This window comes from Panthera tigris, chromosome E1 (genome assembly GCF_018350195.1).
Source record: "Panthera tigris isolate Pti1 chromosome E1, P.tigris_Pti1_mat1.1, whole genome shotgun sequence".
NCBI lineage: Eukaryota > Metazoa > Chordata > Mammalia > Carnivora > Felidae > Panthera > Panthera tigris.
Window position 1 is genome coordinate 49,301,687 of NC_056673.1, and position 142,813 is coordinate 49,444,499.

General features: G+C 46.9%; 3 protein-coding genes across 4 annotated transcripts; 1 reads left to right on the forward strand and 2 right to left on the reverse strand.

Moving 5' to 3' along the window:
• The first annotated feature begins 1,276 nt into the window (after nt 1–1,276).
• On the forward strand, nt 1,277–21,207 carry PRKAR1A (protein kinase cAMP-dependent type I regulatory subunit alpha). Of its 2 annotated transcripts, none has more exons than XM_007077545.3 (11): nt 1,277–1,391; nt 5,140–5,319; nt 10,464–10,634; nt 11,429–11,520; nt 11,722–11,783; nt 16,241–16,287; nt 16,947–17,105; nt 18,152–18,212; nt 19,346–19,467; nt 20,435–20,516; nt 20,842–21,207. In XM_007077545.3, exons 2-11 carry the CDS (start codon nt 5,146–5,148, stop codon nt 21,012–21,014), a joined length of 1,143 nt encoding a protein of 380 aa, XP_007077607.1. In that variant the 5' UTR covers nt 1,277–1,391; nt 5,140–5,145; the 3' UTR covers nt 21,015–21,207. The 2 variants fall into 2 exon arrangements, with proteins under 2 accessions (XP_007077607.1, XP_042821928.1); XM_042965994.1 differs by lacking the exon at nt 1,277–1,391 and adding an exon at nt 1,667–1,801.
• Nucleotides 21,208–27,272: 6,065 nt separating this feature from the next.
• FAM20A (FAM20A golgi associated secretory pathway pseudokinase) lies at nt 27,273–76,802 on the reverse strand. Its single transcript, XM_042967195.1, has 11 exons — nt 76,411–76,802; nt 40,324–40,508; nt 39,545–39,595; nt 37,932–38,010; nt 32,936–33,028; nt 32,068–32,183; nt 31,198–31,378; nt 30,115–30,224; nt 29,656–29,737; nt 29,127–29,186; nt 27,273–27,913 (listed from the first exon to the last, which is right to left on the reverse strand). Exons 1-11 carry the CDS (start codon nt 76,800–76,802, stop codon nt 27,649–27,651), a joined length of 1,614 nt encoding a protein of 537 aa, XP_042823129.1. The 3' UTR covers nt 27,273–27,648.
• Nucleotides 76,803–91,321: 14,519 nt separating this feature from the next.
• LOC122233421 (40S ribosomal protein S29-like) lies at nt 91,322–91,561 on the reverse strand. The gene has a single exon (XM_042965466.1). It carries the CDS (start codon nt 91,559–91,561, stop codon nt 91,322–91,324), a length of 240 nt encoding a protein of 79 aa, XP_042821400.1.
• Between the last annotated feature and the right edge of the window lie 51,252 nt (nt 91,562–142,813).

Genomic DNA, 142,813 nt, shown 5'->3' on the forward strand with positions numbered 1-142,813 from the left:
CTCTGTCTTTAATCCCCCATTTCACCCATCCCTGGCGGTCAACAAGCCAGGGAGTGGGCGGGAGGAGAAACTTTCTTTCTATTTTTCCCTCCTGTGGGCCTAATCTGCCCTTCTGATGGTGCCTGTGCTGCCTCTGGTTTTCCAAAAGCAAAAGTAACCATAACTAAATAACAGAAATATCCTGACCAGCAGGACCCTTATCATAACCTGGCCGATTTAGGGGAGCAGATGGCCTCCCGGGGCAGTGCTGTCCAACAGAAATGTAATGTAAGCCGTATATGTCAGGAAAATTTTCCTAATAGCTACGTTTCACAAGTAAAAAGACAAAGATGAACTTAATTGTAATAATATTTAACCTGAGGTCTCCAAAATATTACCCATGTCCACCTGGAATCAATATAAAAATTCTTAATGAGATATTTCTATCTATTTTCTTTGTGTTAAATCCACGTATGCGTTTGGCACCCACAGCCCTAGGGCTATATATACCGTGTGATTACAACACGTATCAGACCCAAGGATACGTGTCCTCCAAAGGCCTTCTTTATTCATGTAGCGACTTTAGAAGTCTAAAACTGTCTCCCGCTCCCCCTTTCTTCCTTCTACCGACAGACGCTCTGATGGGGAAAAGAAAAATGGCCGAAGCAGTAAAGGAGCCGCCTTGTCTCCCCCTCGAATCCGAATCATCCTTGATGGGTGGTTTTGCAGGCAGTTGAGATTTCTCGTGTGGTCACAGAGGGTTTGCGCCTGTCTGCACCCTTTGTAACTTCTCCCCATGCCGGGTCAGGCGTCATGATGGAGGGGAGGGGGGTGTGCGTTTCAGGGTCTAGATGCACCCTGACAAGTCCTTTTCAGTGTCTCGGGCCCACAGACCGGCTTGGCCTCCACTGACGACAGCACCCCCGGAGGGGAGAGCGGCCCGATCAGCCAAGCGGACGCTCGGCAGGGCTCGGATTTCCTGGACCGGATGGCGGGCCCGTGCCCGGAGGCCCGCGCGGTGCAGGCCAGGCACAGGATGCGCGGCCGGGCGTGCTCATCCTGGGCATCCGCCGCTGCCGCGGATCCGCCGCGGCCGCCGCCTCCTCCGGGGCCTGGAAACGGCAGGAATCTCCCCACCCCGGCCCCGCGTCCTCCCCCAGCAAGGGGCTGCGGGGCGGAGTCGCCCACCTGTCATCCGAGACGCCCCACGTGGGTCCGCCCGGGTTGGGGGTGGGGGCTGGAGGGAGGGAGAAAAGGCAGAGGCGGCGAGGGAGGCGGGAGTGAGAGTGGGGCGGAGTGAGGAGTGGAGGCGAGGGGCCGAGCAGAGAGGGGAGCTCCCCCAAGCCGCGCCGTCGACGAGCGGAGAGCAGAAGGAAGAATAAAGGGGACCTGTGGTATCCAGACAGGAACAGGTAAGGGGGGCAGGTGAACGGAAGGAGGGGAGCGTCGGGCTGGAGAGAGTGGGGAAAGGATAAGAGGCGGGTGGGAGGAAAGGGCTGCGAGTGGGGGACGAGGTTAGATTAGAAAGGAGAGCGGAAGAACGATTCTAGGGCGTGGAGGGGCCAGGGTCCTTCTAAGAGGGGCTAAAGAGGAACCCGGGCCGCAGCGCCTTTAAGGTTGCCAAGGCGACGGCTCTGGCCAGAGCGAGGCGCATTGACGTCAGCAGTCGGGCGCTGATTGGTTGCAGCCGGGTCGTTTCCGGTGGAGCCGCCGCGGAGCCGCTACCGCAGAGTAGAGCGGGGCTGGGAGGGAAGCGCCCGGACAGCTCAGCCAGCCGCAGCCTCGCACCCGCTGTCCCGCGTCCGCCGCCGCCCGTCCCCAGGTGAGTGGGGTCGGCCAGGGGGCCCCGACGCGCCGAGCTTCGCGGCCCCGCCGCCCGTTTGGGGGCGCTGGACCGATCCAAGATGGCGTCACGGGGAGCGACCTGCAGGGGGATGGCCGCACCCCCTGCCCCTCCCCGGCCCCAGCGGGCGCCTCCCCGTAGGCCTCACGCCCCGGGCCGCGCCCCCGGCCCCGAGTCTGCGGCTCCGAGGCCCCCGGGTCGCCGGGACTGCTCCGGTGCGGGGCTCACCGGCCGCCCCGCCCGCGCGCGTTCCCCGCGCTCGGCGGCGCTGGGGCCCCCGGCCCTCCGCGGCCATCGCGCCCCTGCCGCCTCCGCACCCGCGCGCCGCGGCCTCCTCGCTCGCCCTCCCCCATTTCCTGAAGGACATCAGTTCGATTTTACTGGAATCCGCCATCGTTCCCCCTAGCATTGCTGGCTGATCTTGAGACTCGGCCGTTCTCGTTTTTCTTTCTAGGGCCTCCTTGTCCTCCTCTCCAGCGGTGGCTTTCTTTCCCTGGGAAAGCCTTCCGGGTGCTCCCCTCCTCCCCCCTGCTCCGTGATTTTAGCTTGGCTCCTGAATTTCATTTTGTCCCCTGTCACCTCCCCTTTTCTGATCTTCGTCCCCGTCCTTCCTCCGTCTTTTCGCCACCGTCGTGGCCTTCCGACTAGAGTAGGATGAAGGAAGGATAGGCCTCCCTTCTTCATTCTGTGGCCATGATTGTGGCATGAGTGAAGTGAAGGGCACTCTCCTGTCCTTCCTCTCGAAAATAAGTACATGGTCCCTATTAACCCCTGCAGCGCAGTGCAGGTGTAATGCCAAACAGCTACTTTGAGAGATTGTCAAGCGACTGGCCTTTCTAGCAGAGGAAAGAAAGAACACTTTCTCAAGATGACCCAAAGGAAGTGTTTCTGGCTGGTCCGAGGGTCTGCGGTCTGAATCAGCAAGTTTCCCAAAAGTGTGTTAAATATGCCCTCTCATGTAATCCTTTTGAAACTGAATTTTATCACAATTGAATTGACAAAAGAAAACTGAGTTTTCTTATGAGCAGGTACAATGCAGTGAAAGTTTAAAAGGAGTTAAATAATTTTGCGGGGGGAGGGGAGAAGCTAAATTGTTGGGCTCTTAGTTTTAAGAAGGAATACAGAGTATATCCGATTAAAAATACTAAGACAGTCAAGTTTGGATTAAGGGGTTCACCTGGTGACTGCATTAATCTTGGGGCATTTTTGTTAATTTGCTCCCTCAGGAAGACCAGCCAGTGTGTTCTTTTTAAGACTTTGTTTCAAACAAAAGGTCAATTTCACTTGTTAGACCCAGTTCTCTCATTTCTACCAGCCAGAGTCGTGATCTTTGAATGATTTCTCTGATCAGTTGAATACATGGATTGATATTCCTGAAACATGTCGGAATATTTTGGAGCATAAAAGATCTGATTTATCATTGTTCTTGGTGGCCTTTGGCATTATTTGAAATGTAGAAAATTCACTGAAGTGGATGATTATCAGTTCTTAATGACAGTCTGACCTGGAAAAGTGGCTGGTATAAATCCAAAATTAAAGAACCTTTTTTTTTTTTTTTTTAATTGTGTATTTCTGAAGTAGCGTGGTTCTTTTTCTGTGGCTTTTAATTTATGTGCTTGTCAGGGAGCTACAGACTTTCTCATGGTCTGTTAACTAGTCTGCTTGTGGGGCGCCTGGGTGGCTCAGTCGGTTGAGCGGTTGAGAGTCCGACTTCGGCTCAGGTCAGGATCTCACAGTCTGGGTTCGAGCCCCGCATCGGGCTCTGTGTTGACAGCTCAGAGCCTGGAGCCTGCTTTGGATTCTGTGTCTCCCTCTCTCTCTGCCCCTCCCCTGCTCATGCTCTGTCTCTCTCTGTCTCTCAAAAATGAATAAAGGTTAAAAAAAATTAGTCTGCTTGTTATTGACCTTTATTTGTCAAAACAAAATGAATAACAGTGTAGCACTTTGGCTCTTAATCTGGGGTTTCTTTTTTTCTTTTAAATTTAGAGTTTCCTCTCTGGTTTCGTGTGCATTATATTTGGAAAAGACTGATGTGTATTGAATTCATCTGGGAGGGGGAGAGGACCTCAATTTTATTTTCTAATCTTAATGGCTTAATAATTAGGAGTTGGAAGGAAAATAACTTATGACTGTGTTGTTAAATTGGTAAGCTTTAAATTCCGGGGTAAAGTTAGCTGCTGTTATATTTCTACTTACTTTACTTTACATCCAGGTAGTTTGAATCCTCTAAAATTCATTAAATGCAGTTTATCTATTGATATCTTCATGTACACTTTTTAAAATGTTTTTATTTATTTTTGAGACAGAGACAGAGCATGAGCAGGGGAGGGGCAGAGAGAGAGGGAGACACAGAATCTGAAGCAGGCTCCAGGCTCTGAGCCGTCAGCACAGAGCCCGACGCCGGGCTCGAACTCATGCACCGTGAGATCATGACCTGAGCTGAAGTCGGACGCTCAACCAACTGAGCCACCCAGGCGCCCCTTTCATGTACACTTAAAATTTAACCTGTTTTAGCATTTTTCTGCCCAGTCAAAGAAAATGTTTTGACATTTACCTGCCCAAATCTTATATGATTTATTTGGGAAGGTTCTTTGGTTTGTTTTTGCTTTTGTTTTTTTCTGTTAAGGCTATTTTCTTTTACCAGTGTGTTTGTTATCACTTAGGGCCGGGATTTTATAAAAGAATCTGGAATAAAAGGTTGCTTTTAAAATTCGTCTGGAGATCATTTTGTGTTTTTAGAAATTTTGATTATGCTAGTGGTTGGCTAATCCGATCCTTTGCTCCAGGGGTTTGTTGAGCGACATTAGGACACTCGCCCAGGATAGGAGTCAGGTACAGGGAATGTCGGAAGTTCTTCATTGTGCTTCCTTGCTTTCACTTAGAGCGGACTTGTGTGCACTTGTAATTCTCTGTCCTGTTTGCCATTTACACACTTTCCCACATCATCATGATTTCTTTGCAGGGGGAGAACTGAATGAAATTCCCTTAGGGTCCTGACTCCTCAGTGGCCCTCCTCCGCGGGGGATAGTGGCTGGTCCTTCCTCCCAGGAGCGCGGGTTCTTGCCTCTTGCTGTTGCTGCCTGCAGAACCCAGATCCCGCGCCAGGAACTAAATGAAACACTTCTTTGGAAGAATGCTATTTATTTCTTTACATATTTTCTTTGCGAACCCCCACCTCCCTGTTTAAAAAAAGAAAATCTCCGGAAAAAAAAAGCCCTTGTGATTCAGTTGCCTGATGAATTTCAGTCAAAGGCCAGATCGGCATGTGCTCTTTAGCAATCGTTGGCCCAAGCCTGTGTGTGTGTTTTCGCCCGCAGACAGCCATGGCCTCCGGCAGCACCGCCAGTGATGAGGAGCGCAGCCTCCGCGAGTGCGAGCTCTACGTCCAGAAGCACAACATCCAGGCGCTGCTCAAGGATTCCATCGTGCAGTTGTGCACTGCCCGGCCCGAGCGACCCATGGCATTCCTCAGAGAATACTTCGAGAGGCTGGAGAAGGTAAAAATACACGCGGGAGACCCGACGAGCCCGGCGACTGTTACACGTAACGCCGTCGAACGTGCCCAATTTGTACCACTTGGAAGAAAAGGAATTTGGACCAAACAAGAAATCCAAACTAGAGTTTCACAAAAAGAAGTGCAGTTAAGGCATTTCTAGTAATTTTTAACTTCGTGATCGGTAGAATGCCTCAAACAAACCTGCATGGCGAGTTTAGCTGGGTAACGGAGGGCTTCTGAACAGTAGTCCCTTGTAACCGTTTTAATTGACCCATAAACCTGATTAAAATAACTAGATACGGTTGATCAGAGGTAGCGGTTGTAGGACACGAGAAGTTCTACAGTGCTTGAAAGCAGCTAATGCTTCCGTTTCCTTCCACAAAACGAGTGAGCTTCGTAGGCCTTGTTTCACCTTTTAAAACTAATGTAATGAAGCATTTGAGTCTAGCTTCTGACAAAGCGGGGGATCTGAAGCAGAGGCGTCCGTTTCACTGTGGACTGTATCTCAGATGAGTCGGACTGTAGAGCAGAGACGCAAAGGGTGACGTGACCGGTGTCGGAATTTTCCTTTACTTACGGTTTTGGTCAGGACTTGTTTCCTCTTGAAAAAGAGCAGTTCAGTTTTTATTGTTTATCGTTCGTCCTCATTGCGTGTGTCACTGTGACCTAAGGATATGCTAAGTGCTTTTCTAAGCCGAATGGTAATCAAGGACAGTGCTTCAGTTCACTTCCCTCAAGAAATGATGAATGAGAAAGTCTGGAACGTTAAATGCTTTCCGTAGTTTGATTTGTTTCTGTAAATTGAGATAAGTTTACAGGGTTTTTTATACATACTGGAGCTTTGATGTGGTTTGAAATGATTATGAACCACTTGGGAGGCATTTCTTAGGTATGTGGTGATTAATCATTTAATTGTATAATAGAAATATTCCCATTTGTTTGGAAAATCTTTCAAGTGGCGTACCATATTAGTAGAGAATCTGTGTATACTAAGATTTTAAAAGTGTTTGGGTAGCTCGGTGATCAGACATTTTCTACTACTGTTTTGTTGAAAAGGTGTTTGTTAAAATTGGTGTTTAGTACCATGATTAAGAGAATTAACAACAAAAGAACAATTAACCGGTTCCCAGGAATGTGGCCTCGCTGTTTTAGAATTGTATTAGGAAGTCTCGTTTGCTCCCTTGTAAGCAATTTCCAAATCGTTCGTGAAATACTGTAGAGCCAGGCTGCCGTGGGCGTTCCCTGTTTTGAAATAAAGTGCGTTCCTGGAGATCTGGTTCTGAAATGGGTCACTGTAAGGTGATCCCTCTTCGCCTCAGACATCAATAGAAACCATCAGATGAGGGAATGAAGTGGGTGGGACATTAAGGGTGTGTCTTTTTATAGGGAACATGGAGCGTGTGGTCACTGCAGCGCCTGGCCTTACCCTCGCGCTGCCGAAGCCTCACCGACGGGAGGCGAGAAAGCGTCCTTAACGGAGTGTTTTGCGGATGGGATTTTTAGATTTAATGTGTATTAGCCTCTTTACCTGTTAACAAGAGTCCTGGCTGACACACTCCTTCCTGTAACTCAAGGGTCTTTATTTCACATGCGCACATTCCTTTAGCCAGGGTCCAGTGTAGATATCTGGGCTTTTAAGGAACTAGATTTTCAACTTTTCCACAGGTCGTTGTTCTGTACGTTAGGTGTTGGGTTTAGTATGTCTGGAAATACACAGTCACGTTCTTGTCACCTCCTTTCCTGTGTTAGCCAGGGGTCGTGTTTCTGGACCTTGAGCTACTCAACGAGAAGTGTGCCCCAGACTCACAATTGGTCCATTGGAAAGCTGCTGCGTTTTCCTTCAGACTGTCATCTGAAATTGAAGTCCGCACTTGTGCATGTATTTATTAGAACCTTGCCTGTCTGATAGGTCAGAGGAATTTTAATTGCCGTGACCACTGAGCGTCTCCTGTGTGCCAGGTTCTGCGTGAAGCACTTTGCACACGTACATACTCCTCATTTCAGATGTGAGAGGTAGGTGACTATCACCATGTTAAGAGGTAGCGGGTAAAACTAAGAAGCGGAGTGACGTGGCTGTGTACACGTGGCGTGGCAGTTAACTTGTACTGGGGCGGCATACGACCCCCTCCTCCCCCACCCCGATCTCAGTGGCTTACTCCACATAAAGCCCCCGATTGCAGTGGCTGACTACAGAAGACCTTCTTTCACTGTCCTGGACAGCTCTTCTGGGCTCAGCCCCTCCTGTCTTCCTGACTCCACAGGTTTCTTGTATGCCGTTGCTCAAGGCGAGAACCACCGGAAGCCCAAGCAGGGCAAACCATCAAAGTGGGCGCGGTATGGTGCGTCCACTTACATTCCAAGGCCACACCCCACGTCCATTTGCTTGGAAGTTTGTCTCCCCTGTGGGGAAGAGTGGAACGGCGAGGGGGGAGAGAGAACGAGTAATTGTTGGAAGCCTGTTAAGTAAGTGGTGAGGACACTGAGAACTTAAACTCGAGGACGAATGCCGGCAGCCATGAAGTAGATTGGGAGGGTTTTTTGGTGTGTTTTTTGGCTCCTTTTGGCTTTTGTTTTAATAAGTGGGAAAACCGAAGAGGGGAGAGGCTGGCAGCAGAATGACGACAGCAAGGAAAAGGATATAAAAATGTATCCTAATATGTACTAGGATTCGATCTCAGTAATGGCTGTGAGTCACCAGGATGAGGTTATATCTGATTGCTGTTTAAAGAGGATCCATGAAACGATGTTAAAAATCAAAATGCTTTTGGTCCTTAAAAATTATCTTAAAAATTCATTTAGATGTCGTTCCAAATGAGATGCCGTTTGTGTCATTTTTCGTGAAATTTTTGTGAAATGCCAATGACAGATTTTTGGAGGTAGAATTTGTGTTTTAATTTATGGCCTTCAGCTAAATTTGAGGAGACACGAGTTTTATAGTTTTTTGTTAGTATGAGGTGGGAAAACTTACTGGTTTTTGGAATTACCAGAAGGAAAATGAAGTGGGTTTTCTGAAAAATGTGTTTAAAAAAATTTTTTTTAAAACATTTATTTAGTTTTGAGAGACAGAGAGCACAAGCAGGGGAGGAGCAGGAGAGAGGGAGACACAGAATCCAAAGCAGGCTCCAGGCCCTGGGGTGTCAGCACAGAGCCCTACTCCAGGCTTGAACTCACAGACCGTGAGATCGTGACCTGAACTGAAGTCAGCTGCTCAACTGACTGACCGCCCAGGCGCCCCTCTAAAAAATGTAGTTTTAAAGAAAATGGTTACATGTTTGCACATGGTTCAAAATTTTGCAAGTACAAAAGGGTGTGACATAATAAAATATAATGAAATGCATGACATCTGTTTCCTATATAAATATATAATCTAACATAGTATAGAAGATATTTTATCTGAGTAAAATTGTACATTGTTCTATAATACTATATAAATACATAGTAAAAAGGCCCATTCCATTGTCTTCTTGAGTGCAGCCAGTTTTCTATAGATAATATATGGGCATTTACCTACAAATTCATATATAAAAAAGCTTCCTGTTTTCCAGCAGGTACATGGCATTCCATTGTATGGAAAAACTATAATTTATTTAACCATTGAGGACCATTTTGGTTGTTTCCACTGTTAGGCTATTACAAACTATTACAAATGATACAATGAGTTACTTAGTATATATGTTTTATCACATATATGTATATGTTGGAATAAATTCTTAGAAGGAGAATTTCTGGATTAGTTGGTCAAGAAGTAAATGCATTTGTAATTTAGTATAAAGCATAGGAAGATTGTTTTCATTGTATGTTTTTCTTACTGTGTTTTCTTCTAAGTTTGAAAATTAGAAAATCCAGAGAAATGAGAAAAATAAAGCCAAACCTTCTCTCCAGAAAAGAATAAAAATCAGGCATGATTCTCCTAATAGAAATTAACATTGTTAATACCTTGATGGTTATCACCCTAGGCTTTGTTGTGGCATATCTTTTATTTGTAGAAGCAGGGCTAAATACCATGTCAGAGAAAAAGTAGGCATCTCATTAATTTCTTTTATCAAAAATCTTTTTGAAATTATCAGTAAATGCGAATAAGTTCATTTAGAATTTGAAAAATGGTTTAGAAAAATAATGGAGAATGAATGAGTCAAGTGAATGAGAGCAATAGTAGAGAATACGTTCTTGGGTTTGTTTTTTTTTTTTTTCATTTTTATTTTATATCAAGTATAATAACTTTCTTTACTGCACAGTTAAGAGGCATTTCTTTTTAAGGCCCTGGATCTGAAAAGTAAGAATATTAAAGAGTTTATCTCAGTTTTTGTATGAATTGATGTAATGAGATTAAAAACAAGTGAACTTTTGGTTTTAATTTCAGTGTAATGAATAATAAATAATATAATAAAGGTATTAAAGAATATAAATAATAGAGATAATAAAGAATGCTTATAGCTCCTTTGGGAGAAATATTATTAGATCTGATCTTACTTAAATTCTTGGTTACCATCGCATCATTTCATAATTTGTTTATATCTGAGACTCCAGCCAGAATATGAATTCCATAGGCTTAGGACCCTTTCCCGTTGGTTTTGGTATTGTCTTTTCCTAGCATCGACTTGACATGGCAGATCCAGAGAATACTTAACTAAATTAAGGAAATAACCCAGTAACCTAGACATTGTTGTATCACTTTGCTGTGCCTGAGTGGTTATTTCTAGGTAACAATTCTTTTGGGGTGTGTGTGTGGTGGGGAGTCTTCATGCTATCCGTAGCAGCATACGGAAACCTAATTCCCCAGGATTTTGTTTTGCAGTTTATTGCTGTTGTGTGCATTAGAAGGCATTGTTGTCAATGTATTACCATAACCAGTATCTAATTTTTTATTTGCATGTTATGTGTCCTTGTACTAATGGCTTTCGTTTATTATTAAATATGGTGTCTACTATCATCTGAGGAAACAGTATAGCCCTTTCAGAGTATTTCTTTTCAAACTCGACTCCATTTTTTTTTGCATTTGGAATGGCCTTTCCCCTCTTCACTTTCACATTGGTAATAGAGGAAGAGATTTTCAGTGATTGAGATTGGGTCACACTAGAGAGGATACGAGAAGACCAAATCGACATGCTGAAGGACCTCATTTTATAAACGTGTAATTTTTTTCAGGAGGAGGCCAAACAGATTCAGAATCTGCAGAAGGCGAGCGCCCGTGCAGATTCGAGGGAGGATGAGATCTCTCCTCCCCCACCCAACCCAGTGGTTAAGGGCCGGAGGCGACGAGGTGCCATCAGTGCTGAAGTCTACACGGAGGAAGACGCTGCGTCGTACGTTAGAAAGGTAGTTCTGCTGTCCGCACGATGGGGCACTGTTTCCGGGACCCACGTGGTCGTCCGCTAGCCGCCTGTGGTGATGCCTGCACCATTCTGAATAGTAAAACACAGGATGGGTTGTACTTCGTCCTGTACGGTTCTTGGGTCCCGGGGAACAGGTTACTGTACTAAACATGCCATTAGAGGAAATAACTAATAATGATTGTAAAACAGCGAACGGTTGTATTTGGGGGATTTTCTTTTCCGGTTGCTTTGCAGTAGAAGAAGCGGGCAGTGCTTTTTCTCTTGAATCATGGTTTCTTTTTGACATCCCGTAACTCATGTCGTGAACCTTTTATCCTGGAAGCTTCCTTCCTCCTTTTGGCTCTTCCTTGGAGCCAGCCTGCCATTTTGAGTTCTGCTATTGGCCTGAAGGGGGAAGAGAGTTGTCCTGACGAGAGGCCTGTGAAGCTCATAGTACGTGGTCACGGTTTAAAAAATGACTAATTGTCATAAACTGCTTAGTTTTGCCTCAAAATAATGACCTTGCAAGGTGTTATGGTTTGTGACTTCAGTCGTTGACTGGAAACCAAGTATGAGCCTTCAATATAGGCTTGGTTGTAGGAAAGGGGATTAGTCAGTCAATATTTATTGAGTACTTTGTAGATCACAGATAGTACAAGCGTGTTGTGTTAAATAGTTAACTCAAAGCAGTCTTGTGTAAATACCATAGCGTATCTTGACGTTTAATTGAAAGGCACGTTCAGACATGATCTGGTTTTGGTTTATGGAATTGTCATTGGATCTTCTGTTCTTTTCCAGGTTATACCAAAAGATTATAAGACAATGGCTGCTTTAGCCAAAGCCATTGAAAAGAATGTGCTCTTTTCACATCTTGATGACAATGAGAGAAGGTAGGTTCGGGTTCTTGGTTATACTGTTTTTTCAGAACACCCGTGGTCCCAAACTAGTCTGCTCACCGCGGCAAGTTTTGATAATCTTTCCCCCGATGACGGTCCAGGCTGAAGATCTGGGAGCTTTAAGTCAAAGGGTGGTGTTTGGAATCCATAGAAGATGCACATGAGATGTGACTTGAGGCCTTGTGTGTCTTGCAGCGATATTTTCGATGCCATGTTTCCGGTTTCCTTTATTGCCGGAGAGACCGTGATTCAGCAAGGTAAGGGCTGCCGCTTCCGCGGCCTGCAGTGCTGTGGGCCTGCAGGATTTTGTTAATTGGAGTTCGTTTTCTTCTTTTCGGCCTACCATTTTCCTTCTGTCCTACTGCGGGATTTTCCGATTTCTTTCTTTCTTTCTTTCTTTTTTTTTTTTTTGAGTATCGTTGACACACAATGTTATATTGTTTTCAGGTGTACCGTTTACTGATTTGACAGGTTTGTACATTAAGCTGTGCTCACCACGGCTGTAGTACCACCGGTCCCTTTATAGGACTATGACGGTGTCACTGACTGAATCCCCTCCGCTGTGCCTTTCTTCTCCGTGACTCACTCATTCTGTGACTGGAAGCCTGTCCCACTTCCCTTTGCCCATTTTGCCCTTCCCCCCACCCCCTGGCAGCCTTCGGTTTGTTCTCTGTATTTATGGGTCTGATTCTGCTTTCCAGGTGTCTGTTCATTTGTGGGTGTGTGTGCTTTTTCTTTAAGATTCTACCTACGAGTGGAGTCATAGGATATTTGTCTTTCTCAATCTGACTTATTTTACTTAGAATAATGCCCTCTAGGTCCATCCATGTTGTTGCAAATGGCACGGTCTTCTGATTTTTTTTTTTTTTTTTATGGCTGTGTAATGTTCCATTATTTTCCTTATTCATTTACCTGTGGATGGACATTTAGGGTACTTCTATATCTTGGCTATTGTAAACAGTGCTGCGGTAAACATAGGGCTGCATAGATCTTTTCAAATTCGTGTGTTCATTTTTTTCGGGTAAATACCCAGTAGTGGAATTATTGGATCACTGGTATTTCTTTTTTTCATTTTTTAAAATGGTTTAACGTATTCTGATAGCAGACTTAACGTGGACAGCACAGAAGATCAACAACGTTAAAAACATGTACTTGTGTGTAGGACAACTCAGTTAGAAAAGCATAGTGAATGGATCACATCTACTGTCTGATAAGAATGCTGCAAACACTATTTAGTTGTCATCAATATACTTGTTTTAAGAAAATCCAAAGGTTGGCATTGTCCAGAAAAATGTAACAGGGTTATTTATTATTGTTACATAAAGTTAAACTGCTGAAACGTGTTCACTGAGACATTTTGACTTGCATTAATGCTTTATGTCCCCGCATTTATATTAAAAACTCACACACGGGTGCCTGGGTGGCTCAATCAGTTAGGCGTCCGACTTTGGCTCAGGTCATGATCTGGCGGGTCATGAGTTCAAGCCCCGCGTTGGGCTCTGTGCTGACAGCTCGGAGCCTGGAGCCTGCAGCATGCTTTGGATTCTGTGTCTCCCTCTCTCTACCCCTCCCCCACTTGTACTCTCTGTCTCTGTCTCTCTCTCAAAAATAAATACTAAAAATTTTCTGTGCAAAATATTAATATGTTATTATATATTATATATAATTATAATATTAAATAATACTAATAAATACACATTTTAAAAGTTTTGCTGTGCAAAAACTTTTTTTTTTTTTTTTAAGTAAATTTATTTATTTTGAGAGAGAGAAAAGCCCAAGCAGGGTCTGTGCTAATAGCACAGAGCCTGATGGGGAGCTCAGTGTCAGGACCCTGGGATCATGACCTGAGCCAAGATCGAGAGAGTCAGATGCCTAACCAATTGAGTCACCCAGGGGCCCCTGCGAAAGCTTTTGATTTTGATGTAGTCCCTTGCCTACGGAGACATCTCTAGAAAAATATTGCTGTGGCTGACGGGAGAGAAATACTGTTTTCTCTTACAGGATTTTTATGGTTTCAGGTCTCATATTTAGATCCTTAATCCATTTTGAGTTTATTTTTGTGTATTATGTTAGAAAGTGGCCCAGTTTCATTCTTTTGCACGTAGTGTCCAGTTTCCCCAGCACCATTTGTTGAAGAAATTGTCTTTTCCCCGTTGTGTATTCTTGCTTCCTTTGTCGTAGATTAAGTGAGCATATACTTGTGTGTTTATTTCTTTATTTTATTTTATTTTATTTTATTTTATTTTATTTTTATTTTATTTTTTTTAATATATGAAATTTACTGTCAAATTGGTTTCCATACAACACCCAGTGCTCATTCCAGAAGGTGCCCTCCTCAATACCCATCACCCACCCTGCCCTCCCTCCCACCCCCCATCAACCCTCAGTTTGTTCTCAGTTTTTAACAGTCTCTTATGCTTTGGCTCTCTCCCACTCTAACCTCTTTTTTTTTTTTTTTTTTCCTTCCCCTCCCCCATGGGTTTCTGTTACGTTTCTCAGGATCCACATAAGAGTGAAACCATATGGTATCTGTCTTCCTCTGTGTGGCTTGTGTGTTTATTTCTAGGCTCTGTTCTGTTTCCCTGATCTGTGTGTCTCGTTTTGTGTTAGTACCATACTGTTTTGTTTACTGAACTTTGTAGTATATCTTGAAGTCTATCTGGTATTGTGATACCTCCAGCTTTGTTTTTCTTAGGATTGCTTTGGTTATTTGGGGTCTTCTGTGCTGCCATACAAATTTTTAGTATTATTTCTTCTAGTTTTGTGAAAAATGCTGTTGATATTTTGATAGGGGTCATACTGAATCTGTAGATTGCTTTAGGTAATATGGACATTTTAACAACATTAACTCTTTTAGTCCTATGACCATGGAATAGCTTTCTGTTTGTCCTTGTCATCTTTCATTTCTGTCATTTGTGATTTACGGTTTTTAGAGTACAGATCTTTTACCTCTTTCGTTTATTCCTCGGTAGTTTATTCCTTTTTGGTGCACTTGTAAATGGTGTTACTTTTTAAATTTCTCTTCCTGCTACTTTGTTACTAGTGTATAAAAATGCTGTTGATTTCTGACTATTAATTTTGTATCCTGCCACTTGACTGAATTCATGAATTGCTTCTCGTAGTTTTTGGTTGGAGTCTTTAGGATTTTCTATGTATAGTGTTGTTCGTGTTGTTTGCAGATAGTGACAGTTGAAACTTCTTGCCAATATGGATGCCTCATTTCTTTTTTGCGCTGATTGCCGTGGCTAGGACTTCAGTTCTGTGTTAAATAAAAGTGGTGAGAGTGGACATCCTCGTCTTGTTCCTGAACAGAGAGGGAAAAGCTCTCAGTTTTTCACCTTTGATTCTGATGTTAGCTGTTTGTTTTTTGCATATGGCCTTTTGTTGTGTTGAAGTATGTTCCTTGTAAAGTTAATACCTATTCTCCTCTAACTATTTGAAAAAATAGAGGAGGAAAGGAAGCTTCCAGATACATGCTCCAAGGCCAGCATTACCCTGATGCCAAAACCAGACAGATACCACAGGAAAAGAAAACTATAGGCCAATATCACTGAGAACACAGATGCAAAAATCCTCAACAAAATATTCATATTCAGCAAGACATTGAAAGGATCATTCATCACAGGCAGGCAGGCTTTATTCTGGGGATGCAAGAATGGTTCGATATTTGTAAATCAATCAGTGTCCTACACCACCGCATCAACAAGACAGATGCTAAAAATCACATGATCCGCTCAACTGATCCTTTTTTTTTTTTTTTTTTTTTTTAATTAAAATCCTTTGAACTTTGGAGTGCCTGGATGGCTCAGTCGGTTAAGTGTCCGACTTCGGCTCAGGTCATGATCTTGCGGTCCGTGAGTTCGAGCCCCGCGTCAGGCTCTGTGCTGACAGCTCAGAGCCTGGAGCCTGTTTCAGATTCTGTGTCTCCCTCTCTCTCTCTGACCCTCCCCCGTTCATGCTCTGTCTGTCTCTGTCTCAAAAATAAATAAACGTTAAAAAAAAAAAGTCCTTTGAACTAAAAGGCACACTTTCCCTAAAGGACTACTGTTTTCTCTAGTATCTGATTCAGTTTTGTTTATAGTAACTTTTGGAGGATATTGCATTTTAATTTTGAATGTTGTGTGAGATTTTAGAGCCATATATATTTCGTATATCCTTTATATTATTAACCACTTACAGAGTAAAATAAAGTAGGAAGCGGCAAAGCAGTTGCGTTCTGAATCACATAGCACATCTGTTCATAAGGTTCTCGGGCTTCTGATTCTTAGCTTTTTTGCCTTGTGTATTGACATGGATCCAACCTTATGGGTATCCCCCTCCCCTGTTTTCTTTTATTTACTCTTGATATTTTCGTGGGTCTTCATAATCCTTGAGTTTTCCAGTGTAGTGATAGTCTGATATTTTGTCACTTACTCTGTTTGTTTTATTGTCATGATCATGTAGCGGGTACTGTCTTTGTACACATACAGCTTTTGTTTCGTTTTAAGTTATTTTTCAGAGCTGTTCTTTACCATGATGAGATGACTAAAAAGTTGATCAATTTTATGGCTTTAAAAATATATCGTTGGACTTTCTGAAAGGTTGTGTTAATTTATAACACGCTTTCTTTGATGGCACCTCTGTAAAATAAATTTATTTTTACATTAATTTGATAGTTCTGATGTATGTTTCCTCAATTTGCATTATACACCTAACTTTTTGTACTCTGTTTTAGGTGATGAAGGGGATAACTTCTATGTGATTGATCAAGGAGAGATGGATGTAAGATTTAATAATAGAAACATGTTGATAGTCGTAAAGGTGAATGTGTCGATACTGATTACTTGTAAGAGTTTCTGAAGGGCTGTTAAAAGCCTCGTATGTCAAATTCCAGCAACATCTTTTGCCAGGTATTTTAAATGACACAGAGAAACTTTTTAACCTATCGAAAGGCAATTTCGTTCGCTAGACATTCAGTTTAAATCTCTTGCTGGAGTCCCCGGTTAAGGCGCTTGTGCGTACTGTGTGGTAAGGTAGATGTGAGGGAGACTGTCCGTCAGACCTGGGAGTTGGCGCTGAGACTAGGTACAGCTCTCTTGATCCTGTGAACCTTGTTTACAAGGGAAATGGGCATAATAACAGCACTGCTGTCGCAGGATCATTAGTTCAGTGCCGTCTGCAGGAGGCACGGCACTCTCGAAATGTACACGCGGTTGACGCTTCGTTTACCTCTGCCCTGATCCTCCCCGTGGGGAACGTTCTCATGTCGGGTAATTAAGCCCGTGAATCACAGACACTCGGGTTTGCGCTGCTGTGTGCTACAAACATCATGTATTCCGGTTTAGAAACCAAGTTGAGTATTCTGGCTCCTTGGAAGGTGTTTAATCCCAATGTGTTTGTGTGTGTAGGAAACAACCGGTCCTTTGTCATTTGCCTTTTAGGTCTATGTCAACAACGAATGGGCAACCAGCGTTGGGGAAGGAGGCAGCTTTGGGGAACTCGCTTTGATCTATGGAACGCCTAGAGCCGCCACTGTCAAAGCGAAGACGAATGTGAAACTCTGGGGTATCGACCGGGACAGCTACAGAAGAATCCTCATGGTGAGCCGGCACGGCTCTTGGAGTGCGACGTAGAATTCAGTCTGTGTCACGGGTGTTTGAGTCTTATCGCCAGGTCTTTTAGAACAAATGTCTGGCTGCAAATAACACGGGAGACACATGTGGTGCGTCTGTAGTGGTCAGCCCACGTTTGGGAACGTCCCCATTTGCACGTCAGGTAGCTTGCCAGGTGCTGCTTCTGAGAGCACGAAGTGCCTTACGGCCGTTCGCCAGTAACCCGCTTCCCTAAACGGCAGGGGGGTTGTCGGTAGTGCAGACGTCCCCTCGTAAGACTGGAGGAAGAAACAAAATGATAAAACCATCGGAACGTTCTGCTCATGTAGAACCTTGTGACAGGTTTATAGAGTAGTTTCAGATGTTAAGTGCCAGCTGCTGGCCTTCGTCCTCTTGAATGGTTTCCTTAAATTTGTGCCGTGCCTGTCTGGCTATTTGACAGTCTGCAGTTGGACGTACTTCGAACACTTGAGGTGTTTGGGGGATGTGTGTGTGGAGATAGACGTCTACGCGCCTGTAAGGACGTTCCAGAGGACTGTGCTCCCCCCTCTCCTTCCTCCAGATGCTTGGCGTTTACCAGACCTCACAGATAAGACAGCTTGGTTAAGTCAGGGGCTGGGGGACTGTTTGCGGTAGAAGGTCTGCAAGTGGTAGCCGTTTTCTCTCCTTCGTTCTGTGGAAGACTGGGGTCGTGGGCAAGAACCCTGGGCTGGACATAACGTTCAGCTCTAGTCACTCACGTAACTTGGTAGCTTTCTTGGAGAATTGATGGTGCGTCTGGCCTTTCATTAATTGCTTGTCCTAGGCACCTTCTTTGGCCATATGCCTGGTCTGACTTTTAAGGGCGAGTTACTCAGCTGCTTATTAAGCTGAACCAGCGGCTTTGCTGTCTTCAACACGAAGCATCAAGAAGCATCAGCAAGCTTTGACTTTTTTTCTTTTTTAATGTTTACTTAACATTTAATATTTATTCCGCAGCGTTATGTGATAATTACACATTTTTAAGATCACTTTTTTTTTTTTTTCATTTATAGGGAAGCACGCTGAGAAAGCGGAAGATGTATGAGGAGTTTCTTAGTAAAGTATCTATTTTAGGTGAGTTTTGGAAGATTGCACGGAGAATTGTTAAATTGAAGTGTTAGTGATACATGCTTATGTCATAAAAACTGCCCTGGTTATCAACTCACTTTTTTCTTTTTTTTTTTCTTTTTTTTTTTTTTTTTGCTAACAGTAATGACAAACACAAAGTTGAAGTTTGACCAAGTTAGAAGTAATTTTACAGTGTATTTAATCTACTAATCTATGATACACCTCTTTACTAGTGGTGGACGTGGGAAAAACTTCCTGGAATTATGTGCTACTCATTCCTCTGGGAGAGACAGAAAGGCTAAAAGTGTCCTTCTTTGCTGATGGACATTGGCAGTCATTCCCCCTCTGATTTCTGTCTCTGTTGCTCCGTCGGTGAGTTGACTGGTTCAGGAGAGTCGAGCGTTTCCACGAATGCCTTTTCTCTGTAGAAAAATTAGGTGTCATTTTCTGATTTTCTCTGAAGAAGTGCTGGAAGTTTGTTGAAATTGAGTAAAGCAGGTTAACTGGACATAGTTGTATTTTGTTTCACGGCCTCACAGATGTTGTTACAACCTGCTCTGCCGGGGGCGGGGCGGGGGGGGGGTGGTGATTCTTAGGGAATAGTCTTCTGCCATTTTGTTAGAGCGAGTTGACTTCTCCCCCCGCGTTTGTCCTTTCTCTGAGTGGGTTACATTTACTTAATGACTTGGGTTTCCGTTTGGCTTTGGGGAACTGTTGTCTGGTTCTCCTCGTGGGTTTCATAAATAAATTCAACTTCGGGTTTAAATAGGTAAGTTATTTCTGTGAACCTCTGGGATAGTACGGATGGTGACACTCTCTATGACTTTTGGGTCTTGATTCGCATGGACGGTGTTCTTCAGGAAGACTTAATGATTACATTTTTTATTCCTTTACCATTGGGTGCAGTTGATAAGTTAACCTGGCCACTGGACCACTGAAGTAAGGATCTAAGAGTTATCTGTAAGTAGGAGGAGGATCTTGGTGAGACTTGAGGTCATTGAAGAGAGGCGCCATGTTGAACCTGCAACACTACTAGAATGTTAAATGGGCATGGCGATGTGACTCATCGTTTTGATAGTTTTGACATTTTTAGCAGTGACAACTAGCGTAGAGAAATTCTTTCGATTCTCGCCTTTCAGAATCTCTGGACAAGTGGGAACGTCTCACAGTCGCTGATGCGTTGGAACCTGTTCAGTTTGAGGATGGGCAGAAGATTGTGGTGCAGGGTGAACCAGGGGACGAGTTCTTCATTATTTTAGAGGTAACGGAGCCTGTGTTTGATATTGGGGGGAAAAAGCAGTACACCATAAGAGAGAAGAGGGGCTCATTCTGATTTCCAGCTTCACTTTTTAGTAATACCTGATAGATTTTATTTAAAAATTATCTTTCACTTAGAAATGGTGTTGTGCCAGGCCACCGTATTTTAAATGAGTTGGAGTCCGTTCTGGAAGGGCTGTTCAGGAAGTAATGGCCAGATTCTGAGCTCCTCGATCTTTTATCACGCAAGCCAAGTGAAACTTACCCATTTAGCGTAACAAACTATTACGGGTCTGTACTGTCCTTGTTAAGATCGCGTGTCTGGACCATTTGGCAAATAAGGGTTAAAGGCAAGCGTGTAAAGGCTGAAAGCTACTATGTTTTCTATCTTCACAATTCATGGAAATGCATAGCAGATACTCCTGCCCGCCAACCAGAGCCTAAAGAGCAGCTTTTGTAGGAATGTGGCTCAGTAGATGCTAATTGCTAAAAGCCAGGAGTCGAGCGACTGTTTCTTTGGAAGGCCAGTTGGTAAGTGACTGAGGCTTTGTGAGCCGTGGGGTTTCTGTCGCAAAGACTCAGCGCTCGCACTTCGACTCTTGGCGCAAGAGTGCAGCGCAGAAGCGGCCAGAGACGGCGTGTAAATGCGTTGGTGTGTTCCTGTGACGTTTCGTTTATAAAAACAGGCGGCGAGCTCGGGTTGGGCCCCCCCCGGCTGCGGTTTGCCAACCCGAGTCTCAGCCCTTTGGCTCCTGGGTGTGAGAAGGGGCTCCGGCAGGGCCGTGGGGCAGAAGGGGACTGGAGCTCACGTCGTGACTCTCTCGAGTCATCTTTTACGCGAACGGGAGGATTTGAAATCGCCGCCGCGTCTTTTTTTTATTTTTCTAGGACAAAGTAGCCCCGCTTGCATCTGCAGAGGGGCACCCTGGATTTGAAAGTATCTGTTTTGCCATTTGGTGGTTTTATTACAGGGCTCAGCTGCTGTGCTACAACGTCGGTCAGAAAACGAAGAGTTTGTCGAAGTGGGAAGACTGGGGCCTTCTGACTATTTCGGTACGTGGCTGTCCTTCAAGTACGTAGTTCGAGTCCCCTCTCAGGGAGATAACGCTGAGAGGTCTCTCTTCATTCTGTCTTTCTCCCGAATATTACTTTTTCACCGTAGTCTTTTTGGCTCTCCGAGAGAGGGAGATTGTGACCTTTACCCATCAGTAGTCCGGTCGCCGACGGTCTCCTGTTGGTCGTGTTTAAGTGCGGATGTCGTGGGGCCCGTGCCGGGCTTGAAGAGCGGTAGACGCGGCCTCCTCGTGTCTCGGAAGCGCCCCCGCGGGGGTGCTCCCGGGACGCCCGCCTCCCCTGACACTTGTCCCCCCCTTCGCAGGTGAGATCGCGCTCCTGATGAACCGTCCTCGCGCTGCCACGGTGGTCGCTCGCGGCCCTTTGAAGTGCGTGAAGCTGGACCGACCCAGATTTGAGCGCGTCCTCGGCCCGTGCTCAGATATCCTCAAGCGAAACATCCAGCAGTACAACAGTTTTGTGTCGCTGTCTGTCTGAGACCCGCCTCCCGTGCCTCCCTGTCGTCCTGTCCCCGGTCCGTGCCTCCCTCGCGCAGACGGCTTTCCCCCCTCCTGGCAGCACGGCGGCTTCTCGTCTGTTTGTATTCAAAGTCGCTTCTATCGCACCGTTTTTCATGTGGAGCGTTGACCGGATGCCCCGACGCAGTTAAATAAACAGAGTTCTGTGGAGACTCCGCTGTTACTGCTTTTCTCTCTGTGCAGTGGTAGTTGCTCAGCCCGGGCGGCCGCGTAGGGCAGGGGGGTGACAGCACGAGGGGCTTCTGTCGCTCAGTGACACAACTTTCCGGTTACCGTAGGCATATTTTAGACTGTACTCATATGTGCTGTACTGCTCTATAGAATTAATGATTTCTCATTAAGTTCTGAGGATTAGGAAAAACAGAGCTAGAAAAATCCTAGTATAGTAGAAAGACATCTGCCTGTACTTAAACTAGCTTAAGGGTGGGAAAACGCCCATTTTTGCTAAGGATCGGATGGACGTGATCTGTTGAGTTTTTTCTTTCTTTTTTTTTCTTTTCATCAGAATTTTTGTCAAGCCCCTTCTCCTGGTCTTGTGTCCTATTGTTAGTGTTTCCCAGTTCTGCCATGTGTAGATGTGGCTATCTCTGCCTGCCTTTTGAGTTTGAAACCAGATCTAGGCTGCAAACACTGAGTTACGGATTAACTACGTCTGCCTCAGCTCAAAAATTCTGATTAGACCCGTATTTACCCAGCTAGTGCCAAATGCTGATCACCAGATGCCGAGTCGGGAATAAGGATTTGAGGCCTACGCTCTTGGTCGTTAACTTAGAGCTCTTGGCTAAATGTACACGGTTCAGTTGACTCTGGGATTCCCTCCTGTGTTCATTAAACACCGACTGCAGGAGACTGAGTTTGCTGGGAATAGAACACACGGGACGAATGTCCTAGCAGAAAAATGGAGGTGGTGTTGGTAAAGGGAGAGGTGCCAGGGGCACAGAGTTCAGTGCTGGGGACTCTGTGCCGCTAAATTCCCTGGGGCGGGAGATTTGGGAAGAGTGTTCTACACGGGCTGGGGGGGCGGTGAGGCGTGTCTCTGTTCTTCCAGGTTGAGAAGTTCTGCTTTTCCATTTAGCATTTCTTTCCCTGGCAAACGTTCTTGATGTTTTACAGCAGACTTGTGTTTCGAGTCTTCACCTTATTTCAGTCTTTTCCAGCCTCAACATCCTTCTCTGTTCCATTATTCTATGTGCACCAGTGATAACCCAGTGGTTTATTTTTATTTTTGTTATTTTTTTTTAAACAAAATTTCACAGTTCTGTCATGTTAGGCGCTGTTGTTTTCATTGTGATTTATATGTAACGTACGGTTACGTTGGGGAGTGACTGCAAGCGTTTTTCCATCTGTGGGCAACTGGCTGTGATTATCAGTCCCGGGACTTCCAGCCCTTTCCTGGGGAATTTAAATTGGTCATGGCAGGTTTGGTTCATAGATTTGAACGGTTTTCAGGTTTTGTTAACTGAGTTTGGAGGATAAATCTGGGAAAGCGGTTTTATTTACATTTTAGTGTGATGGCCACCACATTACAAATTTTTGTGTTTTTCAAAATTACACTAAATGAAGGTTTTCTGATCTGTACTTTGTGTTTAGCTATCTTTTCTATTTAAAAATGAAAAATAAAAGTTCTGTTCTTGTTAGCTTAAAGCTTGATTTAATCTTTGTTTAAATGCCAAAACTGTACTTAACTGAATTCTTTAGAATGCCGTAAGTTTGCACAGTTTCGTATATGTATATAATCATGTTCACGTGTATTTGGATACATATAATGCCTTCTAAATGAGTTTTGCTCTTAAATCATTTGGCTTGCTGTTTACTCCCTTTTGTAGTTTTTAATCTAAGGAACTTTAAGTCTAAACTGAAAAGTTATCACATTTAAAGCTTTCTCTTTGTGCAATCTGAGTATATGTCAGAAATCACAACTGGCATAATTTGTCTTAGTTGATATTCAGGGCTTTAGAAGTCATTGTTTCCGGGCGTGGTTAAGTGAATTTAAGAGATTTATTGCTCTAGAAAGTACAGATGGCCAAAGGACCATTTTGTATTGTTTCCTGGTTTACTAGTCTGGTTATACTGTGTGTGCTAATATACTCTATTCTTTTTGTTATAGATTGTCTTAACGGTAGGTCAAGTAATAAAAAAAATGAAATAATTTACATTCTTAAATGAATCGGTTTTTCTTCCCCTTCTCCTTTCCTTGTTGTCTTCTTCCCTGTCTCCCCCAGAAACTTTGAAATCGGGTGGGCAAGAATGAAAATCAAGTGAATTACGGGATTAGTGTTTTGAAGGGATTATGTTTGTTTTCAACGTTTTCCAATTCAGTTTGTTAAAGAATGAGTCCGAAATCCTTACTCGAAGCATAATTGAGTTGTTAGCCGACCTGTTCACTGAGCAATAGAAGGAAAAGGTTAACTCAAAAGCCGAAAGAGTTCCTTTTTATTTGAGACAAGAGTGGTTCTCTGCCCTTGGAACTTTCCCAGAGCTCATGGGATTCGTCATTTCTGTATCCGCATACTCTGTGGCTTAAATTCAGTACATGCATTTGGCTATTTAGGTATGCTTCTATATATTTTGCATTCATGGAGTCTTAATTCTGCTACTCCTCAGGTTTCTGAGACGATTCAGTTGTACTCATTAGTTTATTGGTATTAATGTCTTCACATCCAGTGAAGATGTGTCCTATTCCCGAACATTCTTTAATTTTGATTTGCCCTGATTTAGTAGCCCCTTCCCTCAGCCCCCTGGAGGCGGAGCATGTAGAGTCACCACAGAAAATAACTGAAGAGAACTTCCTTGGATTGACTGAGCTGTTTCTGTTCTCATTCTTCTAGAACACTGGCTCGTGTGGAATTGTTTTTTGTCTTTTGCTGACTTAGATGCTGACATTTTAGAATTGGAGGAGCATGATGATCATTTTCTTTAAAAATTTTTTTTTAAATGTTTGTTTTTGAGACGGAGACAGAGTGTGAGTGGGGGAGGGGCAGAGGAGAGGGAGACACAGAATCTGAAACAGACTCCAGGCTCTGAGCTGTCAGCACAGAGCCTGATGCGGGGCTCGAACCCACGAGCCGTGAGATCATGACCTGAGCCGAAGTCGGACGCTCAACTGACTGAGCCACCCAGGCTTCCCCAGATGATCATTTTCTTAATCCTGCTTTATCGCTGGTCATGGATTAATAACGGAATCCTTTCTTGTATTTGTGTTAGGCCCCGGCACTGTGTTTCTAGACGGCTAAAACAGCACCGAAATGCAAAGGCCACATCGCCATTTAATGCTCCCCCTAAAGTGAGCTATCCTAACCACTACCAGTAAAAAGGGAACATCTTAAACCTCTCTCTTACCCTGTGGAACTTTCACATAGAGATCGGTATTGTTGTGTACATTTAAAGTTTAAATTTGTTAATGTAAGTTCAGAGCTGTGACTTCATCCCGAGTCAACCTAAAACCCAAACTACTAGCGAGTGTAATCTTTCTCGTTTTGTGCCAAGTTCTGCCAATTTAGCTTAAGTAGCTTTGTGATTCTCCCAAGTCGCCACTAGATGGAGAGCTTTTTTTTTTTTTTTTTTTTTTTTTTTTTTTTTTACCATCTTGGTTAATCTCAAATGAGTTACACAGTTGGTCCTTGTATATTCGTGGTGTTGTATTGGTGAATTCTGCAGATTTGCCTACCGGCTAAAATTTGTGACCCCCCTCCCCCCTCAAGTCGGTACACGGAGCACCTTCCCTGTCATTCGGGGACATGGGCGGAGGGGCAAAGACTTTGATTCTCCCAACATGCGGGTGCCCAGCTGAGCTTGAACAAAGGGATGCTCTGCCTTCTGGTTTCGGCTCTCACACTGTCATCACATGTCTGTTTCACGGTCTGTTTAGTGCTACTCTGGCAGTTTTGCGCTTTCTGTTGGTGACTGCACCATTTGAAATGGCCCCCAAGTGTAGTGCTGAAGTGCTAACTAGTGTTCCTAAGGGCGAGAAAGCCGTGATGTGTGTCTGGTGGGGAAAGGAAGTGTATTAAGCCGCTTCTTTCAGGCGTGAGTTGCAGTGCTGTTGGCCACAAGTTCGGTGTTGTAAACCGACAACGCATAGGGTGGTGTCTTCAACACACGAGTCAAGATTATGTATTGATTTGTTTACAAAAGTGTCGCCACTAGAGGCTGGGAATCTACCCCCCGTGTGTCCTCTGGGAGCGGATGATTCAGTCTCCACCAATTTGGCGTCTGCAGAGACTTTATAGACCGTAAAACTACCACGAATAAGAGAACCCACTGCACTTTCTCCAGTCTTCGAGCTCAGATTGTCCTCCCGGCTTTTGCGCGGGCTCAAACAAATGCCTTCCAACCCCTTCCTCTCCCAATTCATGTACTGTACAATGTCCTTTCACTTTTCAGTTCGTTGTCCATAGTAACGTGAAAAGTTTTTACAAAGAGGGGAGAATTTTTGTGTTAGGGGAAGTTGAACAGTGGCCCAGAATGGACGTGTTAGAAGAACCTGACCATCGTAAGAGAGGAGCCTTTTTGCTTTCTGGTATTTTTGACATTGATGCAGTCTTGTCCTCCGCATCAGTGAAAAAATAATGGAGCGTTGAAGCAAATAATTAGATCTCTCCGTACTCTACGTATTGTAGTCAAACCGACTGCTGTTACTCTCAGTTTGTAAAATGCACCAGAATTTATCATAGGCCATTCTCACACCAGCGCACTGTCCTCAGCGTGGCTGGGTTTGACATGGGGCTGTGGCTTGCCTTCCGCAGGCTCTGCAGCTCGACATCCCAGACTGTTCTGTGCTATTCTTGGAACATCTTTGCCTGCATATTTTTTTCTGCCGTCCTGTGTGCGGTGACCTGGTCCCTCTACCCAAAGGAAACCCTGTGTTGAAGTAGGAGACAGTCCATCAAGTGGGAAGCCCTGAGCAGTAGTAGAGCCCTACCGTGATGGAAGTCTCTGGGGTGAAGGTTCTACGAAAGGGTTCATTTTCTCCGGAAACAAACACGACTTCACAGACTGCCGTACCGTTGGGTTTTTGTGTCACAGTGGAAAGAACACCTGGGAGTTGGTTTAAATCATTCACTGGCGTGATATGAGTTAATCTCTCTGAGACCATTTTTTCCTGTATACATTGGAGGGTCAGGGGTTCCCCCTGTGTGTTCGGGAGTCTCAGAAACCTGTTTGTTGACTCTCCTAACCCAAGCTCAGTGAATGTCACAGAGACCCAGGTTTACGGGGACCAGCTGGGTCAGAAAGACCTGTGTCACTGTCCAGTGAGGAGGGCTTGGGTGACCTTTCCGGTTGCTGACCTGGGACCTGCTTCACTGGCAGCTTTCAAGTCTCCCCCCGCCCCCCGGCCCCCCCACCCCACCTCACATTTCTAGAATTGGAATCTCTGGCCTCAGAGAAGTTGATGTGATCAAGGCAGCCATTTTTACTTGTGGACTGACTGATCACTCCCACAGGAGGACTACGTTCCTGTCACTTGGGTTTTCAGACCTGACTTAGGGCACGTGAGACAGAGCCTCCGGTGACAGGCCTCTCTGATGTGGGCGAGTCAGTAGGGAGAAAGCTGAGGGGACGCGACCCCTATGTACTCAACTTCTAAGGGAGGCTTCGAAAGTCAACTCAATTTAGTCCTTTTTGGATAAAGCAGCTGGGGAGGGGCGTCCAGAGCGTCAGACCTGTCCAGAGAGCCCCCTGCCACTCGAGGACCAGGAGGGTGACAGGTTCTGGGACCTTCTGGAAAAGAGGATTGTGGGGGAGGGGTGGGCTCTGGCTTTTCTCCTGCCGGAGTACAGGCTCATGCACGTGCTGGGCCCTTTCCGGTGCCGTTCCCCCTTTGGGACGGCCGTGCTTTTCCCTTCACTAAAGTTCCTTCTATTGTTGCCGGACGCTAATTTTGACATACTTGATGTCCTTTCACTTGATATTTAAATACTCTTCAGATGGAACACATCCCCTTTCAGATATTCTGAGCAAATTCCTATGTTCTTTCTACCTCTCGTAATAACGTTGGAGAAACTACTTTTGGACCAGACCAGTCAGCGAGGGATTATTCTATTCACTGGGGCCACAGTGACTGGGACATAAATAGAAAGGGTTAGGTCTACTTTGAACCGGTTGGAGAGCTACCGTTTTTAGATTTTTTTTTTTTTTTTTTTTTTTTGTCTGCTTGTGAGATGCCAGGTATTTTATCTGGATCAGAAATTATCCTCGTAGATATTCTAAGGATCTGGAGGTCAGCTAGGTGCCACCGGTGTCCTTTTATTTTATTTGTTCTACCCTTTTCCCGGGGACAAGGCTTCCCGGCCTTCCAAGCCCGACTCCTGCCCAGATTTCCCTGGTGGGTTCAGGAGCTGGTCTGTGGCCTTGATGAAGCAGTGCCTGCTGGGAAAGAGGGAGCCAAGGAGGTCCCCTAGAGAAGCAGTGCACCGAGGAAGTTCGGCGGATCCCTCTCCTTTGGGTCTTGCTCCTGTAGAATCATCCTGGTGCCCCAGGACTTCCTGACCCAGCGCCTCCCCGCTCGACGGGGGTGCGAGGAAGCCGGGGTCCGCACCCGAGTCCACCGCCGGCTGCAGGCGTCGTCCCTGACATGCGGCTTCACCCGGCCCCTAGCTTGTCGGGTTAGCCCGGCCAGAGTCCGGGGCCGACTCTCCTGCGGGGTCACTGGCTATGACGCTCTGCTCTCCGTGGGCCTCCACACACCCCTTCACTGTCTGTAGGATGATTTGGAGTCTCCGGTCCAGGGCCAGCAGGTGGGGCTCCGTGAGGACGGGGCTGAGCTCGTCTTCTAGCAAAGACTCCCGCATCACGTCACTGAGTCTGTAGTCGCCTTGGGCCAGCAGCTGCAGGTGCGAAAGCGTTTTCTTTTTTATCCTGGAAGGACAAAGTCAGAGGAGGCAAGTTAAGTAAATGCAAAGGGAAAAGCCTGCCTGAGCTCGGTTCCCCGCAAGCAGCTGTTGTAGCTGATGTCCTGGGAGCCGCCTTCCCCGGGGTCTTTTCGAGCCCATTTTAACGAAAACCAGGGAAAAGGAAATAAGCCACATTTAATGGCATCTCAAGGAGATTTAAAGCCAACGAGAGAAGCTTCTGGCAGGTGACATGATGAGGACGTTTGCCATCTCAAAAGCCAGCCTCCCGGTTGTTCCTTGCCAACTTTATACGATTTCTCTGTGTCAGGTTCTTGGAGGGATGGCAATGGGGTGGAACCAATCCGGGCTTTAGGAATTTGATTTCTTCGTATGTGGGGGGATCCGACTTGCACTCAATGTGTAAGCAGCTTAACTGTCCGACTGGCTTTCTCAACAGTCACTGCCTCGCCTGAGGAGGACAGGGAGGGATGGAGGGAGGCACGCTTAAATGAAGCTAGGAAGCAGATAAAGAACATGCTTCGCTCTGAGTTTTCCAGCTGGAAATGAAAGGTGGTTTTGCTAGGCGCGCATCCCGGGATTTCTAGTTAGATCTAGATACCGCACCTGAGCAGGTGGGCCATTTCACGAGCCTGACTTGAGCCCCGGAGAGGTGTGGAGGTGGATTAGACATTCTCTAGAGAATGGCGGCCGCACCAAGTCTAACTACCTCCTTTCAACCTGACGTGAGTTTATGGGACTTTTTTTTTTTTTTTAAGATTTTATTTTTAAGTACTCTCTACACCCAATGTGGGGCTCGAACCCCCAACCTGATGTGAGATCAAGAGTCGTGTGTTCTACCAACTGAGCCAGCCGGGCGCCCCAAGTTTATGGGATTTCCATCAGGATCTTAGACCTGTGAGCAGGTAGTAATCTGAGCTTCTGTGAGTGCCGAGCGAAGCAGAGATGTGATTAGTCCCGTTGAAGACCCAGGCTTTGCAAGAGTGAGATCTCTGAGTGGGTTAAGGATTCAACTCGGCAACCGGAGGGTTTGCAAGCCTTGAGGTCCTCAGTCATCCTATGCTGAAAGGTGAAAGAGGCTGTTGCTGGGGACGGTTCTGTGGCCGTACCAGAAAGGAGGTCATTCCCTTCATCCTTCCCACCGGCGTCCTAGCGCACACTTGAGACCTTCAGAGCGTGAAGGGTCGCGATCGTGACCTGCCCCGGAGCTGAAAGCTTACCTGCAACACTGGGACAGCGGTGACAGGATGGAGAGTTCGTCCTGGGAGTGTCGTCCAAACCTGGAAGGGGACACGGGCTTTCAGGGTGGCCCACAGCCCCTCCTTAATGATTGCCTCTCTCCTCTACCTCAGCCTTGTTTTGACTCACAGCCCTGGGGTAAAACGCCGGGGATCGTGGTGGCTTCCTCTCCAGCCCCCTCCTCAATCAGCTCACAGAAGCCTCTGTCCAAAGATGTGCATTCATTCGTTCGTTCGTTCGTTCATTCATTCATTCCCTAACTACAGGGGACCCGGCACTGAGGATGAACCGTGTGTTCCGCCTCCAAGACTGAACCACACGGTGAAAAAAAATACGGAAAACGCGAGTCTGTTTCAGTAACGCTCTCAGGTAGGAGGGGACTCTAGCGTCACTTAGCGAAGTGGAAGGAGTGGGGCAAGGCGGCCGGGAACGGGACGGGGAAGGGCCTCCCATTTGCCCCGGGCAGCCGCACCAGGGCCATGGCCGGGACAGGGACGTTGGCCCACTTACCCTCTGGCGTTGTCAAGGTGAATAAGGAACCCGTCATCCCCAAATTTGGTGAACATCTCGTAATGGTGACGGTCCATGTTCCCTGTGAAGGAGGGCAGACGCTGCGGACCTCTGAGCTCTCCCGGGCACGGAGGCCTGTCACCGGCTGAGGCCGGACTCCGAACCCAGGGCCACAGGCTGTTTCCCCGGGGTCCTGAGTGGAGCCGCAGAGGGAGAAGGGAGCCAACCCAGGCAAGCAAGCCCTCCGGTGGGCCGTTTTCACACCGCGTGCCTGCCTCCCGAGTGACGTCCTCTCTGAAGAGGGGAGCATGGGAACTTCTGTCGTCTGGGACCTGGGCCGCTCCCCAGCTCACTCAGTCCTCGTGCTCCAGGCTGCAACTCTTCCGCCCAAGGTCATGGCGAATCCCAGCCCAAGAGCAGGGGGCCGCTGCGGCCCAGGGCCCGAGCCCGGGGACCTACCTATCAAGAAGTCGAAGATGGCCATGTCGATGATGTTGAGGAGACGGCGGCTGCTGTTGTACGGGTAGATCTGTTTCACCGTGTCGCAGTACAACGGATTGACCTCCCACCTGAGGGGGAGAAGAAGTCCTGGGGCTGGAAGAGCCAAGATGGCAAGGTGTTGGGGGTCCTTCTCACACCTCCCCTCGCCCCCTCCGATCCCTGCCTCCCCGATCCCACCCTGGGCTGCCGGCAGGTCCTGGGCATGCGGGTGGTAGCTGGGGACACAGGAGGCCCCCGGGCAAAGACGTGGTGGGGGGCTGCAGACCCCACGTGGGGCGAAGAAGGTTCTGGGTCCTGAGCATCCATTCTGCTGGGCGCTATACTCCTGGCTGGGATACCGCGTGCCAGAGCCTGCAGCTCCTGTCACCGAGCCTCCTGGACCCTGGCCCTGAACCATTCGGAGCCCCCCTGCCAGGCCCCCAATTCTCTGTCACCTCTCCCTTTCCTATGCTCCTCTGCTAGAATGCCCCCTTGTCCCTGTCCATCTGCTGGGCTCTGACCCTGCCTTCACGAGTCCCCGAGGATCTGTCCTGTCCTCCAGAAACCCTTCTCCACTCACTTCTCCTCAGCAGTGTCTGGACGGATGAACCTATGCATTCCATCACCTGCTAGAAACTGAGCGCCTGCTGTGGGCACTGAGCCCACAGCCATAGGGAAGCAGGCGTCTCTCCCATGGGCTCCTCATGGGCTCGTGTGTATGACAAGCAGGTGTAGCACCGTGTTTTCATACTCAAGGCTTCTTGTCTGACCACCCCACTAGGCTGGGAGCCTCCCGAGGGGAGAGCCTGGGTCTTTGGTTTCCGTACCCCCTGGCACCCAGTACTGGGTACACAGTAGGCTCTTTGTAACTGAATCCATGAGCGAAAGGGGGAGACGAGGCACAGCTGGTTCCAGAATCCATGTAAGGCAAATGGTCGGGGACAGCTTCTGGGGTCCAAAAGCCAGGCTAGCCACCAGGCCTTGGGACAGGGACTGTAGCCACTGTCAGGGACAAGCCTGGAGGGCCGGGGGCAGGGCACTGTGGCCAGGGGGCCAACTCACTCCTCTTTTCCTGCCAGCGAGTAGGAGCGGATCCAGGGGTTGGGCACAGACAGCCTGGGGGCCAGGTTGAGGGACGGCAGGAAGGCGGAGAGGGAGCCCTCCAGCAGGTGCGGGTTACCGCAGACGGCGTATTCAGTCTTGCACATGTATGGGCACTTGGCAAAGAAGCACACGTTGCTGGCTGGAGGGTGCGGAGGAGAGAGAGGACTAAGAGAAGGGGGCAAGGCCATTTTCCAGCGCCCCCCCCCCCGCCCCCCAAATCCTCTAGGAGGGAAGGGAAACCCTGAACCCACAGCTTGGGAAGAGGCAGAAGAAGAAGAAAATATTGCATTTCCAGATGTCAGGGCTTGTGAATGCTTTTTTTTTTTTTTTTTCAATTTATTTATTTTGAGAGAGAGAGAGACAGAGCCAGCGGGGGAGGGGCAGAGAGAGAGAGAAAGAAAGACGGGGAGAGAGAGAGAATCCCAAGCAGACTCCATGCTGTCAGCTCAGAGCCTGAGGCAGGGCCCGAACCCACAAAGCATGAGACGGTGAGCTGAGCCGAAACCCAACAGTCAGACGCTTAACTGACTGAGCCTCCCAGGCGCCCCGTGAATGCTTTTAGACTGGGGATGCTGGGTACCAATTTTCAAATGTCTCAGGACAGAAAGCGTGGGACCCCGCCCGTCTCCCGGCATCCCATCCGTGTGATTAGAATGCTCTTTGTTTGCATGGGTAACATCTGATGCCGGGGAGGCTGGCGCTGTAGCTCATGCCCACACAGCCTGCTTGGCATCTCACATGCATGATGCTCGGGTGCACCGGGGAGGAGCGTCCGGGGGCAGCATAAACCCATCCCGGTGGCAAACCCTGCTCCGGCCAGTACTCCACCTGGAGAGACGAAGAAAACACTCTGCAGGATTTCATTCTTGGTGACCTCTAGGATTTCCTTGGTGACATTGACTAGCCTCCCCACTGTGGGTGGCACTCGTCGGAAGTCCAGAATCCTGAAAGAGACAAAGCCTTGCTCAGCGAGGGCGGTGGTGGCCCGTTGGACGTCGACTGCCATTCCCGACCACGGCCAGCCGAGGGCGCTCTGCGCTACTGAGCTGACCGTGCCCAGGGCAAACCCGTATCGGAAGGGGTGGAAAAGGAATCCCGATGCCGGCAGGCCTCCTGGGCAAGCCTTCGCACAACGCAGGCCGCGTCCTAGGTCAGAGCTTCTCGTAATTCCACGTACGTAACGAGTCACCTGGCATCTCGCTCACTTGCAGGCTCTGATTCAGTGGGTCCAGGGGGGAGCCCGAGATTCGGCATTTGTGAAAAGCTCCTGGGTGGTGCCCCCTGGCGGCCAGTCCATAGAACACACCTTGAGTAGCAATGCCGGGCAAATAGGAGGGGAGGAAGTTTAGGACCGCGCTTTCACCTTTTAACATCGTTTAAGACTCCTGGGGTACATGGGGGTGAATGCCTTTTCCCCGTCTCCAGAGCAGGAAACTAGAGCAAAGGGCAAGGTCAGCTCCAAGGTGGCAGCCTGAGCCTCCTGGCAGGGTTAGTTTTCTCTCTAGGTCATTGTGTTTTTCAGTGGTGGGGCTGAGTGAGGAATCGCGTTGGGTTCAAGGGCAACACTGAGGTTCACGAATGACCGGGTGCCAGAAGGAAGAAATGCCAGGGGCTTCCCACCTGGGGGTCTGCCCAGCGCCCCTCTCTGGCGGTCAGCCCTCCAAGTCCACGCCACGTCCCCGGGGCCCGGCCCTACCTGTCCAGGTGGAAAGCTGCAATCTCAGCGTTGTGTCTCTGGAAGTCGATGAAATAGAAGAAGTCGGCGGGTGTCTCTTCATGTCGCTGCTGTCTGGAAGGAAGGGAGGAGTCACGCCCTGGACTCAGACTTCAGCGGGAGCCTGAGAAGAGAGCTGAGAAGCGTGATCGCAGGGAAGGGGAAACATGCTTTCATGCTTTTAAGGTCCGTGTGCATGACGGAGTGGGGCACCACGGTCGGCCTGCGGCTCCCTGGGCCGGGGGCAGACCTGCAGTATTCTCCCCGGAACTTGTCCGGCAGGCACTCCCCCTACCAGGTCTCCTGTTTGAGCAACTTTGGAGACAGCGGCTGATTCTTTTAAAAAGTAGTTGAGTCCAGGGGTGCCTGGGTGGCCTAGTCGGTTAAGCGTCCGACTTCGGCTCAGGTCATGATCTCCCGGTTTGTGAGTTCGAGCCCCGCATCGGGCTCTGTGCTGATGGCTCGGAGCCTGCAGCCTGCTTCGGGTTCTGTGTCTCCCTCTCTCTCTGCCCCTCCCCAACTTGCGCCTGTGCACTCTCTCTCTCTCAAAAATAAATAAATTAAAAAAAATTTTTTTAAAAAGTAGTTGAGTCCGGAAGAAAGACAGACATCCTTCAGCAGGTGTAAACAGAAGAGAACGAGCGGCTGGCACAGACCCAGGGGTCAAGGGTTAGGGGTAGACGAGCAGGCGGGGCGGTATAACAGGAACAGTGCCCTAGGGTTATTATAGTTTTTTTTTTAATTTTTTTTTAACGTTTATTTATTTTTGAGACAGAGAGAGACAGAGCATGAATGGGGGAGGGTCAGAGAGAGAAGGAGACACAGAATCCGAAACAGGCTCCAGGCTCTGAGCCGTCAGCACAGAGCCCGACGTGGGGCTCGAACTCACGGACCGCGAGATCATGACCTGAGCTGAAGTCGGCTGCTCAACCGACTGAGCCACCCAGGCGCCCCGGGTTATTATATTATAGTTTAGTACAACTGATATTGAAGAACAGAGAGGGTCCAGGTCTTAGGGTGACAGGGGTGAGTAATCGAGCCTGTCCCCTCAGAGAAACCTCAGCTGGGTCCTGAGAGTGAGCCCAGCCAGAGGCTCGAGGGAGGCTGGTGCAGAGGAAATTGATTTATGTACATTTAAAAATTTCTAACGGATTCCTGAAAAGCGACAGCCTGCCCGGGTGTGACGGGCCGGCTGGCATGTGTATTCAGGAAGGTGCCTCGCGGTCATCACGGGCAGCCTGGGTGACCTGCCTCGACGCTAAGATACAGAAGGACGAAGACCTTTGAGCAATCATATCATCCATCGTGTGGGACCGCGAGAGAGCTGCAGAAGCCATCCACAGGTAAATAAGCACAGTGTTACAGAAAGCTGTAAACACACAGCCCCAGCAATTGAAATAGTGACGTGCGCTTTGCCAAGAAACACAAGTCCTAGAAACCACAGCGAGAGGCTGCCCAGAAGCAGGGATTCTATTTAAAAAGGGCGCAGCCACATTTCGTGGACCGGCCTCGGTGCCCAGGCCTGCCCTGCATCTCCTCACCAGCGTCGCCTCTGGATGTCTGGGCAGCAAGGACCGTCCGTGTGTCCCAGTCTCCAAATTTTAATTCCTGAAGAATATCCAGAAGAATACATCCAGGCATCCATCCCTAAGATTACACAATCTTCCGGCCCTTTCTAGAATTTTCTAAAGCATCTTTTCCCTGTTTTTGTAAGGCATATCTAGATGTGATTTTAAACTTGAAAATCATTTGTACCTGGGTGCTTCTCAGGCTTCGGCAAGCGCTGACGTATTTCTCAGTATATATATTGCATATATCACATGAAAAATATAATCTTGAATTATGGTCAGAATTGAAATCATCTGAAGACATTTTTAAGAAGGGACAAATTTTTTTTTTTTTTTTTTTTTTTTTTTACTGTAAGTTACATGTAGAAATAAACGCATGCTTTTCCAAGGAAAACATTTTTAAACGATGCTGTTTGGGTTTGGACTAAATTGCGTACAGATGCACATTTGCACTTTGTGTTACGGTGTAAGAATAGACACAATGTTGGAAACTTTTGCGTTACGCTCAGAGAGATAACCCTGTTCGTTTGAACAGTCTTTGTATTTTGTTTGTTAAGTGACGGGGCAGACAAGTACTTCCTGTTCTTTCCTGCAGGAAAACGTGGCCCGTGTGAGTGGTTTTCGTCCCCACGTATAAAAAGTCACAGTGAACCTCATCCGCTCTATATTAGCTTTCATTTTAAAAGCTCACAGCCATGCTCATGTGCCGGATAAGAATTCTGCTCTGAGGATGCAACTCGTGGAGCCGATGAGGTGAGGTGAATTTGCAGATTTCTCATCGTTTTTTTTAGTTTATTTAGAGAAAGAGAGAGCCTGAGTGGGGGGAGGGGCAGAGACAGAGAGAAAGGGAGAGAGAGAATCCCAAGCAGACCCTGTGCCGTCAGCACAGAGCCCGACTCAGGGTTTGATCTCACGAACCGCATGATTGTGACCTGAGCCAAAATCAAGGGTTGGACGCTTAACCAACTGAGCCACCCAGAGGCCCCAGTTTATCACTGTCTTTATGCTTCTCTTTAATGCCTCGTGTTTCTACATCCGCATTCCTTCTGCCTCCTCTCTGTAACCAGTGCTCACCTCTGAGCCTGCGCTCACCCCGCATGACTAACCATAATAATCGTTTAAAGCCCTGTAATTCCCCAAACTTGGTGGCTCTGTGTTCAGCTGAGTGGTGTGACAAAGAATCACCTGCCTTCTCCTGGAGCTTTGGCTAAACCAGCCAGGTGTGCTCGCTGGGATCACTCCCTTTAAAAAGGAACACACAGGGCGCCTGGGTGGCTCAGTTGGTTAAGCGTCCGACGTCAGCTCAGGTCACAATCTCGAGGTCTGTGAGTTCGAGCCCCGCGTCAGGCTCTGGGCTGACGGCTCAGAGCCTGGAGCCTGCTTCCGATTCTGTGTCTCCCTCTCTCTCTCTCTGCCCCTCCCCCGTTCATGCTCTGTCTCTCTCTGTCTCAAAAATAAATAAACGTTAAAAAAAAAAAAAAAAAAAGGAACACAATTTCCCCCCAGTATTTTATATGCCTGAATATGAGATGAGATCCCCTCCCAAAACTGTCCCTCAGAAAAGTGAACTTCTCTATACTTGATTCCTTGCCTGTTCTCAAATGACACAGCCTCCTCTTATTTTGTCGGGGATAGACTCCTTCAGCAGAGCTGCCTCCATTCTGCGTTGGGTTTTATTACCGACAGAACTGCTTAAAACAGACTGGTGGCAGTGATGGGTGTAGAACTTAACATTCTTTCAACATTGGCCCCCAACTTGACCCTGGTGACGATGATGATTGACATTAAGCATTTGGATGAGTGATGGTTCACTGGGGCTTAACCAACGCAGTTGGTTAAGCATCTGACTCTTGATTTTGACTCAGGTCATGATCTCACAGTTCGTGGGATCGAGCCCCATGTTGGGCTCTGTGCTGACAGCGTGGAGCCTGCTTGGGATTCTCTCTCCCTCTCTCTCTGCCCGTCCCTTGCTCGCACTCTCTGTCTCTCTCTCTCAAAATGAATAAATAAAATTTTTTTGGATGAGCGAGGAAAGAGTCTGGAAGGAACAGGCAAGATTTCTATGAATCTACGTATCGTTTTATAGGATGGGGTCTTTTTCATCAATAAATTAAACATAGGCAGACATTCACTTGTTTCATGTGCCTCTCTGATAAGTTACAGGTTGAAATTGATCAAATAACTAGGTGTTTGGGTTCTCACACGGGAGCAATGGAGGATCCCCTTATGTAGCAGCGGTTCCCAAGGTCGTCTGGCCTTGGGATCACAGGGGGAGCTCCCAGACCAGTCCTAGTGGACTCCCGGAGGGTGGGACTCAGGCATCAGGCTATTTATTTATTTATTTTTGAGACAGAGAGAGACACAGCATGAACGGGGGAGGATCAGAGAGAGAGGGAGACACAGAATCTGAAACAGGCTCCAGGCTCTGAGCGGTCAGCACAGAGCCCGACGCGGGGCTCGAAGTCAGGAACCGTGAGACTGTGATCTGAGCTGAAGTGAGACACTGAACCGACTGAGCCACCCAGGCATCAGGATGTTTAAGGGTCCCCAAGTGATCCCAGTGTACACAGAAGCTCTCTTTAAAGGGGTGTTTTGCCAAAGCAATGCAGGTACTAAGGCCTGTCCGTTGCCAGAAGGTTTGGACTCTAAGTCAGTCTAATTGGATCCCCCGGAAGACAGTGCCTTCTGGCAGAAAGCGTGACCTGGGTAACGGGAACCCGTCTTGGGCCATTTTCCCTTGTGCGTGTCATCTGCAGGAGGGACAGTGTCACCTCAAAAGTCCCCAGTCTTTGAGCTATAGACCCTTTGGGGCGAGGAATCCATACGCACACCAAGCTCTGTCTGTAGACTGCATAGTATTTCGCCCACACATCTGTGCCACAGTATTTTAAAGACATGTATGTGCTGTTGTTAGGAATAAAACAGAAATTAGCGTAAAGGTGTAATTGCCTCCCTAGTACCCTTTCTTCATTGTCTAGTTTTTCAGTCATCTATAAAGTAGACTTTGTGAGGGTCCTGGGCCTGGAAACAAAAGTGGGGATCAAGTATAGAGGTGCAGTGGGAATTCTGCAAGCCAGCCGTCTGGGTTTGAATCCCAGTTCCGCTGCTTGCAGCAGGGAGGTTGGGGCAAGGTGGCCCCTCTGTGACAGTACCTGGCCCATAAGCCTATTGATGACCCAAGAGCCAATCAGGGAAAGCATGTGGCCTAGATACAAGCAACGACCTGATCAAGACTGCCTTTTACTGTTTTTCATGACCACTAAAATCAGTTATACGCTTGGGCAGACTGCCCCCAAGAGAGCCCATAAAGGACTAGCTTGAAGATTTTAGCCCACATTTATTAATTTTTGGTCAAAACTCCCTTACGGCTGCCACAGCTGGACGTGGAGGTGAGGAAGGCAGTCACTTACCTCATGGGTTTGAACATGGCCTTCCCGAAGTCTGAGAACCTCAGAACCAGCTTGAGGTGGACCCCACTGGGTTTCACAACTGTAAGGGGGAGAAGCGGGGAGTTAGCAATCCTTCTGGGCCTAACCTTGGGGCTGTGAGCCTTTGTTCACTCAATAAACCCAGCTGATTTCTTCTCTTGGCCCTTAATATGACCCCGAAGCCTAGCGTTTGCTTTCAAAACCTTGCAGGGTAAGGCCTAGCATGTCAGGCCACGGAGAGTGGATCCAGGGGCTCAAGGCATTACTTTTTCTGCTGTTGTGGGAACAGGGCAGACAATGCGGGATTCCCCGGACAGACACTCACTGCAAACCCCAGAAAACGTTTTCCTAAGAAGAACCACTGTCTTCCTCTTTGTACCTCCGTCCCAATGGATTCTGGTTGTGCCACCTGTTACATTGCACTGGGCGAGTTTATCTACATCTCCTTCCGTTCAACACTGCATACCTGGGTGAGACAGGTCTGGTGAGTAAGACACCTGCGGGGGCACCTCCGTCACCCTGAGCTGGGTGCTGCCTCCAGGGATGTCATGGAGCCCTTCACACGCTTTGCCCCATCCTGGCCTTGCTATAAGCCCCGTGACGATTGGGACAACGACTTGCTCAAACTTTGTCTTCTATAAAATGGCAAAGGGCAGGTGCTAAACTAAAGGAAAGGGGAGCCCCGGGCCCTACAAACTTTCTTCCAAACCTTTGTCACATCATGACTTACACGGGAATTTCCCTGTTGGGTAAGTATTGCCGTCAACGCGTGAGGTTACTCATCGCTGGCGGTGACTGGCCTGTGGGCCTCAGTGTCCGGCCCAGACCTGCCCACGCTGAGGGCTGGGGATTCCGGTGTCCAGGCACGCCTGTACCCAATTCATAGCACCCTGGGAGGGGCTATAGCTCACATTTATCTTTTTGATTCTTTTCATCATTTACCCCAGTGGGTCTCAACTTTGGGTACATTAGAAGCACCCGGAGGGCTTCAAAATTCTGCTGCCTGGGGATCACCCCATACAACTGAATTAAAATCTCCTGTGGGGGGGAGGCCAGTACACGGTACCTTTTAAAACTCTCCGGGCAACTCTAGTACGGGGCCAGCTTGAGAACCGACGATGTTAATTTCCAGATTCCGATTCACAAAAGCAGAGTGGGGACGGAAATTTTGCATCCCTTTTCTATTTTTATTTTTTTTAAGCAGGCTTCGGGCCCAGCGCAGAGCCCAGCTGGGGCTTGAACTCACAACCCTGAGATCGAGGCCTGAGCTGAGATCAATGGTTGGATGCTTAACTGACTGAGCCACCCAGGCACCCCGACATTTTGCATTCCTAGCAAGCTCCTTGATGATGCAGGGACCCCAGGCTCACCAGCGGGGCCTGGTAACTGTCCCTCTTCTTTTCTTTTCTTTTGTGTGGGTGGGTGGGGAAAAATGTTGCGTTCTCAGAGATTAGGCAGAGAGAGTCATGCTCCAACTTCCGACCAGAAGTGGACCACGGAGTGGATGATGGGCCCCCTCTGTTGTTGCCAAATCTTGGGGTTCACAGGGCTGTGGAGGGGAGGGGGCTGGACAGAGGCGGGGCCGGGCCACTTACTCTGGGTGCAGTCACAAGCCCCAAGCAGGGCTTTCTCGTCCTGACTGTAATCTGCAAAGAAGGAAAAGGGCAGTGAGAACATCCAGGCTTGTTCCTGGAAAAGCCCACCACACAGGGGCCTCGACTCTGGTTTAGACCGCAGTGGGGGAGACGGTGAGGCGGCCCAGGGGGCCCTTGCCCACTCAGCAGGGCACGTCCCGTGGCCCCAGCTGGCTGCAGCCTCCACCCTGCTCCATGCCAGGGCCCGTGCCCTCTAGCCCTTCAGCGGGTACTCGAGCAGCGCCTGGGTGAGTGAAGGATGCTAGTTTGGTCTTCTAGAAACTGGACTGTTGGAGTGCTTGAGAGCCCAGACCTGGGACACAGCAGGTCTGTGTTTGAATCCCAACGCCACCACGGGGTCTTTGGCTGAGCTGATTAACCTCTCTGAGTCTCAGTTTCCCCGCCTGTAAAATGGCCATGATAAGGTCTATGTCACGTAGTCACTGTATGAAAGATCGTTGACAGGTTCCAAAGGAGCATGCAATAAATGGTAGCAAAACCACCATCCTTTAAGTGTGTGGAAACTCTTAGGGCTCTCTGATGGGGTGGTGAGGAGATTAGAATGAAAAGAGGTCTTTCAAAGGGGGAAAGGATCAATGGCTAGCCTTTTCTTCTTCTTACCTATCAGGTGTCAGAGTCAACCCTTTAAGATTTCACGCTAGAGCCCAGCCTGACATGGTTTACGCAGCTTCTCTGGGAGAAAGTCAAGGCGTCCCACAAGGCGACCCTGTGAGTCTCACCAGCGCTGATGGTGGGAGAGCGCCTCATGTCCTGGAGGAGTTGGCGGACGACAGGGCTGGACCGGGGGTACAGCCCGTGGCGGCTGATCCCCAGGTGGAACTGGATCCAGCTGGCGTCAAGTTGGAGCTGTAGTGGCGAGTCCAGGGAGGTAAGGTTGAGCTGTTCTTGGTACATCTTGTGCCGCCTGAAAGAGCAGAGAGAGTTTTGTTCTGTTTCGGTTGGGCTACGAGAACGCAGAGACTTGTGAAAGCACCGTGTCTGGGCTCTCTATTCATTCTTTCATTCCTTCAGCAGCAGTATTAAGTGCCCACTGTGTACCCAGCCTTTTGCTGTGCTTAGGATACCATGGCGGGGGGTGGGGGGAGCAAAACGGGCACACGCCTTCCTTGCCCTCTGAGGGCTTACAATCTAGCGAGTACAACAGGTGCATGGTTACACAGTGTCATACACAAACACACAAATACCTAACTATAAACTATGACAACCACGGCAGAGGAAAAGAGTAGATGATGACGAGTAAAATTGGGGACTTCCTATAACTGGGGATCTCGGGGAGGTGTTCTGGGCCTCTCCTGTGCACTTTTCCATGGAAGAAGTCTGTATGTTATATTTCCCCACTATTTTCTGACGTTTGGAGAGAAGGAAGTGAATGGAGGGCAAGGATCCCTTAAGTAGAGATAGATTAGACAATAGATTAAACGATGAGTCATATAGGAAAAGAAGAATTAATTAGCCATTTACTGTTGGCCCACTCAAGAGCCTTTTCTACCAGGGTACAAATAAAAACCAATGCCAGTGCCCTACGGAGGCCAAGAGTCTAGTTTGGGAGACAAGTTGTAGGTCTGTGAAATCATCGGAGCCAAAAAGAAGGCAGTTATAAGTTGACTGCTAGATATGTGGTTCAGACTACCCCCTCGCTCCCAATATTTTGGAGAAGGGAAAGACTGGTCAGAGGAAGACAATCGGGGAGGAAGGTGGACTTCAGCTGAATCGTAACGAATGGGGGGCGTTTGGATTGAATGGGGTATTACAGGGGTGCGCGAGGAGAGGCCGGCGGGAGACAGGTGTATCTAAGGATTAGAGAGGGAGGCATTATTTCGACAGATGGTTGAATAAAAAGGTGAAGGCTTCCATTTGGAAAGCAGAGCAAATTAGCATGATGTCACCTGGCGAGGAGACGCTGACTGCAGGGGAACGTGGGATTTTTGGGGGCAGGAAAATGGTGCTCCTCTATGTGCATATTTCTCAAGCTGATACCACACCTCTGAGGTCTGTGATGGGTTGGTATGGGTTTTTAAAACATTTTTTTTGCTATGATTTTTGATTTCTGAATTCTGTCGTTGCGAATTCTGTTAAGAATAAAGCATCCGGTAATGTAGCCGAGTCAACACTGACTCACTGTTTTGTAAAAACATTTAATTACATATGAATTCATTTTGATTTCGGAGTTCTCCTTTTCGAGCCAACACATTTTCTTTGTTCAGGTCCTGCCGCGTTTGAAAAGCTTTTGTGTATTTTAGGCACTGTGTCCACATTGCTAATGAACCCTGACCCACTGTCTTAGCTCAGATGCCCAAATAAAATACCACTGACCGGGAGAGTCAACAGCAGGCATTTATTTTCGCACGCTTCTGGAGGCTGAAGTCCAAGATCAAAATGTGGCCACGTTTTGATTTCGCCTGCGCCCCCTCTCGCTTTCTCTCGGCCTCGGGGACGGCCTCCTTCTTTCTTCCTCACGTTGTCTTCTCTCTGTGTGCGAGCATCCCTCGCGTCTCCTGCTCTCATAAGGACACCAGCCCTATTGAATTAGGGCCCACTCTATGTAGGAATCTTGGGGGGGGGGGGACACAAATCGGTCCACGGTACTTGCCCATTTACAATGTTTGCGGCCAGTCTCCAGGAAGGTCCATTCCAGAAGGCTTTCCTCAACCCCAGCCAGGAGGTCAGGAGAGAGAAGGGGTGCGGATGGCGAGGTAACTCTACATGGATGGAACTTCCTTTCTGGACACGTTTCTACCCATCTACAGAATTCAATTAGGCTCACATCCGTCAGGCAGAGCTATGCGTTTCCATTTTCTCCTTTATCAGCCTCTCCGGGGGGGGGCTAAGATAAGTACCTGGCGGCAGTGTGTGTATATTGGCCCCCTCTGGCCACCGTAACAAAATTCTGCAGACCAGGTGGCTTAGCCAACGGATGTCGGTTTCTTGCAGTTCTACAGGCTGGCAAGTCCAAGATTAAGGTATGGGCAGATTCAGTTCTTTTTTTAAGAAAATATTTATTTATTTATTTTGAGAGAGAGAGAGAGAGAGAGAGAGAACATGTAGGAGCAGGGGAGGGGCAGAGAGAGAGAGGAAGACAGGGAATCCCAAGCAGGTTCCACACTGTCAGGGCAGAGCCCATCGTGGGGCTCGAACTCATGAACCTTGAGGTTGTGACCTGAGCGGAAATCAAGAGTCAGCCACTTAACTGACCGAGCCACCCAGGCGCCCCCAGATTGAGCCCTGGATGAGGGTTTTTACTTCTTGACTTGCAGATGGCCACCCTCTCGCTGTGTCTTCACGTGGAGAGAGGGGAACCTCTCGTTCTCTTCTTGTAAGGATACTAATCCCGTCGTGGGCCTCTACCCTCATGACCTCATCTAAACCTCATTGTTTTCCAAAGACCCCCACCTCCAAATACCGTGGCCGTGGAAGTTAGGGCTTTGACATATGAATTTGGTGGTGGGGGTGGGTGGGTGCAGGGGACTCACAAGCATTCAGCCCATAAAAGTATGAGCTTCATTTCTCCACCCTTAACTCATCCGTAGGGCACACTTACTCGACATGCAAGGGAGAGCACACTCCCCATCTAAAGGGGACAGCTGCCATTAAGTTTCAGCTAACAGTAGTCATGTCTTGTCATTGTTCATTTATTTATTCATTCATCAAACATTTATTGACTGCTAGACACTGATCTACATACTGAAACTAAGGCTGTGTACAAAACAAAGCGTTTGTTGTCAGGAAACTTACATTTTCCTGAGAAATCTTTTATTCTGAGTTTTCAAGAGAAGCTAAGAATCCAGATATTTTTTTCTTTTTCTTTCTTTTTTTTTTTTTTTTAGAGAGAGTGTGCACAAGCAAGTGGGGGAGAGAGAGAGAGAGAGAGAGAGAGAATCTTTTTTTTTTTTTTAAACGTTTATTTATTTTTGAGACAGAGCGAGACAGAGCATGAACAGGGGAGGGTCAGAGAGAGGGAGACACAGAATCCGAAACAGGCTCCAGGCTCTGAGCTGTCAGCACAGAGCCTGACGTGGGGCTTGAACTCACTGACCGCGAAATCATGACCTGAGCCTAAGTCGGTCGCTTAACCGACTGAGCCACCCAGGCGCCCCAAGACTATCTTAAGCAGGCTCTGCACTGTGGTGCCAAGCCTGATGCGGGGCTCCCTCTCATGATTCTGGGATCATGACCTGAGGTGGAAATCAAGAGTCAGACATTTAGCCGATTGAGCCACCCAAGTGCCCCTAAAAATCCAGATTCTGATCACAATGTATAATCTCCTTTTTAAAACATGTTGACATAAGATTTAAAACATCCCCAGGGTGCCTGGGTGGCTCAGTCGGCTGAGCGTCCGACTTCAGCTCAGGTCATGATCTCGCCACTCGTGGGTTCGAGCCCCTCGTCGGGCTCTATGCTGACAGCTCAGAGCCTGGAGCCTGCTTCAGATTCTCTGTCTCCCTCTCTCTCTGCCCCTCCCCTGCTCATGCTCTCTCTCTCTCCTTCAAGATAAATAAACAGTTAAAAAAATTACAAAAAAATTTAAAACATCCTGTGTAGGCTGGGTATATGTAAAAAGGGAACGAAGCCCGTACTTGAAGAGACGCCTGTGCTCCCGCGTTCACTGTGGTTTTTATTCGCAAGAGACACGGAAGCAACTTCTATGCCTGTCAGTGGATAACTAGGTAAAGGGCGTGTGGTATATCTGCACCACGGAATATTATTCAGCCTTAACAAAGAAGATCCTGCCCGTGGACGAACTTCTGGATGAGGCCCGGAGGACACTGTGCGAAGTGAAAGAAGCCGGACACAGGCAGGCGACACTGCGCGAGCTCACTCATATATGGAATTTAACACAGTCCCAACTCATTCATTGCAGCAGAGAGGGTGGGAAGGTAGTTGCAGGGGCTGAGAGGAAGGAGCACTGGGGAGAGCTTAGTCAAAGGCTACAAAGTTTCAGTTACAGGATGCGTTAAATTCTGCAGATTTAATACCCGGCAGTGTCACCACAGTTAAGGATACTCTAGTGCACGCTTGACATAGGCTAAGAATATCGATTTTAAGTGTTCTCGCTACGTGCGTGCACACACGCACACGCACACGCGCGCGCACACACACACAAGGTAACTATGTAAGGTGATGGATAAGTTCATTGGCTGCATAGTGAATTATTTAACAATGTATTGAAATATGAAGCTCTGCACCTTACACACATATAGGCTTTGTCGATTACACCCCACTTGTTGATTACACCCCACTAAAGCTAGAACAACAACAGCAACAACAACAAAATAACAAAATAGCACCCCACCCGTGTTCAGTGCCCTTTGCCATTAAAGCAGATGCAGATGTGACCTGAGTCAGCGCAGGGTTGTTTTAAGACACCCTGTCCCCCCGGCCGTGTAGCTGTGGGGAAGTCCGAGCACAGAGCAGACAAGGCGAGGGAACTCTGTTATTTTAAGACTTTGGTCTGCAAGAGCAGAAGAGACAAAGACGGCTGAGACCTCTTGCCGGAGACAGCAAGCCGTTGGCAGCCATCCAGCCCGGGGTGCGGGGAGATGTGAGCCACTGTGATCGTTCTTCAACATGACCCGTGTCTTATGATTTATGACAATCAGGGGAAAGGACGCATTGTTGACCAGGGCTGTAGGCCTCCCGCCAACTTTTCCTTACGTTATTAACATTTATTTTTATTTTAGCGACTAGTCAGGCCAGACTCTGCGGCTCAATCTCAGTGGCCTGCTGGCCTCTCTTGGGAGTCTGGTGGAAAGATTGCACAGGCCGGAGCTAAGCTAGTCACCCTGAATCGGAGCAGCGCCCAGAGCAAGTTAGGAGGAAGAGCCTGGCCGAGGGGGGTCTGGGCACAGGGTCCGTGGGGTGGGGCGCTCCGGGCACAGGGTTGGGGGGGGCGGGTTGCTCCGGGCACAGGGTTGGGGGGGCGGGGCGCTCCAAACTGATGGGTTCCAGCCGCAGCAGCAGGCGGGGAGGCAGAGTCCAGAGAAGGAAAAACACATGTGGCAAATTGAGTGCAACTTCTGGACGAGGACAAATTCCTCTTTAAAGCATCCACATTTACTGCTAGGTGGGGACAGTTGGCTCTCTGGCTTGTCATCCTGCCCTCGCCAGAGCCAGTGCCATAGCCTGGGGAGAAGGTGGGGCGGGAAAGAAAGGGTATCCTTCCTACTGCTTTTTTGTTTGTTTTGAATGATTAAATTAGGGCTGTTAAGGGTAATATCTTTTCCTTTCTTCCTTCCTTCCTTCCGTTTATTTTTGAGAGAGAGAGATCATGAGCCAGGGAGGGGCAGACAGAGAGAGGGAGACAGAGAATCCGAAGCAGGCTCCAGGCTCGGAGCTGTCATCACGGAGCCCGACGCGGGGGCTCGAACCCACGAACCGCGAGATCGTGACCTGAGCCCAGCTGGCACTTAACCGACTGATCCACCCCGGCGCCCCTTTTTTTTAACCCCAAAAGGCACACCGCCAGCCTGCACTCTGATCACGGTTGTCAGTGGCAAGCATGAAAGCGGTGAGCGTGGGGCGGGGTGTGGGGAAGGGGGGGTTACCTGCGTTCTTTCCTGTTTGTTACACTTAGAAAAAAAGGGATAGTCGTCTTCTAAAAAAAGCAGGTCAATCAATATGGCAAGAGTAAATCCCATTATGTTTTTGAAAAGATATAGCGCCTGGGTGGCTTAGTCGGTTAAGTGTCCCCCCTTGGTTTTTGGCTCAGGCCGTGATCTCAGGGTTCGTGAGTTCGAGCCCTGCGTGGGACAGCGCGGAGCCTGCTTGGGATTCTCTCTCTCCCTCTTTCTCTGCCCCTCCTCTGCTCAGTTTCTCTCTTTCTCTCAAAATAAATAAATAGACAAAAAAAAAGGTATGTGTGTGTGAGTGTGTGTATGTGAATGTGTGAATATGAGTGTGTATATGCCAGTGTGTGTATGTGAGTGTGAGTGTATGTGTGTGTGTGTGCATATGTGTGTATATGTGTGTGTGAATACGTGAGTATGAATATGTGTGTGTGCATATGTGAGTGTGTATGAGTGTGTGTATATGAGCGTATGTGAGTATATGTGTGTGTGAGTGTGTATATGTGAGTATGTGTATGTGTCAGTATATGTGTGTGCATATGTGAGTGTGTATGAGTGTGTGTATATGAGCATATGTGAGTATATGTGTGTGTGAGTGTGTATATGTGAGTGTGTGTATATGTGAGTGTATGTGAGTGTGTATGTGTATGTGTCAGTATATGTGTGTGCATATGTGAGTGTGTATATGAGTGTATGTGAGTATATGTGTGTGCGAGTGTGTATATGTGAGTGTGTATGAGTGTGTGTGTGTTCATATGTGAATGTGTGTGTATGAGTGTGTATGTGTGTATATGAGTGTGAGTGTGTGAATATGTGAGTGTGTGAATGTGTGAGTATGTGTGTGCGAGTGTGTATATGTGAGTGTGTGTATATGTGAGTGTATGTGAGTGTGTATATGTGTATGTGAATGTCAGTATGTGTGTGCATATGTGAGTGTGTATATGAGTGTGAGTATATGTGTGTGCGAGTGTGTATATGTGTGTGAGTGTGTTCATATGTGAATGTGTGTGTATGAGTGTGTATATGAGTGTGAGTGTGTGAATATGTGAGTGTGTGTGTGAATGTGAGTGTGAGTATATGTGTGTGTGCGAGTGTGTATATGTGAGTGTGTATATGTGTGTATATGAGTGTATGTGAGTATATGTGTGTGCGAGTGTGTATATGAGTTTGTATGTGAGTGTGAGTGTTCATATGTGAATGTGTGTATGTGAGTGTGTATATGAGTGTGAGTGTGTGAATATGAGTGTGTATGTGTGTGAATGTGAGTGTGAGTATATGTGTGTGTGCGAGTGTGTATATGTGAGTGTGTATATGTGAGTGTATGTGAGTGTGTATATATGTGTGTATGTGAGTGAGTGTGTGTGTGTGTGCGCGCGTGTGTACATCTGCTTGTCTTGGTTGAGTACCTGGGTGCAGCCTCCATGCTTGGACTTTGCAGGCATCTGAATGGAACAAGTCCCGTCATCTAGCAGCTCTGGGCTGGGTTCCCCCCATCTGCCCTTCGCGACACCTCCCTCCTGGGGCGTTGCGCACTCGCTCTGGTTTTGGCAAATGGGATCAGCTCCCTGCTATGCGGCCCCACACCGCAGAGGGCTGGAGCTCGGCCATCTCATCTAACCTCCAGGTTCCAGTCAGGGCTCTGGAATTCATTCCCCACGTCCACAATTATTAGGGACTTTTTTTGTTTTTACTGTAAACACAACCACTCCCTCAACCCCATCTTATACGTAGACAACAGGAGAGATGCTTTTCTCAATAATCTTCATTATTACTCAACATCCTTGCTTCATTTCCAGACTCAGAATTATTGGTTTGGTTGGTTGGTTGTGTTCTAATGTCTTATTTATTTTTGAGAGAGAGAGAGAAAGAGGGAGGGAGAGAGTGTGGGGGGAGGGGCAGAGAGAGAGGGAGACACAGAATCCGAAGCAGGCTCCAGGCTCTGAGATGTCAGCACAGAGCCCGACGTGGGGCTCGAACTCACGAACTATGAGATCACGACCTGCGCCGAAGTCGGACGCTTAGCCGACTGAGCCACCCGGGTGCCCCTTAAATCTCTTCTGTAGAGACTTCCAAGGCTTTGATCCATTGTGACGGAAACCCTCACCCATGGAACTCCTTCAAGGGCCATCTCAAAAGCCCTTGACTCTTGCAAATAAAGAAGAAACACAAAAGCAAAACATGAGGCCTGTTTCGGGCGACAATAACGACAAAGGCAAAGCTCTCTCCCTGCTGGAATGAGGTGAGCGTGTCACAGAAGGGACATTAATAAGCACAGTGCAGCAGAGCGGGAGCTAATCAGGAGTGAAATAATAGAAAAGGACACAGAGTTTTGTGTCACAAAGACCTGGTTCTGCCTCCTACCAGCGGAGTGACCTTGAGGATAGGACTAGGTGCCATTGCTGTACTCACAGTACCTCCTCTGGGCCCATGACCCCCACAGGAGATACACGTTCTTCTCCCCAGTTTGCTAATGGAAAGACTGAGGACAGGGCATGGCCTTAAAAATAAAGTTAGGCCCTCTGAGCCTCAGTTTACCCATTGTGCAAAATGGGGATCCTGGCACCTACCTCATTGTATCATAAGAAATTAACTGCAGTAATATGCAGCCACAGAGAAGGCTTCAAAGAATGGTTGCTCTTTTTAATTCTTATTCTTATTCTTATTCTTACTGTTTACAAAGACTGGAGGTCAGGGGCGCCTGGGTGGCTCAGGCTGCTAAGCATCCAACTTCAGCTCAGGTCATGATCTCACGGTCCCCGTGAGATGTGGGTTTGATCCCCGCATCGGGCTCTCTGCTTTTAGTGCAGAGCCCCCTTCAGATGCTCTGTCTCCCTCTCTCTGCCCCTCCCCTGCTTTCGCTGTCTCTCTCCCCACCCCCCCCCAAAAAAAAAACATTAAAAAAGCATAAAAAAAAGACTGGTGATCAGGCGAATAAATTTTCAAAAATACGATTGCAGTGGGTTAGGAGAAACAACCAGCTTTGCAAGCCAGAGCAAAATCCTTGGAACGTCCCGCAAGCAAGGGAGTGACATCTAGGTCATCTGTTGCATTAGACACCTCCACGTGCAATGCTTTGGCACATTCTCGAGGTCAGGCATCATCCACGGGACCTCGGAATTCTTCTGCGGTCCCTTGGTAGGCACACCGAGCACTAGCTAAGGTAGCTCCGAGGCATTAGGGACAGAAGCTGGTTTTCACCTTTTGAGTGCACGGGCGGGTCTGGCCTGGGGACCCTGGGCTACACGGGAGCCTGGATTCCCATTTGCTTCTCGGCAGGTGACTGGCTGAGAGCACGTGGAGGGTGCCAACCTCCCTTGTTCCTCCTGGGATCCTGAGGGCACAGCTGCTGGGGTGCGGTATTAATTAGCCAGGTGCTGGGAGTGCGTCAGGCAAGGCGGGGAGACAGCTGTGCCTCCCAGGGTTCAGGAAGGATCTGGAAGGTGCTCAGCGGCTTGGGCGAACTCGCCAGACTCCCGGTCACTGACCACACGGCTTCAGGCCTGAAAAACCTCCCTGGTGCCTGAATTTCCGTGTTTGGGGGAAATGGGGAAAACAGAATTCACCACCTCTGCCCCCAAACAAGGCCTAGGTGCCTCTGTTACACTGACACAATCCCTGTGCGCTGGGGTCCGGCCCCTTTGGAAGAATTGTGGCACCAAGCCGGGCAGGTATGCACACGACGATACTCTCTGCGGGCCACTCCGGTGCAGAAGCCAGCACGGTATCAGCAGGGGGAGTTGAGGCCCCTGTTTGTTCTCCAAAACCAAGGAGCAAGCTATCCGTCCCCGAGGTTACCAGGGGCAAAGCTCAGGCATCCGACTCCTTTCCCCTGCAAATCATTTCTCAATCCGGTAATTTTACCTCCACAACCTCTCGAATTTCCTTCTCTTCCTGCTCTGCCCTCACGCCTCTCACCTAGACCCTGGGATGTCCTCTTCCCTGATGCTTCTAACTCAGCCTCGGCCTCTGCCTCCTCTGCCCCCACAGGCAGACTGACTCACGGCCAGACCGACGGGAGAGCTCAGCTCCCAAGTTTGCCTCTCCCTCCTACACACCCTCCGCTAGGTCCTCGCTGCCCACGACATCCAGTCCAGACCCCTTGCTCTTGCATTCTCCAAGATGGCCTCTCCTCCTGGTTTTGGACTTTGCCCCCTTTCTGTCCTACCTGACTCCTGTGTTCAACGCTCCCAGACCTTCCTCCCGCCTCATGCTGTTCCTTCGTGTGGTACGCTTCCTTCCACATCTTTGTCTCAAGAATGCCTTCCCAGCCTTCTAGGCTAAACTCCCACGGAGCTTCCTCTTTGAGGCTCTCCTGGTCCAACCACCGGATATGATCTTTCTTTCTCGGACCCACAAATTTCCACACAACTCCCGTGTCTTCTACTGCTCTTGCCATATTCGGAGTAACGGTGATTTTGACCCATTTCTCACTCTTTCTAGCACATCGCAGACAGGGGCAATGTCTCGTTCGTCTCTGTCCCCCTTCCAAAACCCAACACAGCCCCCTGCCCGCAGAAGGCACCCGTGTTTACTACTGAAAGAAGTCGGAAGCTCTCAACCGACACATGCCATGGCTCGAGCCTACTTTTGGTGTCAGCGGGTTGCAAAACATTTCAGGGATTTGACGGTCTGTAATTCAAAACGAATCTGGTCTTTCCCCCCTTGCCCTCAGAGAAAACTTTCTGAAAACTTCTTGACACTGGATCCTTAGCATTTGGCAGGTAAGAGGCGCTTCATAAACATCTGCTGAGTGAATGAATGTGCTGCTAATCTCACACACACTGAGCGCACCGCTCTGTAAGAACCACCTACTGTGTTCTTCTGGAAAGACAGTTAATAGAAACCACAAGCTTACTCGGGAGAAGCTGGTGTGCCTCCTTTTTGGATACCATATGTTTGCTATAGTATTAACATCTCCAGAGATCCTACTTGCCATCCTTCCTTCTTAATAATGGAGTCATCTTTGAAATTTCCCGGCTCTCTGGAGTCAGGACTGCCTAGACCGACCTTGGGAAATAACCCGTGTCCTTTCTGCCGAAATGACTAGTCTCCCCTTGGCATCTGGACACGCGTTCCCTTCGAAAAGCAAAACGTGGAGGCGCCAACCTCTCTCACACATACCTGTTTCACTGTGCGCCATAGAATTTATATTTTGCTGAATTCGGGGGTTATGAGGCTGTTATGAGAAAGGACACTCCCTCTGCTTTAAAAGCTCACACTGAGGCCCCCTGCAGAGGAATCTGGTGGTAATCCATTAATTATTTTCTAACTACCTGAATCCCGGCTCGTTTCCTGGAGCTGTTCATTCCTGAGTAATTCTAGAAGGTGCTGTGCTACGGCCCCTGCTCCATCACCTAGGCTAGGACAGATGATCTTTGGGAGTTGGGGGAACCCTGGCTATCCGCACCCAGGATCCTGAATGGAGAGACGGAGGTGGCACTGCGGCTGTCAGGCACTCAGGCAAAATGCTCCCGGTTGGAAACTCAGGTTCGTGGTCGCTAAGCCATAGCATCAGAAGAGAGACAGAGCAAGGCTGAAATACTCCAGAGTCACGTGGTTTCTTCCCAGCTAAGCTCTACGTTTCTTAAAACAAAAATTTGTTTTTTAATGTTTATTTTTGAGAGACAGAGCGCAAGAGGGGGAGAGGCAGAGAGAGAGAGAGGCACAGAATCTGAAGCAGGCTCCGGGGTCCGAGCCGTCGGCACAGAGCCTGACGCGGGGCTCGAACTCATGGACCAGACCGCGAGATCATGACCTGAGCCGAAGTCGGACACTCAGCCAACCGACTGAGCTACCCAGGCCCCTCTATGTTTCTTAAAGACAAGGACCTGCCTTGGATTTCTTTTGCTTCCGTCTAAGTATTTGGCACTAAGCGCTCGGCACACAGGAAATGGTCTACAAATAACGATCCCAAGATGTTCGAACAAATTTCCCCACAGCAAAGATGCCATCAGCCTCTGAAACGCTAGCATCGAAGCTTGGTGGGGGGACCCTCTTGAAAGTGGGAACTACACTGGAGTTTGATCTCTGTTAGAACGGAACTCAGAAGGTTGGTTTTCCTCATCTTATGAATTTCCAAAAGCACTCTGGAGGAAAATTTTAAATGCATTATAGTGAGCCTTTGCGGGACTTGGCTTTCCACTTAAGTCTGTGCCCCTGCTTGATCCATATGTCTGTTTCAGTATCCTTATCCTTGACATTGGTCTTAGAAAGAACATTTCTTCTGAGTTGTTGATTGTGGTGGTGATGAGTGTGAAAAACGCTCCTTTGGACTGTTCTGTGTCTCCCGTGACCAAGAAGGATCCAGGTTTAGTGGGGCCTGACACGTAGGCATTTGGAGGACCATTTTTAGGAAAAAGAGCACAAAATCATGAATACCACATTAGGCACGAGAGTGGCTATTTATTAAGAATAGGAAGAGATATCAACAAATTAAGAGTGCCTTGAGGATCCAGAACCCTTTCTTCCGAGATTCCATATTTACCTGGAAATGCGTCTGGATTGGGACCTGGCTCCCTCCATAGCTAGCTTTCCTCCAAACCTTCCAGCTCCCAGCACCCGCAGGGGAAGTCAGGGAGCCTGGGCTGACGCGTTATCAGCATCATGGTGAATCTGCCTCTGCCAGGCGAGTGCAACTCACAACCCAGAAATATTTACTGAGTTCCTAGCATGTCACTTTCAAGCACATTACCTTAGGGAAGTCTTTAGGGGCTCCATCCAACGGAGCTTCCCCATCCTCCTAGCCCGCAGCTGAGTACGAGAACGTCAGCACAATAAATAGCACTGAGCGGAAGCGATTGAGGCCAAGAAGGCCATGGGCTTTTGGAAAAGGCTTTTCTGTTCACCATTCGAATAGACTTTGTTTCTGAGAGCCAAGCATTGAGCTCCTGCTGGTGGCACATGCTCACTTATAGAATCGTGTAGAATGACCAGCCTTCCGCAGACTGCTTGACTCACGGTCAAACACCCATGGCTCGTCCTACGCAGGTCACAGGATGCTGACTGATGTCTCCCCGCCGCTCCGTCCCACGGGTTCAAAGGGCGTATTTCCCATTTCTTCCGTTTCTACTCATCTGCCTCCTCCTCTGTTTATCTCTGTGCCCTGGAGGCCAAGGGAAGCCCACAGAAGCTATGATGCAGTATAGTGACCTGGGGCTGCAGACCCCAGAATGACTTCCCCTAACTGTCCTCATTTCCTCACTTCACTTCCCAAAACAGAAATGCACTCACCCCCAGTGTCTGTCCTTCAGCTCCGAAGGTGTATCTGCTTCAGTCAGCTCATGGATTGAAGCTTGATTTTTAGGGGTAGCCAAGGGGTGGTCATGCTGCTGTATCTGTAAATTAATGGTGCGTTTGCCAATCCAGAGCGGGGGGAGGAGGCAGGTCCTGAGTCCTGAGTCCTGGCCCTGCCGCTCACAGCCAGTTACCTGACCTCTCTGTGCCTCACTCCCGCTGAAAAGTCGGGATGCTAAATGGACCCACCTTATGCGATTTTCATGAAGAGTAAATGAATGGATTGTTATTTGTGTGCGCTGTTATTACTGTGAGTCCTGGGACTCCATTTTCATAAGGGCCTGTATGCCTCATGCCGGTGGGGAAGGATTTTGTGCCAGGGCCGCTTAATTTTCCAGTTGCCCGATTTCTGCGCACAGGGGGCGGGGAGGGGGGGGGAAGTAAGAAGAACCCTGGTCTGCGTTCGCCGGGCTGGTTCCTGCACTAGGCTGAGTAATGGCTCCCCAGAGATATCCATATCCGAGTGCTGACACCTGTGAACGTTTCCCAAAATGACCAGAGGGACTTGCAGCAGCGATGAAGCTGGGGATCCGGAGAGGGGGCGACGATCCTGGATCGCCTGAATGTGGTCACAAGTATCCTTCTCAGACGGACACACAGGGGAGAAGACCGAGAGTGGAGGGGAGGGGAAGGCGATGTGACCAGAGGGGCAGAGATCCGCGCGGGCAGGGACCTGGGGTCACGAGAAGCTGGAAATGGCAAGAAATGAGTTCCCCCCTGGAGCCTTGGGAGAGAACGCGGTCTTGCCTACAACTTGACTTTGGACTTTTGGCCTCCAGAAAAAGCAAGGAAATAAATTGCTGTTTTTTTTTTAGGTTGCCCAGTTTGTGGTAATTTGTTTTGGCAGGCACTAATCCGGTCAGCCGGGGGCAGGTACAGCCGAGGGAGCCAATGGAAAGAAACTACCAGCCACGGGTGGCTCTCAGCACCGCTATCCCTGAGAACGAGTCCAAAAGGGTGTCCCCTAAGAAAGCACCTTTCCCACGCCCAGGAGCTGGCCCTGGGGGAAGTGGATGTTAATAGGCTGGAGAGAAGTTACTTCTTCTCCATCTGTCCCCAATTCTGAACCTTGGCTGCCCGCTAAACTCTTTAAACAGATCTGGCCGGACAATGAAAGAAGCTCCCAGAAAGACACGAGAGCCCGGTGGCAGGCAACAAGGGGATGCTTGTCCGGATCCGAATCTGGGCTGCTGCGCCCTTGACCTCCGGCTGCTGAGGCACCTGTTGCCGGCGCCCTTGGCTTCCCCGGGCACTCTGGCACGCGGCGGTAACTGGGAATCGTCAGCACACCGGAGCTTTTGCTCTGGGCCAGACACTTCACGAGCACTGGCTCGCTGCTTGTCCCACCTACCCACTGAGGCAGGTCCACCGTTAGCCCAATTTCATAGATGAGGAGACTGACTTGAGTTAGGGACCTGTCTGGAACTGGCTCAAGGTGACGGGGCTGGCGAGTAGCAGCTGCCAAGCAGGGACTCAAATCTCACCAGCTGCCTTCTGAGGGCACCTCTTCATCGCCACTCTGGATGCCCGTACCATCTTGGGCCATTTACCACCCTCTGGCTCCTCGTGCGGGGGCTTTGAAGGCCCATGGATGCAACCGGGAAGCTCAACCAGGTAAAGAGAGCATCACCGTACCCATCGGTCACACTCGGTGGTGGGTACCACAGAAGGCATTAGCTACGTGTAGGTGGGAACTTAAGGCACAAGATGACTTGCTTAACTGACGCAGAAGTCCGAGATAAAAGAAGAAACCCTCGGTCCTCGTGACCCAACGTGTGAAAAAAAATAAAGATCCTACCAAAGCTCAGAGCTTGTTGATTTTGGATGGCTTAACAGAATGGGCTAGATGCCTCTGGCGACCTGGAAGGACAGTCCGGGAGCTGAGACTGTGACGTCAGGTGGGAACTCGCTTCTCTGACTTCACAACAGATCCGATCTGTTAAGACCGATCCCCAGAGATGTGAGTAGATTGCACACTCTGGAGAGGAGTGCATGGACCATCCCTAGTCTAAGGGGCCCTCAGACTCGAGTCGGAACGAGTGGATCCCTTCCGCTTGGGCTACAATTCCCCGGTTCTGGTCCCGGACATAAGCTAAGCACCAGAATGACTAACAGACCTCACGGGTTTGTTAGTAAATGTGGAAAGGGCTGCAAACTATAACCTCTCTGGGTGAGCCGCAGATGTGGGGAGACAGTAAAGGCTCTGGAAAGCCCTGCAGCCAGCCCTCCCCAAGAGCCCTTCCTTTACACAGCACGTGTCAGCACCCACTGGATGCTGTATTGCACACAACACCCTTGGAAAATATTAAATATTAATACTGGACCAAGGAACCCCTCAACCCAAGCACGATGTGATGATTCATAGAGCAGGGGTCCCACACTGTCACCCATTATTTCCATAGGACTGTCACCTCTGGGGAAGACCAGAGGTTCTCAACTAGAGGCAATTTCACCCCCCGAGGGGATGGCGATATTTAGAGACATTTTGCGTTATCGTTGGTGGGGGGAGTGCTCGGGGGTGCCACGGAACACCCGATGGGACATAGGAGAGCCGAGCGCAACAGAAAATTGGGCCAAAATGTCAGCAGTGCTGAAGTTGAGAAACCCTGGGCTGGAGCCACAGAATCACTAGGAAATAAAGCACTGAATCCTCTGATGATGACCCGATCGCTACGATGGGTTCTGGACTCTGTGCAATTTAATATTTTCCATAGACACCATCAAAGCCTTCCTTGGGGCCTCCTACCCTCCTCTCTATCTCTGTGCAGCAAAAATTAAAAATGCTGCTTAATTGCTTAAAAAAAAAACAACCCAGTGTGAGTCAGCAGTCATTCAGTCATCACCTTTCTACCAAACTAACAAGCATGTTGACAAAATCCTAACACACGTGTTACTTGTAAGAGATGCGGCATTGATCCACTTACGTGTCCCGATTTTGGTTCTTTTCATCCTCCAGTTGTGCAATCCCCAAAGCAACAAATCTATGTTTCACAAACACACACACACACACGCACACACACACACCCGCACACACACATGCACACACACACTGTTAGCCGATGATACTGACATCATGTGGACATGTGTCTTCTCTGGTCTGTACCATTTTCCTGAGTGCAGAAAACAGAAATGTGGTCTGGGGCGCCTGGGTGGCTCAGTCGGTTAAGCGTCCGACTTCAGCTCAGGTCATGATCTCACGGCTCGTGAGTTCGAGCCCCACGTCGGGCTCTGTGCTGACAGCTGGGAGCCTGGAGCCTGCTTCGGATTCTGTGTCTCCCTCTCTCTCTCTGCCCCCTCCCGCTGATGCTCTCTCTTTCAAAAATAAATCAACATGAAAAAATTATTATTTTTTTTTTTAAAGAAATGTGGTCTAAAGGCAGTACTCAGAGTGGACCAAGGGAAAGGAGGAACTTTAAAAATCCACACCCTGGGTCCTCTGATAATCGAAGGTTGATCAGAACATATTTATTTTCAAAAACGTGTGAGCTTTTCCTTACTGCTTATCACACAGGCACGGACATTTGAAGGACAGAAAGATCTGCATGAAGGGATATTTAACTACAGGGGGTTGCAGTAGAGGGCTAGGCTGGGAGCACATATTTTCATGGTTTGTAGGCAAATTTCCTTGTGGCTCACCCACAGCTGAAATTCTTTCAAGTCCTTGGCCCGTGAGCTAGCGCTAATTTGCATGGTATTATTTTTTCCATCGGTTTAACAAACTGAGAGCATGATTGCCGATCTTGGCCTGTTTTCCTCCTCAGCATGAGCAGTGACCCGTGTGCAGGAGGATGATTTATTGAGATATTAATTTGTTTGTTTTTTTTTTTTGTTCTTGCAGAATTTCTCCCACCCCCGTTCTGAGAAGGTAGCTGGGCTTTTGCATTTGTCTCCGAGGGTGTTTATGATCTAGGACCGAGCACACACTTTGGACAGGCTACCCCACTCCTTCCTTCTCTGGCTTTTTTGACTTTTGGATTTCTGGGAAGCCTAAACTCAGTGAGGGGATACGCTTGACAGGGGAGTTTGACAGAGACCAGGAGGTGCCTACCGAAGCAGAGAGTATTGGGGAGGTACGCAGATTCCCCGAGCTTAGGAAAGGTGGCTTTGGGGTTGTGTGTCTGGCCTGTTTCCTGGGGGTGACCCAGGGTGGTGGAAAATGGCATAGCGTGCCTAGGAAGGTGCATTTCAGGTACCAGAAACCCACCTAGTTCTATACTTGCACTTGAGATCGTTCCAGACCCCACAGTTTCCCAGCTGGACGAGGCTAGGTGATGGGACGTGGATTAGGGGGTCCTCCTCAAGTGTTCTACCACCAGAAAACCTTCAGGCCATCCCCCCAACACTGAGGGGGTTTGGGGAAAGGAGATCCCGTGATGGCTCAGATTCAATTCCCAACCAACCCAATAGGAGTTTCATTTCATTTGACTTTCTTTCAAGAAAAGTTTCATTTCATTTGATTTTTTTTTTTTTTTTTTTTTTTTTTAGGAGAAGAAATCAGGGCGCCTGGGTGGCCCAGTGGGTTTGACGTCCAACCCCGGCTCAGGTCAGGATCTTGCGGTTCGTGGGTTCGAGCCCCGCCTGGGGCTCTGTGCTGAGCGCTCGGAGCCTGGAGCCCGCTTCGGATCCTGTGTCTCCCCCTCTGTCTGCCCCTCCCCCACTCACGCTCTGTCTCTCTCTTCTCTCTCTCCCAAATAAACTTTAAAAAAAGAAAAAGAAATCCATGTTACGTCTCCCTCACACCTGTGCTTGCGGAGCAAAATCGGATTTTGCTGGAGTAACAATCTCATCCGGAAATCTCAGTGGGTTTAGCCCAACGAAGCCTTCTCTCTCACTCACGTGCCTACTTGTTTAATGAAGGTCACAGCACGACCCAGGGACCCGGCTTTAGGGACGCGCCGAGATCCCAGCGAGTGGCCTTCGAGGTCATCACGGGGAGAAAAGAGAGGCACCGGCTGTTAAGGGCTTTGGCCGGGAAGTGACACAGTCATCCCAACTCCCATACCATGGGCTAGAACCAGTCATAGGGCCTCCGCCTGGCTGCAAGGGGGCTGGGACACAAGGGGAACACATGGATTTTGATGCCTCGGCCGCAGTCTCGCGGTACTTAGTTCACATAGGATGACTTTTTTTTTTTTAACGCTATCAACTTGTGTTTGTGTAGAGCTTACTCCAAATGCATCCGGGGGGGTTCTTTGCATGGATTAGATCTAGTTCCCTCAAGCCCTGTGAATACGTCATCCCTCCCGTCTCCGGAAGAGGAAATTAAGGAAACAGCACGGGAAATGGAAAGGAGGGCCGAACAGCCAGGCCGTCTGACCTGAGCCTTTTCTGTTCTTCCACCAAAGCCTGAAATCAGAATGTGGGGGAGACAGCCTGTCGGTAACCGATGTTCCCCCTGATTATAAAAGCAACGTTTCTTGGTGTAAAAATCAAAAAACAGAGGGTGCGGAGAAAGCGATGCTCCGTCAAGGGTTTATTTAGATTCCTGCCGGGGCCTCCGTAAAGACAGGGAGAGGTCGTGGGGGAGACCGCGAAACACGCTGATCTGTTCGCCAGCGGGAAAGCAGGGACTGTATCGAGATTTGAGGGAGATTTTTGCAGAATGGGCGGATTTCACAACACAAACTCGTTTCTATCCGGTTGAAATACAATCACTTCCTCCTCTCGGAGCTGGCTTCATGCTGTGTTGCAACAGATCTCTTGTTCTCGCGGGGGCCACCTGGATTCCCAAGCCCATCCTGACCTCATGGGGTCACCGCTCTGGCTCAGCGGTTGAGTAACACCTAGCCAGGGTGACAGGGGCTTCTGAGCTGGAGGGGAGCCCAAGGAGAGGACGCCTGAATCGGAAGGGGCGTTTCAGGACCCATTCCAGGCACGGGAACCGTGTGGACGGACCTCCGTTCTGATGAGCAAAAATCAGGTACAGGAACCAGTGATCCGAAAGGGGTCTACGAGTCGGAACGATGGTAAGAAAACTCGCTCACCTCGACGCGGTGCCTCCCCTGTGCCAGGCGCTATTTTAAGCACTTTGCAACTTTGAGCTGTTGAATCCTCACAGAAATTCCGTATAAAATCGGTGTTACCATCACGACTTCCTTAAAGGCACGGGGACCAGGTGACTTGTCCCGGGTCACACGGCTACAAAGTGGCAGGGCTGTGATGAAACCCAAGCCTGGAATCAGAATGTGGGTGAGAGATTCTACCGATAACCGATGTTCTCCCTGGTTTAAAAAAGCAAGTTTTTTTTTTTTGGTGTAAAAATAAAAAAGCAGGTCTATGGTGTATAAGGACTGACAAGTTGAGCTATTTTTAATTTTTATTTATTTATTTACGTGTATTTATTTTGAGAGAGACAGAGAGGGCGCGGGTGGGGAAGGGGCAGAGAGAGAGAGGGAGAGAGAGAATACCAAGCAGGCTCCCTACTGTCCGTTTAGAGCCCTACGTGGGGCTCGAACTCACGAGCTGTACGATCGTGACCTGAGCCGAAACCAAGGGTCTCTTAACCGCCTGAGCCAGCTGGGCGCCCCAGTTGAGCTATCTTTTAAAGCTTTTTTGGTGCTTCTAGCCCACCCAGCAATAGCGATTCATGTGTCCATAGCAGACAGGTAGGGAGCGTTTCTGCCTCGGGCATGTCTGGGCCGTGATGCAAGGGGGCATCTGAGAGCTCCGCCCGCAAGGCCTCCTGCCCTCCAATCTCACTTCAGATATGCTTCCAGGACCCGATCTGAGACAGGAGGCAAAGTTCAAGTCAGTGTGGAATTTCCGCCTTTGAAATCCGGTTTCTAGGGGAACCTAGCCTGTCTGAGCCTTTCTCTGCGACCCAAGGTGGGCGTAGTAACAGTACCTCTCTTGTGGGGTTGTGGTGAGAATTAAGTGAGATAGTATGCAAAGGACACAAGCCCTGTGCCTCGCCCTGAGCGCCCAGAGTACGTGCTCACCAGGGGTCGGCTACTGTCAACGTCACCAGCTCACCAGAGGCACGGCCGGACGGGAAAGAGATCAGCCTGTTTAACTGGCTGAAAAAATACTCAGTGACAAGAGAGGAGAAGAGAAGAATTAAAATGGCATCTGCCATCTGCAGGACTCCTGTCGTTTCAAGTCGTGTGACCGAGGACCGTTTGCTGACGGACCCGTTTTCGCTCAGAGTGTGGGTGTAGGGGGTGGGAAGGGGTGCGATTTCTTTTCTCTTTCTTTTAAATTTATTCACGTATTTTGCGAGCGAACACAAGCGGGGGAGGGGCAGAGAGCGAGGGGGAGAGAGCGAGAATTCCGAGCAGGCTCGGCACTGTCCGGGCGGAACCCAACGCAGGGCTCGAGCTCACGAGCTGCGAGACCGTGACCTCAGCCGAAGTTGGACGCTGAACCCCCCAGGCGCCCCCGGGGTGTAATTTCTGAAAGAGGTAGGCTAATTGCACATTGACCCGGTTCTGTGTTTTCTCCGCCTGCAAGCATGAGGCATTTGACGTCCCGGTGACCACGGACAAATCAATACGTGTATTTTCTCTCTCTGGACGCACCGGGGCTTCCAGACAAGCGGGGGGCCCTGGCTGGGCTGGACCCACGGGTGTTTCACCCTAGCAATGGAGCTGACCCCGGCTGCTGAGTGTCATTGACCCGAGTATCACACACACATGAGTAAGGCTGGATACGGACAGGTAGCGAGTTGTCCGCGTGGAACATAAAACAATGTACCACATGAACCGGGCACCCTGCTCAGTGCGGGACAGACCCCGCTACCCCTTGGGGGTGGGTATTACAGCCCCCGACTCCTGACCCGGACGCTGAGGTTCCAGGAAATGAGCCTCAGGCCTTTGGGCGCCTGGTGGCAGAGCTGGGATTTAAACCCAGAACTGCCTAACTACAGAGCCTCTCAAGTACTCTTTTTTCTCATTCATTTACCAAACATTTATGAGGCACCTGTTGTGTACAAGCAGCCTTTTAGGTACGGGATCACACTGCCAAAGAGGCGAGCAAGCCTCCGTCCAGCAGCTCCTGTGGCTGCCGTAAGAAATAACCCCAAACGTGGTGGCTTTCCAGAAATTTATTTTCTCACCGTTCTGGACTCCCAGAGCTTGACATCGAGGTATCAGTGAGGCTATTAGGCTCCTTCCGGGGGCCCCGGGGGAGAATCCATTCTTTTTTTTCTTTCAGCTTCTGGTGGCTGTTGGCCTACCTTGCCTGGTGGCCACATCACCCCGGTCTCTGCCTTCTTGGTCGCACTGTGTCCTCTTCTGTGTCTAACCTCCCTCTGCTTTTCCTTATAAGGACCCTTGTTCTTGTTTTAGGACCCACCCAGATTTTCCAGGATGATCTCCTCATCCTAAGATTCTGAATTACATCTACAAAGACTTTTCTCCCCCACCACCCCCTAAGATACCGGTGAAAGATTCGGGGGGGATTTGGATGTGGATATATCTATTCAGTTTGATACAATCCTTAAACGCTTACGATCTAGTGAGGTTTTACGCTAAGCAGATCAACAAACAAGAAGGTGTTAAATTGTGTCAAGAGCCCTGATGAAAATAAGGCAGGAGTGGCAAGAGAGAGTTGGGGACCCCTCTAGGTTGATGGGACAGGAAAGATCCCTGTGAGTGGGCAGTTTTGAAAGGAGATCCAAAGGGCAAGAAGGAGCCAGCTGTCTCCTTTGGGGCTCAAACATTCTGGCCCATCTGCTTGTTTCTGTTTTTGTTTTGAGAGGGAGAGAGAGCGCACAAGTGGGAGAGAGAGGAAGAGAGAGAGAAAGAAAGAAAGAGAGAGAGAGAGAGAGAGGAAAATCTTAGCAGGCTCCACACTCAGAACAGAGCCTGACTCAGGGCTCAATCCCATGAACCTGGGATCATGACCTGAGCCGAAACCAAGAGTCAGAAGCTCAACCGACTGAGCCCCCCAGGCATCCCTCCATCTGCTTACTTTTCTATACTTAACGAGTAACTGATGTTTTTGGATGAGTTGGGCATAGCAACCCTCCCCCCCGCCAGGAAAGTCAGGAGGAAGCATTTTCGTAAGTGCAGACAAAACAGTTTTCATATCACAGCTCATGAGTAGCCTTAACAGATCGCTTAGCTCTGTTATTGCCAGAAAGAAGGGCCATGGAACAACTGCCATAAATCCAAGCTCATCATTTCTGGCTGACCTCCTCAGACCTTTTTAATGGCTTTACAGCTCATAACAGAACAGAAAACCACCTCATTCGGTTACATTTTGCAATGAATTTAACCCTCGGGGACCACTAGTAAGTTCCGCTGCTCAAATTAGGCACTCGATCGTTGCTCTGTCGATGGTTTTTTAATACCTAAGGTGGGCATTTGGTTATTATCTATTTTCATATTTTTCCAGCCCCAAATCTTGCAGTCACATGCTACAGCATATGGCTTGGAGGTACCGATTACCCTCTGGCCCATCTGTCACAGCAGATCCGCAAGTATCTCGGGAGGATCCCGACTGCCCTTGGAACTTGGGCTCCTCGCTGGGCACAGGTCGGTGGCTTTGAATCCACTCACCCGTCTGGTTTGACCGTGACCTTCTTCAAGAGCCTTTTGTTTTTATCTCCAAGTTTAGCCAACAGCCAAGTCTGTTTCTCTGCGCTGAACGTCAACCCTGACGAGCTGCACTCCAGGCGCCTCCAGGAGTTTGACCCTAAATGCGCTGCCACTCAGTGTCGATCAGAAGCTCTGCTAAGAGAGCGGGAGGGATGGAGGACTTCCCCAAGCGTGCACCTGCTCCCCATTCCCCTGGAACCTCAGCGCTGTCGATTTTCTCCTTAGATAAGACAAGCCGGCAGGCCTGTGTGCCGGGAACTGGGCAGTGTGGCCCACGGGGACATGACTGCACGGACTTGCTCTGGGACACAGTGCCGCTCATGCTGGGGAGTGCACGGAGTCACCGACGGGACCGTCTTCCAAGGTGGAGGACCCTGGTGCTTACCCACAAGGTGTCCTCTGAGCGGTAGGATGTGAGGGAGGAGGACCCCGGGGAATTGATGGGAACCCTATGGTCTTCCTGGGCCATAGGCTAGCATTCGCCCTGTAGACACGACTGATGGGTCCCCGAGCACAGCTAACTCTGGGGTGGGCAGGTGTTCACAGAAGTGCTCTGAGAAGCTCTTCACTCTAGGCCCCATCTGTCCTATTTTCCCTTGGACTTGTTTTTCTCAACTATTTTACATTTATTTTATTGTATTGTATTTTTAAAAATTTTTCATGAAAAAAAATTTTTTTAATGTTTATTGATTTTTGAGAGAGGGAGAGAGAGAGAGGGCAAGTCGGGGAGGGGCAGAGAGATAGGGGGCAGAGGGTCCGAAGCTGGTTCAGCTGTCAGCACGGAGCCTGATGTGGGGCTTGAACTCATGAACCACGAGTTCATGGCCTGAGCCAAGGTCAGACGCTTAACCGACTGAGCCACCCAGGTGTCCCTACGTTTATTTTAGGAGATAGATCATAATGATGTTTATGATCTATCTCATCATAAAACAATGGGACAGTTACAAAGGTAACTGACGGCCTTTCTATTCATAATGGTACGGGGGGCAGGGTGCTCTCCCCAAACACCTAACGTCCAGGACCTAAATCCCTGGAACCGGGGAATGTGACCTTGTTTGGAAATGGCATCTGTGCAGATGTAACACAGTTCAGGATTTTGAGAAGAGATGGTCTTGTATTATTCAGGTGAGCCCCAGATGCAGTGACACGTGGCCTTCGAAGAGAGACACATGGGCGGAAGAGGAGGTGATGTGACCGTGGAGGCAGAGCTTGGGGTGATGCGGACCCGAGTCCAAGAATGCTGGCAGCTATTCTTGTAGCAAAGGACTTGTGCGCCGCACCCCACCCCCCCGCCCCGCCTCCCCAGAGCCTCTGACACCTTGGTTTCAGATTCAGCCTCCAGAAGTGTGCAAGGAAACATTCGCAGCCCTAGGAAACCAATGTAGTGACGGAATTCCCTTCTCAGAACTTGCTCAGGAAATGCGAAGACCCAATGGCTCAAAGACGTGGCTGCCAGCTTCTGAGATGCGGGGCGTCGTCTCAGGCTCGCAGCTGTTGCCGAACGTCTCGTAAAGTCTCTGCCAAGGGGTCCAGGCCACGGAGCAAAAAAGTGTGTGGCATTAAAATCCTTCCTTGATGGCAGGGGTGCCTGGGTGGCTCAGTCGGTGAAGTGTCCAACTCTTGGTTTCAGCTCAGATCATGATCTTGTGGTCGGTGAGATCGAGCCCCATGTCAGGCTCTGCCCTGACTGGGTGCAGCCTGCTTGGGATTTTTTTTTTTTTTTAATTTATTTTTGAAGGAGAGAGAGAGAGAGACAGAGCGTGAGCAGGGGAGGGGCAGAGAGCGAGGGAGACACAGAATCTGAAGCAGGCTCCAGGCTTCGAGCTGTCAGTACAGAGCCCGACGCAGGGCTCGAACCCACGAACCCTGAGATCATGACCTGAGCTGAAGTTGGACACTTAACCGACTGAGCCACCCAAATGCCCCCTGCTTGGGATTTTCTCTCTCTCTCTCCCTCTGTCTCTCTGTCTGCCAACCCCCTTCCCCCCCCGCCCCGCTCTCTCTCTGTCTCAAAATAAATAAATAAACATTAAAAGTATTTTAAAGTCCATCCTTGATGGTATTTGATTTTCTGATAGCAAATGATACTGGAAGACCTCAGTTTCTCATTCTTCTATTAGAATAACATAATACTTATGATTATAATAAACACAGCACACAAATGTTTCCCTGTGTTGTTCTGACACCATCAAGTTTCACTGAGGGAGTTTCTGTCCATTTCAATGGAGACTCCTCTGAGAGGTGTGGCCTCTGATGGTCTCGGTACAAGGCAGTACTCATAGTTTCTCCCCGGGGGTCCTGCATAGCATCCACTACAGACAGTTGAGGTCCCACCAGCCCAGGCTGTTGCCAAGGACGCTGCTTTATAACACAGCTTTATAACAATTTGTGCTTCAAAACACAGACTGACTGGATGTCTTTCCATGGGGACACTCAGGTCAGCCTCTTACTGCCTGTAAACACCAATCTACGGTGAATGAATTACAGACTGTTTAAAAGAGCTTCAGGAAAGGGGCACCTGGGTGGCTCAGTCGGTTAAGTGTCTGACTCCGGCTTGGGTCGTGATCTCACGGTTCGTGGGTTCGAGCCCCGCGTCGGGCTCTGTGCTGACAGCGCAGAGCTTGGAGCCTGCTTCGGATTCTGGGACTCCCTCTTTCTGCCCCTCCCCCATTCATGCTCTGCCTCTGTCTCTCTCAGAAATAAATAAGCATAAAAATATAATTTAAAAAAAAGCTTCGGGAAGTGAAAGGACTCTCCACATTCATGCCATTACTAATATTAACAATTATTATCACAAATTCCCTATAGGTAAATGAACAGATAACGGTCTTTGGAGATTTGCTTATGAAATAATAGGCGCTTAATACACCTGATAAGCGAAAACAAATTTTCATCGCTGTTCTAGATATTCTGGCGGTTCACAGGAAAGGGAGTGTTTAAAAATTTACAAAACGGGCTTTAAGCACCCTTGAAGGATGACGTTGTGTCCTCGGCCCATCAATCAGAGGACCTGTGGACTTGGGGAGGAGGAGGACCATCCTAGGAGGGATGCAGGGAGACAGAGAGCCAGGTGTCAGCTTCTGGTCTCAAAAATGGTCTCCAGAAGAAGGGAAATCTTCAAGTCTACCCACAAACAGGTAGATTAAAAAGAAACTAAATGAAGAGCTAATCACTTGGCCCTAAGGAAAGGATTGAGGTCATCTTGTCTGTGAACGAAGGAGTTTTTAAGGGCTTGAAAAGGGAGGCCCAGAGGCCTGGTGAAGCTGGGAGAACCACACCGGGGGAGGGGACAGTTTCAAAGACAGCTTGGCTTTGCCGTGTGCCCCAGGGAGCTGAGGTGCAGGCAGGCCTGAGCCAGCAGATTAGCCCTAACTATCCCTGTCAGTTAGCCTCTGTATTATTAGTCTGCTCAGGCTGCCATAACAAAATACCACACACCGGGTGTGGCTTACACAATAGAAATTTATTTCCCACGCTTCTGGAGCCTGGAAGTCCAAGATCAAGATGTCAGCCGAGATGGTTTCTCCCAAGGCCTGTCTCCATGACTTGTGGATGGCCGTCTTCTCCCTGCGTCCTCAGATGGCCTTCCCTCCGTACATAAGTATCTCCCGGGGTCTCTCCCGCTTCTTTCAAGGACACTAGTCATAGGTGATTAAGGCCCCACCCTGGTGACCTCATTTAACCTTAATTATCTCTTTATAGGCCCAGTCTCCAAAAACAGTCACATTCTGAGGTGCGCTGCAGGTAAGAACTTGAACATACGGGTTTTGTGGGAACATGATTCAGTCCACAACTGCTTCATTCGAGTTTTAAAGGGCTCTATTAGATTTCTTTCTCACGGACACATGAGGCAGGCTGTTGCCACTTACAGCTGCTGGCTCACTGCCTGACAAGTGCCAGCAAAAGGGACTTCCTTGGAGCCTCTGCTCGGTCCTAAGTTATTACACCACCTCCTCTCCAATGGCCAGGAGACCCAAATCTCCCCACGTGGGCTTTAATCTATTTTGGCCAACAGAAGGCAGCAGAAGCGACATTCAGCAGGTCCTGGCCAGGACCTCAAGGGGTGATGCCCACTTCCACTCTCTCTTGGTAACCTTCCACCACTACGTGATGCAGCCGGGATTAGCTGACTGCCACGCGGAACCACCGTCATCATCTCCGTCAAGGCCCAGACAGGGCCCCCCCCGGGAGGGGACACAGCCTAGCTCAGCAGAGTTTATGTGGCACCTGACCACAGATGTCTCATTGAGCCCAAGGAGGCCAGAAGAACCGCTCAGCTGAGCCCAGCCCAAATTGCAGACTTGCAGAATCGTGAGCCAGTAAATGGTTCTTGTTTTTAAGTCATGATATTTTGGTATGATTTGCTGTGCAGCAAAGCAGGAATAGTACACAAGGCCTAAAAGATGCTCTCATTCGCACAAGTGGCCACAAGCATTGGCAAAGCCATGGTGGGGGTGTGTGGCCGTGCTCTCACTAGTGATAATAGCTGGGAGTGAGGGGGGTAAGGGAGGGCAGGGGGCTTGGGTTCTAGGCCCATCGGTTTTTGAGGAAAGAGGAAAAAATGTTTACTCTATTCCCATATAGTCCAAATCAGTGGCTTTCAAAAATTTTCTAGAAGTGGAACCTTCCTTACAAAAGAAACCTTGCACAGAATCCCAATATGTATGAAATAAACCAAACTCGTCATTTATTATTATAAATCTAATTTATAGGCTAAAATATGTAGACTTATTTTTAAAAGCTAATCGATAAAAACAAGAAGGAAAACAGGATTATGAACTCAAGCATTCAAAAGTGGGGGGAATGACAGATAGAAGTAGTCTTATTTCAGTACCTGATTAATTTCCACACATCATTTTGGTAGCACGGTACAAAAAATCGTGATAAACATACATAAGTAGTTGGGACGGGAGACGGTTTTTAATAGCTCACCTTGCAATCTCAGAATACTCCTCAATTAAACAAAGATAGGAGGAGAAGCCATCTGTCCACCTAAGTTACCTGCCACAAGCTCTACAGGCTACCACGTGTGTATAACACAATCGGGTGTGAGTTTTCTCATACAAGAACTTCAGAATTGTGTTAAAGTACACTCTTTCAAGATGAAAAATTAATCCGTCATTTGCAGAACTTGAGAAGCATCTCCCAGAACCCTGGAAGTTCATGGAGCACATCTCGAAAATGCCTGTCCCATATTTTCGCTCTGATAGACCTTGAAGAAGAAATCTTGGTCAAAGATGTGCTGTGCCTGGAAAACAGAGCAGCAAGGAGCCTTCAGGGACCAGAGGTTCACTCTCTTCATTCCAAAGGAAGGGAATCCTGAAGAAGGTAAGTGGTTTCCTCGGGACTGACACACTGGCATCTGGGCTCTAAGTGGAATCTCTTTTTGGGAGAAAGAGACATGAGCCCACGAATGAGCTGGGTCCACCTCGGTTTCTTCTTTGGGCTCCCGTGAAGAGAGTAAGGTTGATTTAAGCCCCAATAAATGAAGATGCCTGTCTTCTTGGGAGGATTTTAATGGTTGGTATAAAAAGCCCGCACATGTTAGGAATTTGTTGTGAATGAATTCGATTTTCAAGTCTCAATTAAAACTCCAGAACAGTAGCTAAAGGAGTGCTCTGCGCTTAAGCTGAGAAACTTTCCAGCATCACCCGTGACAGTTTCTCCAGGACCCTTGAAGTCTACACCCAGGTGCACCGCTCCTCCCCTCAATGAGCCACCTGTCCTGAGAATGCACAGTTTCCAATGACTCCACCTCCCTGACGTCAGGGATTGGCTGAGAGGTGGGCACGCCTCAAAGCTGGGCCAATCATAGTCCTCTACAGCCTGGCTGTTTTCTCGGACCTGGCCAATCAGCATCTCTGCTCATTATCTTTTTTTTTTTTTGGAAACCGGAGACTCCCTTTTTCTCTCTGGTCCTTGAGCAGCTGGGACCCAAAGCCGCAGGAGGGGATTAAGACAGGCCCTCACTGGGTTTTGGTTACGTGAGTCTCTACATTTCCTTTTCCTACTTGCGTTACTTTGAGTTAGGTTTCTGTCACTTGAAACCAAAGTAGACTTTCCAAAAGCAGTAAACTATTTCTTAGGAAAATAAGCATATGCACAGAATGCAAATTTGTCATAACATTTAAGGGAAACATAGACCTCATCCCTTGAACTCGGTAGGGTCCAGGGACCGCCCCCCTCCCCCCCTCCCGTGGGGGACAAAAAAAAAAAAAACCACTTTCAATGAAACAGTGGTTAATAAGGGGCTTGATTTGATGATGGAGTTGTGGCTGGTCTTTCTCTAGCGTCTCCGACCCTTCCGAGGGGCGCAGAATGCGTAAAAAATACAGCTACTGGCTGTGCATAATTCTTAACTCAGAGTGGAAAACATGGGCTGAGCTGTAAGTGCAGATAAATACACTATTCCTATAGAATTTGTAACTCTTCAGCCATGGGGAAAAATGAGTCAGAAATCCAAAACTCCCCTTTGGACTAATGAAACTGAGACCCTGTGGGACACCTGAATTGGCCAGGAGAGACAATCTGTCCCTCCGCAGAGACTCCATTTTGGTTAGCAACATCAGAAATAATTTCCCTACGACCCCCCCAGAAATATTTCCCCACGATTCCACGACGACCCAGGTATTGATCGCAAGTTTGCTATCTGAGCTATGCCTGACTTCCCAGGGCCAGAGGCAGCTCTGATTTCCTTCTGCCGGGAGAGATCTTTTCTAACCCATCAACCTCTTCCAAGTTTTCTAAAATTCCATCTCTTCCCGGGCCAGCTTTTTTTTAATAGCCCAGCTTCTCAGTCCATGTGCCCCAGTGCCAAACTCCTTAAGTTTCTCTTTTACTCTCCGTATTTTGCTGAGTCTTATTACAGGTTCTTGGCTTAGGAACCACAGTCCTCCACTATTTTCTATTCCCTGTGGCTTTCCAGATGGAACTGGTCTGTTCCTCGGGGATCCAATAAATCAGACCCTTTTCTGATTCTTAACTTTGCGTCGCGCCCAAGCCCGGTTCTGCTGGCCGCCCCCAGTTCTTCCCCTTCAGAGTCCCGGATGCCAGCGTCTCCACAGCACTCAGACCCAGTCTGTCCTGATTTCACATTGCAGCCATAGGACATTCTGCCAAGTGACAGGGCACCAGAAGGGCTAAGCCCTTTTTGTTTTCTCCTTGCTATGGTTTTCATCGGGCATGTATGTGTGTGCCTGCCTCTGACAACAGGTTCGCAGATGCTCTTTGGCCTAGAAACTTCTGTTCCCCTAAAGCGGCAGCTGTTGAGAATGGTATCCCCCACTCGGCTTTCGGCCACAGGCAGGCTGACTTCAGCAGAATCCACAGGCTCTCGTAGGCCTCAGCTTAATGAATAATCACAAGAAAAACATGGGTCAGCACTTGCCAAGGGGCAGCTCGGGGATTGCGTTGGCTCACTCAGGGTCTCCGTGCTTCCCACTTTCTTTAAGCAAGACTTCTTGGCTGCTCTTCCTCAGAAAGTACCGGAAGCGGAGGAAATTCCCTCTTCCTGGCATATGACACCCTCTCAACTTTCCTTCGGGGCTTTTTTTTTTTTTAAATTGATTTCATCTAGGCTATTGCAATAAAGAGAACACCCACCTTAGCTCCAAATTTCAGAAAGTCTCAGTAGGGTGGCTTTGTCTTAGACCTTTACAGGGAGGAGTTAAAGCGACAGGTGGGGTGATTTTACAGTTGGGATTGTTTCAGTGTGAGGCTTTCTTCACAGGAGACAACAGACCATTTGCTCACAGGCCCCAAATCCTGATGTTGTCTGTTCCCCATGACGCGTTCCCCAGATAATTGACTCTGGCTGTCCCCGCCCCCTCCCAGCCCCACGGGAAACCATGAAACAGATGTGGCAGCGTGACCACATGCAAGCCGGGGGCTTTTCGTGCCAGAAGCAAGTGGCTATTCATTCCCCCAGGAAGCTCCTAGCAGCTGCCATGAAGCCGGACGGGGCTCAGTCACAAAAAGTAATATGGTCTTATATGCAGAGGAGGGGTATAGTCAGAGAGGGGCCAGAGTGGGTGAAGGCAGTCAGAAAAGCCTTTCCGGGAGAGGGAAAGCGAGGGCCTGTGGACTTCAAAAGACGCACAGTGGTGCAGCTGGTGGTTGGGGCGTGCATCCTGGAGCCAGACGCTCTGGGTACGAAGCCTGCCTGTGGTTTGCTGGCTGCCTGACTTTGGAAGACAAGTGATATAACCTTCTCGTCCTCAGTTTCCTCCATGGAGGGAAATCAACGGCAGTACCAGATTTGTTTGCTATTGCTATTTGTTGGCTACTACACACCCGGGGGCTTAGAGCAACACCCATCGGTTCAGTCACCGAGTTCTGTGCCTGAAGTCCAGCCTGGCCGTACCTGTGTTCTCTGCACAGCCTCTGCAAGGCTGACGTTAAGCTGTCCCCCAGGCTGAGTTCTCGTCTGGCGACTGTGGGGAGAAATCTGCTTCTGAGCTCGTTCTCACCCCTGGCAGAATTTGCTTCCTTGTGGTGGCGGGACTGATGTCCCTGTTTCCCTGCTGGCTGTCACCTGCGGGCCAATCTTAAGTCCTCAGTGTCCCTAGCCAGGTGGCCCCCTCCATCTTCAAGTCAGCAGTGGCCCCTCAGATCCGTATCATACTTTGGATCTCTGATTTCCTTTTCTTTGATCAGCCGGAGAAAACTCCCTGCTTTTAAAGGGCTCCTGCGATTAGGTCAGGCACACCGGGATCATCGGTCTATCCCAAGGTCAACTCATCTGGGACCTTAATTACATCTGTACAATTCCTCGACACCAGCACCTAGACTAACATTTGGTAGAATAATGAGGAGAGGGCGTGTTTACACCAGGGCTGGGAATCTAATGGGGCCACCTTGGAATTCTGCCTACTGCACATGCCTACTTCTTTTTTCTTTTTTTTAATGTTTTTATTTATTTTTGAGACACAGAGAGACAGAGCATGAGCAGGGGAGGGGCAGAGAGAGAGGGAGACACAGAATCCGAAGCAGGCTCCAGGCTCTGAGCTGTCAGCACAGAGACTGATGTGGGGCTTGAACTCAGGGACCGTGAGATCATGACCTGAGCTGAAGTTCGACGCTCAGCCGACTGAGCCACCCAGGCGCCACCAAGCACATGCCTACTTCTAAGGAAACCGTGAGGCCTAAGTTAGCACGTGTATGGGGAGTCCCTGGGCCAGACCAAGTATGTTTCATGTTTCGGGAAGAGGGATTTGCATGCAGTTAACCAGTTGAGTTCCCAGGATTGATGAGAACTTCGTGCGGTGAAAGGAGAGTGTTGGGGACTGGGAACAATGGAACAGCTGACAAACAGCCTCTAGTCCTTGGCCAAAGGACTTCATTTTGATATAACTGGACACAGGAAGTGCCTGTCCTCCTTGACTGGACAACAGAGAGCCTCCCTGATTTAGGTCTTTGCTGCAGAAACGGCAGCGAAGACTGGGTTCTGGAACGAGGGAGAAGGGACCCGAAGATGGCCCTGGGTTAGTCCTCTCAGACGCCATCGGTTTGGAGTATGTGACTCTGAGGAGAGTGGAGAGGTTTCTTCCAGCTACAAGTCCAGGGATGCGGGGATTGCTATAAAACAACAGCCCTTCCCAAACCAGTCAAGCAAAGCTCTAATTGGAAAAGAGAAATGGAAGTCACACACAGGTCGGGTTGAGGCCCGTTTTCAAACCAAAGGAGGTCATTTCCTTTCTTAGCCTGGCATCGCTGGCGGAAGAATCGGTCAGGGGGCCAAGGCCCTGTTGACTCTGGGAGAAAAGCAAATGGTCGCCCTCCAGGAGTAAGAACCTGGACTTTTATCTGCCTTTGCGAGTTGCACTGCCTGCCCCCAATCAATCCCAATGGTCTGGGGCCAGCACGAGATAAGCAGGAAAAGAGAAAAAGAGGTACAGGCCTGGGGGGCTGGACGGGGTGAGAATAAAGAGATTGTATTTTTCGTTCCATAGATGCCACGGTGGGAAGAAGCTTGGCCTTCAAAACCTCTTAGAACAGACAGTTCTCATTTCCAGCTGACTTCTTCATCTTTCCTGGCTCCTTCTCTCTCTCCCACCCCTCCCCTCCCCGCTCTCCTCTATCTGCCTTGGCTGCTGGGTCTTCTCAAAGCTTCCCCCGGAAAAACTTGAGCCAATTTACTCCCCTTAAACAACTGTCAGGTTTGAAAAGCTGCCCAGTGTCTTCGCTGTGATTTTCAAAGAGAAACACAGGGCTAGGCTTTCGGCGACAGCAAGTAGGTAGGAGGAGACGGAGAACACAGATACACACGTACGCTGCTCAGAAATGCTGAAGCTGTAATTGTGGGGAGACACAACCTTCCGGATACCTGAGGCAATGTCACAAAGAAAGAAAAGCAGAGAGTGGGGAGTGGGGAGCTTGCATTTATGTGTTAGCTGCTGGAGTCTGGGCATGGGGAGGGGGGCTGAGGGGTGAGAGGTGAGGGGGGTGGTGGGGCATGACCCTGTTTGGCCTTGCCTGTCAAGACCGGAGAGTTACAGAGGAGCCAACCGAAGATATGTGGGCAAAAGGCCCGGCCACTTCTGACACGTCAGAGGACAGGTATTGTCTGGCTTGGGTAGCTTGTGGGCAGAGAAGCAGCCCAGCCCACAAACCCAGAAAGCCCAGCCTCCGAGGCAAGGAAAGCAGCGGGGTGAACAGTTACCTGTGTGCCAGGTAAGCCCCGCCTTCCATCTGTAAGCCCCGCCTTCCATCTGTAAGCCCCGCCTTCCATCCATTACTTTGAAAGGAAAAGGCTTCCTGCGGCTGACTGGTTTAGGGCCTGAAGTAGTGAAGACTATACTCCCCTGGCTCTTTGTTCTGTCCTTTTCACTATTCAAGACAGGTGCCAAATGTGTCATCATGCCTGCTAGGGCCTGGCGTTGGCTCGCTGGCTGTGATCAGTGACCGACGACCCGACAGAAACATTTTCCCTGATTGCATTTTTCACTTGGATTGTGCCACACTTACTTACATTTTGGGGGAGAAAGGAGTGGGTTGGGGAGGTCTGCAGAAAGCCTGAGGGTCCCATAGCACAAGACTGTCCACCCGACACGCGATATATCTTTTGCATTTCAACTTAACCGAATACGGACACCCGATGAACAAATACTAATCGGAAACCTGGGACGTTCAAAACAACGTATAAGCCCCATCTTCCACTGAAATCGAAAAGGAATGTGCTGGGGAAGAAGACGGGGCATTATCTACCTTTTATTGGTAGTGAGCTCACAGTTGTAGAAAGATACCTTCTGACTTCACATCATTACACACACATGGAGGGCTAGTCCGTGCAAGAGATAAGCCATTAGCAAGGTCATTCACTATTTCTTCCTTTGCTGTCTGTTCTAATTATCTGTCTGCAGCGAACTCTGGAGCCTTCCTTGGCCCTGCACGTTGCAAAAGGCATGCGGGCTTCATATTCATCAGGGCACTCTCTCGCTTAAGGTAATGGGGGACTGTCTCTCACAACAGAACAAGGCGCGTGATTCAAATTCACACTGGCTAACGAGTCTTCAGGTTCCGTTTTTAACCCTGCCATGAGTAACAATGCACATGCGTATTAATATCATCGCGTTGGCATTTACCATACAGTTCGGGTGAAGGTAGGTACCGAGATCCACTTTTGGTACTCGAGAGTGCAGGTTACTCATCCGTTTCAGCCACAAACCTCACTTGAGAGCTCAAGGATTAAAAGGGAGAGGGAAATAAATATCACAAGGGTCACATGCCCACCAACCCCACCAAACCACCCTGTTCCCTCCGAATACAGCAAGGTCACCAGCCCTCATTGGTCGATCCGCCGTTAAATGACGAAAACCGTTTCTGGCCAGTAAATGCGTCTTTGTGACACACAAGGGTGTAGAAATCAAGCTCCAAATCGATTGCCGGACAGATTGGTGAGGAAGATTTTTGCTTTTCTGCCCAAGCATTCCCCTAGGCTTTCCCTTCAGGACCAAAGTAACATGAAGAACCTGAAGGCGGCAAAAAGGTGCACACCGTGGGGTTACATTTGCCAAAGAGCCAGTGACTTAGCTCAAAGTCCCTTCACTTCTCAAATCTTCAACAGATGTGCGGACAATTTTCTAAGGGCAAAATTTCCTCGTCCATCGATCTGGCCGCCCACGTTATGGACGAAATAAAGGTAATGCTGAAAATGACAGTGTCCGAGGAGCCATCTCCAAGTGCCTTTTTATTACGCACAATTAGCCATGAAATGGAGAACCACTTCCTTCCTAATATAAAATCGTCAGCCATGGAGTTGCAGTTGAAATTCACCACAGTGATTTCAGCCAATAGCTCTCCATTTTGTGTCTTTTTTACTTTCTGAAAGCCCTCTCTCGGTCCTAGCACCACAGAATAACGAGCAAACAGTTAAACTGGGCTCGCACTGAGTTTCCACGGCGATTTATGGTCTACCCATCCTCCACAGGGACTCTGAAACCATCCGATGACATCTCATTTTGAAATCTCTTGCATTAAGGAAAGGGATGGGTGTGGTACATAAGTGAACTCTGGATGTGAGTGATATTTAGACAAGTCTGTACTTCAAAACAGAGCTCTAACTCATTTAACGTCCTCGGTCATTACCTGGGGATCTCAGTATCCACCACTGGGCCTTCTCCAAACCACCCCCCACCCCCCACATCCCCCGCGCCTTTTTACAAATATATCCTTCTAAATTTAAACCTAAATATGTTTGGTTTTTTTTCCCCCCTCTGCATTTTGCTTTGGATCTTAAAAATTCCCAGGTAGATTTTTATCTCCGTGCATGAAAGCATCAAGCCTGGAACCAAGTCTGCCCAAATCACCACAACACTAAAACCGCCTTCGGGTTCTAGCACTCACCAGAGGGACAAGCCACGTTTTAAACAGAACGGATCAGGGCACCAACCACTTAGCTTTCTGCCCCAGCTGACCTCTTGTGATCTCTGACCTGGGCATTGGAGTAAGTTAAGAGAATGAGCTGGGTTTTCAGGGAGTAGCATTGCTTTCTGGAAGGCGCCCAGGTCTAAAGCTAAGTGCGGAATTCGAACCAGCTCTGGAGTTGGCTCTGTCTGGGAACCTATTCTGGATCGCCCAACTCCAGCCGCGGCTTCCCACATCGGGGCGAGGATTGAAAGAGGCGGGTAGCCGGCCAGGGAACACAAGTGGGGCTCAGGAGTGAACCAGGAGCCCAAGGGGAGGGGCTCGGAGCATTTCCTGGCGGGGCTGCAGCCCAGAAACTTTTCCTCCCGCTGAGATGCGCTCGGGGCTGAGCTCTGCCGCCCGCCACGGCTGGTGGGGTCCGGGCAGGGCACACCCGCCGCGCCCGGGCGGAGCCGGAGCGCTGGGCGAAGCCGCGGCGGGCCGGGGCGGGGGGCGCGGCGGGGCCGGGCAGTGCGCGCGGCGGGCGCCTCGCGCCCGGGGTCCTCACCTGTTCCAGCGGGCCACCTTCCTCCGGTAGTACCGCAGCGCCTCCTGGCTGGCCAGGAGCGAGTCCTCCGGCCCGAGGAGCGGCGGCTCCTCCGGGACGCGGTACAGCGGGTGGGCGTAGAGGGCCTGCAGTTTGGAGCCGCGGCCGCCGCGCCGCTCGGGCCCGGGCCCGGCTCGGGAAAAGTTGCGCGCGGCCGCGCGGGGGGCCGGGGAGGCGGCGGCGGGGGCCGGACCCGGGGAGGCGGCGCGGCGGGCGCACGGGCAGCCCCGCGGGTGCTCCCGGGGCCGCAGCTGGCGCCGCACCTGGGGCCAGAGGTGGAAGTAGAGGTCGGCGGAGAGCAGCGCGCCCAGCAGCAGCAGGGTCAGCAGGCGGTCCCGGCGCAGCGCGGGCATGGCCCCGCCGGGGCGCGCGGGCGTCTCCGGGGACCCGGGCGGGCGCTGGGCGCCGAGGGCCGGCCGGGGTCGATGGGGCCGGGGCGCTCACCGCGCGGGATCGCACCCCTCCCCCTCCTTGAGGGGTGTCGCCCCTGAACTTGGGGACCGGCGGCGCGGGGGCTCGCGGTGTTGCCGGGCGTCTCTTCTCCGCGTGGACTGGAGACCCGGGGATGGTGCCTCTGGGCCCCTGCTTCCGGCACCTTCTCTCCCCGCGCCGCCGGCCCGGGAGCCCGCGGCAGGGAAGGGCCGGGGGCGCGGGTGCCTGCTGTCCCCCGCGGGCGGACGGGCGGCGGGGCCGGGGGGCGACGGCGAGCGGGAGCGCGGGGAGCGGGCGGCGGCGCTCGCCTCCGGGCGGAGGAAGGCGGCTGCGGAGCCTGGGGCGTCTCTCCAGAGGATGCTGTCGCCTGGCGGCTGCTGCGACTGCTCCCGCGGCTCCTTCTGCGGGCGGCGGGGACGCCCGTGCCCCCGGCTGCTCTGGGCGAGCTCGTCTGCGCGCCCGACTCCTAGAGGCAGAGGTGACGCCGGGCCTCCCCCGCCTGGCCGGGCGCCCGCCCCTCCGCCCACTCGCAGCTGGCACCTGCCTCTGCCGCAAGCTCGCCAGCCAACTCCCGATGCCTCTGCCGGCTCTGCCCTTGCACCTTGTCACCCAACCCGCTGGGCGCGCCCATCCCCCTCGCCCCAGGCCTCCCACTTTCCCTGCTCAGGACTCAGTCCGGGCACTTTGGGGAGTCAGGGTGTGTGTGTGTGTGTGTGTGTGTGTGTGTGTGTGTGTGTGTGCGTGCGCGCGCGCAACCTTTTATTTTCATTTTTAGAAAAAAGACAATCCCCCGAAAGTCTTTCTCTTGTAAGATTCGCCAGATGGGTGTGTGTGTGTGTGTGTGTGTGTGTGCGCGCGCGCGCGCGTATGTGTGTGCATTGTCTTTTCCCTCTTTGTATCTTCCCACCCGGCACATCCTAGGTCCATAACAACTACGTGCCCGGGTGCCTGGCACTTAGTAGGCACTCAGGAAATACCCAGTCAATGAAATTAAAAAGTTGGTCCTTTAAAAATAAGGCGCCACGTTTACCTAGAATCTTGGTGATTTCCTGTTTGGATGGAGTTTGATTCCAACTGTGCTTGTCCTTTACAAGGAGGAAATTTCTCCCGCACTCAAAGAGGGAGGGGCCGCCCGCTGACCCTCCTCTGAACTTTTGCATTTAGCTCGGTGTGAAAGTAGTCCACCCAAATGAATCACTGGAGGGCACATGTTATGTTTCCTCCTGATGGCTCGTGAAGTAATTCATGCTCCCCCCACATCATTTTCCTTTTGGGGAAGAGGGAGGGGGAGGGGGCAGGCCAGGCCTGAACTTCTGGCTCCTCTATTTAATGACCTGGGGCGCGCTTGGGGGGACAGGAGAGTGCAATTCTGATCAGGGAGGCGGCCCCACCCTGCTGAATGTTCAAGAAAATACATCTTTGCCGTGAGTTGCCTGCCCAGACAGCAAAGATTCCCATGTATGTTCATCTTACTCTTTAACCCTCTCCTTCCCTTGCTGGAGTTAGGAATCCTCAGACACCCTTTGGCTTGTGGGTTCAGATCAGCCTTCTTTCCCCTGTGGTTCAGTGGGAGGCGGGGAAGGGGGGAGGTTCTTGTGTTCTTCACCATCCCCTCCTCTGTCACTGAAAGATAATAATAGGACCTACCCCATAGGGTTGTTATGTGCTTGGAACAGCCCCCAGCATGTGGTAAGTAAGTGGGAAATCTTTGTTTGCTAGAAACAGTTAGGACTTCTTGGCTCCTGTAGCACACTGGGTTAAGTTAGATACAATTTATGAGTGGGACAAAAGACATAAAGTGTGAAAAAGCAGGCCAGACAGGGACCACTTTCAGGAGCACATCATGGCCTCAAAGCCCAGTCCTGGTGAGAAATCCCAAGATGATACCATGGGCCCCTGCTTCACTCTGCTGCTGGCCTATGGTGGTGGTTATTTGTAAGCCTTGTTGAATGATCTCCATCTTTTTATTTGGAACCAACTTTCAACTGGTCCCCAATTTCTGAGAAACTTTGCAACTTCTTTTTCTCTTTTTTAATGTTTATTTATTTTTAAGAGAGAGAGAGAGCGAGAGAGAGAGCCGGAGCGTAAGCAGGGGAGGGGCAGAGAGAGGGAGACACAGAATCTGAAGGAGGCTCCAGGCTCTGAGCTGTCAGCACAGAGCCTGACGCGGGGCTTGAACTCACAAACTGCGAGATTATGATGTGAGCCGAAGTTGGATGCTTAACTGACTGAGCTAGCCAGAAGCCCCCAAATTTTGCAACTTCTGATGTGTCTGGTTAGGCATCATGGCGAGGGGATGGAGAAACCAGGCACACATGTGGCAGGACCGCTTTGCATTTTTCTGGGCTGGCCAAGGATATGGGCACGAAGCCATCACAGTCTTACGAGTCCAGTTCTCCTCCACTCCTGTGGCCATGCTTCCTTAGCACTCGCTTGTCTGACCTCAGTTCAGGGAACAATATTTTTAACTTGATTAGAGATTATCTAAGTACATTTCCCCTGCCCTATAATGGTCAAGGGCAAAACTGTATGTGGAAGTCAGATGTTAGGTGTGCATGAGGTCCGGGTGGGGGAGGTGAAATCCTAGGGGCAGGATGTCCTCAGTGTCCTCAGTGTCTTTTCCCCGCTCTCAGCAATGGGCCTGGCCCTTCTGTGCCTGCTCTGACTCTCCACATCTTGGCCCCTGGCTTCCTCACCCACATTTCTTCAGTCCACACCCAGATTATCCCCGACCGCTGTTTGCCAGAGACATTGTTTCAAGCCTCTCGCTGTAAATCCAGCCCCACCCTTCCGTTCCCACTGCTCTCGACTGCATCCAGGGTCCCAACTTTTCTTGCTTAGACTCTTGCAAATAGGCTCCTCGGCTGGTCTCTCAGCTTCCGACATGGTCCCATTTCAGTGCCCACCTGTGTTATGATGTAATCAAAACTCTTGCCAGAGTGAGCTTTCTAGGATGCAGATACAGCGATGATGTCCTGTTGAAAAGCCTCCATGGCTTTGTGTCTGGCTTAGGCTACACGTCATGACGTCGCCCTTCATGTTTTGGCTTCTGTTTCCCCTTCCTGCCTCGTCTCCCACGGCATCCTTTAGATGCCGTTCAGGTTTCAGCCCATAATACTTTCTGCAATTCCCCGAGTGCTTCATGCACTCGTGGACATGCCTTTATTCAAAAACTCTTTTGCATTTCCCTACCCGGAGAATTGTCTGTCCAAGCTTTGGCCTCCTGTCCCACGTTCCCTGATGCTTTTCCTCATGCCCATTAAGCTCAATACCATGTACTCTCAGGTACCCTTCTAGCCCTTTCCATACACTCCTATTAAAGCGTTGACCAGGCTGTGTCTTGTTGTTTGCATGTGTGAGAGGTTGAACTATGCACCTTGCCAATTTATATGTTGAAATCCTAACCCTTAATACGTCAGAATGTGATCTTATTTGGAAATAGGGTCATTGCAGAGGTAATTAGTTAAGATGAGGTCATATTGGAACAGAGTGGGCCCTTCATCTAATATGACCAGTGTCCTTATAAAGAAGGGGAATTTGGACACTGAGCTAGGCACACAGGGGGATCTCCACATGAAGCCGAGGCCAGAGGTCAGACTCATGCTTCTAAAAGCCGCGGGGCGCCAAAGATGGCCAGCAAACCACCAGAAACTAGGTAAGAGGCAAGCAGCTGATTCTCCCTCATGATTTTTGGTAGAAACCATCCCTGTCAACATGTCGATCTCAGACTTCTGGCCTCCAGAACCATGAGCCGATACACTTCCACTGTTTAAGCTCCCCAGTTTGTGGTCCTTTGTGACAGCAGCCCAAACACACAATGCCCATGTGTGCCTTCCTCGCTCAAGTGCAGAGGGAGAGTGTTTCTTATCTCTGGACCCGAAGCTCTGAGGACAGGGCCCATCACTTGCAGAAGTTTGTGCTCAGTGAATGAAGGCAAGTCTTTGAGGGCAGGGATCTCAGGTTAGCTCTGCAATTGTAGCATATCACACAGGGCCTGGGACCCAGGAGGGGCTGAACTGTGGGTTACAATAAAATAACAGAGTTTTAGGGCCTGGAGGAGACACAGAAGGAGTATCAGACAGGGTTCCCGCCTTCAAGCATCTTTTATGGTTAGTAGAGAAGAGAGATCTGTCTGTACCTACGAGACAATCGAGAACAAGTCTGAGGCGGAAGGCTGGCCAGATTAGAGAATCTGTATCTCTGCATGAATTAAGGGGCAAAAGCAAAGGACACCCGTGTTTCCTTTTAGTCTAGCTAAATATCCAGCTCTCGATTTCCAGGAATTAAGTTGTGAGAACAACAGAGTCAGTATTTAAATGCAAGGGTTCCTCCATCTGTGAAGGTTATACTCTATTTTTATCTTGCACGTGTCTGTGTGCTGCTTAAAACACGACTCCTTGTTTCTTGTTTGGGTGGCTGGTTTCCTACACTAGACTGTAACTCTGCATACGGGGCCAACACACTTTCTTCTTTTCCCTGCTTTTATAGGCTCTCGTACACAGCAAGGCATACAGCTGAGAATTCACACATTCCTGTGGAATAAATACGATTTGTGTATGTGGGTCTGTGCATGTTCATGCCTACGGGGGGCAGGGCGGTTAAGAAGTGTATTTAGAGTAAAAATCTGGGCTTATAAAATCTGGTTCTAGGTAAATGTTAACTATTATATATAACTGGAACATCTAAATCTTAGGCATCTTAATGGGCCTATTGAAAAGGCTATAGCTAAGAGACGTATGATGAACTCTGTGCTAATTGGAATTAGCTGCGTCCCTAAGAGTTGTTGTTACTATACAGATGGGGGAAGGGGCATGTGACTGTTACCTTCTAGCTGTCTCAGCTATCCCTGAGAGAGGAGGAAGGCGGTTCTGTACTCTACATGGCATGCAAGAGTACGGATCCCGAATGCAGCGAGATAAAGAAATGATTTGGTGTCATATCCAGTCTCTTCTTTTATGCAGAACTTTCTTTTATTTTTTTAATTTTTAAAAAAATTTTTTTTAATGTTTATTTATTTTTGAGACAGAGAGAGACACAGCATGAGCAGGGAAGGGGCAGAGAGAGAGGGAGACACAGAATGTGAAGCAGGCTCCAGGCTCTGAGCTGTCAGCACAGAGCCCGACGCGGGGCTCGAACTCACGAACTGTGAGATCATGACCTGAGCTGAAGTCAGACGCTTAACCGACCGAGCCACCCAGGCGCCCCCAGAACTTTCTTTTGATGACCAAGACATGATGCTTCAACTTCGGCCAGACATTTTCTCCAAGTTTAGCCCCTGCCTCAGAATTACCTGCGGTGTTTATACAAATGCAAATTCCAGGCTCCCACGCTAGATCTAGTGAATCAGAATTTTTGGAAGTGGACCCAGGAATGTATAATTTCAATAAGCTGATTCGTATCAGCGTGTAAGATTCTGTGCACACAGAAGTCCAATTCTGATACCACTGAGGTTGGGGAATCTTTGGTGCTAATGAGAACAGTCATAGATTTGATTTCAAATGATTCTGCTAGGATCCATTGTGCACTGTTGGCCATCCACCTGTGTCATAAGGTCATGGGGGACACCAGAGAGAGTGTGTCTGGCCCAACATGATCTATCTCGGCTACGGCTGCTGGGCAAAACAAACAAACAATCCCAGTGCAAATGGCAGGTATGTAGTGTGATCTTGCTATAAAACATCATGTCTTTGCTTATTAGTAAATTTCCTTTGGGAAACTGAATTAGTTTCTCTGGCCCCAGTTTTCTCATCTGAAACGTGAAATAGAGAAATGAGTGATCCCTAAGGCCCCTTTTCAGTTCTAGAAAATGATAATTTTACCATTTTGTCTTGTATGAAGCACATAGTAACGAAGCTTTTTGTGCACGACCTATTCTTACTATATACCAAATGATTGAGATAGCAAGCCAGCGCATTATATAGGAAGGGTAAGAGCACTGAACTTGAGAGTCAAGAAGCTTAGATTCTGGCCCTGGCTCAGCAGCATAGGGGAAAATTGTTTAATGTCTCTGGGCTTCATTTTTCTACCGTGTAAAATGACTACTTGAAGTCAGAAAATTTCAAAATTCCATTCCAGAATGAATTTCCTCTAGGAATGATGATGAAATGTCAACAAAAACGAAGAGAAGCCATTGCCAGCAGCCCTGCTCCAACAGAAACATGAAAGCAAGTTATTCAGATGGATTGCAAATAACACTGGAGGGAAACTTGGAACATCAAGACTGAAGGAAGAGCAACAGAAATGGTAAAAATCTGGCGGGTAGATATCCTCTTCAGCTCTTTAAAATATGTATGGTGGTTGAAAGCAAAAATTATAATTATGGAGTTTTAACACATATAGACTTAATAATCACTACAACATAAGGGACCTATATGCTGGTAAGGGTTCTATATTCCACTCGAAGTGGGGAAATATTAACTCTAAGTAGATTGAAAAGGGTTAAGTTTGTATATTTAATCCCTACCATGACCACTAAAAAAAAAACCACCCTAAGATATAATCAAAACTCAATAGATATATTAAAATGGAACATTACAAATATTCCAGCCATACACAAGAAAGCAGGAAGGGGGAAAGAGTGAAACAAAAAACAGAGGGAACAAACAAAAAATAAATTATAAAATGGTAGACCTAATGCAAACATATTAATAACAACATTAAATGTAAGTGGTCTAAATACACCAAATAAAAGACTGAGATCATCAGAATGGGTTAAACGGAAGCAAGCAAACAAACAAAAAGCCAAGACCAATAAATATTTAAAAAAAACCTGGACCTATGATAAGTTGACTATAAGAAACCAGATGTAAATATAATGACACAGGAAAGTTAAAAATGAAAGCATAGAAAATGATATACCAGGCAAACATTAATGAAACAAAATCTGGGATGACGATATTAATATCAGACAGGGTAGACTGTAGAGCAAGAAAGACATCAGGGATAGAAAGAAACATTACGTAATGATGAAAGAGTCAATCCACCAGTGATACCAATCTTAAGTTTGTATGTCTCTAACAACAGAGCTTCAAGGTACATGAAGTAAAACTAATAAGCCCGACTGGGTGTTGCATGTAAGCAATGAATCATGGGAATCTACTCCTGCAGCCAAGAGCACACTGTATATATACACTGTGTGCTAGCTAACTTGACAACAAATTATATTAAAAAAAAAATCAACATAAAAAAAACTAATAAGCCTGGAAAGAGAAATGGACAAATCCAACAATTATGGCTGGAGTCTTAAACTTTTTTTTTTCTCTCTGCAATTAATAGAACAAGTAGGCGAGGATATAGAGGAACTGACCAATGCCATCAACCAACTGGATCTAACTGTTGTATGTAGTGCACTCAACTCAACACAGGGCATATTATTTTTAAGTGTATGTGACAGTTAACAAGACTGACTATACCCTGGGTTATAAAACAAACATTCGCAAATTTAAAAGAATAAAAAATCATACAAATTTTGTTCTCTGATCATAACAGAATTAGACCAGAAATCAATTACAGAGAGATAACTGGTAAATACTTAAGAACTTGGAAAGATAACCATATGATTCCCATCTGACTGGGTATTTGCCGAATCCCGTGACCAGGTATTTGTCGAAATTAATTGAAACCATATGGGTGCATAAGGGCCTGTTTGGGAAGATTTATAAATTAAATCTTTATTAATTTATTGGCACCTTTATTAACAATTGCCCAAAATTGGAAATAACACAAATGGCTTTCAATGGGCAAAACGGATGAACCAACTGGTGTATACCCAGTGTATACCTTGCGTCTCAAGGTAGTATGCTGAGTGAAAGAAACCAGTCTCAAAAGTTAATATGTTGTATGATTACGTTATGATATCCTAGAAATGGGAAAATTATGACAACAGAGAATAGCCGTTGGTTGGCAGGTGGTAGGGACAGTGACAAAGTAGTGACTACAAAGGAGCAGCCTGGGGGAGTCGCTTCTGATTATGGAATGCTTCTGTATCCTTATTGTTGTGATGGTGGTCAAGTCAGTCTATACACGTGTTAAAATTCACAGAGCTATACATTTTAAACAGGTCGACTTGATTGGTCATATTATTCTTCTAACTCTATATTAAGAACAAAATAAAATAAAAAAACAAAGCATTCATGCACTTATCTCAAAGAATTTCCCCCACCATCTGGCTTCTAATAATAAAGAATGGCAAAATATCTAATTGTCTATCTATACGAGAATAAATAAGTAAGTTGTGGCATGCTTAGACAGTGGGTAGCAGCAGTTAAAATGAAGGAACTATAACTATATTTTTCTCAACATGGATACAACTTTAAGTTGTAAAAAGCTATGAATACTTATATACAATATATATGTGTGTGTATATACGTATATGTATGTGTGTGCATAGCAGTATGATACTTTAGATACGCCTCAAAACTGGCAGAGTAATTCTTGATATTATTTATGGGTAAATATATATGTAGCAAAATGATAAAAACAAGCATGAGAATGATGAACACAAAATTCAGGATAGGGGTTACTGGTCATATATGAGATCAAAGAGAGGGGGGATTGTTGCAGATTATATACGGGGCATTGAAAGTATCCATAATGATTTATTTCTCAGCAGAAAAGAGCTGCAGGATATATTACAAAATGTTCAAATTTGACGAAGTTGGGTGGTGAGTATGTGGATGTTAGTCATGTTGTTCTTTATACTTTTCTGTATACTTAACAATATTTCATTAAAAGCTTGACTTGAGGGGCGCCTGAGTGGCTCAGTCAGTTAAGCGTCCGACCTCGGCTCACGTCATGATCTTGAGGTTTGTGGGTTTGAGCTCTGCGTGGGGCTCTGTGCTGATGGCTCAGAGCCTGGAGCCTGTTTCAGATTCTGTGTCTCCCTCTCTCTCTGCCCCTCCCCCGCTCGCACTCTTTGTCTCTCTCTCTCTCTCAAAAATAAATAAACATTGAAAAAATTTATAAAAGCTTGACTCGAGTTGCCTTGTGGTCTCATATCCTGGGTTATTCTATCTTCTTAAAGAGACAATTGAGCTAAAGTGTTGGGCTTTGATATGGAGGTTAAGTGTGTTACTACAGGTCAGCAGTCAAGGAATTTGCACTGTTTTCTTTTTTTTTTTTTAGGTTTATTATTTATTTTTGAGAGAGAGGGAGAGAGAGAGAATGCAAGTGGAGGAGGGGCAGAGAAAGAGGGAGAGAGAGAATCCTGAGCAGGGCTACGTGCTCTCGGCACAGAGCCCCACGTGGGGCTCGATCTCACAAATCACGAGATCGTGACCTGAGTCGAAATCAAGAGTCGGTCGCTTGACTGACTGAGCCACCCAGCCACCCCTGCACTATTTTATTCTCAAAGGAGGTACATGATAGAGGGCAAAGAATCTGTGGAAGAACAATCTTGACTTGAATTAGCTGTAGGTACATTTTGAATTGGAAGAGATCTATATCCTTATGTATAGCTGTTCTGTTCTTCTAGGCAGCACCCTTGTGCATGTTATGCAAGCTTCATATGTCAGACTGGGTAACAACAGATGCGTTTTCTCTGTTTCAATTCTTACAGCGCAGCTATTTTCAGAAGGCAGGAAGTTGGATTGGGGGGTGGTCTTTGGATAGTCATGTCTTCAAGTATTTTAACTTTGTCCGACCACTCCTCGTCCACTACATGAACTCACAGCCAGTGGGTGAGACCAGCATTAAAGAAACGAAACACAAATAAATATCTTGCTCTGGCTCAAAGTTCAGCCTCAGACTACCAGTACGGCTAAAATAAATACAAATGACTCCAAAACGCTCTGAAAATTAACACGGGTCTTAACTCCATCACTTTTAAGGGAGAGGTGAGATTTAGATTACTGAGCTATAGGATGATTAGCCTACCTTTGTAAACATCTCCAATATATAGATCTGGCCTCACAAAGTCCATGCTTTATGGTCTCACTTTCTTCTTTTCTTCCCCTCCATCTCACACCCCTGCAAACTCAAGCCCACCATTCTCAACCCTTCACTTTATTCCCCCCCACCCCAGTCTTTTTGTATGTAGGGTGACGTGCTCTGCTTGTTCTGGCTCCCATTCTCCTGGACCCCAACACGTTTCCTACAGAGTTCAGCCCAGCAGAGGTCTGTTAGCTGTCTGGGTCATTAAAGAATCCTCCCTTCCTCGAAGGAAGGCTTCAAATATTTGTAACACAATATTATAATACTTTAGCCCTGGCTGACAAAAAAATTCTAAAATTACCAGTTGTGGTAAGTGCAGTTGCATTATCTTAACTCTCTTCGTGCTGTTTTGTTTTGGGTTTGGAAGCAAAGATGAAAGGTGTAAAAAAATGATGAATCATTTTGGAAGCAGACGGATGACTATGGCCCATCTCTGTGCCCAACTGGTCATGCAGTCTCCTCTCTGGGTCACAGTCTCACATTCACAAGCTTCAACCACATGCCCTTGATAGTAAGGAAAAGGCAGATGGACCCTATGGTCTCTGCACTCTCCCCCCATTCTTCCCAAACGTTGTGAGTAAAAATTTGAACTGACGGTCTAACTCATGGTTTGACACGGGTTCTCCCAATGAGACAGGGTATATAAAAAAAAAAAGTCATGATTCCCCTATCCTTGAAGATACAAGAACTCTGGCCGCCATGACCAGGCACATGCGATGTGTCCTCATTTCTTTTTGGTGTTCTAGAAGCAGCCTGAGAGAGATGAGTCTGTGGTCAGGCCTGGGTTACTGTGGTTACAGAGAGATAAGCTCTTTCCAGAGTTGATTGCTCAGCTCTGCTAAAGAAGGTAACAAGTCACCAGCAGCAGTCACGTGTAGTCAGAGAAAGGGCTCAGCGGCACCTGAGTTTCATGATGTATACATATTTAATTATATACATAATGCACGAATGCTTTCCCTTTGTAAAATATTTGGACAGTGTGCAAGGTTTCAGAGCAATAAGTGAAAGTTCCCTTTCCTTCCCCCTCTTCCCATCTTATTCCTTTCCCCAGAGGTAACCATTGTGGCTTTGATATGACTCCTTCCAACACAACATATACTCACATAGTTTTATATTCTACCTTACTAGCCATCAAAGAAACGCAAATGAAAACAATTGACAAGGGATACCTTCCTTCTTATCATATTTTCTCTGCCAGACAAGAAGAAAAATATCCAGGGTTGGTAAGGGCTTGGGGAAGGAGTTGCCAGTCGGAGCAGTTGTTCTAGAAGTTGATTTGGTCACATAAGTGCATTGAGACTTTACGTCAGTAGGGTCAGGGTCAGTTAGGAGATTGAAAGCGCACAGGTTATTTGAACAAGAAAGATTTAATCAAAAGACATGTTGGGGCACTTGGGTGGCTCGGTCGGTTGAGCGTCCAGCTTCGGCTCAGGTCAGGATCTCACGGTCCGTGGGTTCGAGCCCTGCGTCGGGCTCTGTGCTGATGGCTCAGAGCCTGGAGCCTGCTTCAGATTCTGTGTCTCCCTCTCTCTCTGCCCCTCCCCTGCTCACACTCTGTCTCTGTCTCTGTCTCTCTCAAAAATAAACATAACCCCCTCCCCCCCCCAAAAAAAGAAAACTATTGGTGGTGTTGGTGAGTGTGTCCTAGAAGTGTGCGTGGAGCTAGTCTGTGAGGGCTGCTGGTTTCCCAAGTCGCATTAAAAAATTGAGAACTGGGACCCAAAAAGGAAGTGTCTTCCTGGTCCTGCTGTCTTGCGGTATTCGTCTAGTGCCCTCCACTGACAAGCCTATCACGTGCCCACCCAACAGCAGAGATAGGTTTGCAGGGTCCAGTTCCAGGGTCAGAAAGCAGGGGTCAGTTTGGATCTGAGAGACGAGAAATTGATAACTGGCACACATTTTAACCTCTGGATTCCATTTTGTAAAATTTAAGGGAATAATTTAAAATATGCGTAAGTATGTAACTGAAGAACGGTGATGGCAGTATAGGGAAAAAATGCAAACGAGCTCAATGTTCGAAGATGGAGAACAGCGTGAGCAAAATAGTGGCTCATTTATAAAATGCGGACATATTCATTTATTATCATGAAAAATGTTTATATTATTAGGTGAAAAAGTATGTTAATAACAACTTTTATATTATGGCCCATTAAAATATTCATATACATATATTCATGTACGCATAAAAAGTTTTTGAAAGGTTTAGTATCTTTTTTTTAAAGACATCTTATTCGTCAACTTCTTGATACAATATCTGGTTGTTCAGTAAACATTTACGGAACAGATGTATTGTTTTGGTTTCTGAAGGCTGCTACAACAAATTAGCACACGGTCGATGGCTTAAAATATCAGCCATTTAGGGGCGCCTGGGTGGCTCAGTCGGTTGAGCGTCTGACTTCAGCTCAGGTCACGATCTCACGGTTCGTGAGTTCGAGCCCCACGTCAGGCTCTGGGCTGATGGCTCAGAGCCTGGAGCCTGCTTCCGATTCTGTGTCTCCCTCTCTCTCTGCTCCTCCCCCATTCATGCTCTGTCTCTCTGTCTCAAAAATAAATAAACATTAAAAAAAAATTTTTTTTTAAATTAAAAAAAAAAAATATCAGCCATTTATTCCCACACTCTGGACACTATATATCTAAAATCAAGGGCCATACCCTCTCTGAAGGTTCCAGAAGAGACACCTTGCTTATCTCTCCCAGCTTCTGGAGGCTCCAGACATTCCTTGGCCTGTGGCTGTATCTCTCCATTCTCTTCTCTGCCTTCACATGGCTTTCTCCTCTGTCTATGGTTCTCCTCTCCTTATGGGAACAATTGTCCCGGGAGTTAGAGCCTAGCAGATAATCCAGACTGATTTCATTTTGAGATCCTTAATGTAATTACATTGGCAAAGAACCTTTTCCACATAAAGGCACATTCACAGGCTCTGGGCAGATACATCTTTTGGAGAAGTGGTGAGCACCATTCAAGCCACTACATGTATGAATGAATACATTTTGTAGTGATTTCCTTGGGTGGTAGGATTAATGCATAATCTCAGTTTTCTTTTCTTCTCCTTCTCCTCCTCCTCCTTCCTCTTCTTTACCAGTATTTTTATGATTTTTATGCAAAGATCTTTTTAAAAAATTTTAATGTTTACTGACTTTTGAGAGAGAGAGAGAGAGAGAGAAAACAGGGAGGGGCAGAGAGAGAGGGAGACACAGAATATGAAGCAGGCTCCAGGCTCTGTACTATTAGCTCAGAGCCCAACGCTGAGCCCACGAACCATGAGATCGTGACTTGAGCTGAAGTCGGACGCTTAACCGACTGAGCCACCCAGGTGCCCTGCAGAGATCTTTATGTTACTTTTTAAATAAGTAGAAAATGAAAAAGTACTTGGGGTATGAAAATTACTGAGAAAATCCTGAGAAGTCCTGAGTTCATCATCTTAAAGATATGGTTGAACCCATAGTTCACAAAACCCTGAACAGCTGTACCCACCTGGGGAAAGAAACAGGAGGAGAAAATAAAAAGGCTCAGGAGAAGGGGCACATTCATCCCAGAATACCTACGTTCATTTATGCCTCGGGACAGACCTGAAGAGCTCCCAGCTGAAAGCTGGACCTAGGGAAGCTGGGAAGCAGGAATCCCGGCCTGGCCTTCTGGGCATCCGAGTTGAGCAACCTTGTGGTCTGTGCAACACTCACTATTTGGAGCCACAGACCAAGTTTTTTGTTCTTTTTCAGTGCAGCCCTGCCCCTCCTCCTTTTTCTCCTTGTTCTCTTGCTCTGATTCATTGATGAATTCCTAAGGGAGATGTTGTTCCATTAAAACAGGAAAGTCTGTGCTGTCGAAAGGCATTTTAAAATGCTCCTGTCTTCTTTCACCGAGAGAGGCGATCTTTCCAAAAAGAAAGGAAAACAAGGGAGTTTGGGCATAATCACCTTTTTTATTTCTCTTAAAGCATGTTTTATTTCCAGCCTCTTTTGAAAACCAATCGGTTTTTTGCTCTTAAGCTTAAAGTTTAAAGCTAGGCTAAAACATGGATGAGTATCCAATGCTGAGTTCAACATTTTATCTTCTGAGTAGGAGATACATTTTTAAAAATTAGGTTAATTAAAAATAACCATTGCCTATCGATGTAAAGAAAAGGAGAGCATTTATCACGAATGTTAAGTCATCGTTTGAGTTCATATTGACCCGTAGTGATGTTAACGCAATGAGGTGTCAGTTAACATACTATGAATGAATAATAATGAATGAATGAATACCTGAAATGTAAGAACAGACCATGCTTTTTTTAAAAAAAATGGTTACTTATTTTGAGAGAGAGCGCGCGCACAAGTGAGTGGGGGAGGGACAGAGAGAGAGAGAGAGAGAGAGAGAGAGAGAGAATCCAAAGTAGGCTCCACACTGAGCGCAAGCCTGACACAGGTCAAGAGGAGGACGCTTAACCAACTGAGCCACTCACACGCCCCAGATTATGCTTCTTTTTCATCATGGAAATATTTTTATTTTATGAAAAAAGAGTGAGCATTAAGGTGGGTATCTTGGGTATCTGCAGTTAAGGTGTATGTCTTGGATGACCCATTCAAGGAAGTTCGCTTCAACCAACTTAACGAAACCTATACCCTTCATGGACTGACAGAAACACGGGCGGCACATATTGAGGCCACATTTCCTGATCGGACTGTGCTGGTTTGAACAGATGTGACAAGAGTGAGAACCCCGGCCACATTTTCTCCGATAACTCCAGTAGAGTCGCCGGTGACCCATTTTGCTTTCTTGGATGTAATGAGGCAAAAACATACCATGCTTTTTAAACTAGGGCAGGGGTTGGTGATTTTTTTTTTTTTTTTTTCCTGTTAAGGGCCGGATAGTAAATATTTTAAGCTTTGTAGGCCAGATGGTCTCTGATGCAGTGATTCAACTCTGCCATTGTAGTAGGAAAGCAGCCACAGGTAATAGCTAGGTTAAGGAGCATGGAGCATTTATTGGAGCATTCCAATAAAACTTTATTGACAAAAACCGGCGGTGGGCCAGATTTAGTCCATGGGTGGTAGTTTGCTAACCCCTGAGAGAGAAGCTCAGAGAATTGCAATAGTATACCGATAATCGTGGCTCTCCAGAACCGGAGAAAGCAGATTTTGATCTGCTCTGTTGTTTCCTCATAAGAAGGAAATGCCAACATATTGGCAGATCTATGTGCTTTTTTTGGAAGATTAATCTGGCTTAAATGATGAGTGATGTAAAAGGAAGAACGAGAAAATGAACCCTTATATTTGTGAAATGAATGGTTCGATTCTCAGAAACCAGGATCTTGTCAGTTAATTCTATTGGCAATACTTTTGGCCATTATCATCTTGGAACAGATTTAATACTTGATTTATAAGCTCATCTTATTATATGAAGCTTTTGCCATACAGAGTTATGTGTTCAATGGCTATGGTTTATGCCATAATATAGCTGGATTTGGAAAATGATTCATAATGACATACATAAGGGGATTTAAATGAATTCCTTTACCTATGGTTTATTCATCCCTGTTCGTTTTTCCTAAATAATATTTGATTGCAAGATAAAATTTAAGAGGAAAGTAAGACAATAGAAGTGGGTGATATTTTGGAGGGATTGTTGATGGGCTATGGTTATATTCTGGGTTAAGAGATATTTAATTCTTTTTTCATGTTTATTTGTTTTTGAGAGACAAAGAGACAGAGCGCAAGTGGGGGAGGGGCAGAGAGAGAGGGAGACACAGAATCCAAAGCAGGCTCCAGGCTCCGAGCTGTCAGCACAGAGCCCGGCGCAGGGCTTGAACTCACAAACTGTGAGATCGCGACCGGAGCCGAAGTTGGCTGCTATCCGACTGAGCCACCCAGGCACCCTGGGTTAAGAGATTTAAAAAAAAAGAAAAGAAAAAAACACAACAAAAAACCCAGGGAGGACTGAGCACGTGAACTGGAAAGGGAATGGCTTTGAGTAAGAATGCTTGTATTTCGTAGTTTTAGTTAGTTGAGGAAATCACTAACCTCCTGCGTCTTTACTCTGAGATTAGATGATTGAATGCTCATTCAACCAAATCAAATATTGCATGTGAATGCATGTAGCCTCTTGCTATCCTTTGCAGCTGTTGGGTTCTCTGGGATGCAGAAATGCAGAGGTAGGAGGGCAAAAGTCTTCCTGCCCAGAGGGAACCATCTGACTGTGATGTAGATCGATGGTCTCTACCAGAGCCATGCAGATCTCTGTAGCAAAGACTGCCTGTTCAGGGAGCTCTGTGTTGGTAGGGATTTGGGGCCATGTGTTGCTCAGTCATTGGCAGAGATGCCCTACGAAGTGGTCTTGGCTACCACTGCCTCACTCATTAATGGCCTTGAAAGCTGAGAAGGGGCCAACGGCTGGAGGCGGTCAACCAGACATATTCTTGCCGTGGGTCCTTCCTTGAAGCGGGGGGTCTGAAGGGCACATCTCTAGACATGACACCTTCTTTCAGTTTTCTGACCCTTCCTTTCAAGCCTCATTAGCTGTCTCATCTTCCTCCGCCTTTGCAGTGAGGTTCCCAGAAATCTCTCTATGCTATAGACTCTTCTGGAAGATTGCTTCCACTTACATGGCACTAATATGGCTTGTTATCATCGCCTATGCCAGGGACTACTTATACATTTGGTGCATCAGATAGGATGACAGTTGGGGGCATAAAACATAAAACTGGAATAACAGTGGTTTAAATGTAAAATGAATTTGTATGTTCTCAGTGCAGAGTCAGAAGGGTGGCTTCCCCGCCAGAAACCCAGGATCCTTCTATCATTCTACCTTAAAATCCTAGTGTATGGCTCCCGTGTTCAAGATCACATGCTGGTCAAAGTGGCTGGTGGACCTCCCCCGCTCACAGTCTTGCTCTTAGCAGAAGAAAAATGAGGGAGTGGAAGGAGCAGAGAGAGCCTGTCTCCCATCTGAGTCAGCCAAATTTAAGTGGTTTTCCTGGAAGCCCCATACAACATTCCTATTTACATCTTGGGTTACACCATAGTCACATGGCTGCATCTAGCTACCAGGGAAGCTGGAAATGTAGTTTTTTTGTGTGTTTCAATTCTAGCGTCTGCCGGGGAAAAAAAGCATGCAAGGAAGAGGACTGAAATGGATTCTGAGGGCCTAAATCTGCAGTATCTTTCACACTCCCAAATTGTTTTTTCCTGATCACACTTTTCTTCTGAGTTGGAAACAGGTGTTTTTCCGTCTCCTAGACATTTCCACCTAGATGTCCCAAAGGCAACTCAATTTGAACATGTGCTAAAGTGAACTCCGTTATATTGACCCACAGTAATGATTATATTTCCGCCTATATAATTATGCCATCGATCACTTGGTCAGCCAAAATCTCTCATTCCACACACTTCTTTTCTCCTCCCTTTCCATATTCAATCTGTCTCCTAGTCTTGTGAATGTTTTCCTAATTATTTTTTCGAGCATATCCTTTCTTCCCCATTGCCACTTCTAGGATCTTGGTTTAGGACCTCATTATTTTTTTGGCTAGTGGATTTTTTATATTGCTTTATTCATCTCAGCCTTGAACCTTCTGATCCATTCTTCATGCTGTTGCTGAAGCTGTTTTTGCAATATATAAATCTGCTTACATTACTCCACAGCTTGAAATCTTACACCGTCTACACAGTAAAGGCCAGACGCTTTAGGAAGGCAGATCTCATGGTCTGATGACTGTTCTCACTTTGGCTTTATCTTTGGCCACTTCCTGTTGTACATCCTGTGTCTCATCCATGTTGTTTTATACGTATATGCCGTTATGAAATACCTAGCATGGCTAGACAGAGATAAGCCTCCTTAAGACTTAAATCTTAAGTTCTGTCTTTCTTGTTATCGCAGCGCTCCCCTACCCCCACCCCACGCCCTAGAAGCTCTAGGTTAGAACACATGTTCTTCTAAGAAAGTTCAAAGGGAGTCTTAATCTTTCTGAAGATGACAAAGGTCTGGCTGATTTTAGGGGAAAGATGATGAGTTTGGATTTCAACATGTTGCATTAAGCTGATGAACTGAAATCCAAATGGAAGCGTCTAGGGCTAGGAGATTCCGGGGCTGGGAGAGACATTTGGAGATAAGGATTTTGACGAGGTCAGCAAAGACTTCGCAATGTATTCTGTGAGTATGGATGAGGTAGAGCGTTTTGCAGGAATGCCTCAATGTCTTTGGCCGCAAACAAGAGAAACACAGCCAGTGGTTGCTTACTTACATCGAGGTCTGTGGTTATTCAAGCATGTGGGTAGTTGCTGCATTGGTTTCGCAGTTCCTGGATATCAGAGGACAGTCCTGGCCTCTGTACTCTTCTCTTGAACTTCCGTCAGGGTGGCAGGATGACATTGCTCAATGGCTCATGTTCTTATGTGGCAATATCCCAAGAAAGAAGGGATAAGCAGGAAGAAATGGTTGTCTCCGTATGTGCCTCTTCTGTAGGAGGTGAAAGATGTCCCAGAACACCTCAGAAGGCTTCCCTTATCATTGATCAGAAATGGGCCACACGGCCAGCCCTCCACCAGTCACTGTCAAACGGGAATGGTTTGCCATGATTAGGTCGAGCACCTCTTTCCGTTAGCAAGCTAGCGAGTGAGAACAGCCACCGTAAGTGTTTGCCACAGAGCCCATCAAGACCCAGTTTGGGGAGAATAAACGTGAAACTAACACAGGAGCAAAGGCAGGTAAAGAGGCTGGTGATGTCGGTCAGGTAGCACTCAACATAAAAAGAGGGGTAAGGAAGTGGTCAGTGGTGTCAAACGTAGTGACGAAGTCAAGAATGAATAGAGACCGAAGGATGTGGCCCACAGAAATTGTTGGTAAGCTTTAAGAGCGATGCTTTCCATTGACTGCTTGGGTCGGGAGCAGAAAGTCACGGAGCTACGGAGCAATCCAATGATGTGGGCGCACAGCATATGGAGACATGGTAGGATTTTTGATGGTGAATGGAAGGCAGGTGAGGGGGAAGGCAGCCGGGGCTGGGCAGCAAATACAGTGAAAGGTGAGGGGGTTTTCACAACAGGGAGATCCGGGTTTGTGGAAAGGTGGGCGGGAAGGAGTTAAATGGGGAGAAGGAACTAGAAAGCATGTGAGAAGTGGATAGAAGTGATCATCCCAGATGCTCTGGGAGGTTCACTTTTTAGAGGAAGAGACACACGTAATCAGAGGCTGGCGGAAGGACAACAAAAGGTTGGTGGGTGTTTTGAGACGATGACAAAAGAAATACAGAAGCTCAAAGTGGATCTTAGAGAAGCTGGAGGTTTGGTCATCTCTGGAACTTACTGAGGAATAAATGTGGAGAGTAGATAGAAGGAAGAAATGGAGTACAAATGATGGGTTGAGAGAGGAGAGGATCTAGAACATCAAAAATTGGGAACATTTTACAAGTCTAGAACAGAAACTCAAACAGGAAGGAAAAAAAAAAAAAAAACTCCTGGGGGATTAAATTTGATGACCAAAGGGAAAAAGGAAGCCAGAAACCTATAAATTTCCCTGAGATGGGAAGGATTTATAGATGAGGAAAAAATCGACGTGGAAAATCCATTTTTGGCTTTTCCCAGCCTCCTGCTGTTTGTGAAATAACAAATAATGTTTCCCAAACCCCAAATGTTTCAATTTCCTCAGCTGAAAGATGGCATGTTGCTGTTATACTATTTATAAAGTGAGGCTTTGTTTGCTCAATCTTACTCAGGATGACAACGCTGAAAATAAGTCTCTGGGACAGAATTCAAGTCCGTGAAATCAAGGACACGTTTAAGGTACACATCATCTGCACCAGACACGAGGCTTTGCGATGACCCCAAATATAATACTCTTTAACCTGCCTCAACTGGAAAGAGTTAAAAAAAATAATAAACCGGAGAATGAGACAGACGGAGATAAAAATATCGCCTTTCTTACTCACAAACCGCCGTATTGGAGGCATGGGTTAATCTGGCCCGTCAGTTTATTTACACTCCCCTGGATGCAACTTGCATCATTCCCCCAAACTGGAGGCCTTCTTCTCTGGCATGATCCTGCTGAAATAAACTGTCCGGATGGCCAAGAGGAAAGGAGAATTTAACGGGAATATAGGTAAACTGTAGGTGGCTGTTTCCTCAAAAAGAGAAGGAGCTAACTCATGTCCTTTTGCCAAACTCATGAATCAGATAAGTCATCTTCTTCCCAGGATGGGGTCATTGAGAGCCAAAGAGAGAGTCCTGAGTCTAACTCTAATTGATGTCCTCCCCCTGGAATGTCTATTAAGTACTCCTCCCCAGACAAGGCAATATATCAGGACCAGGGATACCAAGGGATATAAAGATAAATAAGACACATCCCAAGAGGATTCAAGGAGCTCACAATCTAGCAGGAGAGAGAGAAGGGATAGTCTGTTGGACGGATAGGAACACAGAGACCCAAACGTGGAGGGCAGGTGATGTTCGGCGTAGGTGGAGGGAAAAGGGGAAATTGCAGGTTGAGAGGGCCTGGAAGGTAGAGACCCTCGCCAGCTTTACTAAGGATTTTGGTCTTCATGAGACAGGAAACAAGAAGACATGGAAAGTTTCTGAGCATGGGAGTGAACAATGGGTTGTAGCGTGCAGGATGGGTGAGCATAGAGGACAGGCTCAAGGTGAGAGGTGATGAAGGCTTGAATAAAGCGCTAATCAAGAGAAATGTTGGAGACAGAAACCGCAGTGGAGGGCTGGATACGGGGTGTAGACAAACACGGGGCAGCTAAAGTATCTTCCAAGGCAAAGCAGGTAAATAGGAAGAAGACAACGAGCTTGGTTTTGTGCGTGTTGAGTTGGATAGGTTAGGAAAGGTCTGCACTTCTCTAGAAGGGAGTTAGAAAGAAACAAAGAAACACACACGGACAAAAATAAATAAGTGAGCATTTACTATGTGGTGAGCCCTGCCTAGTTACTGGAGACACAGCAGTAAAGATGTCAGACCTTGTCCTTGTCCTCAGACAGCTTATGGTTGATCCACACCATTCCCGTCTGTGAGCGGTGGGCCCTCAACCCTCCTCCAAAATGTTTGCCAAGTACATAGGGGAATCTCCAGATGGATGGGCCCAAGAGCCACCATCTGCCCTGCAGGTGCCACATCGCCCTGCCCTGTTCAGCCCACTCGTTGGTTCTATTCCCATGGCCTGAAAACCCTGTGCTCGTGAGGGCATCAGTGTCACATGCCAGGGCGTGACCCTGGACAGGGTGCCTCCTGCACTTGCCAGGTTTCACATCTCATGGCCTTCCCTCCACATGGACCTCCAGTGGCGTTGTCGGTTCACAACGTACCATTCTCCCTCATGCTTCCTTTATCACCTCCTTTGGTTCATTTCCCTTTCAAATGCCTGCTACAAATCGAGGAAGCTCCCATGCATATGAAAGGAGATAATGGCGGGGTATGTATGTGTGTATATAGGTGCATTGTGTATATGTGTGTATATGTACATGCGTGTATATGTATGTGTGTACGTGTGTATTTATGTGTGCATGCGTGTATATGTGCATGTGTTATGCATATGTGTGTTCATGTAGGTGTGTGTTTGTGTGTGCACATGTATGTGCGTATGTACACATGTATGTGTATATATGTATGTGCGTGCGTGTATATGTGTATGTGTATATTCATGGGTGTATATGTGTGCGTGCATATGTGTATATGTATGTGCTGGTGCACACATGTGTGTATGTGTGTATGTATGCATATGTGTGTGTGCATGCGTGTATATGTGTGTGCAGGCATACGTGTGCATTTTACGTGCATGTGTGTATATGTATATGTGTGTATGTGTCTATGTATGTGCGTACATGTGCATTTATGTGTGTGTATGTATGTACGTATATGTGTATGCATTATGCATGTGTGTGTGCATGTAGGTGTGCACATGTGTACGTGCATGCAGGAATATGTATGTGTGTATGTGTGTACACGTGCATGTGGGTATATATGTATGTGTATGTCTGTATGTGTGCATATGTGCATGAATGCATATGTATGCATATACATGCATTTGTGTATACATCTGTACATGTGTATGTGTGCACGTGTATATTGTGTGCACGTATGTGTGCATGTGTATGTACATGCGAGTGTACACATGTGTACGAATGTGTGCACATGTGTGTACATGCGTGTACGCACGTGGCTATGTGCGCACATGCATATGTGTATATGTGTGCACATGCATATGTATGCATTTTGTGTGTGCATATGTGCATGTGTGTGTTATGTATGTGCACGTGTGTATATGTATATGTGTGTATATGTCTGTGCATGTGTATATGTGTATGTGAGTGTATGATATGTGTGTGATGTATGTGTGTGTGTGTCCATCCGCCAGCAGACAGATCAAAATACTTTGCTACTCAAGTAATTGCAACAAAGTATAATGAGTGTTGTGTGGAGGGAGGTGGGAGAACTGGGGAGGCAGGTGACAGGGACGCCGCCACAAAACTCTAGCACGGAGATTCCCAAGCTTTTTGGGTACACAAGCTTCTTAGTAATTCTTTCCTAGCATCCTAGGCCAAAAGAAATACCTAGAAGTTGTGTTTATTTAATGGGCAGGTCTCAAACACTTAAGTATTCAGGTATTAATGAGTTAGTAGCTGTTTTTTTTTAATACACATAAAGAGAAAATATTTTTATTTTGTTCTTAAAAACTTATTACGATTGGCCCCTGAACAACATGGGTTTGAACTTTGTGGGTCCATTTGTATGCAGATTTTTTTCAATAAGTACAATCCTGTAAATGTATTTTCTCTTTCCCATCCCATTCTTTCCTTAAATTTTCTTTTCTCTAGCCTACTTTATTATAATAATAAAGTATATAATACATAGAATATACAAAATATGTGTTGATTGACTTATGTTATCGGTAAGGCTTCTGGTCAACAGCAGGTTATCCGTAGCTAAGTTTTTGGAGAATCAGAAGTTATAGGCAGATTTCTGGCCACGCAGGGATTGGCGCCCCTGACCCGCACGTTGCTAAAGGGTCGATTGTTCTTGCTAGGGACATGTGTGTGCCCACGGAGTTGCACAACTTCTCGAATCTTGGCATCAGATTGGGCACCGCCACCGTTTTCCACAGATCTCCACGTGGAGGTAATTGCCTTTTTAAAATCACATCAACTGTCACAAACCTAACTTGTCTCCGATGCGGTGTCACCCACAGGAATGCAGCGGTCTAATGTCGAAACTGCAGAATACCTTTAGCTAGGAATTCTCAGAGTTTCCGACAGGTGTCAGCTACCATTGGATTTCCCTTGAAATTTAAAGATTTTCCGAAGTTCTCCCTGGGCGTTTCTTCCTGTGCCCTGGGGCACCTTGATCCACGAGTGTCAGGGGATTAAGAAAGGATGGGCATTGAGGAGGGCATCTGTTGGGATGAGCACTGGGTGTCGTATGGAAACCAATTCGACAATAAATTTCATATTAAAGAAAAAAAAAAAGAAAGGCCTCTGAAATGAAAGGAGGTTTGAAGCAAGACACTAATAATGAGAAGGAATACTCCAGGCAAAGGAGGGCTTGTAACCGCCTCGCAAACGGGGTCACGTTTAGTGAGGAAGCCTCGTTCTTGAAGGACTGTGGTCGACTTGAGCAACTGCCTTTTAGGGTACTTATCCGATCTGATTTTATATATAAATGTATGTATTCCTTGTAATATATATTATAATTATATAGTAAAATATAATATGCCTTATTTATATTTTGCATATTATGTAATGTATATTAATATATATGACTATATACTCGTATGCAATTGTTCTCTCACTTCTGGGGGGGGGGGGGATGAGGCAGGTTGCTCACAGGGTCCCAGCCATAGAGGGTGCTCAGCTGAGGATTTGTAGCGGAACCAGTTGGCCTGGTTTTAGGATTTCCTCCAGCCGTATTTGGCAGTCTGGGAACAGGAACAGAGAAAATAGATGGTTGGTTTTCTCCAGGGTTAGAAATTGGCAAAATAGAAGCGGCGGAAAATCAAGGGGTCTGAGGGTGTGAAGATTTAGAAAATTCGCTCTGATTTACACCGTGCTTTGGGGGAGGTGTTCTTGGCAGGGAGACCCTTTGTGGTTCTTTATCCCTGATTTGTTAAATCCTGTGATGTTGTGCCTGGATGTGGGTCTCTCTCTCTTTTTTTTTTTTGCTTCTGGTGCTGGGTCCCCAGTAGGGTCTTTCGAACGAGAGGCTCCTTTCAACACTTGTATGTGTGTTTTTTCTACCTGCTGTTTTCTGTTTGGAACCGCAACTCACGTTCCCATTATTTGGCTGTTAGACCTTCTGGACTGATCTTTTCTTTCATGTCTCTCACACCTCCACCCAGTGTTTTTCACCTCCTTATTTCTGTTTGTTCTCTTTCTGGCAAAGGAACTAGGATGAACTTTACCTTCAAGTTCATCCACGGAAATTTTTATTTTGGGTACTCTATATTTACTTCTTGAAAGCTCTTCTTTGCTCTGTGATAAATAATTTTTGTTTTATGGGTCCATTATCTTATTGTATCTCTCCAAGGACATCATTTAGAAAACATTTAAAAAACATCCTGTGCACTCTGTTTTCCTTTCTTTCTTCCTTCCCCTTGCCTCCTCTGCTCACCCTTCCTCCTTCCTTATTCCCTTCCTTCCTTCCTTCCTTCCTCCTTTCCTTCCTTCTTTCCTTCCTTCCTTCCTTTTTTCCTCCCTTTTTTCCTTCCTTCTTTTCCTTCCTTCCTTCCTTCCTTCCTTCCTTCCTTCCTTTCCTCCTTCTTTCCTTCCCTCTTCCTTCCTCCCTTCCTTCCTCCCTTCCTTCCTTCCTTATTTCCTTCTTTATTTCCTTCCTTCCTTCCTTCCTTCCTTCCTTCCTTCCTTCCTTCTTTCCTTCTTTATTTCCTTCCTTCCTTCCTTCCTTCCTTCCTTCTTTCCTTCTTTATTTCCTTCCTTCCTTCCTTCCTTCCTTCCTTCCTTCCTTATTTCCTTCTTTATTTCCTTCCTTCCTTCCTTCCTTCCTTCCTTCTTTATTTCCTTCCTTCCTTCCTTTCTTCCTTCCTTCCTTCTTTATTTCCTTCCTTCCTTCCTTCCTTCCTTCCTTCCTTCCTTCCTCTCTGTCTCTGCCTCTGCCTTTGCCTCTGTCTTCCTTCTCTCTTCTCCTTTGTTTCTTAATTAGCCCAAGTTCTGGGCATATGGAGAAATAAGGCAAAAACGTAAGGTAGACGAGAGAGCAAAATAGAACTGTTGTTGAACTAATGAAAGCTCAGGTAGGGATATGGCTTAGGGTGAGAGCCAAGTGGGCCTGACCGAACCCCAGAAGTGTAGACTTCTGTGCTCCGTCACGGGCAACGCTGGACTGGGGCAGGCCTCCTCTCATGGTAAGACTTCCACCGGGGAACAGCGGGAGAAAACACTCCCTCTGTTGGACAGACTCTCCCCCAAAAGCAAAGCGTGGAGCTGAACAAAGCCTGGCTAGTTCCTCTTCCCCGATTTGCCATTTCTGCTCCATAGGAGGAGTGAGTGAGAGACCGGGTGACGTCAAGAGTGTGTCACGTGTCCGTTTGGAAGGAGCCACCAGAGCTTGGGAAGCTTCCCTGCTGACGTCTCCTTGGAGCAGAAGGTCAGTGTCTGGCTTCCGGCCTTCTGCCCCTTAGGGACGAGTGGAGCAGGTGAAGGTGTTGGCGGTGAGGAATACTGACGTCGATCTTGGATTCCTCCTTGTGTCCCTGTCCCACACCCTTGCGATGCTGGGTGTTCCTGGGTGTCTGAGTCTCTCCGAGGTCCTCTTCCCAGTGCCCTGCTTTTGTTCATGGCCTTGTGCCCTGTGAAATAAGTTTCTCCTCTTGCCCGCTTTCCGTTCTGTACCACTGGGTTGCTGTCCCCCGCTCACGGATATTCCTTCTCCAGGACTCTCTGTCCTTGAGAGTTTCTATTTCTTTTCCACGTAGAGAGGTGCACAAAAGCAAAAGCTCTGGATTCTTAGGCTCACGTTGCCACAAACTAACTATATGCCTTTGGACGCTTGTTACAAGGTTTAAATGTTCTACTACATGTGAAATGCTCAGATCCGTGACTGACACGGTGATAAACGTTAGTTATCGTCATCATAATCTCACTGTCTTCCCAGTAGAGTTTTGGGAAGGGTAAGACACAAACGTGAGTGTTCTGTCATCATCTTTGTATGTGATCTTCATACCTCTCATTTTTATTGGTGTTTCGTCCATGGTAAGTTCCGTGAAGGCAGGATCCCTGTTTCCCTCATTCCTGCAGCCATTCACGGGACACAACACATAGCATATTGTATGTGTGCGGGAAATACTTGTGGGGGAATTGTTGAAAACAGATTCACTCGTAATACTCCTTATAGGAGGCAACGTTGTGGGGTACTTAAGAACCACAGGGCTTTTGAGCCAGACTTGAGCTTGAATTATTGTTGAATCATTAACTGGTTGCCTAGCCTTGGACACGTTCTTAATTTCTCCAATTCTCAATTTCCCCAACCTGTAAAATGAGGCTAACAATGGTGCCCCACCTCATAAAGCTCATGTGAGGACTGAAAGAAATAGACTGTATGAAGCACTTAGGAATAATGCTTGGCACATAGTAATTGCTCAATAAATATTAGCTGCTTTTATTGTTGTTGTTCTTATTGCTTATTGTCTACATGTCAGTCACTGGGCTAGGCACAAATAGATGCATCATTTATTGAGTGCCTACAGTTTGGTATTTACCGTCCTTAATATCCTAGTAGTTGAGGGTGTGGTTTCTAGCGTCAGATGGCCTGGGTTTGAGTTCAGGCCTCAGCTGAATCATTTTGAATGAGATACTTAAGCTCACTATCCGTGTTTGGAGAATGAGGGTGGTTAGGAGGCAAACCACATAAAGCCCTTAGCATGGAGCTTAGCACATAATAAGTACATGCTCAGTAAATACCAGCTATGATGATGATGATGGAGAAAATGGAGATTATGGTGACAGTGGTAGTAATAACGATGGTGATAAAGATAACCACGATAATCATGAGGACGGCAAGAGCGGTGGTGGTGACAACAGTGATGTCGATGGCCAAGTCGATCATGATGCCGGTGACGAGGAGGACCATCCTGGCTCAGGACTAGCACTGGAGTGCTGAGGCGTTGACCATCTGTCTGTCTTCCTGATCGTGTGTGACGTTGGGCACGTTACCTCTTCTGATTAAACTTCTGCACCTGCACTGCTAGAAACCAGCAACTGTTCCACAGGGCTGCTGGAAAGTGCAAAGGGGACACCATATACCATTAATTCCAGGACGCGTATCGCTCGTCGTTTAACATCTCTGCAACCAAGGATGGGTCTGAGCGTACGTTTGATATTTATCAAGCGAGCATTCGTCGTGGGAGAGATGACCTCGGCGCCATATTTTTTTTCTTGCAAAAACAATGACGGTTTCATGGGATCCAAGAAAGATATTCATGAGTAGATAAAGCTGTGTTATTTATTTATTTTCCCTGAAATATGTGCAGGAGGCTTTGTTATTCCGTGCCAAGTAATGAAATTGAAAGCCAGAGGAATCGCGGCCTTCCACAGACCCAGATGAAAGACATTTCAAGGCAACGAGGAGCTGTTGTGATCAGGATGTGGCATCGACATCAAAACTTGCAGAACGGGTGTCAGTGTTAAAAGAGGACCCCAGAGGAGATCCACTGATCGCATGAAGGATGATTTTGCGTGGGAAAACATGGACATTGGTGACTCTGATTTGAAAACCACTTTGGAACGTTCAGACTCTGAATGTTTGATGTCTCTTCTATTTTCTTTCTCCTTAAGACACACGGTGAGGTGCAGTAAATAGTCGCTAAGTAGGAGCCAAAAGCAGCTCTTTCAATAGGCAGACAATAAAAATTCACCTCCGAATTTTATTGCCATTTATTGCCAATGGCTTATTTACTTTTAACAGGTATAGAAAACAATGGCGTGCCCTCTCGTCGATGGCACATTCGATTTGACGGAAAACAGCATGCAGAATTCTCCGCGCGGTGCCGTAGTGACTTTATAGATTTTTGTCCCAGTTTGGCCTCCGTAAGATTTCTAAAAGCTGAGACAAAATATACACCTGTGGTAGCCAGCCTTCAAGAGGCTCCCCAGCGGTTCCTGCCTCCTGGCTTTCATACCCTTGTGTGATCCCCCTTCTGCACTGAAGGGCTCGCTTGTGTGGCTAATAGCACATCTCAGGAATGATAGAGGGTGACTTCAGAGGCTAGGTCATTCAAACATTGCTGAGCTGATCTTAACTGTCTTAGATCACTCGCTCTGGGAGACACCAGCTACTGTGCCAAGAGGCAGTCCTAAGCAGGAGGTACCCAGGATGATGTGGAAGTGAGCCCTTTTGGCAACAGCCACAGTGGCTGTAAATATTTACATAACTGGCACCCTTCTCTTTGTGTTTTTCTATAACCTACTTTTTTCACGCAATCATGTCTTGCGGATCTCTTTCCGTGTTAATAAATAGAGGCCATCCCTGGGAGTGAAGGCAAAGTGGTCCTTTCTATGTATCTGCCGTGTTTTGTTTGCCGAATCCCCTATTAATGGACTTTTCAGTGACTTCTCACTTTACTGTAAAGCACGCAGCAATGAACATTCTTGTGTAATTGCTAGAATCTTGACTGCTGGTTAAAAGGTAAGCTCATCTACATTTGAAAAATATTCATCTATTTTTGAGAGAGCGTAAGCGGAGGAAGGGCACAGAGAGGAGGACATAGGATCTGAAGCAGGCTCTGCACTGACAGGCTGACAGCGGTGAGCCCAATGTGGGGCTCGAACCCACGAACTGCGAGATCGTGCCCTGAGCTGAAGTCAGATGCTCAACCAACCGAGCCACCCAGGTACCTCAAGCTCATCTACATGCTTTTTTAAAAAAATTTTTTAAATGTTTATTCATTTTTTGAGAGACAGAGAGAGAGTGTGAGTGGGGGAGGGGCAGAGAGCGAGGGAGACACAGAATCCGAAGCAGGCTCCAGGCTCTGAGCTGTCAGCACAGAGCCCGATGCTGGGCTCGAACTCACGGACCGCGAGATCATGACCTGAGCCGAAGTCGGACACCCAAATGGCTGAGCCACCCATGTGCCCCTACGTTCTGATACATGTTGCCAAGCTACCCTTTGGAGGTATCACCCACCACTGTTTCATTTTCATGTAATAATAAAAACACATAGATCTGTTGTGTGTTGGCTTCAGTATAAATGTGACCATCGTATATATTCTGCAGATGGCTTTTTCTACCCCACGCTATGGCATGGTGGCTTCTCCATGTCCGTTTCTTTCTTTGTATCCAGACTTACCTGGTTCCCCTTGACTGATATGGACTATGTCATAATGCGGATGCGCCATATTTTATCGAACCATTTCCAGTGGATGGACATTTAGCTTGTTCCACTAGTAAAAGATGGGTGCAGTCAGCAACTTTGTATACATGTCTCTTTTGGGGACCCTTTCTCTAGGAGGAATCGTAGAAGTGGAATTATTCGGTTAAAGGAGAAGCATATTTGAAATACAGTTTCACTTAGATCGGTGTTTCTCAACCATTTTTTTTAATTATTACCCCTTTCAAAGAGAAAATTATGTGAAACAAAAATAGTAAATTAGTTAATTAAATTAAATTAAATTAAATTAAATTAAATTAAATTTCCCCCTGATGAGATGAATCAAACACTAAAGAATAGATTTGGTGGGTTCGAGGTGAACGTTGTAGTACCTAAGATATTTTTGCCTGCAAGAACCGTTTTTGGCGCATGTGGCTTGATGGGACCCTTAAAACACATTCGCTGAATTGAACTGAATGTTGACAACACGATGTCCAAGAACAGTATCGTGTTTGCCATAAAGCAGAGCAGAGAGACGCTGCTAATTTGTTCTCCTTCTTCATGCATTAATTAATGTTGTCAAGAATCCCTAGAATATCACCAGATAATTCACAGACGAGGGGAAAAAACACAGAAAAGAAATAACTGAGCGGGAGGCTGTCACTCCTGGGAGCTTGTGCACACATTCCTTTGGTGGTAGCTTTGCGTGTTTAAGGAGAATGGAATCTGGCCCATGAGGCTCATCCTTTGAAATGTGCCTTGTGACAAGTAGGATGGCAGGAAAGCGAAGCCGTTGCTTTGATTACGTAAGAAAAACCTTGATGGCTCTGAAAAAAATTGGGCCCCTGCGACGTCGGAGACGACTGCAAAATGGAAGCCATGACATTGAGAGATCATGACTCGTAGCTCTGTAGTGGGACCCTAACAATCATATGGATGTGAAAGGAAGGGGGCTGTGAACAGTCACAGGAACAAGACAGGAGTCACCAGCAGGGAGGCTTGGAATAGGGACGCAGACACAGCTGCTGTCTGGGTGCTGTGAGTGTGTGCGGTGGTGACGGGAAGGGGGGTAAGGATCTTACGCTCCTGTTTCTCGGCAAAGCTGTGTTCTAATCTTTCTGCCCTGCGCTGGCTGTGTTATCTCGGGCGAACGGCTTGGTGACTCTGGTCCCCAGCTGAGCCGGATGAGCTGGAAGCCAAGAGGTTTTGCTCAAATCACTTGGGTGGAGGGATTTCACGTCAAAACGTTTAGAGCTGCAGCTGAGAGCTAATAAGATGCTAATGTCAGAATGAGGAGGCTTCCTGGAGTTCTAGGGAATGTTTTTATGCATGTGCGAAGGTTTTAATTTCCATAGTTATGCTTTCGTTTTAATGTGGATTAGAAAAAGACACAAGCACACCAAACGACTGATTTCAAAGATGGTATTGATTGCTTAGGAGGTAGCTTTAAAAAAAAAAAAAAACACCCCGAATTTGTTGTAAATTGATATAAGTAAAAATAATATGTGCATGGAATGGTTTTTTAAAAAGAGAGTTGAAGATGTTTCTGGAACGGATGAAGTCTGGGGATGGTGATTTATGCGGTTCCTTCCCGCCATTGGCTATGCTGCCCACCATGTAGCATGCACCTGTCAGAAGTGGTTAAAATCACTCACTGTGTCTTCTGCAGCTGAAAAGGAGCAACATGGAAGGAATCTCCAAGATGATTTCAGCACCCTTGTTAGGTTTCCAGGACACAAAACACTTCTTAAAAATAGTAAAAGCTGAGGTGCCTGGGTGGCTCCATCGGCTGAGTGACAGACTCTTGGTTTCCGCTCAGGTCGTGATCCCAGGGTCGTGGGATAGAGCCCCACACATTGAGCCCTGTACTGAATGTGGAGCCTGCTTAAGATTCTCTCTCTCTCTCTCTCTCTCTCTCTCTCTCTCTCTCTTTCTCTCTCTCCCTCTGCCCCTCTCCCCCGGTTGCATTCTCTCTCTCTCAAAACAAAAATATTACACACAGTAAAAGCTAACATCTACTGGGGGCTCATTGCGCCGAGGGCTATTCTCAATGTTTCATATATGCGGCTTCGTGGAATCCTTACAACCCTGGGAAATAAATTCCATCATTATCATCATTGTCCCCATTTTACAGGTTAGAGAACGGAAGCCCAGAGAGCACTTTGCGTCAGGCTCTGGAGCGAATGAGCAAAGAGGGCGGGATTGGAACGCAGACAGACAAATCCGGAGCCTGCCCTGTTCTCCATGCTCATTCTATGATTCCACACAACTCTCACCGTGAGAAATCCCTCCCGCTGGACCAGTCGGGGTCCTCATTTTTTAAAAAATGGTCTAAAGCAAACTGAGAGGGGCCCCTGGGTGGCTCAGTCGGCTAAGCTCAGGTCATGATCTCACAGTGCGTGAGTTTGAGCCCCATGTTGGGCTCTGTGCCGACAGCTCAGAGCCCGGAGCCTGCTTCGGAGTCTGTGTCTCCCTCTCTCTCTGTTCCTCCCCCACTTGCACTCTCTGTCTCTCTCAAAAGTAAAAAAAAATTAAAGTCAATAAATAAATTAATAAAGCAACTGAGAGGAAAGCAGAGATTTCCCATGTATCCCCTGCCACCCCCTCAAGTCCTGGCCTCTCCACATCACTCCTTAGAGGGCTGCATTTGTGACACCTGATGAACCCGCACTGACCCATTACCATCACCCAGAATCCATAGTTAGCCTTAGGGTTCACTTCTGCTGTGTTGTGGGTTTATGGGTTTGGACGAGTGTCTTAATGGCACATACCCATCATTATAATATTATACAGAGAATTTCACTGTCCTCAAAGTCATCTCGGGGTGGGGGCAGGGGGGGGGTGCTCTTGCTCTGCCTGGAGGTGGGGCCCAAGATCCAGCATTTCTAAGAAGCTCCCAGGTGCTGTTGTTCCCGTAGGGCCTTGGACCACACTTTGAACAGAAAGGACCTTTTGTTTTTGCAGGAAGCACCATTCTTGTCCTTTCTTCGCTTAACACTGTCTCTATGGCATCAGCATGAGTTCAGCGTGTGCATGAAGCTGGATGCGAATTCATGGCAGTGAGACGGGATATTTGGCAATCAGAGGGGAGCCAGATTCAGCACATGTGTGTCTACAGATCTCTCCCTTCCTTCGTTTGTTGGCTAGAAAGGGAGAATATTCAGCTTGGCCCAAAGAGAAAAGCAAACACTGGCCCCAGGTCCACAGGGCACAGAGGCGTAGCCCTCTCTTTTTAGGGAAGGAGGGTTCCGAACGCATTTGGAGAGGGTCCGGCATTGGCCCTGAGTCTTGGGCTGCAAACTGGTTTTTAACTTTATGTAACGTTTTGGCCCTTTTCCCAAGTAGAAGTGTTTCGAAATTGTTTGACGTCCCTGTGCCGGGATGTCTATAAAGAGACAAATTGTCCTTTCATACGAGCTGACTTGGCAGGAAAGCATGGCCTGTCCCTCTTGCTGTCCAGAAATCTCCTAAACTTGTGGCCTGTAACCTCTTCCTTTTGATCTTTCCCCAAGGTTCCCTTTGGGACTGGAGTCTGCCAGCAATGCTCTCCTGGTTTGCATTCACTTGTATAAACTGCCGTAGGTGTAACTCTTAGCTCAGAAGCCTCCGTGTATGAGAAAAACAACTTACATTTTTGAAATTCAGTGGAATTTCTATTTCAAGCCCCCATTTCACCAGGGTGGAAAAAATGTAATCTCAGTTAACTTGGGGTTTATTCCTACTCCAGGACTGTGTTTAAATTTGGGGGAACTAGATATCTCATGATCTTAGCTACTCTTTAATGTACTCTTTTTATAAGGGTGTTGGATGAGACATCTGCCATCCATTTTGGTCCTCCGTCATCGGCCTGAGCGTGTCACCATAGAGACTTCCTTGTTGCTGTTTGTATGGTTCCTACATGGCTTTGCTTGCATTCGAGATATTTTCCAACAAATGTTTTGTCTCAGATGAGAGTCCTTTCCAGGCCCCTAATATCCTGGGCTCTTAAAACATTAAGGCCAGGGGTGCCTGGGTGGCTTAGTCAGTGACCTTCCGACTTTGGCTTCGGTCATGATCTCACGGTTCATGAGTTCGAGCCCCGCTTCGGGCACAGAGCCCACTTCAGAACCTTTGTCTCCCTCCCTCTCTGCCCCTCCTCATCTTGCATACTCTCTCTCTCTTTCTCTCTCTCTCCAAGTAAATAAACATTAAACATGCACACACACACACACATGCACACACACATTACAGCCAGGAAAATATCATTTTTTTCCTACTGTTTGTTTACATCATCCCCTGAACCATTAAGCATAAAATAGCTTTGCTGTTAAAAAATGGAAGGGCAAAAAAAGAGAGCATGAGTTAATATTTGCAATTTAAGACTTTGCTATAGATCCCAATGCCCCACATGGAACATCATGCAATTTGTGTAGATCTAGGTGTGTTTTTTTGACTCTTTTCCCACCATGTACATGTTTTGATGATACCATCATTCTCTGAAAAGCTAGCCCTTGTATTTGTCCTTCTCTATTCATGTTCAGCCATTGTCTGCCAAAGAGGTGTGGAGCCCCACGTGGAGGGACATCCAGAGCTGGACAAGGGAAGGAGGACATCAGAGCACACTCGAGAACTTTGTGGTGTCATGGTTTTGAAAATGTGGCTTATGCTGACTGGCCTGTCCTATGTGAGTTTGTAGCGAGGTGAGGTATAGTAACGGTAATTAATTCAATGATTGAGTGGCACCCCTCTCAATCTGGTCTTTATTTATGAAGATGGAAAAAACACAAGAGAGACAAAGATCTTTATTTAATTATGCTTAAGGCCCGTAAGTAGACACAGCCACTGATGTAGATTTGCTATCATCCCTTCTCCCATGGTTCCGACATACTATTTCGAGCACATTGATTGAGAAAGCCTAAGACCCTGGTTTTAGTATACAAGACTTGGCGTAAGTTGTAAAATCTTCCCTAATGTTTGTGCAGGAAAACTAGGTTAGGCCATACTTGTAGAATCACAACTGGAATCATAACCAAAAAGTAAGATACATGGTTCATAGTTGGCAAAGGAAAGGATATTTTTACCCTAATCGTGAAGCGCATTTACATTAATTGAGGCTGGATATTTACAAGCTGCAAAGCTCTTAACAGTTTTCCGAAAGCCCATGAGGAAAGACTGGTAAAATTTACAGTGCTCTGAACAGAGTTTTATCATTACAGAGTTCATAAATGTGGATGAGTCTCTATCTGTTGTCACTAGCATGGTTTCTGGGCCTCTGCTCCAATCTTCTAGACTCCTTTTATCCAGGAACCTAAGCTTGGGAATGAAAAACATTTATACACCCGAGTTCCAACACAGATTGGTTGCTAATATGTCATCCAGCTAATCTCCTGGGATGTTTCCATGGAGCCCCTCTTCCCATGTATAGACCCTCCTTCACCTTTTTTTATGTTCCCCTCATCCTTGCTTCCACCTTGCTTTTTTTCTTTCTAGCCTGCTCTTTGGCAAAACAAGATAAACATCACAGAAATTGACCAGTATCAGCTGGTATGGCAGAAGTTATATCTTTGGGTAGTAGTATAATAATTTACCTCTTTCCAAACTTACTTCTTGATATTAAAGTTTCCTCTGACTTCTGTAGTTTCTTCTCTGAGGACTCTAGAGAGAGTTTAGATTCCTAGTCTTGCCTCCACGGATCTAACTAGATAATGAACATACCTTCTCCTGTATGTTGTAAAGGACAGCATGAGGGAAGAATGACACAGGCAATTTGTTTCCAGGCAAATGTGTGAATAAATTATAATTAATATTGATAGTATAAATACTCCTCCTCCTCCTCCTGCTACTCTTACTACTACATTGTGGTATCTAAAATACATTTAGAATTAAAATAAAGAATACTAAGGACATAAATAGGAATGCAGTAAATAGAGTTCAAGTATTCTAAGATCTTTGTATTTTCTCGAAAGAGGGGAAAGGCATCAATTAACATTATTCTTTGGCAAGTCAAGGATGCATGTTGTAGTTTCTGGGAAACACTAAAAGAATGGCTAATGTGTGTACAGCATCCAGGCTGGTTAGAGAAAAGATGGAATAATTAGGAAAAAATCCCACTTAAAACAAAGTACAAAAAGACAAGAAAGGAACAAAGAATAAGTGGAACAAATAGAAAACACATGGTAGATAATAGTTTTATCTCGTCGATGGTATACTTACCACTATTATGGACTGAATTGTTTCTCGTGAAATTTATATGTTGAAGTTCTACCCCCAATACCTAAGAGTGTTACTGTATTTGGAAATAGGGTCTTAAAGAGGTAATTAAGACCAAAGTGGGCCCTAACCCAATACGATTGGTCTACTTAAAGAAGAGGAGATTAGGAATCAGACATAGGCAGAAGAAAGATTATGTGAAGACAGAAGGAGAAGATTTCTATCTATAAGCCAAGGAGAGTCTTCAGAAAAAATCAGCCCTCGTAACACCTTGATCTTGGACTTTGAGCCTCCAGAACTGTGAGAAAATAAATTTCTGTTCTTTAAACCATCCAAATCTGTGGTACTTTGTGTTTTTTTTTTTTAATGTTTATTTATTTATTTTTGAGAGAGAGAGAGAGAGAGAGAGAGTGCATGAATGAGGAAGACCAGAGAAAGAGGGAGACAGAGAATCCAAAGCAGACTCCATGCTGTCAGTGCAGAGTCTGAAGTGGGGCTTGAACCCATAAATTTGAGATCATGACCTGAGTTGAAACCAAGAGTCAGATGCCTAACTGACTGAGACACCCAAGCACCCTTGTGGTATTTTGTTTTGACAGCCCTGGCAACCTAATACAACTATCTAGATATATCAGTATTTACATTAAATGTAAATGAACTATATGCTTCAAATTAAAAGACATAGACTGTTAAATTAGAATTGAAGAAGATCCATCTATATGCTGGTTACAAGAGACACATGACCTCATTTAACCTTAATTACCTTTGTATACCAAAAACACAAGAATATGGAAAGATTAAAGTAGAAGAGTGAAAAAAAGATACACCAAACAAACTTTAACCAAAAGAAATTCAGTATAGCTATATAAAGCTTAAAAGACACTGATCTCATGACAAAAAATATTAGTTGAGATACAGGACATTTCATAATGATGGAAGGTTCAATTCACCAAGAAGATCTAAGAGTTCTAAATTTTTATGCATCCAATAATATGGCATCAAAATATATAAGGCAGTACACTTTTCATGATACAAAAATAAAATACAACACAGTTGAAAAAATATATATATATAAGGCAAATGTGGACAGAACGACAATTGTATTGGAAAATTTTACCACATCTGCCTCAGTACCTGATAAAACAAATAACTACAGAGAACCAGCATCAATATACAAAATTTGAATAATACAATCAACGAATTTGATCTACGGACATGTGGGGAAAACGTAGCCAACAACTAAAGAATACACATTTATTTCAAATGTGCCATAAAAATTGTATGTGAAAACATAAAGGAAGTCACATCAAATTCAAGAGCACAAATCCTCCAATGTTTGACTTCTAAATGAAACTCAACGAAGTTAAAAATCAATAAAAGAAACGATGTTGGAATAGCTAGACAAGCATATACAAAAAGTGAACCCCACCCTGTACATCACATCATACATAAAATTATTTCAAAATAGATCTTAGACCTAAAGGTAAAAGCTAACACTATAAAATTTTAGAAGAATTCATGGGAGAGAATCTTCACGGCCTTGGGGTAAGCAAAGGTTTCTTAGGATGAAAAAGGGCACCAATCATAAAATAAATGACCATATTGGACATCGTTACAATTAAAAACTTTTAATTCAAAAGACTGTTGAGGAAATGAAGAGGCATGCCATAAACTTAGAGAAAATATTTGTGATACATATATATGACAACCGATTTGTGTCAAGAGTAAAGAATTCTTTATAGCTCAATGGTAAAAGGACAATAACCCCATACAAAATGGGCAAAAGATTTGAATGGATACTTCATAAAAAAAGATATTTTAATGGTAAAAAAGCAGTGAAGTGATGTTGAGCATCATCAGTCATAAGATAAATGCAAATTAAAACCACTAGGACGGCTGGAATTAAAAAGGCTAATAATAGCAAGTGTTGGTGAAGATGTAAAGAAACAAGAACCTAATTTATTACTGCTGGGAATGTAAAACTGTAGACTCTTGAGAAAAAAGTCGGAAACTTTCTTCTTGCTTTTTCAAATATTTTAGTTGAATTCTCTCCCTTTGTCTATTTCACCCCCTCCCCCCTCTCTTCCAGCAGCCACCAGTTTGTTCTCTTAATACAGTCTCTAAATACAGACTCTGTATTTAAGAGTCTGGTTTCTTTATTGTTTCTTTTTTCTTTGTTTGTTCATTTGTTTTGTTTCTTAAATTCCACATATGAGTGAAATCATGCAGTATTTGTCTTTCTCTGACTGACTTATTTTACTTAGCATAATACACTCTAGCTCTAACCATGTTATCACAAATGGCAAGATCTCAATCTTATTGATGGCTGAGTAATATTCCATTGTATATATACACCACATCTTCCTTATTCATTCTTCTATGGCTGGACACTTGGGTTGCTTCCATATCTTGGCTGCTATAAATAATGTTGCAATAAATATAGAAGTGCATATATCTTTCTGATTTAGTGTTTTAGTGTTTTGGGGGGTAAATACCCAGTAGTAACATTACTGGCTCATATGATAATTCTATTTTTAATTTTTGGAGGAGCCTCCATACTTTTTTCCACAGTGGCTACACCAATTTGCGTTTCCACCAAGAGTGTACAAGTGTTCCTTTTTCTCTGCATCCTTGCCTGTACTTGTTATTTCTCATGTTTTTGATTTTAGCCATTCTGACGGGTATAACGTGATATCTCACTGTGGTTTTGATTTGCATTTCCCTGATGATGAGTCATGTTGAGCATCTTTTCATGTATCTGTTGGGCATCTGTATGTCTTCTTTGGAGAAATGTCTATTTAGGTCTTCTGCCCATTGTTTTAATCAGGTTTGTTGGTGGTGGTGGTGGTGTCGAGTTGTATCTTCTTTAGATATTTTGGATATGAAGCGTCTTATAAAGTTTATACGTTTATTATATGATTCAGAAGTTTCATTCCTAGATAGGTACATGAAAGAAATGGAAGCGTATACCCACAAAAAGAATTACAGATCTTCCTCAACTTATGATAGAGTTACTTCCCAATAAAGTCATTGTAAGTTGAAAATATCATTAAGTCAAAAAAGGGTTTAATACACTTAAACTACTGAGTATCATCGCTTAGCCTAGGGTTCCTTAGCCATGCTCAGAACACTTCCGTTAGCCTAAAGTTGGCCAAATCATCTAACACAAGCCTACTGTATCTCATGTAACTTATTGAATACTCTACTGAAATGAAAAACAGAATGGTCCTGTGGGTGTAGAATGGTTGTCCGTATATCAGTTGTTTGCCCTCCTGATTGCTGGGTTGACTAAGAGGTGTAGCTCATGGCTACTGCTCAGCAAGCATCACGAGAGAGGATCATACCACATATTGCTAACTGGGAGAAGATCCAAATTCAAAATTCAAAGTATGGTTTCTACTGAATACGTATTGCTTTTGCACCATGGTGTAGTTGAAAAACTGTAAGTCAAATCATCGTAAGTCTGGGACCATCTCTACACAGACATGTTTATTGTAGTTTTATTTATAAGAACAAAAAAACTGGAAATAACCCAGATGTGTATCAAATAGTGAATGGGTAAATTGTGATCAATCCACTCAATAAAAGACTCCTTTAGCAAAAAAACAAACAAAAAAAACCCCCCAAACCAACCAACCAAACAAAAAAAACCAAGCTACTGATACATGTAACAACATGACTGCACCTCGGAAACATTATGATGTGTGACAGAAGATAAATAGTATGTGATTCTATCTGTATGAAATTCTATGGCGGACAGAACTCGTCTATAATGATAGAAAGCAGTTTAGCGGTTGTCTGGGGCTGAGGGTAGAGATGGAGAACGTTTTGGAGTGAAGAAAATGTTAGTTCTTAATTGTGGTGGTAGTTATGTGTTTACATTTTTCAAAACTCACTAGACTGCATATTAAAATGTGTCTGTTTCATTATATGTAATCATACTAAATAAAATTGATTTAAAAAGAAAAAATCAATGACAAATATTAAGAATACACTTCTTTTTTTTTTTTTAATTTTTTTTTTTTTTTTTAACGTTTATTTATTTTTGAGACAGAGAGAGACAGAGCATGAACGGGGGAGGGGCAGAGAGAGAGGGAGACACAGAACCGGAAGCAGGCTCCAGGCTCTGAGCCATCAGCCCAGAGCCCGACGCGGGGCTCGAACTCACGGACCGCGAGATCGTGACCTGAGCCGAAGTCGGACGCTTAACCGACTGAGCCACCCAGGCGCCCCAGAATACACTTCTTTTTTAAAACATTTTAAAAATCTTTATTTATTTATTTTGAGAGAGAGAGAGAGAGAGAGAGAGCGAGCCTGAGTGGGGGAGGGGCAGAGAGAGAGAGAGAGAGCGAGCCTGAGTGGGGGAGGGGCAGAGAGAGAGAGAGAGAGAGAGAGAGAGAGAGAATCCTAAGCAGGCTCCTCACTGACAGTGCAGAGCTTGACTCGATCGATCCCGTAAATCACGAGACCATAACCTGAGGCGAAATCAAGAGCTGGATGCTTAACCAACTGAACCACCCAGGTGCCCCAAGGAACACACTTCTAAATCAATCACTGGAGAGAGAGGTTATAGAAATATGGTAGTAGGGATCATTTTTTTAAAATTACTGTTCATATGGAACTTAACTCTTTAGTGGAATTGTAGTGTAGATTTAGCGGAAAACAAGGTTGCTTTCAAATGATCGGTTATTGTTAAGGTTGGACAAAATTTACAGTGATATAAGTAATTGAAGAGAAGTGCTCATAGAATTCTAAATGGTTGAGCCACATATAAGCCCTAGTCCAGGATGGACAGCCTGTATAACCTCTATTTGCTTTAAGCTATATATGCCTCTCACTGAGATTATAGCTCTGTTAGAACAGGTACGTTATAGATCCTCATTAATTCTTTGCATTTCGCCCACGAGTCATAAAACACTACTGTATGGCTGAGACTAGAGCTGTTCCCATACACTGGTTTCCAGAAAGTGGAGAGAGGGAATATTTGACTCAACTCCTAATTATAAGCATATTGATCTTTGGAGAGAAGAAACCTAGATGCCGGGTATCATAGAACCCCCTGCGTCTGTGATGACAGCACAGAGTCTGCTTAGGATTCTCTCTCTCTCTCTCTCTCTCTGTCCCTTTCTTGCATGTGGGTGCATGCTCTCTCTCTCTCAAAATAAATAAACTTTTTTTTAAATGAAAGAAAAAAAATAACCCCCTGCAAATGTTTGCCATAATAATGCTACATCCTTAAAAGTTGCCTCCCCTCAAATTTATGATTATAAAAAACACGCAGCAAAAGGGAACATGCTTATGATATAATGTTAAGTAAAAAAAAAAAAAAAAATCATGCTACAAAAATTAGACACCTTCATAACAGCTGTATATGAAACAGATGCATAAGAAAAAGGATGGGGAAAATGTAGCAAATTCTTAACGCTGGTAGTGTGAGAATGGTAGGATTTGGGGTGACATATATTTTCACTCCCTTATTTTTATTTACTTATTTATTTATTTTTTACCAAAATAAAGGGAATTCAGATGCATCAATTCTGTCCAATGGCAGGCCCACTTCCTCCATTTCGGAAATGCCTGTTTGTAAGGCAAGGTGGGAGGCAAGATTGAGTATGCTGACTTTTGGCAGACAGGAAGGACTGAAATTCACCACTTTCTTTTCAACCTTTAAGTACACTATCAAATAATACAAAGGTAGACGGCGGGCATCCTTTTCCAGCCTTGAGTCTGAGAAGAGACAACCCAAAAGCTCTCGGTTCCAAATTCCTCTCTCATTGACCTGCCGCGACCTAGAGATTTCAGAGCTGTGGCTGGGAACAGGGTTCTGGTCCCGGGGAAGAAAAATGGGAAGGCAGATGAATCACAAGGGAGCACAGTGGCAAGGAATGAATGGGATTGTCTCATTAGATAACTTCTTGTCTAGAACCAAGAAGGAAATCAGCAAGATTTTATCCCCCTGATCACTCAAGGGGCCATGGGCTCAGGCACATTCTGTCCTCAACAGCCCAACGGAAGGAACATGGACGTCAGAGAAGGAGAACCATTTGACCTTGGACAAGTTACTTTCCTCCAGTGACCCCCAGTGTCCTTGAAAAAGGTGGGTAGTAACAGCTATCAGCATTCTCCAGACTTCTTTTGTTACCAATATCAGAAACTCACTGAAGCCAATTTCAGCACAACCAGGGAGAATTTATTTGGAGCCTGCGGGAGTATCTCCTATAACTTACGAAGAAAAGGAAGGAGGAGCAGAAAGCCATCAGAAAACCAGGAAAGAGGATTTCTCCTGTCCTTTTCTCTTGCTGATGTCCTTATTCTTCCTACCCCACCCTCCAGGCTCAGCTTCTGAGCTACTTATGGAGGGGGTGGGGACGGGAGGCTATTGTATAAACAAACGTGTCTGCGAAGGTCATTATTTTAAAATACTCGTTTGGGGACTTTCCATATTGGTGACACAGGTCTTCTTCAAAACTGTGTCTCATGTTGACTGAAGTGCCACGGGTCCCTTCTGCTTCTTGTCTTGGTGGCTACAGAACCCTGCCTCAAGGGCATAAAAAAAGCCGCACCTTGTTTTCCATTGCATCCAAGTGAGCTGTTGCCCCAGGACGTGATTTGTCGTGTCTTCTGCGCCCTGTGTTGTCCGGCCACAAGTTTGTTTTGTTGGCTTGCAAAATTGCAACAGCTGGTGAAGAGTGGGGGGTGTGAATGAGAAAGCTCACTTTTTTTTTTTTTTTTAACTTGCACAACAGTGAGGGGAAATTGTTCATGACAAGGACTAGCGTCTTATGACTTTATATACTCTGTTGTTTATGTGCATGATTACAAAGGAATCTACCGGAGAGGGAAGGGAGGGAGAGACACGAAAGCCAGAAATACTAACGGGTTATGATTTTAGTCTTACCTCTACTGATGAATTCTATCCAGCGAGTTAGGACAGGAACCAATAGAATGCAAAAATCCCACTTTTGTTTTTTGTTTTTTGTTTTTTAAGTAGGCTCTAAGACTTGCATGGAGCCCAACACGGGGCCCGAATTCACGACCCTGAGATCAAGACCTGAGCTGAGGTCAAGAGTCCGATGACTCTTATAACCAACTAAGCCACCCACGCACCTCAGCCACTTCCAATAACTGTGAGGAAGGTGGTGATACCATTTCATGGTTCAAATTTACAGCCTCCATCAACAGAGCGGCTGGCCTTTTCCAAGTTCCTGGAAGAGATACACTCATATCACCAGCTTGGGTAAGCTGCTCCTTTCTAGAACGATCACCTGTGGCCAGAAGCATGGGGTCACATCAGGCAAAAGTGACTTTGTGCCTCTGGATAAAGGGCACAAGGACAGGGCCATGGGCTTCTGGGACCCTTCTGGGACCTTCTTCCACCACATGTCCTCAGCAGGTGAAGATTAGGTTTATGTTAAAACCCCAGCACCATGTTTTTGAGATGAAACAGAACAAGCATTTGCTTTCCTTTCCTGAAGCAGAACCCTGTTTGCTGAGAGCTCAGAATGAGTTACCCGGGGCTGGGTGCCCTTGGCTCTGTGGATGTGTCTGTGCCAGGGACGGGGTAAAATGGGACGTATTTCTGAGAACCCGAAGAAACCGTGTGCTGAATCAGGCAAGTAGCTGAAGTTTGCAAGTTAGTTTTCATTTTGTTCACGAAATACTCACTCTTGATAATACCCCGGGTCTACACAGAGCTAAAGCTTGACCTCCCAGGTTATTTCAGTCATCCTCAAGGTAGTCCTTCAGAAGGGCAGACGTTATTATCCTCATTTTGCAAACATGTTAATTGGAGCTTGGGGAGGTTAAGTGACTCGTCCAAGGTGACGTGATTTATGGGGCCAGTTTCACTCGGGCCCTCTCATTCCTAGCCGAACGTCATGTTTGTTAGACAAGGCAGGGTCCGTTTAGGGGTCTCCCATCCATAAATAGCTGCGGCTACTATTTCGGCAGAACTTGGGGTTTGATCGAGGCTTGGCAAGGTTTTTCATTCCATCGTGACTGTCGGGCACAGGGTAGGCATACGAGCCCCACCCTCAGGTAGCTTATAGAACAGCAGCAGAACTATAGGGTTGTTGAACAAATAGTTAGTTATAGGGTTGTTTCGTTCATTTTATCCTTAATCCTACTTAGAAAACGTACAGAGTATTTTGAAATACACCAGAGAGAAAGGAAACATGAAAAGGTTCCTACCCTTGGACTAAACATTCTACTTGAAGATGTTTCTAATTTTGGGGGGGAGGGGTGCCGGGGGGGCTCAGTCTGTTGAACTTCCGACTTTGGCCCAGGTCATGGTCTCACAGGTTTGTGGGTTCGAGCCCCGCGTCGGGCTCTGTGCTGACAGCTCAGAGCCTGGAGCCTGCTTCGGATTCTGTATCTCTCTCTTTCTCTGCCCCTGCCCACTCACACTCTGTCCATTGCTCTCTCAAATATAAACATTAAAAAAAAATGTTTCTAATTTTTTCGCCATTACAAACAGTTCTGCAGTGAACCTTTTTTTCCCCTTCTTCTTCCTACACGCATATTTGTAGTACTGTTTCTGGTATTTTTGGAGGATAGAGTCTTAGAAATGGAATTTTGGATTCCAGGTATATGAGTATTAATTAACTAATTAATAATTAATATCTATGGGTTTACAACCACATCAGCAGTGTATGAGAGCATGTTTGGTCTTGCTTTCTTATTAACAGTGGATATTATCAACATTTTGGTAAATATTTGCTGTAATAATTTTGATCTCTGTACAGAGTTTAAATGAGGTGTAGCATACTTTCGTGTTTGCTCATAAGTTGTGTTTCTTTTCCTATAGTCTTGCTCTTACCCTCTAACTACTTTTGTTTGTTTGCTTTCTGTTGAGATGTTGGCCCATTGCTTATTGATTTGCAACAATTCTGCATTCTGGATACTCTTTCTTCATCTATTGTATTTGCCGGAAATGTTTTCTTCAGGCTGTTATCAGTCTGTTTACTTTTTTTTTTTACTTTTTTTTTTAATGTTTTATTTATTTTTGAGAGAGAGAGAGACAGAGACAGAGTGCGAGTGGGGGAAAGGCAGAGAGAGAGAGGGAGACACCGAATCCGAAGCAGGCTCCAGGATCCGAGCTGTCAGCACAGAGCCCGAGGTGGGGCTCGAACCCACAAACTGTGAGAGCATGACCTGAGCCAAAGTCGATGCTTAACCGACCGAGCCACCCAGGTGCCCCTCAGTTTGTTTACTTTTAACATTGTTTTGGTGCCGAATGAACGTTCATTTCCACCTTCTCTGCTTTATGTCTTGCTAAGGCAGATTTCCTTAGCCTTAAATCAATAAAAATATCTATCTTTTTTCCTAATGCTTTTGGAGTTTTGTGGTTTATCTTTAGGTATTTCATCCATCTGGAATTTGTTTTTGTGTATGGCATGAGGGAGGGATCGAACTTGTTTTTTCAAAATGGGAAGCCTCAACACAATTATTGAGTATTTTTTCTTTTTCCCCCCACTTTAAAAGTGCTACATCATATACAATATGCTCACATATTCATGCTTCTGTTTCTGGGCTGAAAATGATTCTAATATAAAACTGTCCCCCAACCAAGATGACTCAGGCAGATGCACAGTTTCCCAATATCAGAACCCAACTACTTTTCTTGCAAGGAGCCGTTCTGTCTCAGCTCTGACCATTCTTTTACCACTCAGATCTTCAGCATTTATGGCTGATTTTCTTTCTTCCATTGCACGCCGTTCTGCGTTACTCCCGAAACATCTTCCCAGGCGAACAGACTTGGTTTCCCCCAGTAAATGGTGGCAAGTCTGGTAGCTTTCTCTTGCATATTCCCCAAGACTATTCGGTTTTCTATGGAGCCCTGAACTTGGCCAATTCCAACAGACTTTGCCCTCGGATTATTCTTTAGTCCTTGTTCCTGTCTGCTTCCAGGAGAAATCACAATATCCTGGATTCTTAAGAGTGGGAAGGAGTCATCTAGGTTATCAGAAGCACATACAGGTTCCTAGGTCCCACCCCTAAAACTTCTGATTTTTTTGGTTTGAGGGTTAGCCCTAGAATCTGCACTTTTTTCCATTATTTGTTTATTTAAAAAAAATTTTTTTTTTAACGTTTATTTTTGAGACAGAGAGAGACAGAGCATGAACAGGGGAGGGTCAGAGAGAGGGAGACACAGAATCTGAAACAGGCTCCAGGCTCTGAGCTGTCAGCACAGAGCCCGACGCGGGGCTCGAACTCACGGACCGCGAGATCATGACCTGGGCCGAAGTCGGCCACTTAACTGACTGAGCCACCCAGGCGCCCCTATTTTTTTAATTCTCAAATTGTTTTTATCATGTTTTTCAAATCCTTCATGGACAAGGTAGTCATCGTGGACTAGGTTTTGGCTCTTGCTGTAGGCTAGTCTCTCATTTGTAAATGGGACGGCAAGTGACAACCAGAGCTGTGAGGACACAAGCTTTGGTGTGGCAAGTGATCCTTTAGGGCCACTGGTTCAACTTTCATAACAAGAGACGCTACAAATACACTCTTGAGTCCTAGTCTCCCAAAGGCTCCTGGGACATTTACGTCAATGAAACAAGCTGGGCGTGTCCTAACCAAATGGAGCCAGCAAAGCCAAGGAAAGAAAGAAAGGGAAATCCACAGGCACCAGATTGTTAAACTTCTCTCTTGAGTGTCTCGCATCCTTTCAGAATAAATGGGGATTACGCACGATCCCCCCACAGTCTTTCTCCTCTCAGGGCACCATCTGAAGCAAGATTCCAATGCTAACGTCAGTCAGTTGCCGTGGAAGCTGACCCAGAATGAACCGCTGCTTCCTTTTTCGCCATCTCTTCTGGAAATTATTAAGAGATAGATGCCAGAGACCAAAATTTGACAAGGTGCCACGGGTTTGTTTGCTCTGGTTCTTTAGAGATGCAAATGTACAAAAGGAATTACCAACAGGATGGATGGAATCGTAATATTTTATCCTGTTATCTCTAGATCACTGAATCTTGCTTTAAAAAAAAAAAAATGGGTGCTCTGTCTTCCAGATCTTTCACTTCTGATAATTCAAGTCCAGACTCAGCAAATTAGTTCATTTATAGAGGAGTCTATCTCTCCATGCCGATGTATAGACCGTCCCTGACTTACGAGGGTTCAACTTAATGATTTTTTGGCTTCACAATGGAGTAAAAGACATACACATGCAGTAGAAACTGTCCTTCAGATTCTGAATTTTGATCTTTTCCCAGGCTAATGATAGGTGGTCCAAAAGTGATCTCAGGTTTTTCCCTTTGGCTCTTTTATAGAGAGGTGCCGAGTATGAGTTGAATTGCGTCCTCCTCAGCCATGGAATTCAAATGTTGCAGTCCTAACTTCCTGAACCTCAGAACGTGACCTTATTCTGAAATAATAGGGTCATTGCAGGTGTAATTACTTAGGATGAGATCACACTTGAGGGGGGCCCACACACACGGAGGCCGTGTGAAGAGGAAAGCAGACATCAGGGTGGTGTCCATAAGCAAAGAATTAACAAAAATTGTCAGCTGGCCACCAGAAGCGAGCAGAGAGGTAGGGAACGGATTCCCCTCTCTGCTGGCTTTCAGAAGGAAGCAACCATGCAAACGCCTTGATCTTAATTGTTTGGCCTCCAGAACTGGGGAAGAACACATTTCTTGTGCTCTAAGCCATTTCTGGTGCTTAGTACTTTGTTCGGCAACCCCAGGAAACGAATACAGGGCTGACTCTTCCTTCTTGGAAAGAAGTTGAATTTTCAGGTGTGATTCCAGAGGAATCGGCTTTGAGGCCAGGCCATTTGGAGACAAGTGACAAAGACTGATTTACAATTTGATTTAATTAAAAGCAATCTTTTACTCAACACTTGCTCTGTCAAGTGCTGGGCCGGATCAAAGGGGCTCTAAAGGTTAAGACACAGTTCACCTCTGCAAGGAACGATTAATCTAAGAAGGGATAGGAAAACATAAGAAAAGCAGACCTATCTACATAAAATAGTCCTGTAATATTGGACTATAGTCCAAAAGCTACTGATTTAAGCAAAAAGCCGATCAAGTTATGTTGTGAAGATTAGGAAAATTTTGTTTTGTTTTTTACAAGAGGTAGTATTTGATCTAAGCCTTAAACATAGGTAAGGTCTTGACAGGTAGAAATTGTTGGGAGAAGGGGAGAAAGTAGTGGGAGAAAATTTCAGAGTTGTTTTATTTTATGTGAACCTGAATTGTAGGGATTTCAAAATAGGATGCAGAGAGATATGAACAAAGTCCCATTTACTGCACAAGATTTGGAATTTTTCTAATTTCCCAAATTACAAGAACAATTTGTTGTATAATTTCTAAACAGGGCTGAATGGATAGTAAACAGTGTTCAAATTATTACTAAACGTCAATGCCTCTTAAAACCAATGATTCGTTTTTCCATGTTGTTACTGTTATTATTTCAAAAAACCAATGTGTTTACGGGGATTGGAAATTCTATGAACAATGGTGGCTATTATTATGCTGTTCTTTTAACATTTACGATGATTAATAATTTAAAATCTTTACATGTTACGTAACCATATTATCTAAACGTTCATTTTGTGTTGGTGCTAAGCCCGATACAGAAAAATGTGGCTTAAAAAAAAATCAATAACTTTGCAGGAATGTTAGATGTGGTAAAATGCTCCAAAAGGTGACCGTGCAGTGGTTATAAAGGTAATTTAGAAGAATTCTTTCTGCAAAACATTAGAGCTAACGTTGAGAATAAACAAAACAAGTGGGTACACCTTGGGTTCACAGAAAACTCTGTAATTGGACAAAATAATGGGGGGAAATGGGAAAAAATGATGGCTACCCGTCTGAAAGAACCATTTTGCTGGTAGCTTTATGTATTCAGAGGACATACGCTCCGAACTTTGTATATGTTCCCACAGGATAATCACTCCTAAGATACGTGAATTGAGGAAACACATTCCTTGCACAAAATGGGACTGCCTCTAGCCGAGAACGTCTACCAGGGGTGGGAGGCAGTAAAGGCGAGAAAGGTGAATGAGCTAGAGAAAAGGTGAGGGTCTAGCTTGGTGGGAGCACGGAGGAGCAGGAGCTCGGCTGGGAAAGGGTTTCGGGGGCACCCATGGACTGTCTCCATTGGAAATTCTATGAACAATTGTGGCTATTGCAGGTAAAGCAGGTAATATGGCGACCACCCAAGGTTTGGGGCACAGTTGTCCTGTGTCTGAGAAGGCTGATGCTCATCAAAGCTGAACGTTAAGTAAATGCCTCACGGGAGGCATCCTGTAGAACATTATCAGTTCCCGCACAGGGCAGACATCGCGTGAGATATGTGTAGGTCCTGAGACCCAACACATGTGTGCTCATCAAATTCCTCTCCCGCCAAGATACAGTAGCTACGGTTTGCCACTCCACAGAAATAGAGGTGACAGGCACTTGCTCCCAATATTCGTTGTCTCAGAATTCTAGAAAAGCAGGGAAATCTTCCCTGCAATACATTTGGCCCATATAAATGGCGACTCCCCCCCCCCCCTTTTTTTAGGATAGGTTGCAGGCAGAATCACACAGCCATTTCCTGAATCAAAGATCAACTTGTGAGATTAGTTTTTACTGGTGGCATAGGGGTAATTGCTTCAGTAAAACATCTGTTCCATAATTAGAAAACGAAGATTTCTTCGCCCCAACTGAGTGTAATTACTTTTGGCTACCAGAGGGAAAGTTTTAAGATCATCATCAAAATTCAGTGAGGATTGTTTTTTTTGGGGGGGGGGGGGCGGTTAATTTTTCTTTTCTATTTTTTTTTTTCTAAAGTAGCTGGGAGTCTGTAAGGAGGTCTGTATTTATTAGAGTTTTATAGGCTGTAATAGAATAAGGCAGAACTCCCAAATCCATGTGGGCTTATTAATATAGTTATGCAGACCCCAGTTATGCAGAAATACACTCAATTCAAAGGAATTTCCATTTTGAAAAGAAGTGAGGGCACATTGGAGTTAGGGGCTTTTCCCAGCAAGTCCGTAAATAGCTGAAATTCTAGGGCATCATTCACCCCTTGAGTTTCAGATCTGCTGTAGCAAAAAATGACTATTTTGGATACATCAGGTTTGCTCTGATTTGCTGTTGAGGACCACGTACTGTGGATGCAGGCTTGCTATGATTCCATCCCCCAGACCGTGTTACCGCCACATTCAATGGTCAGTTCCCTCTCTCTCTCTCCTTCTCCATATGTCACTTCCGCCATGCTCACCACCACACAACTCGGCATCCTGGACTCTTCGATCTTCCTACGGTTCTCCTACATCGCACCCAGTCCCTGATCTGTCTTCCTTCGGTCTCATGAGCTTCTCAGGCTCAACCTTACCCGATTTTCCGCAGTGTCCTAAATTCATCTTCTTCAGAGTTTTCACTTCCACCTTGCAAGTTTCCAAAAGTAGATTCCCTCCTGGAGCTAGTGTAACAAGTTTAAGGACATTTGGTCCTCCCCCTTTACCCTTCCAGACTCCTTATCCTTTGCAGGCCACTCTTTCTCTGACCTTGAATACTGGTCTTGCCTGTAGTTCTGCCCTACGACTCACTACATATTCCTTCCCAGGGGACCCCCTCCTTTTCCTTACATTACCATCTATTTGTGTTCATTTGCCGTCCATGTACCATAGTCTCTGAGCTCCTGATCCATGTAGCCAACCAAGCAAATACCTCATCTTAGAGGCTGTATTCATTTCCAAGGGCTTCTGTAACAAATTCCTACAGGCTGGTTGGCTAACACCAATGGAAATTGCTAGATAACATAATGACGTTAGAATTACTTTTATTGGTAAAAGTAATAGCTTGTCAACGAGCATGAGGCTTGTTCTGAATGAGCTCTCATTAGGGAAAGGGAAGCATTCGGGTTTTGTGTATTGCCTGACATGATTTGGAGGCACCCCTTACCGTGAGTGGGGTATGAAAAGCTTGCAACGTAGTGGCCTCTTCCAGTGGGCATCTGAAGCTGGGTCAGAGAATAACCTTGTCTTCAGTCCCTGACTTTGGAATGTTTCTGGGTGCCTGAACCCAACTGAGAGTAACTGAACGCTGCTTCCGGAACGTTGTGGTAATTGTCTTGACCAATGCTTTCTAATAAGGGTGGTGTTCATAGCTCTCAAAAGACAGAGAGCTGGGACTTAGTTGGAGTCTTATAGAACTGACTGCATATACTGTTTTGTATTTGCTTGCCAATAAGTGTTGAATAAACGTCCACGGACTGGAAGAATTTGGTCTGACATTTTCTTTCCTTGTAACCTAGCAGGAAGGTTGTTAGAGAAGAGCTGAATTTTCCCCACTCTAAACTTCAGCAGCCATCATTACCAACAAAAGGAACTTACCTGCCGAATAAGGCCCTTAGGCCAGCTCACAACATAAGTATTTGTGAAAATAATAGACCACTTCATTCATCAACTTACGAATTCAAACAGACTTCAAATGGACAAGTATAAAGGGCTTTACTTGGACGATTTGGAGCTGTTGCACTAAAGGCAAATGTCTTTTAAGCGCCAGGAAATATCTAGTGGAGGGTGGAGGAGGAGGAATTCAAAGATTAGCTGATGGCCACATTAAAAGCCAAGAGGGCAAGGGCGTGGACGCCCACTCTGGGGAGATGGCTGTGGCTGAGGCTTGGAAGCTGGCGTCCTCTTGAATCCAGGGGCAATGAGGAAAAAGGACTGGTCAGGAAAAACATGTCCCATGGCAATTATCTTTGCCCATAAGGATTTGTGACTTATTTGCTTCTCTTAAATCAAGGCCAGACAAGGGCCAGATGTGAGCGAGTTCATGACAGCCGTGACCTACCAAATAGTAGGACAGTGGGGTTAAGGACAGACTCATCCGGCCTGAGGAAACAACAGTTAAGGTTCAAGTTCTGCCTTGTCATTGTCTTCCTGCTCCACATTTCCTTTGGTTTGAGATACGAGGTCAGCGTCTTGGGGGCCAAAAGGCAAACAGCAAACGACTCCCAAGAGGAGGTTTGATTTCAGGGTGAACGTCATCTCAACCAACCAAATAGTTCACTGTGTATTTTAAGCTCTGGACAGGAGAGTGGTAAGAGCGCAAAGCGGATCCGTGAAGGAATATGCCCTCCACTTTTCCTTCCCAACTTTCATTTTCAAACGTTGCTAAACCGATTTCACGTGGGCTTCCCTTCACTCCAAGGCAAACTCCCTTTGGTTTTCTAAAATTGTTTTAATGTTTATTTATTTTTAAGGAGAGAGAGAGAGACAGAGTATGAGTCAGGGAGGGACAGAGAGAGAGGGAGACATAGAAACCAAAACAGGCTTCAGGCTCTGAGCTTTCAGCACAGAGCCTGACGTGGGGCTTGAACTCACGAGCCATGAGATCACGACCTGAGCCGAAGTCGGACGCTTAATCGATTGAGCCACCCAGGCACCCTGAAACTCCTTTATTTCTTATTCAGTTATCACAGCACACTGATCTGTTGCTTGGCATCTAGATAGATGGTGCTTGCAACCTCGGTGGGGGCACTAAGAAAGAAAGATCGGCTAGTGGAGAAGGGAAGGGGCCAGTGGCAATACGATTTTGATAAACTGAAAGCAACAGCTGGAAAACCTTCCTGAAGGCTGTGGCTCTTCCTTTTCCAGATGTTAACTTGTCTACCTTCCAAAGAAGCCCAGAGAGAATGATCCAGGTTGGAGGCAAACCAGCGAGGTGATGGAGTAGCCATGATGCACGTGTGAGCCCTTCTCTGTTTCAGCTTCCGTGCCAAGGGTTGACGTCTTTATACATTGCACCATGGCTCTGGAAATCTGGAGCACATTTCCGGGCAAAGCTCCCAGGCCATGCAGGTAGTTCCAGAATCTGGAGGCCTCAGACTACCTTTTGAAAATTAATAAATTCTCTATTTCTTCATTTATTTTATTGAGGTGTAGTTGACATATAACAGGGATTTCAAGCGTACAACGTAATGTTCGATGTTTGTATATATCGTGAAGGGATCACCACAATGTCTAGTTAACATCCGTCACAGTTCCAAATTTTTTTTCTTGTGATGATGTCTTTAAAAATCTACTGTCTTAGCAGCTTTCAAAGATGCAGTACAGTATTATTAACTATAGCCACTCTGCTCTACATGGGATCCCCATGACTTATTTTATAACTGGAAGTTTGTACCTTTTTGCCTTCTTCTTCCATTTCTTTCTCCCCTCATCCCTTGCCTCTGGCAACCACCAATCTGTTCTCTGAAACTTCGAGCTTGGGTTTTTTGTTTTGGGGGGGAGGGTTTGCTGGTTTTTCAAAAATTCCACACGCAGGGACGCCTGGGTGGCTCAGTCTGTTAAGCGTCCGACTTTGGCTCAGGTCATGATCTCACGGTCCATGGGTTCGAGCCCCGCGTCGGGCTCTGTGCTGACAGCTCAGAGCCTGGAGCCTGTTTCAGATTCTGTGTCTCCTTCTCTCTGTGACCCTCCCCCGTTCATGCTCTGTCTCTGTCTCAAAAATAAATAAACGTTAACAAAAAAAATTAAAAAAAAATTCCACATGCAAGTGAGATCGTACGGTATTTGTCTTTCTTTATGTGACATTTCCCTTAGCATTATGCCCTGAAGGTTCATTCGTGTTGTTGCAAATGGCAATATTTTGTTCTTTTATTTTTTTGTGGCCGAATGGTTTTCTGTTGTGTATATATACCACATCTTTATCCATTCATCCATTGGTGGGCACTCAGGTTGTTTCCATAGTTTGGCTATTGTGAATCACGCTGCAATGAACAGGGAGGTGTGAGATATCTTTTTGAATTAGTGTTTTCATTTCCTTAGATAAATACCCAGAAGTAAAATTGGTGGGTTATACGGCAGTTCTAATATTTTTTTTTTATTGAAGTATAATTAACATCCAGTGTTATATTAATTTCAGGTGTACAATATAATGATTCAATATTTTTGTACGTTATTCAGTGCTCACCACAATAAGTATACTCTTAATCCCCTTTATCTCACTCACTGTTAGTTCTATTTTTAATTTTTTGAACAACTACCATACTCTTTCCGCAGTGGCTGTATCATTTTACGTTCCTGCCAAAAAGGCACAGAGTTTCCAGTTTCTTTTTCTTTTCTTTTTTTTTTTAAGTTCATGTATTTATTTTGAGAGAGAGAGAGACAGAGAGAGTGTGAGCGGGCTGTCAGCACAGAGCCTGATGCCGGGCTCGAACTCACCAACTGTGAGATCGTGACCCGAGCTGAAACCAAGAGTTGGACGCTTCACTGACTGAGCCACCCAGGTGCCCCAGCGTTTCCCGTTTCTTTACATCCTTGTCAACCTTTGCTATTTTCTGGGTTTGATTTTTGTTTTTCGATAGTAGCGATACCCACAGTGTGAGGTGAGAGTGTCTACACTTTCATGTAACTTTTGTTCTCAACTGGACAGCCTTCTGATGATATTTTTACCCATGCGAGAATGAATCAGAATATTTCTTCAATCCACTTTTAGCGTTTGGCTATGATGCTACTGTGCTATTGTTACGTGAAGAAGAGACAGGCAGATCTGAGCCGAAAGACACAGTCAGGTGCCTGTGGCAGGAGAAAATGGGCAAGAACCAAGCAGGGCATATCCTCAGAGGGGCAAGGGAAGTTCAGGGCAAGTGTGGACGAGGCCCCGCTGAGCTGGTGAACGCTTCATGGTAGACTGGTCAAATTACATCCCTCGGACTCAGATAGATCCTCATTAAAGGCCTGCACCTCAGAGACGTTCTGGCCGACCGAGGTGCATCATTACGGAGACCGGGCATGATAACAGTAATTTTAAATGAAGTTAAAAGAGCGGTCTAAATTAAAACAGGTACTCATGTTTCAACTTCTCTCAAGAAGAGTCTCTATGGGACGAAGAAAATTCACTGAAGGCCTAATGAGCAGAGCGATCTTTTGAAGGGGAACTTTACCAGCCCTGGTGAGCAAGGTTTAGAGATGTGGGTAGCTCATCCCGTGGCCCTACGGGTCCGGTTGTTTTCTTCGAAGTCACTTGAGTACAGAACGATTTGCAGCGGCAGCTTGGTCCACCCTGGGACTCCATCATGTTCTGTGAGGGCTTTTCATCAAATGCTACCTGGTCTCTGCTAGCATAGTTATGTAGTGCCATAGTCCCGTCTGAGGGGGGCTTCAAAATGACTCTCGTGAGGAGTCCCCGGGGGAAAACGTGACATTTTTTCCCCCTGCACCTGTCCCTAGTTAGGCTTCACTGCTGTCGTCTTCTTCTTCTTCTTCTTCTTCTTTATTAACATTTATTTATTTTTTTGAGAGACAGTGTGAGCAGGGAAAGGACAGAGAGAGAGGGAATCACAGATTCCGAAGCAGGCTCCAGGCTCCGAGCCGTCAGCACAGAGCCCGACAGGCGGCTCGAACCCACGAACCGTGAGATCATGGCTTGAGCCGAAGTCGGACGCTCAACCGACAGAGCCACCCAGGCGCCCCTGCTTCGCCCCTGTCTTGCACACACTCTGTAGCCATCAGGGTGCCCGTGGGCTCCTTGGGAGAAAGGGAGGGGTCGTTTTCTTGCTGCACTTTATTTATTTATATATATATATATTTTTAGCGTTTATTAATTTTGAGAGAGACAGAGATAGCGCGAGTGGAGGAGGGGCAGAGAGAGAGGGAGACAGAGAATCCCAAGCAGGCTCCGCACTGTCAGCACGGAGCCCGACGTGGGGCTCGAGCTCACCAAACCTGTGAGATCATGACTGGAGCTGAAACCAAGAGTCAGACGCTTAACCAACGGAGCCACCCTGGCGCCCCTCTTGCTACACTTTAAAACACCCAACAGAGGAAACGCACAGCAGAGGTGTGGGAGTTTGGCTGACTCGTGGTAAAAAATAAACACAGTTTCCTGTTTGCCTTTTATTTTCATTCCTAAGTGGTGAGAGGTTGCTGGTGCTTCCTGCCAGGACTGGCATTTGACGCAGGCAAAGGAGGTGTCATTTGGGGACCAAAAAATATCCATACGTGCAAGCTTCCCAAAATCTTCACCTCTCACTCATCGGTGTTATTCCTTAAAGGGTTCCCGAGTGTCTAAAATTGGCCTAAATCATTACGTTCCTTGGAGGGTTGAAAGATTGACACCTTGAAGCCTTATAATTTTCTCGTGCATCTGCTTAGCTGTCCGTCCATCCGTCTCCATCCACCCATCCGCCCACCCTCTGTCCCTTCTTTAGTTGCCTCTGTACTCCCAACTAATTTTATACAATCTAAGATGGGTCTCCTATGGTCTTGTGGCATTTCATAACTCCAGGTGTAGACACTACCTTTCCCAGGGAGACTGGAGGGAGTGGAGGGAGAACATCTAATACTTGAAGAAATACCTGAAAAAATTTTCATCAGCGTGTAGCGCAAAAGGCCAGGAACCCAACAGGTGTACAATATATTCGTGTTCAAATTGAATGAGAGCCGGGAACTGATCTGCCCCACCCGGCGGGGAAAGCCTTCTGAACGAAGCCCTCCGAGGGTTTCCCTGCAAGATGGCGGCAGGATGGCTCTTCGCAGACTGATGGGCGGAACTGCCTCCGTTACTCAAAACACACGGTGCTTCTTCAGGGAAACGCCTGCCAGGTGCAGAAGAGTCTGCTGACAGTCACTTTTCGTTCCTGGGGCTGGCAAACCTCCTGTCTGCCCTCTGTCACAGGCACGTTCGCCTCTGAGTCACCTTGTGCGTTCGTTAGCAGTGTGGCCAGTCCCTGGTTCCAGCTGCCGTGTTAGTGCGGGACCACACTCGATGTTCAAAGCCTGGGTACCATGTTTCATTTCCCTTCCTGCACTCCTTTGCCAGGCACAGTTCACATTTGTGCCTCAGAAAAATCTTTCTTTTAAGACTTTTAAATTTTTTTAAAGTTTATTTATTTTGAGAGAGAGACAGAGAGACAGAGAACACTAGCTGGGGAGGGGCAGAGAGAGAGAGGGAGAGAGAGAATCCCAAGCCACTCCACGTTGTCAGTGCGGAGCCCGACACGGGGCTCGGTCTCATGGACCGGAGATCACGACCTGAGCCGAAATCAAGAGTCGGACGCTTAACCGACTGAGCCATCCGGGCGGCCCTCAGAAAAATAGGAGAAGAAAGAAAAGAAAAATCTTTCTGATGAATGAATGGCTCTAGGGGTATTATAAGTGCAGTGCAGAGATGGTGAGTGTAAAACCAAGACAGTGGAGGGGGGCTGGAGACGGGGGACATAATTAGTTTGAAAGATGCTTAGAAGGTTGGAATAGTAGGTGGGCAACACACGCACACGCACACACGCACACACACAGATGTTAAGACTGACCCCAAGACTACCAGTTCCAACAGCTTGGCAACCTTATTAAAACTGATCTGGGGAATGTGGGAAGGAATAAAGACGTTGGAGGGAGTGTGATGTTTTGGGCAGGGACACGCTAAACGAGAGACACCCAGGCAAGTCTGGAGCCCAGGGGGAGAGGCGGGGAGGTACAAAGAGTGTCGTTTCAGGGCTATAGAACTCTCTGCACTTGACACACAGACCCATAACTGGAAGGTAAAATGAGAAGCTTTATCGTCTTGAGCATTGGATCGGCTTGGGGTCGGGTCTCTCACAGTGACTTACTAACAGCCTGACTAACCCCCAGCTCCCGGCCCGCTGGCACGTCTGAAGGATGAAGGATATTAACATCAACCGGTAGTGTTGAAATATGGACCTACTGTGTGGTGGTGATGTGCAGAGGCCCAGGAGACCCTGTGCCAACAGTAATCACCATGGTGCAGGGTTCTAAAAAGACCGTACTAAGCACTCAAGTGGGCTCTCAGCAGATTGAGTTATTCCCAAAACTCTCAATTAAAAAAAAAAAAAAATCCGGAAGATCATTCTGGCTCCGGAGCTAGGCGCAGGGTTTTCATCATTGCTTACCAAAGCCCTATTTCCTCACCTTCGTTATTCCTTGTGGAAGGCTGCAGATTCCCAAGGACACCGGGGCCTGAGATTCAGCTCGCGTGTTCCCTTTCCTGGTACTCCAGACAAAAAAAAAAATGTTGGAAAAAAACCCCAAAGCCTGCTGTCCACACAGCAGTCCTCAGCGATGACTGCAATTGCTCAATTACATGGCTATTCACGAAGTGAAGATTATAGGCTTCCGGAGCTGAAGGCTCTGTGGCTCAACCAGATAAAACTAAATAAAAAAGAAACATGCAAACGTTGGACGTTTTCTGAGCATATGGCCGTGGTTACTTCTCGTCAGCAAGAAATAGGGACAAAACAAAACGAAGCCCTCAGGGCAAAACAAAACGAAACCCTCACGGTTTCGTTTTGTTTTGTTTTGCCTCTCAAGGATGCGGATAATCTGGGACCCAGGGGTGCTTATAAGGAGCGGCCTTGTTTGAAAATACCCAGTATCGGGGCGCCCGGGTGGCTCAGCCGATTCGGCATCTGACTCTTGATTCTGGCTCAGGTCATGGATCTCACGGTTTGGGAGATCGGGCGCCATGCCGACCGTGCGGAGGTATGGAGATTGCTTGGGATTCTCTCTCTCCCTCTCTCTCTCTGCCCCCCCTCTTCGCTCTCTCTCTCTCTTGCGTGCACACGTGCTTTCTCAAAATAAATAAAGACACATAAAAAAATGAAAAGAAAAGACGAACGACAAAAGGAAATACCTGACGTCACTAAAAGGATAAAAATGTAGGATATTCGCCATTTTTGTATGGGCCCTGTTTGGGTAGTCGCTGTTAGATCGGTGTTTGGGGCCCTGGAGTTCAGTCTTGCATACAGATGGTGTAATGGAGGTCTCCAGGCCAGTCTGGGCGAATACATAGGTTCTAGCAAACAGCACCACCGTCCTCCCAGCTGCTGAAGCCAGAAGCCTAGCAGCTATTTTGGAACCCTTTTGCTCCCCTACCTGTGACATTTACTGGAGCATCAGGTGTTGCCGGTGGACCCCAGACTGGGCCTCTGACCTGTGGCTCTTTCTCCGCGTCTTCTGCCAGACCTCTAGCCTGGACCATGGCATTGGTGTCCTAACTAGAATCTCTTGTCTCTGATGCTCTGACTAGGGGCATCTGTTTATTTATTTATTTTTTTAGTGTTTATTTATTTTTGAGAGAGAGAGAGAGAGAGAGAGCGCTCGTGTAGGAGGGGTACAGAGAGAGGGAGACAGAGGATCCAAAGTAGGCTCCGTGCTGTCAGTCGACAATCGGATACGGGGCTTGAACTCACGAAGCATGAGATGGTGACCTGAGCTGAAGTCGGACGCTTAACCGACTGAGCCACCCGGGTGCCGGAGGGTCATCGTTTTAATAGGCGAAATACCGTGGGTCTCTCGTGGTTGAAACCCTTCAGTGGGTGCCCACTGCCCTTGAGGTGCAGTCGAGCCTTGGCCCTGGCTTCTGAGGCCCCTCCTGGCACCTGGCGCCTCTTCCCCCTTGCCTGTCTCCCACACCAGCCCCAGGGGGCCCCTTCCAGTTTCTGGAAAGCGTCGTGTTCGCTCACCATTAGAACCTCATACAAGCTGTTCCCGTGCCTGGAAGATGCCTCCGCTATGGTGGACTCCTCTCGTTTCAGTTTAAATGTCACTTCTTCAGAGAAGCCTTCCTTGATTTTCCAGGTAAAGTCTAGTCCCGTAGAACTCTGCCTTTCCCGGCGGAGATCTCTCGTGCAGCACTCTTTATGGCGACTACTTGCTGCCCTGTCCTTTGCACTAGGCCCTTTTGTGTGGGGAGTCGAGACCGCATCTGTCTTGTTCCCGGGGGCCCCCCTAAGACCTGTACTGTGCCTGGTACTCCCTCAAACATGTGCCCAACGAGAGAACGTGCCAGAGGTACAGACACCTGCCAGCCGACATGACATCATCTCTGTGGAAGAGGCACTCGGGCCCCTGGTCCCCAGGCAGTAGGCATTGCCCACCCCACCCCCCCAAGCCGGCTCAAGGTGGGGACAGTCAGAGGACAAAGTCGGGCCCAGCCACAGTGGTGACTGCCATGTTCTGACCCCAGAGCAGGGCGGTGGGGGTGTAGGCAATGGACTGCATGGGGCCATTGGGAGGGTAGACTGAGGACTCCGTGCGAGCGGGGACATTGTCACGCCCACTGTTAATGCCCGGGGCCTGGCATTGTGAGAGCCACTCAGGAGGTCGACGCAGGGTATCAGCTCAGAGGGCCCCGTCTTCACGATTCCTCACTCCTCAGTCGCCTGCCTCCGTCCCTTACCTGTCACCCTCAGGACCCAGACTTCTGTGCAGATGTGAACCCCCAGGGCTGGGAGAGGCCCTCTCTCTGGATTACCAGCTGTGGCCACACACCCTCCCCAGCCCGGGCAGGCCTCGTCCCACAGCTCCACAGACTTCCTCTCCTTCCTGCCACCTGGAAACCCTTGGGAGGGTTTCTGAAGGCACACGTCTTTATTCTATCCAGTGACATACTGGAGGTCACAGTGACAAAGCAGATGGAGACGTTTAACGGACAATAAAAAAAAAAATCACCATTTCTGGAGTCTCAAATAAAAAGCTGCCCGAAACCGAAAGATGGAACCAATCCCATTTATCTGGGAGTTCCCAGTCCTGCTTCCTCCTCGTTAAATAGCCAGCGGCTAGAGCTTTCTCCCAGCCGGCAGTGGTGCCAGCCCAGTCCGTCCCAGTGACTCCCAGGCTCCCGGAGGGGCCGTGGGGAGGGTGGGGGCTCTGCTCCTCTGAGCAGGAGACTTTCTTCACTTTCAGGGAGAAAAGGAAGATGGCAGAGAGAAAGGCAGAGTTCCCAGGTTGGTGCGAGGGAGCGTTTGCAGACTAAGGGGCTGCTGCGTTGGATTTTGCACCCTCGGTCATATCCCTCACCCTCCCTCTTGAATTCATTACAATGTGCACATGCAAACATATGTGCACACACGCCTTCACACACATGCACACACAGTGCACGTGCACAGGCACACATACACACAGGGCACACACATGCACACACAGTATACACACATGCACACATATACACACAGCACAGAGGCACACTTGTGCATGCACACACAGCACACATGCACAGGCACACATGCACACACAAGGCACACACAGCGTGCACACAGTATACACACATGCACGCATATACACACAGCACAGAGGCACACTTGTGCATGCACACACAGCACTCAGGCACAGGCACACACAGCACACATGCACAGGCACACATGCACACACAGGGCACACACAGCGTGCACACATACTGCACATATGCACACACAGAGCACATGCATATGCTCACATGCACACACAGGGCACACACGTGCACACACAGTATACACACATGCATGCATGCACACACAGTGCAGAGGCACACTCATGCATGCACACACAGCACTCAGGCACATGCACACAGTGAACATGCAATGCACACATGCACACACAGCACACATGCACAGGCACACATGCACACACATGCACACAGCATACACACATATGCACGCACACACTGCACACATGCACACACAGAGCACATGCACATGCTCACATGCACACACAGTGAACATGCAATGCACACACAGCACACATGCACAGGCACACATGCACACACACATGTATGCACACACACTGCACACATGCACACACAGAGCACGTGCACATGCTCACATGCACACACAGTGTACACACCCATGCACACACAATGAACATGTAATGCACACGTGCATACACAGCGTGCACACACATGCACACACAGCACACATGTGCAGGCACACATCCACACACATGCACACAGTGTACACACACAGCATGCACACACTGCACACATGCACACACAGGGCACACACAGCATGCACACACACTGCACACATGCACACACAGGGCACACACATGCACGCATGCACCCACAGTGCAGAGGCACACTCATGCATGCACGCACAGCACTCAGGCACATGCACACACAGTGAACATGCAATGCACACATGCACACAGCGCATGCACACATAGGGCACACGCACATACAAGCATGCACACATGCATAGTGCACATGCATACACACATGCGTGCACACCTGCACACGAGTCTGGATGTGAGACTTAGAATCAAGCCTTGGAGAAGATATGGAAAAAACAGACAACTACCACTATGTCCTCATCACGTGCCAGACACTTCCTACACATGGCTGCAGTGAGAGGCTCGCCCAGGTCTCCCCTCGTCACCCGAGAAAGGCCGAGGGCACATCGGTCATGAGCTGAGTCGCCGGGTGTCTGAATGGCTGATTCAAGTAACGACGCAAAAACGAGAGTGAAGTGTTTCCTCACTGCGATGGTGTAAGCAGGGGTCCCAAACTGGAGCCAACGCTGACCCCCCCCAGTTCCTTTCTCCCCCACGGAACAGCAGGCGGTGAGTGTCTCACTGCTGAGGGAACCCCAATAAAAGGCCCCAGCATTTTTTGCAGACTCTGAGGTCAGAGGGGGAACGGAGAAGAAGACTGGGGATGGAAAAGTACTGGGGGCCGAGTGGGGGTGGGGAAATGTCACGGTTTCATCCCTGGTTCTGCTGGCAGGGCTCTGAGGAAGAGCTTGTCTACCCAAGGAAGGCCTAGGGTAAAGAGACCCAGGAATGAAGGCTCCAGGCCGGGGACCAAATATGAGAAAAGCACGGGGCCCCAGGGACCTGAGTCTGACTGCAATTCCCCGTCTGTGATCAGGCCTCAAAAACCACACAAAGGTTTCTAACCAGGAGCCAGACGGCTCAACATCACACGCATCTTGCCCAAGGTCATGGTCGTGAGTGGCAGAGCCTGTCCTTGAACCAGCCTTAAGCTTCTAACCGTGCAAGGAGCTTTCTACCTATTCCCCCGCATTCCTTCAGCTCCCCCACTCACGGAATCGCACACTCCCCGAACCCCAGCGTCTGCCTTGCAAGGTTCTTGCCCGCGGAACCTGCCTGCCCCCCTCGGCTGCCGGGGGGTTGGTGCCCTCGCTTTTACATCTGAGCCCCAGAAGGCAGCAGCCAAAATTGAAAGACGTTGTTATCTACAAGCAGTGACAGATGAATCCATTAGCATTTGTCAGAAAGGCATGGGTTGCTTTATCAAGATAGCTAAGAAAGGAGCGAAGAACAAATAAACCGCAGGGCAGAATGGGGTGAGAATGTGTGTGCTGGTTCTGAACAAGTGTGGAATATAAATTACGGCTCATCAGGGCTGTTGTGCAAAGGGCAAGCCGGGAGAGCGTGTCCAGGCTGTAGAGGGTGTTCCTCAAACGCCTGTGCGAGAGGAGGCAGGTAGGTGCCGGCACGGTTATCATTTCTTGCAACTTCAGTTTTCCCATCCTTAATGACAGTGGACTATTATGGTGGAACAATGGTGTAGATTAAGTGAGGTTAGGTCCGCAAAAGCTTTTAACACGGTGCCTAGAACACAGTGGTTACTCAGGAGATGCTGGTTGATGCAACCATTATTACTTCTAGGAATCTTGCCTTGCTCAAATCCCATAGTGGAAGAAAGCTTTGTCTATGCAGATCTTGCTTTGTGTGTTAATGGGTTCCTGCCAAGTTGTCTATAAATCAGATTTATTGTCAGTTACGAATTAAATTGAAGAGCTTTAAAGTTCTTCCTTTAAAGCTTGGGCGCGTGGTCGAAGGGTTGGAAAGCCCCTCTGTGGGTCTCAAGCTTTCTTTGGCTCCCCTTGTAACGGTACGGAGCTTTTTCTCTGCTTCGGTCTGGGCGAAAGGCTGCATCTTGTTTAAAAGAAAACATGGGGCGCCTGGATGGCTCAGTCGGTTAAGCGTCCGACTTCGGCTCAGGTCACGATCTCACGGTCCGTGAGTTCGAGCCCCGCGTCGGGCTCTGGGCTGACGGCTCAGAGCCTGGAGCCTGCTTCCGATTCTGTCTCCCTCTCTCTCTGCCCCTCCCCCGTTCATGCTCTGTCTCTCTCTGTCTCAAAAATAAATAAACGTTAAAAAAAATTAAAAAAAGAAAAGAAAAGAAAAGAAAACATGCCCAGGGTGGGTAGAACATATGTTAGACGCTCAGTGGCACCCATATGGAGCTTGCCCTCTCGTACGAAATCTTCTCCCCGAATGAAGCAGCAGGTGGGAGGGAGCGGCTCATGGTTTGAATAAAAGGAGAAAAAGATAGAAGCTTAAACACATAACCTGCCAGGTTGTACACAAGATGTGCACATGGTTTCTTAACACGGGTGGCCAATCAGCCCGTGGGCCGGTGGAGCAGTGATGGGGGCAGCATTAGACAGCTGTCTACCATGGAGCCTTCTAGAAAGGGAACTGGGTAAGTTCTTGACTTCCTCTGCTGGCGACTTCATCTCCCAGAAGGTAGAGGAAACCACACGGGGGTCTTCTACTTGGGACTTAAACCAGTAAGGAAGGACTGGCTGGGAATAGAAGGGAGAGGCCAGCTTTGGGGGAGAATGAACACCAGGTAAGCAGGGTAGCACGATGGGTAGGGCATAGATTCTGGAGCATCATCTCCTGGGTCCAAATTCTGCTTCTACTACTTACCAACCATGTTCTTTTACCCTGCCTTGACTCTGGTTTTCCCTCTTTGTAAGGCGAGGATCATACCTACTTCATAGCGTGGTCGCGGAAAGTGGATATATTGATACACTTAGTACATAGTATTAGTACTCAATAAATTTTAGCGGTGAGTGTTATTGTTACTTGAGTTCATGTTTGTGATGGAAAATCTAGATGGACATAATCATAGACTCAAGACTTTAAGGAAATTTTTAAAACCTGAGATCAGCGAAGTAGATACTTGAGCCAGAAATTATAAAGGGGAACCTGCCTTAAGACAGATCAGCAAGCTTTTCCTGTAAAGGGCCAGATAGTAAATATTTTCTGCTTTGTGGGTCACGGGGCCCCTTTGCAACTAGTCAAGTCTACTATTGACTTAGCACAAAAACAGCAGTAGACAATACATAAACAAATGGGCACATCTGTGTCCAAGAAAACTTTATTTATAAAAACGGGAGGCAGGGCAGATCTGGCCAGAGAACTCCGCGTTCCTGAGTCCTTGGCTTACGCAAAATGGGAAACACCGAAATATAAAAGTCTGCCTGTGTAATTTTAAATGTTGTAAGATTAAAGACAAGCAGGCAATTAGCCAACATACCTGCAAAGGGAGCTGTTTACCCCACGTTGAAAGAGGACATGGTTGCAGATGACATATCCGAAAAGGGTTAGTATCCAAAGTATATAAAGAACTTCTACAACTCAGCACCCCCGAAACAAATAATCCGATATTTAAAAATAGGCAGAAGAAATGAACAGACATTTCTCTAAGGAAGACATCCAGATGGGCCACATATACATGAAAAGATGCTCAACATCTCTCATCATCAGGGAAATGCACCTCAAAACTACCCTGTGATGTCGCTTCACACCTGTCAGAATGGCTAAAATCGAAAACACAAGAAACAACAAGTGTTGGCGAGGATGCAGAGAAAAAGGAACGCTCATGCACTGTTGGTGGGAATGCAAACTGGCGCAGCCACTCTGGAAAAGAGTATGGAAGTAAAATACAAAAATACTACGTCAAAGGGATACACGCACCCCTGGGTTTATAGCAGCATGGATGGATGGATAAAAGGATATATGTATAATGGAACATTATTCAGCCATAAAAAAAAAGAATGAAATCTTGCCATTTTTAACTACATGGATGGATCTAGAAAGTATAATGCTTAGCAAAGTCAGTCAGAGGAAGACAAACACCATATGGTTTCACTCCTATGTGGAATTTAAGAAGCAGAAAAAATGAGCAAAGGAAACAAAAAGAGAGAGACAAACCAAGAAAGAGACTCTTAGCTATAGAGAATAAACGGGTGGTTATCAGAGGGGAGGCGTGTGGAGAGATGGACGAAACAAGTGATGGGGATGAAGGAGGGCACTTGTGACAAGCACGGGACCACGTACGTGACTGTTGAATCACTACACTGTACACCCGGAACTAATGCAACACTGTGTATTAGTTAAGAAAAGTTAAGAAAAGAAATCCTGAGGGAAAAAAAAAGAGAGGACCTGTGCCCCAAAGAAGAGGAATTATATCTTCTGCATATCACACAGTTCAGAAATATATGAAGGGGGCGCCCGGGTGGCTCAGTCGGTTAAGCGTCCGACCTCGGCTCAGGTCGTGATCTCACAGTTCGTACGTTCAAGCTCCACATTGGGCTTGTTGCTGTCGGTGCAGAACCCACTTCGGATCCTCCTCCCCTCTCTCTGTCCCTTCCCCACTTGCATACAGTCTCTCTCTCTCTCTAAAAAAAAAAAAGAGAAACATTTAAAGAAAATTGAGCCCTCCAGATATTTGTGAATAGTGCTGTAATAAAGCCCATGCAATGGCTTCGGTAACCATGGCAACATGGGAAGGGATCTGGAAGTGGTCCAGGTGGCCCTTCCAAGAGATGTCAGGCAACAGGGGCAAAAGAGAACCCAGTCAAAACCATGGGAAAGAGATCTAGACCCAAAGGAAACCCGGCAATACCAATAATGGCGAGAGACTGAAAAACGACCTAAATGTTCCCGGATACAAACACCGCTTGTCTCGAAACAATGTGATTCAGGTCACTGTTTTTTCTTTTTTTAAAAAAATATTTTTTTAAGTTTATTTATTCATTTCAAGAGAGAAAGAGTGAGA

Bases quoted from the DNA above. Each gene is read 5' to 3' on its own strand.
- PRKAR1A (XM_007077545.3), top strand. From the start codon at position 5,146: ATGGCCTCCGGCAGCACCGCCAGTGATGAGGAGCGCAGCCTCCGCGAG. The intron at 5,320-10,463 runs GTAAAAATACAC...AATTTTTTTCAG, and splicing joins ACTTCGAGAGGCTGGAGAAG to GAGGAGGCCAAACAGATTCA. The intron at 11,521-11,721 runs GTAGGTTCGGGT...TGTGTCTTGCAG, and splicing joins CTTGATGACAATGAGAGAAG to CGATATTTTCGATGCCATGT.
- FAM20A (XM_042967195.1), bottom strand. From the start codon at position 76,802: ATGCCCGCGCTGCGCCGGGACCGCCTGCTGACCCTGCTGCTGCTGGGC. The intron at 40,509-76,410 runs GTGAGGACCCCG...CTGCTCTTTCAG, and splicing joins AAGGTGGCCCGCTGGAACAG to GCGGCACAAGATGTACCAAG. The intron at 31,379-32,067 runs GTGGAGTACTGG...CGCACCCTCCAG, and splicing joins TGTTTTCTTCGTCTCTCCAG to CCAGCAACGTGTGCTTCTTT.
- LOC122233421 (XM_042965466.1), bottom strand. From the start codon at position 91,561: ATGGGTCACCGGCGACTCTACTGGAGTTATCGGAGAAAATGTGGCCGG.